Source organism: Equus caballus, chromosome 3 (genome assembly GCF_041296265.1).
Source record: "Equus caballus isolate H_3958 breed thoroughbred chromosome 3, TB-T2T, whole genome shotgun sequence".
Taxonomy (NCBI): domain Eukaryota; kingdom Metazoa; phylum Chordata; class Mammalia; order Perissodactyla; family Equidae; genus Equus; species Equus caballus.
In genome coordinates, this window is record NC_091686.1 from 53,987,448 (window position 1) to 54,089,586 (window position 102,139).

At 36.0% G+C, this 102,139-nt stretch overlaps 1 protein-coding gene and 1 long non-coding RNA gene across 2 annotated transcripts; one reads left to right on the plus strand and one right to left on the minus strand.

Moving 5' to 3' along the window:
• Positions 1-13,094: 13,094 nt before the first annotated feature.
• On the minus strand, positions 13,095-80,248 carry MMRN1 (multimerin 1). Its single transcript, XM_014738822.3, has 9 exons — positions 80,126-80,248; positions 74,075-74,912; positions 56,389-56,508; positions 53,751-53,857; positions 39,406-39,519; positions 37,905-38,078; positions 31,383-33,374; positions 15,177-15,329; positions 13,095-13,960 (listed from the first exon to the last, which is right to left on the minus strand). Exons 2-9 carry the CDS (start codon positions 74,662-74,664, stop codon positions 13,539-13,541), a joined length of 3,672 nt encoding a protein of 1,223 aa, XP_014594308.2. The 5' UTR covers positions 74,665-74,912; positions 80,126-80,248; the 3' UTR covers positions 13,095-13,538.
• Positions 38,043-44,723, plus strand: LOC111772852 (uncharacterized). The gene is made up of 5 exons (XR_011437045.1): positions 38,043-38,172; positions 38,356-38,495; positions 39,206-39,288; positions 42,646-42,775; positions 43,260-44,723. It is a non-coding gene; the product is annotated as an uncharacterized lncRNA (long non-coding RNA).
• Positions 80,249-102,139: the final 21,891 nt, after the last annotated feature.

Genomic DNA, 102,139 nt, shown 5'->3' on the forward strand with positions numbered 1-102,139 from the left:
CCCCCGATTACCCAGACTTCGGTAGTCCGACTTGGCTACAAACTGAGGGTTTCCACAACCCCCTCCTCAGTTTTGACAACTTGTGATAATGGCTCACAGAATTCAGGAAAAAATGCTACTTACTATTCCCAGTTTATTATAAAGGACATGGTAAAGGACACACAAGAATAGCCAGATGAAGAGGCGCATAGGGTGAGATCTGGAAGATTCCCAAGCACAGGAGCTTCTGTTTCCATGAAGTTTGGGGTGGACCACCCTCCTGGCATGCAGATGCATTCATCAACCCAGAAGCTCTGCCAAGCCCTTCCTTTAAGGTTTTATGGAGGTTTCATCATCTAGGCCTGATTGATTAAATCATGGGCCATTGGTGATTAACTCAATTCCCAGCCCTGTTCCCTTCCCTGGAGGTCCATGGATACAAGTTTCAGCCCTGTAATCACATGGTTGGTTTCTCTGGCAACCAGCCCCATCCCAAAGCTAAGTAGGGGTTCTGGCCACCAGTCATCTAATTAACTCATACTCGGGTATAGTTGAAAGGGACTTATGAATAACAAAGGATTCTTCTCATCCCTATCACTAAAGAAATTACAAGGGTTTTAGAAGCTCTATGCCAGGAACTGAGGAGAAATATATATTTCTTAAATCACAACATCACAAATGGTTTAAGCACTCTGTAAAATAGCTAATCAGACCATTTTTGACCTTGTATTTGAGTGACACATAACTAAATCAAGCAGGCAGGAATCCATGTGGATTAAGTTTGAAATCTGTGATTTACCTGTACCATAGACTAGGTACTTGATCATGTATGAAAAAGCCCCAGGAGAGTGGCAGAGAGATGGAAATCCTAACTGGGAAATTCATTTTAGTATCTGAATGTTTCTGTTCTGCATTAGTTTACTCAAGAGATTCTTAATAAAATATTTCCTGTAACTTTGTCCTTATATTTGTTTCCAGTGAGACTTTTTGAGAATCTCAAAATCTTTGTTTCAAGTGAAATCTCTTTGAGATTAGGAACAAGCATATTGTTAGATAATAAATGGCAGTGTACAGATATGGGCAACACTGTCCTGATACCCAAAACATTTGTATCATTTTTTTTTTTTTTGAGGAAGATTAGCCATGAGCTAACATCTGCCACCAATCCTCCTCTTTTTGCTAAGGAAGACTGAAACTGAGCTAACATTCATGCCCATCTTCCTCTACTTTTTATATGTGGGATGCTGCCACAGCATGGCTTGAGAAGCGGTGTGTAGGTCTGCACCCGAGCTCTGAACTGGTGAACCCCAGGCTGCTGAAGCAGAACATGCAAACTTAACCACTGTGCCATCAGGCCAGCCCTTGTATCATATTTTTAACTTTAAGATTGTTTCAAATGTTTTTTTGCCATCATCTTTAAGTGAAGAATTCCAGAAACACCAATGGCAAATACTTCAAGTGTACTGATTACGTGCCAACTAGTATTCTAAATGCTGTATGTCCAATTAATTTAATCCTTTCACCAACTCTATTGATACCGGCTCCACACAAGGTTGACATAAGGGAAGCCATATTGTAGAAAAGAAACCTTATTGCAACCTTGAATGACCTCTGACTAACTAACCCAGAAGAGCTCGGTAGATTTTACGGCACCTCCCAGTGGCCATAAGTTGATAACTTTGTTCTTTCGAGTTCTTTAGGAATGTGATGACCCCCAGGTAGAGAGTCCACACTGATGGCCATCATCAATGACAACTGAAAGATCAGGGTATAGGACGTTGCTCTCATCTCTGATGCATATCCAGTAAAACAAAGGACTATCCGGAAGTGGGACCAGATGTCTGCCCCCACTGGGAGATCAGATGGATGCCCCAACCCGGAGACCAGATGCTTCCTCCACCTGGAGACCAGCCGGCTATATAAATGGCCTGTAGTTTTTGTTCTGTCAAATGGTTCTTTCTGACATTGGTCGCCCATCTTCCCCCTTGCTAGCAAGCTGCAATAAAAAGCCCTTTCTCTCCTACCACTTTGCCTTGTGACTATTGGCATGTCTTGTGGTGGGCAGACAACCCCGCCTTGGGAAGTAACACTATGAGATGGATATAATTATTACTACTCATTTTACAGAAGATGGAATTGAAACTCAGAGAGATTAATAACTAACCTAAAGTCACACAGCAAGTAAGTGGCAGAGCCACGTTTTGAGCTAAGCAATCTTGCTTGAAACAACTAAGCATTGCACCTCTTAAATAAAACTTTTTAGTTAATTGTTCCTGCTCTGCTTTTTCTGTAGTGTCTTTTCCGGTGTGCTAGAGTGAGGGAAGAATGTTTTTAACCCAGCATTTGAAAATTCTTACTTCAAATATTGATCAAGAAATTTTAGTGAAGCATCTTACTGCTACTGAACCAAACAATTTTTAGCAATATAAAATGATTTCCTTAATTTTCATGCAATTTTGATGCAGTAGAACAGCTTGAGAAGTTCAAAAGCTGTAGCTTCTATATGTCCTATGTGATCTTTTATGTTGACATTTATAGTTAATATAATACCTAAAGAATTTATGAATATTATGGTAAAAATGATTTCAAAAAGCCAGTAAATTAAAAAATTTATTTATACACCTGAAACTAATATAATGTTATATGTCAATTATATTTCAATTAAAAACATTTAATTATGTGAGATCTCTTGTTTCATCTTGGCAATGATTGTTTTTATGTCATTTTGTAGTTAGCCCTTTTTTATACCCCTACCAAGTTTGTGTCACTACGATATAAAGAAAGGTGAAGAATTAATATAGCATTTGAAGTTCGACAAATAACTCCCTGTTGCCTTTTCCTCTTCATACACCCTCATTCGCTATGTCTTTCCCCCAAACACTGATATATTACCTCAGGCTAGGAAACATTTCAGTTCAGAAGTATGCAAGGCTATCTTTTTATCTACTATTTTTCTTTCAGTTTTTCAGTCTGTCAGATGACTGTGCAAGTTTATTCTGGAGACATGATATCTTTTGTCCTACTTGTTTTCATAAGCTTTCTTACTCTGCTAATTCTGTTCATTTTGTCGCTTCTCTTTTTCTTTGTTAAACCTGAATCTGACAATGAGCAGTTCTTGAGAGCCTGCTCATCATCTCCTCCCCTTTTCTACGCCCCTCCTTTACCATTCACAGTCTTGCCAGCACAACATGCTAGCTGATCATGCAGTGAGTATTGCTAAGGGCTAATCACTGGGTTTAATGCTTTACATGCATTGTTGCATTTAATCTATATAGGAAGCCTACTACTAAGTAGGAACTATTTTCATGTCCACTTACAGAAAACGAGGTACAGAAAAGTCAATTTGCTCATGGCTGGAGTTTGAACTCTGTAATCCATGCCCGTAAGATCCCCTACCCTAACAGACTGCCTGCCTGTCACGTAAAATAGGTGTGACCTTTGTGTGAGACCAACTGGTGACTGATTTCAGGCCTTGTTAACAAACAAACACTTGATGATGGTGGCACCTTGATCTGTGATTAATTCTGGTCAGGAAATTTGACTTAAGATAAATAAATAATGGAATCAGAACTTCTAGCAACATGTAAATAGGCAAACTGTATTTTACAAATGATTTCTTACAGCCTTATGTTTGGAGCTAATCAAGTGCCATAGATTTAATTGTTACACGGAAGAGACAGAAGATTACAGGGAACTCCAGTTACATGACAGAGATTGTTTTTATAAACATTAAATGTTACTCTTACAATTTCACATGCCTGCATGTATAAATGATGCAGTTATTTATGGCATCTTTCTATTTGAAGTAATTTTAGTTACTTTCTTAGGCAACATGATATATCTGTGCACACCTAAAACATATGTGCTTATGAACACTTCACTCATACGTTTATTTTTCTAGTCAAGCATTCAGTAAACAAACACTAAATAAATGTCTACTACATGTTGGCTGTGGGGCTAGACCTTGTGGATACTGCAAATAACAAGAAAAACCAATTTGAAGTCTCTACGAAATAGCTCTAACAAATACGACCAATGAGTGGGTATTGAAGGCTTCTGATTCTAGAATTCTTGTTTTTTGGTTTGTAGTGGCTATGCCTGAATGTAGATACTAGACACAAAATACCAGTGTTTCTTTGTAATGAAAAGCAATATATACAGGATTTCAGAAATCTTTTCTTTTTTAACATTTCAGTCATTTGCAAAATAGGTTTGATTACTCAGAGGTCTATAAATTACCCTTTATTCAAACTGTCTATAATTTTAATCATGTTATTTTAATTGCAATAGGTTGTAAATTCGCAATAAAATAACAAGAAGAGAGGCTGTGCCAGATGTTCTGTCAGCACATGTGATTTCATCTGAGACAATCGGGCATTCATCATGCTTAATCTTCATCAATTGAAATGTACTGATTTTCAGTAATATGGGCTCTGTACTTACAAAGAAATTTTTTCGACTGGAACATTTTTTATAGTGGCTAATTTACTGCAAGGATTTCTGCATCCTATATTATAAATAATTTTATTTAGTTGTGTATTATTTTCATATTACTTGATTATAAAGGTGGCTATTGTTTTTCATAGATACAGTGTTTTTTGGTTTTTTTTTTTGGGGTCATGCCATGTTTCTTTGCACAAATATTTCACCTAAATAAGTAAAATGTCATCTATGCTTAAACTGGATGCAATTTGTAAATAATGGTGTTAAATTATTTCTTTGAAATATACTATTCTGAGGGCAGTTTAATTTATTTAGATAGCTCTGGAATCCTATTGAACAGCACATTAGCAGTAATACTTTCCTAAAGAAAACACAACTTAGGCCTCCTGCAGGACTATATACAATGAAAATAAATTTCATTGAAAATATAGTACTTCCTAGGGAGTGTTTTGAATTATTATTGGACTTCAGAAAATATGGAGAAAACACAAAAGAGGAAAAAGGAACGTCAGGATTTTATAATCTGCACATTTTTAAAGTGGTTTATGGAAATGTGTGTTAAGAAATGGAGAGTGGGAAGGAGAAAAGGATAAAGGAGGGAGCAAAAGAGAGACAAAGTAAAAGTGGAAAAAGAGGAATTCAGAGACAGAGAAAACACTGGCAGTTAGAAAACAAAAAGAAGAGGGAAACAGAGGAGGAGGAGGAGAAGGAAGAAGGGGAGGAGGGGGCGGGGAGACACAAAAGGAGAAGCAGGACCCTGAAAGTTAAAAGACCGAAGCTTTCCTCCCGCTTGCGACGCCAGACCTTCTCGCGCTGACACTCAGAGGCTCCTGCAGAGAATCAAGCTGTTGGTAATGAGAAAGTGGTGTCCTGCCCTGAGGCTGGCTTTCAGAGAAAGGGAGTGGCTGGAGGGAAGGCTGAATAAGAGTTCCGGCCAATGGGACCTGGGGAGAGGCAATTAGGTCTTGGCCAGTCCTCAGGTTCTGCGAACGCCATTTGTCTGCACCTGGCACGTCTTGGTTGCTGGGTAAATGACAGCAGTTTGAGAGGCTGCGGAGGAAACGCGGGGAGTTGCCGACAAACACAGGAAGGGTGAATCTAGAGGTCAAAGTAAGATTTAAAGTGGGCAAAAACAAAAAAGATAGAATTGCCCTTATTTCTTTGTCTTTTCTAACGAAAGAATTGGAAAACAAAATAGTGTACCTTCCAGAATTTCTTTGCATTGATTCAGAAAAATTGTCATTTTAATCTCGGATGATGGAAAATCAGAAGAATGGGCCTCTGATATCTGCTCTGAGATTTTGTATAGAACCTCCTCTCCCAAACTCCACCTCCACAGTCACTTAATTCTATTATATGTTTGTTAATCAGTATTCTCTCCTTTTCCCAAAGAGATGAGGCTGGAATCAATGAAATTTGACTTTAGGTGGAAATTTATTTTCTCTTATCTTTTCAAAGCTGTTTGCAGGAGAGAAAAATACATATTACTATAAATTATTTTCTGGTCAATATTTATACAGAACGTGCTTTACATTAAGGGCAATCTGAATGCAATGCAGATTCAGTTTAAAGCCACTGCTCTAAGAAATTTTAAAAAGTTTTATTGCATTTTCCTTACTTTTAGAGCTCATAAAACATATAAAAAGTTTAAATACATTTAAATACTTCCTACATTTATTCAGCAGCAATGCCAGTGTGGGAACTTAGCAATTCGACTACTGGAGCTTAAGCTCCATTTACTAAAAATGTGGCCACTTTACCCATTCATGCCTTTTGTTTTAAAGTGCAGAGGTGCCTCAAAGGACCTCAAGGAGTATGCTGAGCAAACACACTGACAATCACGTTACACCAGGAAATAATCTTGGGATCCCACTTAAAGAAAATTTGTGAGATGGTAAGTTTTTCTTGTTAGACAAATTACCAAATTTCAAGAAACATGAGAGAAAAAAAGGAGAACTCATAACCACAAATCATTTTGGGGGGACACAAAATTGTTTGTGGGACAAGTAATCCTTGTCTCTCTCCTTCCTAGTGTGTGAAGCTGGCGTTACATAACTCAGAGAAGAGCATTCCACAAAGTCCAAAGGACAATGGGTGTCTTCAAATTTTTTCAAGACAAATTGACAGATTTTCAAAATGCAGGTGGAGTGAGTAGAGACAGTAATGATTGTCCTATCTGAGGTTTTCTCTTTGAGTTGTTTATGTCATCTAGGCTGGAGGGAAATTGATGAAAGGATACCGGTATCTTCAATCTCAGATAGTTTTCACTCTTCCATCCTGTGTCAGGCCATACTCTGTCTCTCAAACTGACCAGTTTGGCTCCAGTTTTGTTTTCTCCTGCTCCTTCTTACTGCCCTCCTCCTCTCTTTGGCGTCCTCCTCTTCCCACTCTGCTTCCTCTTCCTTTTTTGTGCTTTGCACTTTCTTCTTGTTCTTCTTCCTCTTTCTCTGCTGTACATTTTCTGCCACAGGAAGATTTCTAAATTTCTAAAATTTAATTAATGAATTTAAAGCATTTAATTCTTTCCACATTCCCAGCATGTTCTGTGCATTTACTGATCTCAATGATCTTCCGCGAGCTGCAGTGCCAAGAACTTTGTTGGTGGGCAATTGACACCTGGCCTCATGGAATTCTGAGATGCTCTGTAGGCATCTTGGTCTGCCCATTTTTAGAATAGACTACAGAATCAGTTTTCAGATACCAATATTGTTCTGGTAATATCTACAATGTATTTCTTAAATTTAAAAGGATAGGTTCTTTTGTGATACCTGAGAATGCCTTTAGGGTATATAGGTGTGTGTCACTGATAATGATGTCGTTGTTGTTTTCTCAGACATATTTTACTTTGAGTATACTACATGGGAAGAGGGAAGCCAAAATGATACAGAAATACAGCGATGGTTTTTGTTTATTGCTTCCATCCATTGCAGAGGGAGTTCATAGTTTGCTGTTAAGATAGAGCTCTGTGATAGACTAAAACCCATTGATGACCTGTCAGTGTGCCAACCATTTAAAGAAAATAGGATTAGAGCTTATGAAATAGAATCATGACTCAAAAGATTTAATGACAAGATTTAGAAAGGGCAATGAAAGTCACATTAAAAAGAACTGCAATCTCTGGAGGGTCTTTTAAATTTTATCTACAGAATAATTTCCACATGATTTAGCGGCCTTCTCAGCAGGATTAAAGAGATCTAAACATGTTCATTAAATAGCAATTCTACAATGGTGTGATATGGAACAGGTTACAGTGGGGAATTTAAAGAGGGTTTAAGATTGTGGGAGGCATCTCTGTAGGATATTCTCTATTAACAGAATATTTACTCTATGACACATCATGAAAATTAGTGCATGTGAATGTATCTAAGAAATTAAGACAGAAAAGCACATGTTCTTGACATACATTTGCTGTATAAGTAGCAACTGTCTTTGTCAAAGTTTAATATTTTTCATATCATATATTATCCATCTAGCCACCTCAAATCATTTTTGGAAATGGACATGTTGCACAAATAAATGAATTGTTCCTACATAATGTTTTCTGGCAAATTACTGTCATCTTTAATCCACAGATTTCATGTAGATGAAGAAATAGTCATGTGGTTCTCTTTATCCAGATTATGCACAATTAAATTCTTTGGTGGGTGATGATGGGGACAGCAAAGATAAATGAGGGGAAGTAAATTACAAAAAAAAAAAAAAATTTAGAAACTATCCGTAATTGTGTGTTTCCTGGTAAGAAGAATCTGCTGAGTCAATTTCTTCATTAGTGGCTAAAGTAAGCAAAGTAGAGTGGTATTTACAAGAACACCCACCCCTTGGGTTGTGTCATGTAGTATTTTCACTCTTAACTTGAGTGGACTTGATATAGTATTTATTTGGATCTAAAAAATAAGAAATTCAAATATGTATTTGAATCCAAATTTTTGGATTTGGATTCAAATACACTGAGAAAAACACTGACTTCTAGGTTGTGTGACGTGGCATTTTCACTGTAATCTTCAGTGGGCTTGATGTAAGTTTTTATTTGAATCTTAATAATAGTAAATCACATTACAACCAAGGTCTGCTATAGACTGATATTTTTTAAAACTATGGAAATAACATTTTAAAATGTTCTGAATATCACTACATTCAACACGGTATCTGGAAAATGTTTTGACTAAAGCCTAGGCTTTGACAATTCATGAAGCAATCCATGAATAAAAGTAGCAAAAAACTTCAGAATTTGGACTTGTTCCAGAGTTTGGGATTGTTTAATAAGGACGTCAGGCTGGAGAAAGGAACACTACTTTGTTGTTTTCTCTAAACACAAACACAGTACAGCTCATTGAAGGGTCTCACTGCACTGTGGAGAAAGCTCTCAAGGGAAAGTGCTTTATAACCCTCCTCCGCTTGTTGATGACACCCAGGTTTGAAACCACGGGGAAAGCAACCATCTCTGCCTTCGGCAGGATAGATTGACCCAACTAAATGCACAATCCAGGTAGGGCATGATACCGACCCTGGTATCAGTTTCCCTACATTAAACCCAGCATATATGGGGTTAAAACCAAAACATTCATTCCCTGCTTACTCTCTGGCTTCCTGACTCCAGAATCCACTATCCTCCATGGAGGCAGACACCGCCAAGGACAAGCACCTGGATTCATTATCTCCTCTCCGCAAAGAGATACAGGCTGGTGGGAAAGCTGCTGACCAGCAAGGTCACAGTCTTCCTCCTCTCTGCAAGTGTCTCAAGGCCAAAGACAGGCTGGTGGGAAAGCTCTGACCAGCAAGGCCATATGCTCCCCCTCCCCTACCTAAAACCCCAAATAAAGCCCTTCCTTTCAGCTTTTTGGGGAGTTTGGGATTTCAGCGTTAGCTGCCCTCTCTCCTTGCTCAGCGCTGTGCAAAAATAAAGTTCCTACTTTCTTCCACCACACTCAGTGTCAGAGATTGGCTTGCTGTGCAATGGGTGAGCGAACTCACTTCAGGTTCGGTATCAGGCAGGCCTATCATTTCTGCTTGAACGTGTCCCACACCTGCCTCATAAGGACAGAGGACAGGCCGACAGTTTTGAATAAAAGGAAAATTTTGCTACATTAAAAATTGCTGTTGAATATTACTCAACTAGTTCCTAACATGAAAATGTTGACACTGATAAACCCTAGCAATTTTTAAATAAAAGTACCAAGTTGTGAACGATTTTCTTCAGACTTGCTTGAAAAGTGTGTGATCAAAACCTTGTTTTATGTATATAAAAAATACGTAATTAATATATATTAGATAAATATGTATTTATAGTAGATATATTAGAAAAATAAAACTTTGTGTTATATATGTATATAACTGAATGTATATATAACTATATCATTTATGCATTATGTAATTATATTTTAATATAAATATGATATAATGTAAATATATAATATATAAATAATATATTTCTATGTAATTTAACTGAACTTCTACAAATTAGAAATTCATTTGATTCAGTAAATTTATATTTTGAAACAGATGAACAACAACAAAATCCACTCTAACAGGATTAAATAGGCTAGTCAACCGAAAAGCAGTATGGCTTATTTTAATCATTTCTTAATGCCCGAATGATATTAGCTGATTCTTCCAAAATGAGGATTTTGACTGGTGAAAGAGAGTAAGAAAGAGCAATTTAGGGGCCGGCTCTGTGGCCGAGTGGTTAAGTTCGCGCACTCTGCTGTGGCGGCCCAGGGTTTGGATCCTGGGCGCAGACATGGCACCGCTCTTCAGGCCACGTTGAGGTGGCGTCCCACATCCCACAACTAGAAGGACGGGCAACTAAGATATACAACTGTGTACGGGGGGGTTTGGGGAGATAAAAGCAGAAAAAAAAAAAAGAAAGATCAATTTAGACACACTTGGCTCTGAAATGTGAATTTCCTCGATTCCTGGAGTCTTTTAAAAGGAGGTAATGGAAGTTTGGTCAGAGCTGCAGAAAAAAGACGGGGTGGTTAATAAAGATGCATTTCCCATTCTGACAGCTACTCGTGATTTTGGTCGTATTCAATGCCAGCACAACTATAGATAATGTGTTTCAAATGCAGCATCTTTCTGTACTGACTTACTTGATAGTTATCTTTATATTATTTTTATATATGATTTATCCTGCCCATCACAAAGTAGGTATTTATTAAATAATTGATGAATGAATGGACATGAGATTCTCCTCAGTCATTAGGGCCTTGGTGTACTTCAGGAGCTTGCGGCAGGAAGCTCTGGTGAGAGAGAGGGCCTCTAGAATTCGATCTACAAGATAATATCCATAAAAGTTTGCTGTCTCCGTAGGAGAGATCAAGACAATCTCAGTGCTGTACTTTTTACCCATGAGTAAGTTTGATCATGACAATTAGAAATACATTGCTAATTAATTGTCTTACATTATATTGGGTGGATTTTTAAAAAATAGCCAAACAGGATCACAGCAACTTAAAAGTTCCTCTAATGTCTTTTGGCTATTGGTGGTAATTTGTCACGTGTGTATTTCTACAAATATGTATTAAAAAAAAGAATAACATTAATAATTAAAATTTCAAACACCAAAGCGTCATTTAATGCTAAATGTTCTCAATTATCTAATTACAAAATCAATTAACTAAATTGTGCATGGCAATGACAAATACTGTCAAAGGATTTACTTCCTTCTGTTCTACTAACATTAGAGAAAAAGCAGTGTGTTGGAATCGTGGAATCTATGTTGAACAGTAAATCTGTAAGAGAAAAATTCCACTTAATCTATGAGTGCTTGAAGAAATAAAATGAAAAACATTTTAGATTGTGATGCAATTTTAGGCAAGGACTAAAGAAACTATCAAAACTTTCCAAATGTTTCTGAAAATGACACATTTACACATAATACAAACTAGCAATTGTCTGTCATCCAGTCTCTACGTGTCAGCATCTAATGGACACTCTTCCTGGAAAGCCTGAAGCTATTACTGAGGCTGGGCTATGAACGCTCAGCTATTTTAGCTCAATATGAGACATTCTGTTGGGCAATACTAAAGTTAACAACACTGTATCGTGTATCTGAAAGTTGATCAAGAGAGTAGATCTTAAAAGTTCTCATCACAAGGAAAAAAATTGTAACTATGTGAGGTGATGGGTGTTAAATAACTTGTGTAATCATTTCACAATACGTACGTATATCAAATCATCATGTAGTACACCTAAAACTAAGATGTTACATGTCAATTACATCTCAATAAAAAAAATACTCACTTCACACTTCCCTGCAGGGTTGGCCAAGCTTCATCAGGCTGCCATTGACATCTTCTCGTATGCAATTATTACAAGCTCCATATGTGTTGCAGTGTGTTTATTCCTTTTTATGGCTTGGCAGTCTCTACTATACAGAAATACCGGAGTTTGCATAACCATTCATCTGTTGCTGGACCTGTGGGTGGTACCTAGGCTTTGGCTATTACAAATAAATCTGTGAATATTCGTCACCAGTCTTTGTGCAGACACATGCTTTCAAGTTTTGGCAAATCTGAAAAATTTTCAAGTTTCTGCTATAAGGAAATACTATTTTCATCTTCAAGATTGGCAATATTTAAAAAATTGTGAGTTTTGATGAGGGTGTGTGGGAGATAAAGAGCACTCTTTGACATGAGCAAAATGGGACTATGGATTGGTACAAATCTTTTCCAGGGCAATTTGATAGTACTTATTGAAATAGAAAAATGTGCTTTTTTTGGTTCCAGAAATTCTCCATAATTTGCTGTAATATTGGGAAAATTAGTTACCCTCTTTGTGCTGCTGTTTCTCATCAGGGAAAAGAGGATGATATGTAATATGAATCTCATAGTTTTAATACATAATTCATAGGTTTTAGTGAGCATTAAATAAATTAATTCATGAAAGTGCTTGCCATACCATAAAAATTTTCATGATTATTTTTACTATTACTTATAGGAATATATTCTTAGAAATACCTTGTCAAATATGTAAGGAAAGTATGTTTAGGGGTGTTCACTACAACAGTATTGTTATAATAAAACACTGGAGACAATCTAGATGAGCTTCGATAAGCAGTTATTAAATAATTGTGGTACCTCTGTGGGAGGCAGTATAGACAAACGACGGATATGGGTACTGGAGAAGACAGTCTGATTCTAAACCCTGCCTCAGTGCTTACTAGTTGTGGAGATTGGTCCATCCCTTCATCTTTCTGTGTCTCAGTTTCTTCAATTACAAAATTGATGATAAGACGACCCACCTTATAAGAGTTTTTGTGAGGAATCAATGAGACATTACATGTAAGTTTCTTAGGAGAGAACCAGGGTATTGTGAGCATCCCATAAGTCATAGTATTACTCCAGAATATCGTGTAGCCTCCATAAGAATGCGGCAGGTCTGCATGTGCTGCTGTGGAAGAGTCACTAGAGAAAGGTTTTGTATTTTCCCCTGGAGATATTGTCTGACGGAGACATGCAGAAGATCCACTTATATATCCTTCTAATTGGGCGTAAACACTCAAATATGTGCCGATTATTACTTTATCCTCTAATTACAGGAAGAGAACAACAGTCAAGCATATTTCACGTTTCAAATTCAACTTTCTTAATTTTGATTACAAATGAAAATTTAAATATATAAAATTGATCAACTCGACAGTAAAGAGTAAAAATCAAAGTTTAAAAAAACACTTCTCGGTTTTTGAGTAATTTATTTGAATTTGTGAATTTAGGAAATAGATGTTATATATTTGTATATGCAGGAAATAACAAAAGTTGTGTTTTATTGGGAAGCCTACTGTGACTGACAATACTGAGAGATTGCCATGTTACAATGTTACTCTACATTGAAATGACTTAACATGAGAAAACAAAAATAGTCATGCTAACAAATGCACTTTGTTTTCTGTGCCGCTAAATCTCTTTAGGAGCAAGAACTCCTTCATATATAGGTTACACAAGAGATATTCAAAGAATTTTATGAAATAAGCAAACTTACAGCCTTACTGAGATTCAAAAAGAAGTTGATTTTCACTTTGTGTAGAAAAGCCAAAGACAGGGCAGATATGCATGCAAAGATAAATAGAAACACTGGCCGCTTCTCAGTGAAGGTGACAGTCTGCCCTTCGTGCTAATTTATGTTCGGTATAACAAGTAACCACTAAATGTGGTAGCAGGCGGATATTTGGCTGGAATTGTTCCTTTCACAAGGCGCAACCACACTTCCTGCCCATAATTTAACTCTAATAAGGCATCCCCAGTCAAAACCCTATCACAGTGTATTTCACTGTTAATATTTTCAGATTCAAATGCAAGCTTGTCTTTTCCATCAACCACTAAAAACCCAGAAGTATGGGCACTAAATGACTCAATGGTGTACTTAAAAACATACACCCCGAGATAGGGAACCCTGAACTTTCCAGTTCTTGGAGTATATGAAGCTCCATAATTGAGATCCAAATTATTAAATAGGATAGGACCAGGTGTAGTCATTCCATATGTATGAGAAGCAAAAAATGCCACCATCGGTGCATATCTGTAAGATCCTTTGGAAAAATCTGTTTGAAGAAAAAAATGGAAAGAGTTAATCTTCATGTTTTTATCTTGTTTTGTTTTTCTTCATATTTTTATCATTTTATCTCAGTTACAAAAATGGTTAGCAGAAGGAAAAAAATCATTCCTCAGATTTAACAAGGGCACTGTGTCTGGATGCCTGCCTCTTCTCTTGGCTGAATCACCCGAAGTCACTTAGCCTCTCTGAGCTTCAGTTTCTCCATTTTAGATCAGGATAGAATGGTAACTCTTGATACCTCCCTCATAGAAATGCCTCACAGATTAATTTGCGTGTTGCTTTGATCTCTCCAGATATAAAGGAATTCAAAGCACTCTATGATTATTATGGTATGTTAGAATGTTTTAAAGCCCCTTGCAGGAATCGAAACTGACGTGGTGTAGAAACAATTTTTCCAGCAGCTTGTCAAACAGTTTCTAGAGGCTAAAACAGAAACCAAATGAAGTCAAATGCACTCTAGAGAAGGAGACAAAAGCAATTTTCTACGTAATTAATGCCAAATATAACTTACAAAGGCTGACATTTAAAAAAAGACTAAAAAATGTATTGTTCACTATGGAGCATATTATTACGAAAATCCTGATATATTTTTTGCTGTCGTTAAAGAGAAGAGATTTTAAATGCTGCACATATTTTCTTGTATAGAAATCAGAAATGCTACACTCTTGAAGTAAATTTGTAGCAACCAATACTTATGAAGGTGCATGGACAAAAAGGCATCTTGTTCTACTCAGTACATCTGCGCATGTTCTAACGGTCCTCACACAGTCAAAATGGCACTATGAGTTTAAAGCTTATGGAAGACACGCTGCTGAGCGCTTTGTAAAGCTTCATTTAAATGGCCGTATCTGATGTGACTCAAAGGCGTATTTCCTTAACTTCTTTGAGGGGAAAGAGTTTATACCAGTTGGATATATTCATCTGTATTTTCTTTTAAGATGCACACACACGAAAATAACTGCTTCTATTATACCAATAGTGAACATTTCAACAAGTGTACATCAATATGAATTTACATGACAAAAAGATATTTCCATTTGTACATGGAACATGTATATTACTCAGTAAGTTTCAGAAGTACAGGGAACTAACCCTCCAGTGAGTCCAGATTAAGCAGGCTTAAATATTCATTCATAAAAATTTTCAAAAACTGTTTTGGTTTATGACATTGAGCAAATCCAAGGATGCATGCACTTTCTTACCTGGAGCTAAAGCATTTTCTTCCACTGTCTTGACAGTACAGTTGTCACCAGTAAAAGGATGTCGGCAAGCACAGACAAAGCTGGTTCTTCCATTTATACACGTGCCCCCGTTCTGGCATGGGAACCTACTACAGTCTGAATACTCCTCTGTTACTGAAAAAGAATCAAGGTAAAAGAGGGTAAAAGTGACCTATTCTCCTGTTGCTCTCAACTCATAGTTGGCAGCAGAATGGGAAAAATGTTGAATTAGAAGTAAAAGAAATGGGTCCCCAAACCAGGTGGGCCACCAGTGTCGTCACAGGACTTCATGCAGATCTTACCTCTCTGAGCTCCCTTTCCTGCTTCTTTGAAGCGGAGATAATTCTGTGATCCACTGCGTTTATTTATGTAGAAATGTTAAGATTTTGTCAGTTGTAGAACAGAATAGAATATCTGGACACAGAATCATGTATATTTGGAACTGGTACGTGATAAAGGTAATATTTCAAATCATCGGAGAAGAAAAACATCTATTTAATACATGGTGCTAAGATAATTAGATATCCACAAAAATATAAATTCCATGTGTACAAAAATATTAAACCTAAAAATGCCCCCAATATGATTGCATTACAATAAAATAAAAGGAATATCTATGTAGAGCTTTAAAATTTTGGAAAACTCTTTCAAAGCAAAGCAAACAAAACAAAAACCAGAAGAGAAAGAGAAACACCTTGATGTTTGACCACCTAAGAATTAAAACTCATTTGCAGTGAAAGCCACCATTATCAAAGAGAAGTGACAGATGAAGAGAAAAGATTTTTTAACAGACACAACTATCTATAACGCATGAAAAATTCTAATCCAAAAGAAAAAGAATGTAACCTCCAAAAAAAACTGAAAACGTGAGATCTATAAATATTTTATATGCATTCTATTTTATATTTAAATAACTCAAATTCACATAAAACCTAACTAAACTACATGACTGTATTATTGGAATTTTTTGCAAATAAAATATATATTATGCAATTAGAAATTGATTTAATTGTCTTGATATAGTCTCTGCAATACTCCATAAGCGATTTTCCTCACTAAGATACATATGGGAATATTATATATATGTAATATCTTTTAACAAATGTTTCAAACTGGCCCACACTTCTTGTAACATCATTTCTCAACCACGTGAGTAGGTTATTAAACCCTTCCATTTGCTGTTAGCTAACATTCTAAAACCTAACCCACTACCTGCTGGCTTTAAAAACTGCAATGATTCTCCACTACCTGTACAAATGTGAATTCTTTATGTCAAAGCACTGGCTTCATCTGTTTTCACATTCTCGGAATCTAGCTCAGTGATCAGCTCGCAGGGTACTGTTCAATCAATGTGTTTCACTAGAAATGAATCAGTTGTGCAGGGGAGTTGGCAAAACATTGAATTATTTACGTAATCTGATCAGCTCTGTAATTCTTATTTTCCCAGATGGGAAAATGCCACTGTTATCTGTAGACTAGGCCCTGGGCATGAATTAGGGATCAAACCTGTTCTAGGCAAGAGAATTTCAGAAACTCTAGAAATGTGTTTCTCTGCCTTGCTATTGGCTCTACTCTGATTCCACAGGACCATGGCCTTTGCCTTCTCTTTATGTCAGGATGTGCATTCTATTTTTCTCCTCCTTCTGTTCCATTACTTCTGGGAACAGGGTCTTGCCTTGCTCTCTTTATTTGAGTCATTTCAGAGGGTGCCATTTTGCCCGTTATTCTAATTCCTTTGTAGGATCATTCATCTGGAGGAGGGGTCCACTTGAGTCTAACTAGAGGCCTGCACGTTCTCCTAATGCTGTAGTAGCTCCAACTTGCAGAGACTTCTCCTGGCTCACCTTCTAGGACATCTCTCATGGTGCCTATTGATTGTCCAGGGGCCAGGCCCACTGGTCTGTGTCTGCTTCTGCTGCTTGGGTTTTAAGTTCCTTTCTTTGCCTTCCCTGATAATTTAGATTATCTCTGATCTTCAAGTCCCTGCCAAAATAATCCACATTATGGTATGTAGAATTACACCCATGGCTCCCAGAATTGGATATGCTGTGAACTGAGTCTAATCCGAGCTGTGGTAACAGCTGTGGTAACAATAGCCAGTTACCCCTCCTGAAAGGACCTTGCACTTGGGTTTACGCTACATAAGCATTGTGTCCATTGTCGATTTTAGGGTATGTATTATCACATTACATCATAACAGGTCTGTACTCTGATGTCACTGAAGGTCTCTAAAATTCCATATTTAATTCACTTTAACATGAATTCACAATTATTACTGATAACTAAATTTATCTTATTAGACTTGACATTATCTCCGTCCATAGAAATCATTTCTTTGTTTTAATTCTGTATGCAATGTTTTAACCACCCCTCCCAGCTTTGTTGTCATTTCTAAATTTATGTTTTATGTGTTCATCCAAGTCACTGAGAAAATTACTTTGAGAAAAATTACATTGAGAAAAATACTTAATGGATTAGTGTCAAGTCCAGAGTCTTATAACAGACAACTAATGATTGGTTGGCACTGATTTGTCAATTGAAACTATTTGTATTTTGTTATACAATCAGCTACAAATCTACTATTGTACTTCATCTGACTTATGTTTTTCCACTTTATTCCTAAAATACTTAAAAACTGGTTAGCTGCCTCTGCAAGTTCCTGTACATGTTTGCGCTCAGTAGGCAATTTGTTCTTGAATTAACAACAAAAATCAGACTCCAATAAAGCACCATTTTCTTTTTTATGTCTTCCTTCCTTCTTGTCAATAGAACCCATCACATTAATTCTCTAAATTATTGTCTGAAGTTCTCTTGTTGAACTTCCACTCTACTGTAATTGCTCACATGTCCTTCTTACTTCCAACCAGAGAGGGAGCTTTTGTGAGGTCAGGCTCAGGTCCTCTGTTTCTTCAACTTCGTGTCACACTGACTAGCACAGTATCTGATATATAGATGTGCTAAAATTTCTCCTTAAAGATGAATAAACAAATCAAGGAAAAATTGAGTAGATGAGAACATTCTTAATCTAATACTCTTTCCCTTCTTCACAGTTTCCCACAGATTAGGCAGAGTTTGACACTATGATGTCATTGGCATGTTTTTCTAGAGGCATGGAATCATTTCAAGCAAACTTTCCACAACTTCTCTCCTACCTTGGCCTTCAATAACCTCTTACACTCTTTCCAGTGCATTTATTTTCTGTGATGGAGATCAGGACAATTAGTTGAACTAATTCTGCCAACTCAACATTCTACTAACTTGTGCAAATAGCATAACTAATCTTTCAGTATCCATTTCCATGCTCTGAACATGACTAAAGGTCCTTTGCCACTGTCCTGGAATGTTTCATAAGTCTCAATTTGTTCTGGTCCTTGCTTTCTGTACCCTAATAAGTGCTCAAGTTGCACTTTCCTCTTAAACCTACTTCTATATTGTACAAATGCTTATGTTCAATTTGAACTGACTGGAGAGCTCCTTACATTTTCAAACTACTTTGCCTTTGCTAACATTTGCCATTCCTCATTAAAATTACCTGCCTAACAAATGAGCTCCATGATAAGAGGGCACTGTGTTCAATTTATGGCTATGTCCACTCAGTCTTTCTCAGTGCTTGGTCAGCACTTACTCAGTAAGTATTTGATGAATAAAATGAAGGGGTATATTGTATTGATGTCTTCTACTTCATCCTTATTTTTATTTATAGCATACATAATATATATATATATATATAATATGTCTTATATAATATTTTTACTTTTATTTAAATTTATTTTTAATTCCAATTTTTATTGCTTAGTTCTACCTTAGTATATTATTTTTTATTTCTTCATTTAAACAATAACGTTGCAGAAGGCAGATACTCCAATCCCTGCTTGGGCCAGAATACAGTTTCCAACAGGTTAGTGAGTGAACGTATCTTACCTCTGGGCCAGTTTTGGCATACACAGGAGAAAACATTATTTAAATCCACTACATAACTCCGCTCCGGGTACTACGCCCACACAACATTAGAACTTTTCTTTATCTTTCATCCTGATTGCAGTGCTCGCTACAATGCTTCTCCCCTCATACTTATGCATTCATTAGCTTTCAGTGCTATTCTCTCTCCCTGTTTATTGAAACTGTTTCTATCAAATGAGCCTTATCCTTCCATTGCTCTGAAAATACTTCATATGCCCCTTTCCAACAACTTCAAGAAATGCAAATATTTACTTGCTTATATTAAATTTTCAAATTTATTGTTCTAATTACTCATGTTTTGCCCATTGGTATATTGATGGATGGAAAGAATGTTTCCAATCATCTTAACTACATTTACTTCAAATTATCACTTTTTATTTTTTAAAACCATATCTGTTGCTCTTGATATTGTTTCAGGGATCTTTTTGCTTGACACTTCAAATATAATTTTAAAGCTCAATCATATGAGCAATCTTTGCCAAATGTATTAAGGCTGTCCCAGAAGATTTACTGTAACCCTTGTCATTGAACTATTATTCTTTTATTTTAAGCCATGACCTGGGAAATTAAATGCTTTTATTTGATATTATCAACTGTTCTCGTCTTTTTCTTCAGTCATAAGCTTCAATTAAAAGAAGTATAAGAAAAAGAGCAAATACATTAAAACACCTTCAACATCATTAGTCATTGGGAAAAAGCAAAATAAAACACAATTAGATATAATTATACACCTATTAATATGGTAAAATAAACAATATTGACAATGCCAAGTGCTGACAAGGTTGTGGAACAATTAGAATTCTCATATATTACTAGAGGAAATGGCAAGTGGTTGGCCCATCCTTATAAAGTTAAAACTATACTTATCTTACAACCAAGCTATGCTACTGCTATATATTTATTCAAGAGACATGAAAGCTTATATGCACACAAAACCTGTATGTGAATGTTTATAGCAGCTTTATTCATAATTACCCCAAATTGGAAACAACCAAACTATCCTTCAACTGGTAAATGTAGTCCATCCATATGGTAGACTCAGTAACAAAAAGGAGTGCGTGCAACAACATGGATGACTCTCAAACATATTGTACTAAGTGAAAGGAGCCAGACTCAAAGTCTACACACACTGTATGCTTTCATTTATAAGATACTCTGGGAAAGCTAAAACTGTAAGGGAAGAAAACAGCTCACTGGTTGCCAGTGCCTGGGGGTGAAGGTAGGGTTTGACTACAACGGTACAGAAGGAAATTTTGAGGGTGAGGGAACTGTTCTCTATCTTGACTGTTGTGGTGATTACATGACTATGCATTTGTCAGAACTCATAGACTGCACCTCCAAAGCAGTAAATTTACCTGTACCTAAATTATACCAAAAACAAACAAACTTGTCTGCTTCAAGCCCCTCAACTTCCTATGCAGAGTTTCAAAATCACTCAAGATATTCCAGGCCTCTTTCACTTTTCTTATTTCTTATATTTTGGTTGTAGTATTTACTGTTTTACTGAATGTCATGTCCCTAAAGTAATTGTCTTACTCCTTGGTTTCCATTGTATCCTCATTAACTTTCCTAGTCGATATTCTTATGATGTGGTGTCTAGTTGATTACAGTAGTTTGAAAATCACTCTGGCAGCCTCAAACAACCTCTGTCAGTATAGCTGCGAAAAACTTTTCCCTGACATTCCACCACATAAACATCATTGCCTGTTAAAATCTTACTAAACTTTTAGATTTTTCAGGAAAAGCTAAAGTGTGCATGTGTGTATGTGTATACACACATTTAACACTCAGACACTTTCATAAACTGTCCTAGGGAGTGAAAATTGATAGTCTCTGAAGAGGAATTTGGCAATATTTATCAAACTCTTTAAAAATATACTTGAGCTTTGAACCAGCAATTTTACTTCTCGGATCTTAAGGACGTAAAATTAGAGATCTGCACAAAAATTTTCATATTGGTGCAGCATTACTCAAAATAGAGAAAAATTTGAAATGCTCTAAAAGTCAGAAGTAGAATGCAGGTTGAAGAAATGTCAGTACCTTCTTCGCGGTAGAGAGAGACACAGGGTCATTTAGAGCACGAGAGGAGATGGATGGCTTGGGTTTGAGTCTCAGCTCTGAAGCTGATTAGCTCTGCAACTTTGTACACGTCACTTACCCTGTCTGGACAGCATCCTCATCTGTAAAATGCAAATCATAATAGCACTGCCTACAGAGATCGTTTTGAAACCCAAATATATTAACATATATAAACATATGTAAAGCACTACACATAATATTATGCCTGGGATATAGTATGAAAAAAATGAATATATGAAAAAAACACACTCTGGATAAGAATACTAATTACATAGTAAATGCTTATGATAAACTGTAATTATTATTATTATTGTCTATGTATAATAACATATGGAACTAACATTATTTGAGGACCTACCATATGCCAGCCTATTTTCATCTTTATAATTTATAGACATCCCATATTTTCCATAATGAATATACATTGCTCATAGAGTCAGAAGAAAAAAGCTTAAAAATTAGAAACGAGCTTCTATAGCCTTCTCACAGCTAAAGTCTAAGTCCACCTTGTAGATGGGCATTCAAATAGTCATCCCGATTTTCTAATCATATTTGTCCGCAGTCCCTGAGATGGACCCCATGTTTCATTCCGATTTAGTTATTATTTCTCAGGCATCTCCTCAACATTTCTACTTCTGATATTTTCTTTGCACAAGTCCTCTGTCTACATTCCTATTTTTTTTCTTTTTTTCTTCATTCTTAAAGACTTTGAGTTCCATGACGCAAGCATTTTCTGGGTCTGATCACTCCTCTTTTTTCCATCAATGATCTCTCTCTCTCTTTCTCTCTCTCCTGCTCTCTTCAAATATAGGAAATCTCCACGTTTCTATCTTCCATTCTCTTCTTTTTCTCTATCTAATTAACTTCTGTGTCCTCAAATATCACCTTTGTGCAAATAATTTCCAGCTTTTATCTAAAAACCCTCTTCTGGTTCCAGACCTACAACACGAATTGACTTTTGCACATTTCTGTAGAGATAACAGGGCTCTAAACTAATGTATCACAGACTAAACTTCTCTTCCTGTGTACATCTGTACTTCCTCCTTAATGTTCCTATTTCCATTAGTGGAATGATCAACTTCCTGTCACCAATACTTTATTTAAACTTTGGTGTTTTCTTCCCTCTAAGAGTTTATATTTTCAGTCAGCTCTTTTCTACTAAATATATGTTCTCATTTAACTACAATTTCCAGCTTCCATTTTATTCCAGTCTCTATCACCAATTGAGGTCTTCATCTATTCATGCCAGGGCTATTGTAACAATTTTCTAACAGATCTATCTGAAAAACTAGGGATAAATTTTAATAACACACATGCATGATTATGTCACATTCCTGCTCAAAAATCTTTGTTACCAACAGAATGAATTCAAGCATATTACACTCAACATAGGGTGTACATGATTGACTGAATGAATGCCCAGCCCTAACCTACCTCTCCCATGAGACTTGCCCAAACCCCCAGCTCCTAATAAGACACTAAACTCTTACAACAATGAATTCCTTTCACACTCATCTAGTGCTTAGTATACGCCATAGAATGTTTCTTTTCTCTCACATTCAAAATAGTTTTATAACAACGTAGTCTTCATGGAAAAAGTTTAAAAAAACATAAAGTCTAACAACCAAATATCACATTGCTCTATGGGTCCATCTTCCGCTATCAACTTTTTTTTTTAAGATTTTTTTATTTTTTCCTTTTTCTCCCCAAAGCCCCCCAGTACATAGTTGTATATTTCTCGTTGTGGGTTCTTCTAGTTGTGGCATGTGGGACGCTGCCTCAGCGTGGTCTGATGAGCAGTGCCATGTCCGCGCCCAGGATTCGAACCAACGAAACACTGGGACGCCTGCAGCAGAGCGCGCGAACTTAACCACTCGGCCACGGGGCCAGCCCCCCGCTATCAACTTTTGTTAAAACAATATAGCAAAGTTTCTGAGCCAGGGCCTTGCTTTCTATTCCTCTACATTCCCTGTTTCTCATGGAGTTCGCTGTTTTCCTGACAACTGAAGCCTATCCTATCATCTCATTTAATAATGGTGCAGTCTGCTCCCAACATCCCCCAGCCCGTCCCACAGTGTTCTGATTCCCTTACCTTTCTCTGCTTTTTCTTTTATGTACAGCATTTATCATCTTTTAATATATTATGTAATTTATATTTTTATTTATTATGTTTCTTTTTTCCTTTCTCTCTATCCCTGCTAGAGTATAAACTCCAGGAAGACAGGGATTCTCTTTTAAACATTGTGATGTTTCCAAAGCAGCTAGAACAGTACCTGATTCCACTTGGCACTTAATTAATATTTATTGAACTGAATTGAACAGTCATGAATTATTACTGTTTTCACATGATAGTAATAACTCTAGAGATAGTTATTTGTTCCCTAGAGAAAAGAGGCTTAAATGAGTTTGAACACAACACTTTGAGCTAATATAACACTGAATAATAAAAATGATCTTGTACTTTTATTGTACCTTTAATCTGGGGAGGTATTTTTCAAAGACCTTCTTGAGGTGGAACTCCAGTTTGACATTTTCAAGCCAGTTTCTTAGTCTACAATAGTCACTGCATTTAGGTTATATTTGAAAGGTAGTGTTGATGTCTCCTCATTATTACTCAGCTAATTTGAGTATTTTCATAGCATCTAATTTAATCTGGCAATCCTGGAAAATCCCAGTCAGCTGTGAAGTCCACAGAGGGGTGCTCAGCGCGCTGCTGCATTTCTTCTCAAGATCCTCCCCGACCTCTCTCTCCCACTGCCCTAGAGAGGATGCTGTTCCCCGACTCTGCTCTTCTTCTGGCCTCTCCAACGCATGCATGTATTCCCCTGGCTTGTCTCACTCAGACCCAGAGTTTCAAGATACCCTCTTTACACTGATGCCTCTCAAATCTAAATATCCAGGCAAATTTTAAAATTTGACACTTTCTTACGGTAATAAAGCCTAGAAAAGAGTTCTTAAAGGAATGTTGATTAACCATGAAAAATGGTTTCCTTTTTGGTAAAAGGTAGATGTGTATTTTGGCTCCTATATCATTCTGACACAATGAAATGCAATAACTGCTTTTACTGATTTCTTTAGTTCTCCAAACACTGTGCAATAATTTTACTGGTAATCTCTTTTTAGAGGTGAAGAGATTTGAATTTACATCAATCAATAACGATATCAATAAAATGCCATGTGATATTTTCCTCTAATAATGATATTCAACATAAACAGATTTGAATAGATCAAATTAAATTTATAATAAAATATTATTTCTTTTCAGAGCCACTTTTAAGCTGTGTATGGTAAAATTGACTATTGAAAACTTTTAAAATATGTTTTTCAAATTTCATGTGCAGTCAATATATGGCACAGCTGTTATTTTTATGCTGCAATATTTTGCCAAGATGCACGGATCATGTCCATTCAGACCACTGTGCAACAACTTCACAACCTGTGATGTAATAATCCCTGCACTTTCCTTTTCATGTTTGATAATCAATATGACAGGAAATAATACCATCATGTGCAATTTTGAATTTATAGGGTTGTCAATGACCTGTAGAAAGACATCTATTCATTGTGTTTAATTGCAGGTGATTAGTAATCACATTTTGTCAAAGAAACAGTCTATTGTCAAGGCTGTCTCCTGTGGTTCTGGTTAGGGAAAGAACCCAAGCGCATGCAGTGTCTATGTATTCTGTCCCATTTCCTTTCTATTGTCAGATCATGTGTTCTAAGCATTGGTTCTGATGTGAGCTTTGAACGCATGCGTTCTGACCGTTCACCTTAGATTTCATGGCCACTTTATTGCAAGAAAAGGTGCAGAGAAGGGTTGTCATTTTTGCTAGTGTTCTCTCTTCAACTGTCATCCCTCCCTCCATATGAAGGGGAATCCTATAGTCCTTTCTTCTCCCAGAGAACCATGAACAAAAAGCACTTCATTTAATATTCTCTTCAACACTATGTTTTATTGACACAAACTGGGGAGGCTATCCCTGGCAGACAGGCTTCCTAAGTAATTCTGATACAAAGAATATCTTTAAGATCATGAGTAGAAAAGAGATAACAGAACCGGCCTGAGACAGCTGTCTTTAGAGAGGTCTGTTTGCAGGGAGTTGCCTTTGGCCCACCTCTGGGAACTTGGCTTCTGGCCAATCCCTAACTGATAAGTGTCATTCACTGTGCCCAGTCTCTGTACAAACAAGATGGTTTATGTTGAACATCTGCTTTCCTTCTGGGCTAGGCAGAGGGTGCCTACATGACCAGCCCTGTTATGGACTAAATGTTTTTGTCTCCCTCAAATTCTTATGTTGAAATCCTAACTCCCAGAGTGATGGTATTAGGATGTGGCGCCTTTGGGAGGTGACTAGGTCGTGAGGGTAGAGCCTTCATGAATGGGATTAGTGCCCTTATTAAAGGGACCCCAGAGAGCTCTCTTATTCTTCCCTTTCTGCCAGGGGAGAAGACAAGTTGACAGTCTGCAACCCAGAAGAGGGTTCTCACCAGAACCCAACTATGCTGGCCTAATCTCAGACTTCCAGCCTCCAGAACTATAAGAAATAAATCTCTGCTGCTTATAAGCTACCCAATCTATGGTACTTTGTTATAGCAGCCAGAACTGACTGAGACAAGCCCCAATTAAACCCTCAGGTGCTGAATATCTGATGGAATTCTCTGGGCAGAAATATTGCACACATTACTGCATTTTTTTTTTTTTTTTTTTTTTTTTGTGGCTGGAAAAAAGAGCACACACAAGTGTCCTCCTTCATGGGAGAGAGAGCATAAAGAACCTGTATGTGGGTTTCTCCAGACTCCGCCTGTGTCTTTTCCTCTTGCTGATGCCATCTGGTATCATTTACTATAACAACCTGAGCTGTGTGTACAACTATATGCTGAGTCCCAGGGGGGCTTCTACCATGTCACCAAACTTGTGTAATGTTTTGGAGACCTTATAAAACACATCATAAACTCTAAATTCAAGTAGATAGCCTTCAAAATTTAATTAGTTTATATTTAACCATTTTGGCCAGAAGTCAACTTATTAGTTAACTTGAGATATATTTGAAAATGTTAATTTTTTATACTATGGAAAAACATACGAAGAGTAGAAAACACTTTGGAAAAAAATTATTAAAACTTTTTGCAGATATTTTTTAGTGCTTGTCAATACATGTGCATTTTTATACAGTCAAGCCTTTGTATTTTGTATCCTATTCTTTCTGATCATCATTATGTGATAAGTATAAGCTCAGATATAAACAAATATTGAGTTTAAAACAGTTTGACTTATAAAAGTAAAGATGGAAGAGTGAAATGTCATGAGTCTTTATGTTGACGCATGGAAATAATTACATATCAAATATTAAGTAAAAATATTAGAGAAAATAAAATACAAATATTGAATACAGCTAAGAAAATTGCATCATATATTCGTAATGAACTTAATAATATACTGAATACAGGTTATTTCCTTGATCCTCACAATAAACTTGTAAGATGGGTACATTATTCTTATTTTATAAATGAGGAAAGTAAGGTTTAGAAAAAGAAGTTAAATGACTTATTAGAAATAAATACGATGTAGGTAAGACTTGAACCTTGATTTCCTGATTTCAAATTTTGTGCTCAATTCAAAAACTGCCTCCATGCAGAGTCACAAAACTTAGAAATGGTTTTAAAGTGATATAAAGCAGTAAAATATTCACTAGGCTCTTATTTTTCTCTTTCAAATTGCTTATATTCACAGCAATGATAAATTTAAAAAGGTGTATTTTGTACACTACCAAATCTTTTATAGAATGTAATCTTTCTTAAGAGGAGTAAAGGGGTAATTATGAATAGAAGAGGTTTATTAGGGAGAGCCAAAGACATTTGGTAAATATTGGGGAAATAGTGAAAATAAGAAGTCCCTCTCACAGGCAGGAAGCGGGCCTCCTCAGCAATACTGCTGCCGACGTTGCGTTATGGGCAGGATTCCACGCCTCTTGGAAGGCAAGCAGCCAAGCTCTCTCTGCCGGTACAAGTCTGCCAATTGCTGTACAAACAAACCCTCAAAGATGAAATAAAACCCTCTCGCTGTCTATCGGAATATTGTTTAGACACAAGTCAAATATTTAGTGATTCAACTGGAACAGCTTATCAGCATCGGCCTAGGCGGAATCATAATCAGGATAACTGAATGGCTCCAAAGGAAGTGACAGAGTGAGTATTCTGAATTTTGCCCTTCTACTGCATCAGTCAAAAGATCTAGTGAATAATTGATGGTGACTTTCAATGACTTTCAATGACAACTGCCCAGTGACCATCTCCCAGAAAAGCCAAACTGAGGAGAAGCACCCTTGCTTCCTTCTGGCCTATGCAGAAACAAGCGGCAGTATTTGGATTCTCGAGGAAAGAGACTCCCTGGGACTAGGAACTCTGGCTGTACGGAATATACAGATATGGCCAGATTCTGGAAAAGACATGATGCTTCAGACAGAAACAGAAGGAAGAGAAAGGCGGGTGAACATACTCCACAATCTCTCTGTGTTCAGTGGTTGAGGACTGAGCCCTGAGTCCAACAGACCCGGAGTCAGGCTCTATCCCTTACTCACTGCATGACCTGAGACAGGATACTTTAGTTCATCTCTCTGAGAGTTAGTTTATCATCTTCAAACTGAGAACAATGATAGCCACCTCATAGGTATTGTCAAGTGAAGTAACTCATACAGTAAAATTTGTGCAGTGCCTGGGATAAAGTAACTGTTAATAGTATCCAATATTATATTATTATAGCATTACTAGTATTAGGCTTTAAAGGAAGTGATCACTTATTAAAATTGATTAAATTTTAAAAACTATGTTGATATATTTTTTCTTTCTACAAGGTGCACTTATTCTTCTGCAAATAATTATTATGCAAATGATAGTAGCTATAATCTGAATAATATTATTGTGAGATTCATAAGATGACAAGAAGTTCTCTTCTGGCGTTAGTTATATAGGGGAGAAATGTAGCTAGATGATATTTATAATATAGTAGCAAAGGTCAAAGGAAACAGCCAAATTTAGCCAGTGTGTCAGTGCGTCCTACCCCCGGTATAAAACAGGGTATCAAAGGAAGGAGTTCATTTTGCAATTGGTTTGTTCTTATGGAGAACTTAGCCTGAGTTCTCTGGTTTCATCACCTCACATAGACTTTACTTGCTCAGCTGTCCAGTGAATGCCATGAGTTTTAGGGGCCATAGAAGCAGGGCTGGTTTAAAGAGCACGTGTATCTATGCACCCACTTAAAAGGACCCCGCGCACTATGTTGCTGGTCCTGCATAAAGTGACTGTCTACCCCGCCCGTGAAATGAGGCCAACATATCTTTATTGCCCTGACATCATCATTATTGTTTATCTTTATGAGATAAAGAAATTTTAATTATTAATTTTGGTGGGTAGACCTATAAAAAATTCTACTTATAGTAAATAAAGGAATGGGAAGCAATTTTATCAAGGCATCATTGAAAAAAGAAAATCAGGGGGCCGGCCCAGTGGCCCAGTGTTTAAGTTTGCGCGCTCCACTGCAGCAGCCCAGGGTTTCACTGGTTCAGATCCTGGGTGCGGATATGGCACCACTCATCAGGCCATGTTGAGGTGACGTCCCACATGCCACAACTGGAAGGACCCACAGCTAAAATATACAACTATGTACTGGGGGGATTTGGGGAGAAAAAGCAGAAAGAAAAAAAAAAGGAAAAAGAAAGATTGGCAATAGTTGTTAGCTCAGGTGCCAATCTTTAAAGAAAATTAAATTTAAAAAATAGGAGGTTTGTTAAAAAAAAAGAAAAAAGAAAATCAGAACTGAATTAATTATTAGCCCATTAGGCCCAATTTTGAGTCAACTGCTATATAAATGTCTAAATACAATTTTTATAAGTTCCTAACATGCTTTCTTTATAGTTTAAAAGTTTATGGGTTCTATATTCTATTAAACCTTTCTACAAACTTCACTTATTATTCTGCTGAATAATTCTGAAGTACAATTTCAATTAATTTTTAAGCTTTTGAAATTTTATGCTTACTGTATAGATGACCTAGTTATTTTTTGGTTGAAGAAAAAAAATGACATATTTTGCCTGGTGTATGGTCACACATCCTGTAGAGCTTAAATGAAACTCATTTTCAGTGTCCACAGGAAGACCAAGGATTGAAATCATATGGATAAAGAACTCACTATTTTTCCTAAAATTATTATTATAAGAACATCTTGTACTGAAATACTACCTTTCTCTTGGAAACATTAAGTCTAAATAGTTTGTTCTATGATCTCACAGGGCAAGATTACTCCTCCTGAGTCAGATCAATTTGGAGGGAGTCATAAATAAATACAATAATTTAAATAGTCAAGAGACAATTCAATTTTGTATTATTCTGTTATTTTTAATAGTATCAAAATCTTCATAAATTAAATATAAGGAGTCATATTATGTTAGAATAATGATCACCCTTTTGTAATTAAAAGGTAATAAAATACAAAATTTATCCAAATGGCCATATAATTTCACAGCAGACTCATGAGAGGAACACTGCCGTTTCTTTTAGTAAGAATCAGTAGCTGTTCTTTTCATTGTGAAAAGATTAGTTAATATCACTCATATGCCAAACACATTCATAGAACAGTTCTTTCATACAGAAAGACTATTAAGTAGTTTATATGCACCACATTGAATTTCTCTTTCCTTCTCTGGTGTTTACCACGTCTGTTAACGGTACTGTGACCCTCTCATTTCCCAGATTCAAAACCTCAAGACCTAGAATATTCTAGGTCTCTCCATTCCTCAAGGGCCATGCATTCAGGCTGTGAACAGCTCATGTTTTTTACAACAATGCAGTCTGCAACATATTTCTACTAACGAGCTCAGCACAGCACCTATTGCAATGCCATCACTTAGAAGGAAGACACTGACGTCCAGGGAGGTGAACTTACCTCAGGCTACACACTTAGTGAAACGACTAGGACCGCAGTCAAGATTCGTTGTTCCTCAGATCATTACTTGTTCCACTCTCCTGTTGACTTGACCTTTACAACATTTCTCACATCTGTCTCCTCTGTTTCAGATCTGTTCTTCCTCAGATTTGCTCTTACTGCTCTTCCCAATATTCATTCAATAATGTCCTAACTGGTATTCCTAAATTCATTCTCAGCACATGCGACACACTACTGCTAGCTTCACGCTCCTGAGACACAGTTCGTACTACATCCAACCCTCTGCTCCAAATTTTTAAAAGCCACTCATAACAAAACTGTGTCTAACTGCCTTAGTGCTATGGTCTGAACGTGTCCTGCCAAAATTCACATGTTGAAATCCTAACCCCCAAAGTTGATGATATTGGGAGGTGGGGCTTTGGAAGTGCTTAGATCATGAGGGTACAGCCCTCCTGAACGGGATTAGTGTCCTTATAAAAGAGACCCTAGAGGGAGCCCGCTCCCCTTCCACCCTACGAGAACACAGCAAGGAGGCTCTGGCTCTGAGTCAGGAAGAGGGCTCTCACCAGAACCCGACCATGCTGGTGCCTTCCTCTTGGACTTCTAGTCTCCAGCAGTGTGAGAAGTAAATTTTGTTGTTGATAAGCCACTCAGTCTGTGGTATTTTGTTACAGCAGCCTGAACAGACTAAAACACTTAGGTTGGCATTCATGGCCTTCTGTGATCTACCCAAATCTAAATCCTGCTGTCTTATGCATTCATTCAGTCAGATAGTCATTCAACAGATGCTTATTGAGTTTCTTATTGCATAGACTGAACATTTTGCCAGGTAATGCCAAAACCAGTAAGATACAGTCTTGTCTTATTCATCAAGGAGCTCTTTATCTTATAGTTTCCTTTAATTATGTATGCAAGGAAGAATGTTTTACAGGGGCAAATTAGATGGTTCTATAGGGGTCTTGTCAGAAAAAAGGTTAAAAACCTGTAGACAAATATTTATACTTTAAATAGTTGCTTCATATTGATTCTTAATTTACGTAGGATAGAATCAGATTCAAATAATACGTCAGTAATCTTCAAATTACTTGACTATCTACCCAAGTTCAAGTATGTACCTTTTATATCTTATGGTCTTGCTAAACCATACAGACCTACTAAATATCATTTAAATTAACGGAGAGATTCAAAGTTATTTTTTTGCAGTAGCTTACCAGGAAATACAACAACGTTGTCTGTGTTTCTCTGGGCCCGGCCTGTCAGGACAGTGGTAAGATTCACTGTTGGTTTTTTAAGTGTATTGGCTTTCTTCAGCAATGGTTTTACTTGCTTCTGAGACTTAACAACATTTGCAAGACTACCAGACAACGATCGGTTTATATATCTAGTTAAATTAGAGAGGGCAATTTGAGTTTTTATTTCAATTACTGATTCCACGAATTCTGTCAGGTCTTTCTGAAGAAGCTCAATGTCTGGTACGGAACCTTTGATCCACTTAGGTATGGTGGCCTTCAGTTCTGATATACTTGCAGAAGCGTTATGAGACATCGTTAGAGCTTCGTAGAGAGTTTTGTTAAGTAAAGAGAAATTAATGGAAAGATGGATAGATTTTGCTTCCAGTGCCTTAAATCTAGAATTTAATACCTGCAGTTGAAGAGCCTGGTCTCTCTCATTTGTAGCTACACTGCCTTTTTTAAGTGAAATATAATATGGTGTGAGCATCTTGGTCACTTTAGTCTCAATGTCTTGCAACCGAATTTCAAAATTTTTGGAAATCTTTGTGGCTGAGAGTATTTTTTCCTCCAAATGACTCATATTTTGCTGGTATTTTATCACTTGAGATGTGCTTTCATTGAACATTTGAGAGATCTTTTGAAAGTTGGACTGATTCAATTTTTCATCTTTGGAAATATCTGCAAGGACCTTGGCAACTTGCAAAACAAAGTTATATCTCTGATCGTCATTGACCAAAATCTGAATAGAATCATTCAAACGTTGGAATTGAGGAATAAACGTCAAAATAGTTTCCATATTTTGGGTACATTTATGATGGACCTCAGGATTATACTTTATTGTACTTAAAGTCTCTTTTAACATGTAGTTATCCTGAATGAAATCAATGGCATTATTTATGATAGTCATGGTCTTATTTAGGCCATCTTCCATTTCTAAGGCATATTCATTGATCCGTCTGTCTAAGGCATCACCACGACTCTGTACTTCATTTCTAAGTAAGTTGTGTCTTTTTGAAAGTTCTTTGATAAGAATATTTAGCCCATTGACAACACTAATCATATTTTCTACCTTTTTGCTTGTAGCTGCTGCTTCCTTTTGTTGTTCATAGGTCATTGTCTCTCTAAATGACCCTCCCCGCTCAAGCAAAGGTTGAAGGATCTCCATATCGTAAGTCAAATCACTTAGTTGCTCATTCATTTTATTCATCTTATTGTCCATTGGAAAGAGAACTTCAGCCAATGTTTGGTTTAAAACTTGTAAACTCTCTTCTGTGTCCTTAATTTGAAATTTAAAATCTTTTCTGCACTTGGATAACATGTCTTCGCATTCACCTCTGACAGATCTTTTCTCCATCTCCAAAGCAATGGTGAGATTGGTAATCTTGCTTTCTTGGATGTGCAAATCATCAAACATTTGCAGCATCATCACACCCTGCTTCTTTATATTTTCATGTAGGGTAGACATGTACTCGGTGACATTATCGCTAACTGAGTCAGCAGCTGAAACACTCTTCTGGTCTGATATTTGCTCCGTTGATAAAAGCTGCTCCTGGACTTCCTTCATTTTAGACAGTGTCTTGTTGAACGATTCATAATGCAGAATGCTCCTTGAGTGTTCCTGTTCTAGAGCACCTTCTAAATGAGTCTGCTTTGCTTCTAGTTCTTTAATAGGCTTCTCACATGTAAAAATCATTTCTTGCCTGATATTCGTAATGCGATTTTTTAGATCGAGTATATCAGTCGAAGTAGGCCTATTTTCTTGCATTAAAACAGACTTTTGCTGGACCGCTATTGAAACCACAGATTCATTAACTTGGCGAATTATTTGTCTGGTGTTTTCAAGGTCCTCTGACAGACTTGATACAGTCTTGAAGACCTGCGCTACGGTCTCATGCATGTCCTTTTTAAAAGCTTTAAATTGTTCTCTTACTATATCCTTTATCAGATCATTAATGCTTTTGGATTTTAGACCTAAAGAAAGAAATAATAAACAACAACAAATGACACATTATTTTAATTACGTAAAATTTAGATATCTCTAAAAAGATAAAAACAGTTTGAGGCTAAACACTAAAAACATGCAATAATAAAAAACATTTTGACTACATTTACTCATAAAATTTTTAAAATTACTATAGTTTATAGAAGGTGATTACCTTCTTAATTGGTACGTCTGAGGGGAGAAATCAATTGTGGCATAGAACACACTAGAACCACAAAGCAAAGTCTCTCTGGACAAAAGACATGAAGGAAATACTACTGACTTCAGTTAACAGGCCCTTGAATGCACTGAGTCTAGGTCGAGTCTCTGTCTGGTATGATGATACACGGCTTTGGGGTTGCCGCCATAGTAAATAATACTTGGTGTTAGCTTCTGGTTGTGTTATTAGGTTTCTATTTATTATTAGTAATGAGGTTTCAGACCTTGTGTTTTGAGGTTACAAAAACTAATAAATTTACTACAGAGAAGAAATTTAATGATATTCCCAAATGAAGAGCAATATGAAGTAATAGTCTTGTTGAACAAGATTCAACAATACTTTATAATAACAATAATAATAATAATGAGAGATTTGGGGATCATAAACCTAAGTCAAATGAAAACAGGAATTTAAGATATACATTAATTATCATAATGTGACATTAGTTCTTAACAAAAAGAGACAGAGAAACGTGCCACTGTTGAAGAACATGCTAGTACCTCCAGGATTGGGAGCGCGGACTGATCATAAGCTAGAATGATTGTCAGTTCTAAAAGTAGCATTAAAAAAAAAAAGAAAAGAAAAGGAAAAGTAAAAAGGTTCTGAACTATTCAGAGCTCTTTAGAAAAGGAACTAAATATTTTAGAATTAAAAAAAAGCAAAACAAACAAAAAAACCTGTTACATATAAAAACAGAAAATGGGAAAAAAATAAAACATATGCTTGAGGCATATTTAGAGTACATAGCTATGAAGCACATGCAAATGAAAGGTCTGTCTATTCAAATCCAAAGCGTAGCCCGTGACTATCATGTAAAATACAGACAACATAATACAAAGCATTCAAACAGCAAGGTTTGCACAATGGGCTATTGTGAAATGAGTTTTGGCTACCATGAAGCCTATTCAAGAAAGATGACTGTAGGATAGAAATATCTACAATAGAAATATATACTCTCTACAGGTCTTTATTTTATAAGCAAGCTTTTAGAAGTATTTAAGATGCATGAGAGACTTACACAAAAAGCATTTTGAAATAACAATTACACCAGATAGAATGAGGCATTGCTTGAGCATCTTGATATTAACTAAGCTGGTACAAAGACAAAGCTGTAAATGTTGTTTACATAGATAAATATCTCTTTGGAAATCCTAGATCCTAAAGATCAATGTTGTTAAATGAAGAAAGAGGAAAAAAAATTATTTTATATTTCTAAATCTGGCAGAAACAAATACATTTAAAAGTCAAAAAAATATAAGTAAGTGAAAATCAATTTGTTCGTAATAGAAAAAAAAATGTAAAGTCTGGGCTAGTAATCAATGACACAGCGCCAAAGCACTGAGCACACCAGAAAATTTTAAAAGTATTTTTATTTTCTAAATTTTACTTAGCATTTAACTAGTCACCCGTTTATACAGCAAATCTTCATTGAGCACATTTTATATGCTGCCCTGAAAATGAAATTTGGAAATCTTAAGATTTCTGAACTTAAAAATAGAATATGTTAGCTTTACTGAGTAAAGGTGCTGCTCAATAGCAACGTTATTTTTATTGTACTTTCTACAGGATCACTTAGCCAGCTCCTGTTGGTTAAAATTGTCTTTAACTCTCATGACAACAACAACTGGATGAAATACAATAAAATATTTAAGGTTAAGAATCAGACCTTGGAATTTACACCCTTATCATTTTGGATTTAAAACATTTTCAAGATTGAAAAGGTAGAATAAAACCTAAGCGTGATTGAATTAATTAATTAGTTGTGGACAATAACAATAGGTGTTTAACTTCAGGCAGTGAAAAACTACGTGATCTGAAAGTCAGAACAAGAATGATAGTAGGTAACAACAATGTAAACAGGTAAAGAGCAGTATAGAATCTTGACCAAAGGAGTCAGGAAAAAAGTAAACAAGGAAAATGAAAACCAGGAGATATGTTAGTTGTTATGCTTTAGAACTTGGATGGAAAAACATACTGGGGAAAGGGTAAAATCACAGCAGTGTCTGAAAAGAAGTCAGATTATTAGGTTAAATACTCATTTCAGGATAAGGAGCTTTTCAAATAGCATTTGTATTATTTGTTACTAAAACATCTGTGCAAGAATTTGATTTTGCAAAAATACATAAAAGAGCTTTATGCCAATATCTGAGTGGGCACATCGTTTTAACTCTATTTGATTCTGTTTCATGTGACTCACGTGCTTCCACTTCCTAAAGAAGAGGATATTGGACATATTTGGTGACTTAACACATGTATTTGATATCAGATACCCAGGCATGTCCCTTGTGACCGTGAATGTAGGGCCAATTTATAACGTTCAAGTAACTCTTAAGGAGTTGGGGCATTTGACTTTGAACAGTGTCTATGGCTGTTTGCAGATGAAGCAGTGTTTCCGCCCATGGATGCAGAGGAAGCCAGAGCAGAGGATGTGGTGTTGCTAGGTAAGTGCAGCACCTCATGGGTGAGTTTAGTTTTTGTTGCGTGCATGAACATTCATTAACTGCAAGCCCTCTGGTTCCCATAACTGCTTGTGCTCAGTACCCAATTAATGCCTCCATTTGAGGAGGGAATTTGTTGTTGTTGTTATGAGTGTATGTTTTTTCCTGTGTCAGTGCCAGAATTTTTGCTAGGAGGTTCACGAAAAACAGCTGACAGGCCTAATTCTCTCAAGTCATGATAACCAAATTTTGCCAAACAAATTTCATTATAGTGGTTATGGTCAGTTACACACTGTTTCTATTTGGCTCCTTTCTCATGCTACTGCTCCAGGGAAAATACATTTCTCTCTCATGCTCGCCGTCACTAAGTTTTGGCCATAGGGGGCATGCCAGATAGGTCGGACAAGGTCTTTCTTTCACTGGCTTAATAGCACCAGTTATTTCCATGGTTTTAAAAAATCATGGTTTCTACGGTACTGGTAGATGATTTGGAAACTTCCACCTTGTTATCTCTTTTACCTGTGAACCACTATAGAGGAAAAATAACTTGTGATGACAGAAATGGAGTTGTAGAGTGAGTATTTTTTTTTTTTAATGTATAAAACAAAGTGAGAGGGCCCAGTAATCCTGAAACTCAGAAACATACAGTAAACCCAATGAATTGAGACACTCCTATTAACCAAACTATTTGCCTGGAATCTCCAGTCCCTACCTGAAATCCCTTTGCCTGGTTAACTCCTCCTGGTCCGTCACTTAACAGTTGAGATGTGAGGAAGCCTTCCTCGGCTTTAGACTAGATTTGTTGAAACTATCAAACAGTCCCATTGAACCCTGTGCATAACACTACATAGCAATTACTCACTATGCATAAATCTCTGTGGTAGGCAGAATATTGCTGTCCCTCCCAGGCTGTCCACACGCTAATTCCCTGAACCTGTGAATGTGAATATGTCACCTTATGTGGCAAAAGGGCCTTGACAGATGTCATTAAGGTTAAGGACCTTGAGATGAGGAGATTATCCTGGATTATCCAGGTGCGGCCAATGTAATCACAAGAGTCCTTGAAAGAGGAAGAGGAAGGCAGACAAGTCTGAGAGATGCCATGGGGGCTCGACAGCGATTGCTGGCTTTTGAAGATGCGGATGAAGGCCAGAACCAAGAAATTCAGTGGCTTCTAGAAGCTGGGAACAAGCTTCAGTTTATAGCCATCGAGAAAATAGAACCTCAGTCCTACAACTGCAAGAAAATGAGCTCTGAGAGCAACTTGAATTAGTGGGAAATGGGTCATCCTGTAGAGCCTCCAGAAAGAACACAGCCCACCGTTCGGAGAGCATGAAATTCAGGGAAATTGATTCACATTTATAAAGAAACTATTTCTCTGACCTGAGATGTTTTAGGACATATCTTATTGATTATACTTCATGATCTACAAAATTTCTGGGATAATAATGCACTTAAATTTATCCTCACTGTCTCCATCAATATTATTGAGACGAGCATATAGCTGCCTTAGCAATCATCCCTTAACCTCATCTTTACTTTGAACCGAAAACCACAATGGAAGTAAATTCAGTATGGCTCATTTTAACTATACAGAAATCTAAGTTAGGCTGTAGCTAGGTATGTAATTTCAATAAATCAGATGAATAGTCAAATATTTGACTATAGAATAGAAAATATTTAGATGTTTCAAATTATTTCAGAAATAGAGTGATTTACAAATATCTTACTAAAAAAACCTGTCTTAGCCTTCCATATCACCCAGCCTAAAGCAGAGATCCCAAAGTGATGTGAGAAAAGATAAATGAGTCATTTGCCTTTTGTCCTAACTGAAGGAATAGTTTATTTTACTTTACTTTTACCTTTTAGGAAAGATTGAAATTCCCTGCCTTTATCTTCATTGATTTTCCCTTCTAGGGAAGAGCACGCGTTCTTTACATCACTCACAGCCAAAGAAACATTGTCAATCTTCGTCTGCAGAACGGTCAATTTCATTGCCTGGTGGTTCAGCTGCTCTGCCATTTTTTGTGTCACTGCTGCATGTAGAAGAAGAGAAAATTGGAAACATTTAAATGTGTATATATATATATATATATTTAAAACCACTGAAAGTTCAAGATAGGTTTAAAGGTAATTCAAATAAACCATATTTCACTATATATATGAAAATATAGACTATATGCACTTAGTAAATGGCAACCTGAATTTTAGACTACTTGGGGGTAGAAATTAGTAAAAAGTATTGTAATAGCTTAGATTTCTAAACTGTTTTAACTCCTCCCAGAATTTTGTCTTTTTTTTTTAACCTTAAAGAGTTCTTGATACACTCTCAGCAGTTGAAGAAACTAAGGGGCAGAAAACCAAAATAACTTGCTTGAGGTACCAGAGCTAACGCCTCACCTTCTGCTTTCAAATCCAGTGCTCCAGCATTGAATATGTGTAGCCATCTACATGTAAGTAGTTGATCTATATTCTGAGAATTTTATTCTTTATTGAGGTATTCTTTAATGAGAGATAAAGAGATTCAGAATTTACTTTGAATTGCTTTATACAGCAATGATCCTTTCCATGCCTTTACACATGCACTTCAATCATGTGTATTATGTGATGTCAGGCAAGGAGGATTTTATGGTATTTTATGAAAATACTGAATTCCAATCCCTTAAAAAATTAGAGTACAATTTCTAAGATATATTCATCAGTGTTCTTAAAGAGATCCCCCTAAGTCACATTTCTCAATTTGAGTGCCGTATTTTATATGACTAGATCTATGCCAAACAGAGTGGAGAGGTGTTTTTAGCAGTAACCAATTTTATGTTTCTGAGAGAAAAAGTTAAGCCTAAAGAAAATGGTAAAGTATTAACGATTAGAAAGATGAGAAAATATGTGACACGACAACTTTGGATCAACACGAGGTTCTCGTTGGTTCTTAGTGATAATTTTTTTCCTTAGTCAGTGATCAACACCCCTAGTGATCGCTTATCAACCACTGGAAGGGAGCCTTCTTAGCTCCTTAAAATGTTCAAGTTGTTCCTTCCATGTCAAGATTCTTCCATGATTGCACTCTTTGGTGGACAAGAGTTTGAATTTATTTCAGAAATTTGTGATTTCCTTACAACCTAGTATGACAGCATTTTCATTTTCCTTCTGTGTTTGCACACAGAGCTTCAATAATCACGCAGGCTGGGAACCTGCAGCTCGGTCAGTTTCCGCCAACATGCAGCGTCAATAGAAAAGGATTGAGAGGTATGTTCATGTGTCACCACCAAAGCTTTGATAGCCAAGTGATTTGTTCTTTGGAAGTTGTCATCAATAGTGTTGACAATAATTGGGTTAGGGATGATAGTAATTACAATCCGTGACCTGGGTCACCACAGTCTTGCTGCTGCTGTTGCTGCTGCTGCTCGGCTGTCCTTCTGCCAACAGCTGTGTGACTCTCAGCCTGGTTGCTGTGTATCAAGTCCTGCTGTTCTTGGGCTGGGGGGAAGCGAAAAGAGAAGAGAGAGAGGTTAAGCACTGGGACTGCCTCATTTTTTCCAGTCCTGAGTAATAATGTGGATGACATTCATTTTCCTGTGTGCTGAAGTGTGATGGTCTGCGATGATTGCAGAGTAAGCTGCTCCGCCTCCATCCACGGGGCAACGTGCAACCGCGTTGGTGTTGGAAGTGCAGGACTCTAATTCTGTCTGAAAAAATAAAATTATTCAGGTCTCCTTTTAGGCAAAAATGGATGGTAGTTTGGGGAAGCTGTGTAAACTGGCGGACACAACCTGCCTGCATAATTGAGGGCACTTTAAAATCAGCTGTGTTAAAGCTATAGCAGCTTTATAAGTAGACGGCCACAAAAGCAGTTTGTTTAACAATGCAATATCCCACTGGCGTCTGCTTGGAAATCAGGGAGAGCTACAGGTTCCTTACTGAAAGAATATCTGTGTATGTAATAGTGCCACTTAAATGCGTTGTTCCCAGATTTTTAGGCTCAAAGCATAAGGATTACAAGAAGAAAAGGATCACGGGGCACATCTCAAAGGAATCAACCTGTAAAATCAGTGAAATTTCAGAAAAAATAGAAATTCTTATACAGTAAATCTACTCTTAAAGAATCACTTCACATTTCCCATGAATCAAGTTAATATTTTAAATGGCAGTATAATTTTTCATTGGGGAAAACAATTTAGACGAAAGATTTATTAAAAATATTGAACGAATCAAGTAATGTATGTCTGTAATTTGCACACTTCTAATGAACACATTTATTCATGGAAATCTGCATGTGAGACATGAGAAAACAAGTGTTTGGTGTCTGACTGGGCTTCCTCCCATGTGAAATTATGTACTGATGAAACCGCACCTCTGGCACATGTTAATTATGCTCCCAAAGGCATATGTGGCTGTGACAATAATATTAACACAGCTCTCCTCCACAGATAGTATAATATATTTGGCACTAATTTGAGTTAGTCTCTATTGTTAGACTAGATTTTGCATTGCTTTTCTTCTGGGCATTGAGCTAAATTAATGAATTTCCATTCATGTCCAAGGTTTTTGTTTTGATTTGGTTTCTTATTTTTCTCCACTATGTTATATAAAGTCCTATGTAACTGTTGATTTATTTGGTGGAAGAAAACAATCTGCAGCTTGGGGAAAAGTGTACTTATTTGGAGGCTGCAGTAAGTGGTGAAAAGCGTTAATTTTCTGCTAAGTAATAGCAATAAATTAATTCACGTAAATATATCTATTAAATAATTGCATCAGTTTTTTTGATCAAGGTTCCTCCTTAGGTGATACAATAAAGCATTTTTCTGGCAGCTTGCTAAAATCTGAGTCTGCCCAAGAGGGTAACTAGAGACTGAAGCCATGGTTCCCAAACCAGGGTCCCTGGGTCAGCAGAATCAGCATCGCCTGGGAACTTTTTAAAAATGCAACTTCTAAATTCCACCCTAGATGTGCTAATTTAAGAAATACTGGAGCAGGGTGGGAATCTGTGTTTTAACAAGCTCTCCAGGTGATTCCAATGCACACTAAAGTTTGAGAACCCCTGGAGTGAAGTGTCGAGATAAATCTTCCTTAGCAACTTCCCACCACACCACCTTCCCTGTTTTCCTTAGCAGGGAAAGAGTGTTCGGAATACAGACCTGTCAGTATTTACAGCAAAAGGAATAGGTGGGTTTAACAGGATAACAAATAGTCTTTTCATTTTCTTACTGCTTACCTTTTTGAGCTAGATCATAGGAAAACGAAAAGAGCTGGTGCATCTAAAGGCATACCATCCTTAGTAGGCAGAGGACGCTTTGTTAGGAAGCAATGCGTGATTATAGTAAAAACAGAGACTACATTGTTTTGTGGCATACAAACAAGGTTATTATTCACATTTTCTCATCTGTTATTAACATTTTACACATATGGGTTTTAAATATTTCTTTAGAATAGTGGTTTTTCATCATGGATGGAAATCAGAAACACCTATAAATTTTGAAACACTAAAAGTGTCCATGTTCTTTCCATTCCCCACCTGAACATTCTGATTTAGCCAATCTGTCCTGGGGAATTGAGCATGTGTATATATATTTTTAAAACTCGACAGGTGATTTCATTGTATGACCCTGGTCAAGAGGCACTAATTTGGTACAAATTGTAAAATTTCCTAATTCTAATAAATAAATTAATTGCTATAAGGCAGAAAATATCAGATATTTTCATATTAAAATTGCAATCTAGGAATTGTTTTTTATAATTTTTTAATCAAGACAGAGGAGGTGGGGGGTATTTTAGGTCTTCTGGGATCATATCTGAATGGAGTGCTTCATCAAGTCGTACTTCTGTCTGTCTCACCAGTCCAGGAAAGATCCCGAACGTGCAAGAGGTGAAAACAACCAGCAGATGAAGAGCATTCAAGTCGAACTTTCTGTTGATCTTAGGGTCAAAAGAATTTCAGATAAATATCATTCATGTGATTTGGAAAAACGCTACTGCACTGTAAACAAGGAAATAGAAAGTGACATACTAGAGAAAATCAGCAGGTTAGAAATAAAAACTAAAAAGAAGAAAACTTTGAAATCAGTGACAAAAGGGGGAAGAGAAAGTACATAAAGAAAGTCATCAAAAGGAAAAAAAGAAAGAAATTGAAAGGGATAAAGAATGATACATAGAAGTATCGAGTGAAAGTCTTTAGTTTTCTTGCATACTAATCTTTGGTGAATCACTCATTATGTGGAAACATAATATAAATGAAATAAGAAAAATTAAATTTTCTCCATATTTTTGTTAAATTTTAAAAAAACTAATTTGAAAGAAAATGTAGTTGGAAAAATACTTTCAATACTAAATGACAAAAACTAATGTGATTGCACGTGTGTGTGTGTCCTTAAAACTTCCCGTTTTCTCTCAGCTATGGTTATTTTAAAATTAATTGTTTTCAGGAGAAAATAGGTGGGGAAATTAGACTCCTAAGTAAAAGGAACAACTGTTAAGCATCACACAAGAGATCCGATTGTCATATGAACCTCTTTTCTCAGGAATTCATTGGATGGGGTCCCTGCCAAGGCTGTTAAAAACTTGCCATGCCTGTTTAACAAATTCAATAGTTCACGTTATCTTTTCCAGCTCTGTTTGTTGACCGGAGTTGAAAACTTGCATTCATCCCAGTTTACTGCACGGATCTAGCCCGCAGAGAAGCGCTGATAGGATCTCTGATAACAGTGGAGTCAGTTACTCTCCTGTGAGAAAGTTCCTGGTTAGTCGACGCTCTTATTTTTTCATTTAGTGACCTTTCTGTCTTCCCAAATATACTCCCTACTGCGAGGGCTGCCAGGCATTCTAGGTTTTCCAGGCAATCTATCTGATCTTGCACTTAAGCACAGATCTTTGCTTTATTCCATGGGGTGCAGATTTCTGAGTCTCTTTTTCTTGGTTCTTTCTAAGAGGTGCCAGGACAGAAGGGCATTTATTTAAGTCAATCATCTTTTAAAGATCTTTATGCACTTGAGATTTTTAAAAAATGCAATATATTTTAAAAACTGTATTCCTTTTTTCTTTTCTCCCAATACAATTATGCTTTTTTTTCCTGCACTAGAAACTCTGACCTTGGTGGATCAGGGAATTAGAGAAGCAAGGTCGGCAAGGGTCAAGAGCAACAGCTTCCTTTTAGGGGTTTTTTCTTTCCTTCTCTTTTTTTTTAATTAGACAAGCGTTATTTGTGAGTATTTTTTTTCTTCCAGGTCTTGGAGGCATATGGAGGAAGTCATTGATGGCAGCTCAGTAATGAGGAAGCTTGCTCTTTCCCCCTTAGAACCAGAAACTTTCCTGTGTCACTTGACAAGACTGGTTTCCAGCTGATCCTGGAATGTGAGTGCGAATACTTGCATGGTGACATTAGGTACATGCATAAAGATTTACTGCGATTTAGTAGGTAAATCGAAGAAGGCAATTGGGTACAACAAAGATTTAAGGTACATGGTATCTTTTGACTAAATGTATCATAATTTCATCGAGCAAGATGCTTGCAGGAGGTAATGTTCTTTCTCAAAGAGGAAAGCATTAATCACCACTGGGAAGAATTAGATACGCAAAAACATAAGAAACATAGTTTTTTCTGTTTTAAATATTGTAACTTTTATTTCATATTAATTGAAGTAATATTTTAAAATAATCTTCCTGAAGAAACCCCATATTTAAAATGTTAGTTACAATAGCTCTTAAATAATTTATTGAACTATTTCACAGCGTTTATGAAGTAAAATATTTTCATACATTCATAACATACGGTAGGGGTCAGTTCATTCCAATAACTGCATAATTGCAGTTTTTCAGCCTTCATAATATCTGTGATAGATTTTATAAAGCATAATTTTATAAAAGACTTTTTTCCTGTATAGAGGGTCTGACTAAAGCTGACTGGATTTATTTTTAACAGATTTGCAAAGAAGTTTTCTTTCCTCCTCTCTTATCTAACATTATTTGAACTTAAATTTCTGTCCTTTGTGTCATGAGAGCAAGCTGCAATTTCCTTGTTCTCCTTCAGAACATTTCAGAGACATCTACTGGAAAAGCATATTATTGCAAATTTTATAAAATTGGTTTAAAAAGTATGTTGTTACTGACATTTCAAAAATATGTCTTAGATACCAGATCACAAAATTAGATTCCTTTCTGAAGACAAAGACTGCGGCCCTCAAGAAGCTATAACAAATATAAAAAATATCAAAGCTATTACTTTGCTGTTGGACTTAATGCTCCTTTCTTTTAAAAGCTTCTATTCAAAGTTCTACTCAGAGTTTTAAAAATTTGGTTCCCTCTTGATAGTATGATGAATATTTTTTTTCTTTCCCATATATCATTTAATTCTTAGCATCGCTATGACAGAGATGCAAGGAATGACAGACTGGATATAAGGCATAAAGTTCTGTTCCAGTTGGTTGATCTAAAGCAGTCAGCTTATTTTTTTGAAAGATCTTTGGAATTTGCACAACTTTGTTTTTTTAAACTTTATTGAGGTCATAATAGTTTATAACATTGTGAAATTTCAGTTGTACATTATTATTTGTCAGTAACCGTACAAATGTGCCCCTTTACTCCTTATACCCACCCCCTAACCCCCTCCCGCTATGTAACCACTAATCTGTTCTCTTTGTCTTTGTGTTAGTTTGTCTTCCACACATGAATAAAATCATACGATGTTTGTCTTTCTCTCTGGCTTATTTTGATCAACATAACACCCTCAAGGTCCAGCCATGTTGTTGCAAATGGGAAAATTTTGTCTTTTTTATGGCTGAGTAGTATTCCATTGTGTATATATACACTGCATCTTCTTTATCCATTCACCAGTTGATGAGCACTCAGGTTGCTTACATGTCTTGGCTGTTGTGAATAATGCTGCAGTGAACATAGGGGTGTATAAGTCTCTTTGAATTGTTGATTTCAAGCTCTTTGGATAAATACCCAGGAGTGGGATAGCTGGGTCGTATGATATTTCTATTTTTAATTTTTTGAGAAATCTCCATACTGTTTTCCATAGTGACTGCACAAGTTTGCATCCCCACCAGCAGTGTATGAGGGTTACTTTTTCTCCACAACCTCTCCAACATTTGTTATTTTTTGTCTTGGTGATTATAGCCATTCTAGGGGGTTTAAGGTGGTATCTTAATTTACTTTTGATTTGCATTTCCCTGATGATTAGTGATGTCGAAGATCTTTTCATCTCTTGGTCATCTGTATATCTTCTTCGGGAATGTCTGTTCATGTCTTCTGCCCATTTTTTGACCTTATTGTTTGTTTTTTTTGCTTGTTGAGTTGTGTGAGTTCTTTATATATTTTGGAGATTAACCTCTTGTGGGTTACATGATTTGCAAATATTTTCTCCCGGTTGGTGGGTTGTCTTTTCCTTTTGTTCATGTTTTCCTTTGCCTTGCAGAAGCTCTTTAGTCTGATGAAATCCCTCTTGTTTATTTTTGATTTTGTTTTCCTTGCCCAGGAAGACATGGTATTCAAAAAGATCCTTCTAAGACTGATATCAAAAAGAGTGTACTGCCTATATTTTCTTCTAGGAGTTTTATGGTTTTGCATCTCACCTTCAAGTCTTTGATCCATTTTGAGTTAATTTTTGTGCATGTGTAAGATAATGGTCTACTTTCATTCTTTTGCATGTGGCTGTCCATTTTTCCCAGCACCGTTTATTGAAGAGACTTTCCTTTCTCCATTGTATGTTCTTAGTTCCTTTGTCGAAGATTAGCTGTCTGTAGATGTGTGGTTTTATTTCTGGGCTTTCAATTTGATTCCATTGATCTGTGCGCCTGTTTTTGTACCAGTACCACGCTGTTTTGATCACGATGGCTTTGTAGTACATTTTGAAGTCAGGGATTCTGATGCCTCCACCTTTGTTCTTTTGCTTTAGCTATTTGTGGTCTTTTGTTGCCCCATATGAATTTTAGGATTCTTTGTTCTGTTTCTGTGAAGAATGTCATTGAGTTTCTGATTGGGATTGCATTGAATCTGTAGATTGCTTTAAGTAGGATGGACATTTTAACTGTGCTAATTCTTCCAATCCATGTGCATGGAATATCTTTCCATTTCTTTTTGTCGTTATTGATTTCTTTCAACAATGTCTTATAGTTTTCATTGTATAGGTCTTTCACTTCCTTGGTTAAATTTATTCCTAGATACTTTAATTCTTTTTGTTGCAATGGTAAGTGGGATTGTATTCTTGAATTCTCTTTCTGTTAGTTCATTATTAGAGGATAGAAATGCAACTAAATTTTTAAGTTGATTTTGTACCATGCAACTTTGCTACAGTTGTTGATTATTTCTAATAGTTTTCTGATGGATTCCTTACGGTTTTCTATATGTAAAATCATATCATCTGCAAAACAGAGAGAGTTTCACTTCTTCAGTAACTATTTGGATTCCTTTTATTTCTTTTTCTTTCCTAATTGCTTTGGCCAAAACCTCCAGTACTATGTTGAATAAGAATAGTGAGAGTGGGCAACCTTCTCTTGTTCCTGTTCTCAGAGGATGGCTTTCAGTTTTCCCCTGTTGAGTATCACATTGGCTGTGGGTTTGTCATGTATGGCCTGTATTATGTTAAGGTACTATCCTTCTGTACCCATTTTTATTGAGAATTTTTATCATAAATGGATGTTGGATCTTGTCAATTGCTTTCTCTGCATCTACGAAGAAGATCATGAAGTTTTTATTCCTCATTTTGTTAATGTGTGTATCACATTGATTGATTTGCAGATGTTGAACCATCCCTGCATCCCTGGTATAAATCCCGCTTGATCATGGTGTATGATCCTTTTAATATATTGCTGTATTAAACTTGCCAATATTTTGTGGAAGGATTTTTGCATCTATATTCATCAGTGATATTGGCCTGTGTAATTTTCCTTCTTTGTGTTGTTCTTGTCTGGCTTTGAGATCAGGGTATTGTTGGCCTTGAAAAACGTGTTAGGAAGTATTCCGTCTTCTTCAACTTTTTGCAATAGTTTGAAAAAGATAGATATTAAATCTTCTTTGAGGACCTGCCTGGTGGTGCAGTGGTTAAGTTTGCACATTCTGCTTTGGTGGCCCAGGGTTCACTTGTTCATATCCTGGGTGTGGAGCTATGCACCACTTGTTAAGCCATGCCATGGTAGGCATCCCACATATAAAGTAGAGGAAGATGGGCACAGATGTTAGCTCAGGGCCAATCTTCCTCAGCTAAAAAAAAAATCTTCTTTGAATATTTGGTGATTCTCCAGAGAAGTCATCTGGTCCTGGATTTTTATTTTTTGGGAGATTTTTGATTACAGTTTCAATCTCTTTACTTGTAATGGGTCCATTCAGATTCTCTATTTCTTCTTGATTCAGTCTTGGGAAGTTGTATGAGTCTAAGAATTTATCCATTTCTTCTAGATTGTCCAATTTGTTGGCATACAGTTTTTCGTAGTATTCTCTTATAGTCCTTTGTATTTCTGTGGTATCCAGGGTAATTTCTCCTCCTTCATTTCTAATTTTATTTATTTGAACCTCCTCTCTTTTTTCTTAGTGAGTCTGGCTAAGGGTTTGTCAATTTTGTGTATCTTCTCAAAGAACCAGCTCTTACTTTCATTCATCCTTTCTACTGTTTTTTTTTGGTTTCAATTTCATTTATTTTTGCTCTAATTTTTATTATTTCCCTCCTTCTGGTGACTTTGGGCTTTGTTTGTTCTTCTTTTTCTAATTCTGTTAGGTGTACTTTAAGCTTACTTATTGGAGATTTTTCTTGTTTATTAAGGTGAACCTGCATTGCTATGAATTGTGCTCTTAGGATCACTTTTGCTGCGTCCCATGTGAGTTGGTATGGTGTATTTTCATTTTGTATTTGTCTCCAGATATTTTTTGATTTCTCCTTTAATTTCTTCAATGGTCCATTAGTTGTTCAGTAGCATGTTGTTTAGTCTCCATGTATTTGTCACTTTTCCAACTTTTTTCTTATAGTTAATTTCTAGTTTTATAGCATTATGGTCAGAAAAGATGCTTGATATGATTTCAGTCTTCCTAAACTTATTGAGGCATGCCTTGTTTCACAGCATATGGTCTATCCTTGAGAATGTTCTATGTGTACTTAAGAAGAATGTGTGTTCTGCTGTTTTTGGATGGAGAGTTCTATATATCTCTATTAAATCCATCTGGTCTAGTTTTTCATTTAATTCCACTATTTCCTTGTTGACTTTCTGTCTGAATGATCTATCCATTGATGTAAATGTGGTTTTAAGGTCCCCTACTATTACTGTGCTGTTGTTAATATCTCCTTTTAGGTTTGTTAATATTGGTTTATGCACTTTGGTGCTCCTGTGTTGGGTGCATAGATATTTATAAGCATTATTTCTTCTTGATGAAGTGTCCCTTTGATCATTATATATTGGCCTTCTTTGTCTCTGATTACATGTTTTATCTTGCAGTCTACTCTGTCTGATGTAAGTATGGCAATACCTGCTTTCATTTGTTTGCCATTAGCTTAGAGTATCATCTTCCATCGCTTCACTCTGAGCCTGTGTTTGTCTTTAGAGTGGAGATGTGTTTCCTGGAGGCGTATTGTTGGGCCTTGTTTTTTAATCCATCCCACCACTCTGTGGTTTTTGATTAGAGAATTATGATTTGATTAGAGAATAAATGGATTCATTTACATGTAGAATGATTATTGATATACAAGGGCTTAATGCTACCATTTTATCACTCATTTTCCGGTTCTTCTGTTTTTCCCTTGTTTCTCATCCTGTGTGTTTCAGACTGCCAATTCAGTGTGATGGTTCTCTGTGATGGTTTTCTCATGATTTATCTTTTGTGCCTCTATTCTGATTATTTGTTTAGTGGTTACCATGAGGTTTGTGTAAAAAATCATGTAAAAAATCTTGTATATGAAATAATCCATTTTCTGATAGCTTCTTATTTCCTCAGTCTAAGCCAATTCCATCCCCTTTCACTTCCCCTTCTAAGTTATTGTTGTCACAAGTTATTCCATCTTGTCTTGTGAATTTGTATTAAAATGATGAGATTATAGTTATTTTTGATGTTTTCCTTCTCTTTATCTTTAATGTTATAATTAAGTGTTTGCTGACCTGTTCTGATAGAGAGCTGCAATTTTCTGATTTTATCTGCCTATGTATGTCTTTGTTCAGGGCTTTGTAAACCGGCTCTTTTGTTTTCAGGTATGAGGGCCTTCTTGAGGATTTCTTTTAGGGAGGTCTTGTGGCAATGAACTCTCTCAGCTTTTGTTTATCTGGGAAAGTTTTTATTTCTCCATCATATCTGAAGGATATTTTCACTGGATAGAGTATTCTTGGCTGAAAGATTTTGTCTTTCAGAATTTTGAATATATCATTCCACTCTCTCCTAGCCTCTAAGGTTTCTGCTGAGAAATCAGGCTGAAAGCTTGATAGGGGTTCCTTTGTAAATTATTTTCTTCTGTCTTGCTGCCCTTAATATTTTATCTTTGTCATTGACTTTTGCCAGTTTTACTACTATATGTCTTAGAGAAGTTTTTTTTTTTTTTCTCACTGATATAGTTAGGAGTCCTATTAGCTTCTTTTACTTGCACTTCCAGCTCCTTCCCCAGGTTTGGGAAGTTCTCAGCTATTATTTCTTTGAACAAGTTTGCTGCTCCATTCTCCCTTTCTTCTCCCTCTGGAATACCTATAATCTTTATGTTGCATTTCCTAATTGAGTCAGATAGTTCTCAGAGAATTTCCTCATTTCTTTTCAGAATTTGTTCTCTCTCATCCTCCATCTGAAGTGTTTCTATATTTCTGTCTTCTAGACAGCTAATTCTGTCCTCCATATCAACTCTGTTATTCAAGGACTATAGATTTTTTTGTATCTCATTCATTGTGTTTTTTTATCTCTAACATTTCTGATTCGTGTTACTTTATAGTTTCAAGTGCTTTTGTGAAGAATTCCCTCTGTTCATTAATTTTGCTGCTGATTTCATTGAACTGTCTATCTGAATTTTCTTGAAACTCTGAGTTTTTTATGATAGCTGTCATGAATACTTTGTCATCTAGATTGTAAATTTCTGTGCCTTCAGGACTGAATTCTGCATGCTTGTCATTTTCCTTCTGGTCTGGAGTATTAATATATTTCTTCATACTATTTGATGGGGTAGATTTGTGCTTTCACATTGGTAGTATTTGGTCACAGATTCCACTTGCTTTCACTGGTGGAGGGGGCATGGAGGAGGGGTCCGGAGCTGTGTATTCTGAGCCTGCCATGAACCCTGGTGTCTGTACCCGTCCTTTGGCATCTATGCTGACAGGGCCCATCTGTTATTTCCCACTCACAGCTACTGCTTTTCTAATGTATGCATGGGCACTCTGGCTGATCAGCTGAGATGGGGTGCCAGGCAGAGGTAGGGTGCTTTCTTTTGCCTGTGCAATCCCTGGGGCATTCTAACTCTGCTCTTGCTATCTGCCCTCCTAGGTCACTGGCTTGGTGAAGACACCCCAGCAATAGCTTAGCCTCCTCTGTGTGGAGCTTTCCCATGGGCTATGAGGGAACTTGGAGAGAGAAGGCATTCCCACAGAGAGCCACCCCTCCCCCCTCTTTTCTCAGAGCTGTGCATGTTCCTGCACCCTAGATCACTGCTGGGGAGGGAGAGGAGATCGACTTACCTCCTTCCACTTCCTTCTGGGGTGTCCAACACCTCCACCTTCAGACGTATGGCTGCATGGGTCTCTCAGACATCTTTTGTATTGTGTGAATGTCTTCTGTTGGTTTATGAATGTCCCTTTCATTGCGTCTTAGGAGGGAGAGTCTAGGGGAAGAGCTCACTCCACCATGATGGTGATGTCACTCGTGATGACCAATATTTTTAATAAGCTAATCTAGAACACATCAGAATTTTAATTATGTGAGTTGCTGCAAAAGAGCCTGTGTGGAGGTTCAGAAATATTACAAACACCAGACCATAGAATAAGAGAACAGGAAGAATTGCTCCATTGATTTTGAACCACAACATCCCTTTCTAACAGTTTGGGGATGGATTTATATAGAGAGAGGAGGAGAAGGAAAAAGAGAGGGGTAAAAAAGTTGAGTAAAAGAGAGGATAGTTGCCTGCAGCTCCATTTTATTCCTGATCTATTGATCTTTCTTGTATATTTAAAAAGCTCTTCCTGCCACAGTCTAAATTAAAATAAAATCATTACTTTTGTATTATGGAATTTATTTTGTTTGTGCAGAGGAAGCTTATTGGGAAGCAGAGATTTGTGAAATTTATGTAGTATTTTATGAATTTTCTAAGAATAAAATAACCTCATGATATTGTGAAGGACTAGCACTGAAGTAATTATCATGGTAGCTACATACCCAGGTTATTCCACACCTTTGAGGGCTCTGAAGAGGTTTAAAGAATGCATCAGCCACACTGATTTTCTTGCCATATTTGGGGCTGCTTGTCATATGAGGCAGCGTGGAGAGTGATGTCAAAGGAAACCTGACAATGTTCTCTCCTACTTAAGAGTAAAAGACTGTTGGCACATATATAAAGTGTGATAAAAAGGAGGGGGAACTTGGCATGTAATTGGGTAGGAATCAGAAGAGAAAAATATGCAACCCTCTCCCCCCTGGGGATAGATAAGATAGTGAAGAATGGGTTCAAGGGACAAGAGACACAGTAGTTCTTGATACTACAGTGCATCAATTGCATTAATAAAAAATTCAACAGCTTTTGTGTACTGGAATAAAAGTGATGAGTAGGATAGTCAGAATATCATAGGGAGCAACAGAAGGTTCTTTTGGAATCACACTTATAGGAGAATTTATTGTATGACAACATGAGACAATGGGTATATCTGCCATCAGAAAATTATTCCTACCATAGATTTCAATAGAAAGAAGACCTTTTGGCGGCAGTTTAATCAGCAGATATTTGCATTATGAGTAATTCTAATTATAGTATTGTGACAGAAGGTCATAGTGAGAACCGTTCTGGGACATTTTTGTTAATGGGGATCCAAAATAATGATTTGTAAATCTGGTATTAAAGATATCCACAAATTTCTTCCAATTAGAACACAAGGTTTCATTAAACAGTCAAAGTTAAACTATTTGAATTCAGTTTAAATATTTCATATACTTTGAAAAAAGGGAATAACAGTACATAGCAGATATTCAAAACTGTCAACTAGTTTTTGTTTCTTGTGTGTATATTTATAATGATGGAATTCTGTTTCTTCCCTCCTAGGTGTATATAGTCCACCATAGTGATTAATAATTGAGTAGTAGGCGTAAAAGGAGGAAAGATGAAGCAACAGCAGTCATCTTCAGCTGGAGCCCATGACATTCTTTGATATATAGACTTTGCTTCCTACCACATGTCTACATTCAGCCCCTTATTTGCAATAGGGGTGTAATGACATTCTAAATTTCTAGCAAGTTATGCTGTGAACAAACACTTGAATCTTTAAGAAATAATCATAGAAGTAATATTTCTAGGGTATCCTTCTTTATGAGAGGGGATGTATAAAACCTAATCTTAGACTTTAGAATATAATTCTAAATACTGTCCAGAATTTTTAACCATCTGCCATATACAGACTAGAAACAAATATGTTTTACCACTGTGAGTATATCTGTGCCCCTTATGGAACTCAGAAGTCCTTTGAAAGCAGGATCATATTTGAATTTCTAAAAAATGTACTAAGTTAACTTGTTTCCAAATATTTTTGGTATAGATGATGTTTTATTTAAAAGTTTATTTCATCTGATTATAAACATAGTACATATTTCCTGCTATATTCTGAAAATGAAGTGAATTTTTATAACATCTCTGAAATTCAGGCCGGATCCAGAACAAATAGCATTACAGCGAAATTTGCCTACAGATTCTCACTGACTGGTCTAGAAGGACCATATATAATATCCCTAACCAGCTGCAAGGTTCCTAGAGCTTTTGTATTACAATTTTCTTTTTTTTTAATGTGAACATAATAGTTTCTCCACACTTACATTAATTTTTAATCACAATCTCTTAACACTGCTGATTGAATTCCCCATCACTGCTAATGGCCTTTCTTGTAATATTCATTCATTTAAAATATGTATGCTGATGCCATGTCTTATTTTTCAAAGGAAACCTGTTTAAAGCCAAAAGCAAAATAATAGTCACATGAATGTTAGGCCACAGCAGGTTACCATGTGTTTGATCAGCCTTGCCACCAGAAAATCCTTAAAATCTTACTTGAAAAAAATGGCTCCATTAGCATTAAAAAAGCAGAATTATTCATGCCATATTTTTATAGTCTTTAAAACTGAATTTAATTCATAAGCACAATATTATTTCAGATAATTGAACTGGAACAAAACTAGAGAGTAGTCTTATTTTTACATAGGGTCACTTCTCAGGATAATTTATTTAAAATATGAAATTAGGATTTCTGTTATTTTAATAAGGCATGTCTCTATAGCATATAGTTAAGAACCAGTAAGATATTTAGGCAGCTCTCTGCTTACTCATCATATAAAACTAACATAAAAGCTTGGGGAGAAACTAAAGGACAGTTTATGAGATTTTAGGCTGCTATAATAGCTACCAAGTTAGGAAGCTCTAAAAAGGTAACAGTCCTAATAGTTTGAATACATGTTAATTAATCTTGGTTCAAAATGGAAACTGTAGTTTTTCTCTTCACTGGAATCAGTTGCTTATTCTTCAGAAGTTTTATGATTCTAATTGTTATTATGAAATTAACATTAGAATATACCTTTTGGCTGACATTTTTCTCCACTGAATCCAGGACAGCACTTCCATTCCAATGATGTAACAATTTTATGTTGCATCCTGTAGACTGGATTTGATATCTGCTGTGATCTAGAGAGGAGAGAAATTGGGGGAAAATAGATTATTTATTTCACATTAAATTATCAGCTGGAATAATAAATGTAAAGTGTTTGGGACAAAACCTGAAATATAATGAGCATTCTGTCATTATTATTTTAATCTTCATCATCAAATTATTGTCAAACTTAGATTTCTTTAAATACATTAAAAAAGCACTAGGGGTTATGCTACTTGGTATTTTAAATTTGCATGCATCATTCCATTTTCTAAAGATACTATAGCTTTTCCTTTGGTACTGCTCTTCACTAAATCAGTGTTGAAACATTTTAATTCCATTTTTAAAATAGTTTATGGGGATAATTTATTTCAATTCTTATTATTTCATATATTGCTATAGTCAAAAGGACCTGCTTTCCTTCAGATCAATATCAAACAACTTAAAACAAATTGGATATTAGTGATCTAAGTGAAATTATTGTATCCACTATCATTTTCAACCAGGACTTTCTCATCTCCCAAGTTTTTAAATCACACTATCTATTATTTCTCTCATATAGTATTTCTCTCTGAGAGAGAGAAAAAGAGAGAGAGAGGAGAGAAAGGGATCTAACATGAGAAAATATTATTTCTGAGAAGAAACCATGGAAGGGAAATGAAAAAGCTACAACATTTCAACATAACAATCAATATGAATAGTGGATGATACTAAATTGCATGCTCTATGTATGTCATAAATAAATAAATAATCATAAATAAAATATGATTGTATTATTCTTATCCCTATGACTTCAGTATTTAGCTAATGTTTATCAAATGGGCCTATGAAATGGGTCTATTTTATCTTGCTTAATCCTCAAGTTACTTCTATAAAGAAAGCATTCTTATCCTGATTTGCTGATAAGGAGCCCGAGGAACAGAGAGATGGAATAACTTGCGTGAAGTCCCGTATTTCAAAAGCATGGAGCTGGGATTTTAACCCATGCTGTGTGGGTTAACCTCCCCTGTTAGTACCTAGAGTTTGTCATACACAACTATATGGTGACAAGAGTAGTCACTTTCATGGGTGAACCCTCATTATGTGGAGGAAATGCATTATAACAGACTGGGCTTTAGGAGACTAGGGTTTTAGATTCTGCTATAACTTGACAGATAATTCAACATGTGTGAGGTTAATCCTCAATTTTAAAATGAGCTATAAGATTACTTCCATTTCTAAAAGTAGGCTAATCATTTATCTGTCTTTATTTCTGTCAATTATATTCAGCAAGTAACTCTGACCAAGGAAATATCATCTTCAGTCCAGTAGCTAAAGCTAAATAGGGAGTGAGGCAGTTTGGAAAAGGACTCTTTAAAGTTTATTAGGGTAAACTCAAGCAGTTAGTTGTATTTTGTTGGGGTCAAAGTTCTTGCTTTGGCAAACTGGATCTCTGGTGTATGTGGCTCAGAGATAACAAAAGAAAAAGTGACAAACATTGCATACATAACTGAAATACTGAATGAATGGAGAGACCCATTCAAATGTAGAGAAAGATAAGAGATGAGACTAAAGGTACACACTTCTGGTTTGTGTAAAGAGAAAAAAAAATGCTCTCCTTGAACTCAAAAGGGCAGTATGATAGGGGTTACTGTGGTAATATTTTCATTACTAAAGAATTAACAATGCATTCTTTGTATCACATGTCGACAAGGAAATTGTCACAAAGGGAGTAAATGCTGAAAGCAGAACTGGAGTTCAGCTCTCCCAAATCCCTAAGATGTGCTTAGCTCTCTGGACCATGAACCTTAGCTATTCCTCAAGGGACTAAGAAACACCTTGATTTTATGTGCCCTTACTGTGCATTGTTCCAGATTGCCAATGTGTCAGATTCACTGACTGAGTTATTTCTATGACAATTTGCATAACATTAGCCATCACGGCCTAAATAACAATTTTCGTTTTTATTACAGGCTCTTCGGAAACACTCCCAGTTGAGTTACTGTGACTGTATGAATTCAAAGAATTTGTCAATTACACAGCCCCACATTTTAGGACAATTATATAGATTTTTAAAAAAACAAAACCAACTACATGAATCATTAAAATAGACATGGGAAGCTGCTTTACTATGATAATTGAAATTAGTGGCTTCCCAAATTATGGACTTCTCTCTGACCTAGTATGAAAGGGAAATTATCAATAAACCTTTAAAACTGTGTATGAATTTCATAAGGAATTAAAGGACAGGATTATTGATCAGGTCATAGAATAAAAGTAATAATAATAGTTAAAGTAGAAACAACCATGACAGTTAACATTTACTGAAGACTCGCAAAGTACCAGGCACTAGGCTAAGTATGTTACCACGTTATCTCACATATTCTAAAAACAACCAGATGAGCTAAGCATTATTGGTCTCTGCATTTTAACTTACTCAAGAGCATACATCTTGTTTTATGTGATGACTCTTTCTGACCCTGTTATACACATGTACCTGGGATGATTAACTTTCTCTATATCTTCCAGGCCATACATGACATGATTATGATGCAAGCAGTGCCTATTTTTAAGAAACATTACATACCTCTGAGGACAAGATCCACTGTTCCAGCCACAGGGCCCTCTCCCACTTGGAACGTAAGTGACTTGGTTGTCCAGTATCACTGTGGGAGATAATCTGGTATGCACATAAGCACACCAATTCCTAAGGAAAGGATAATTTTTGTTAGAAAAAAATTGTTATCAAGAAGAATTCTTTTCATGAAAGTTATTTTCGTAGACCTGTATCTACTCTGGCCAGTATTGTAGATCAGACATCTTGCAAAATTGATATCCAGCTTTAAAATGTCTAGAGATGAGGAAAAGTACACTTGTTACTGCATTTCTGTACTCATGGAAAATAAAGAAACACTACAAGATCAAAGTAAATTAAGAATAGATCAGAGCTAAAACACAGAACCTATATTGTTTTGCTGTAAGCTAAGTCAAAATCCAAGATTGCCCTTAGGGCAAATATCAATATTAGCACTGAGACAGGAGGACTCAGATGCAGGCCCACTGCTTCTATGGAACAAGGTGCAGTATGACAAAGCAAATAAATAAAGAAATAAATGGTGTAAGGATCAGAAAAGAGGAGAGAAATAACTGTTTTTAGCAGCAGATGTTATGATTGTGAATAAAGAAAACATGTAAATGATTATAATTAATTAGAGAGTTCAGCAATATCATTAAGATCAATATAATTTTTTTAATTAATAAAAAAAAGTTTAGCAACATGGATAAGATCAGTTACAGTTTGATGTACCGAAAACCAATTTTTAAAAAATACTATTTACAGTAGCAAAAATAATATGATAGTCTTGTTAAATCCAACAAAAGAAGAGTAAGATTTAATATACAAAATTTTAGAGCTTTATTGAAAGGCTTGAGAGAAAATCCAATAAATCACATTAATTTATGGGAAGAGCCAATGTGATTCTTGAAAGAAAGGAAACACGTCATGTGAACTACACATTCAATATAGTTTTCTTCCTGGAAATAATTGTCAAACTACGTCACAGAGGAGTGGACCCCGGAGAGAGAGAACACTGGGTGAAGGAAACAGAGACCGGAGTTTGGGGCTGCTGAGGTGGTTAGAATATGTGGGAGAGGTTAATGAGGTGAGGGGGCTGGACAGAGATATCATTTTAAAAGTCAACATAGGAGTCCCCTTGAATCTTGGGCTGAATAATATGCTGTGCTTACAAAGAATGAGTCTTTGCATGGCTGGAAGAGGACAATATTGGGAAGATGCATGAGCTGAATAGAGATCCCAGAAATCACCCAGCAGTGGAGGATTCTGACCAGCAAGAGAGGAGAGTTCTTATTAAACACTTGGCATTTATCTGAAACCCGAGAATGAGGTTTCATCCAATAGGGGAAGGCTAACATAGACACATTCTAACAAAACCTTAAAAAAAGATCCTTCACATAATTAACTCCACACCAGAACAGAAGTCAATGTCTTTTAATGAAAGACAACATAATCCAGGCTCTCTAATAACAGCATCCGCAATGCCCAGCATAAAAGACAAACAAAAAAACTAGATATGTGAAGTAGTAGGAAAATAGTACAAATACATAGGTAAATCAAGTAAATAGAAAAACAAAACAAAACAGAAATGACATAGATCTTGAATTAGCGACCAGTGACTTTAAAATAGTTATTGTAAATCTGTCCAAGATTATAAAGGAAAAAATGAGCATAGTGAATAAACTGATGGGAAATCTAAAAAAAACAATCATTAAAAAGAACAAAAATATATGATATATGATTTAAAAATTGGATAGGCTTAACAGAAGTTTGGACACTGTAGAAATGAAGATCAATGAACTCAAAGGTAGGGCAAAAGAAACCATCCAAACTGAAATACAGAGGGAAAAGTATTAAAACATAAATGAATAGAAACTCAAGTGGTCTAAAATATATCTAGTTAGAGTTCTAGAGGACAGGAGAGAGAGCTCAAGATAGAATAAATATTCAAAGAAATAAGGGCTGAAATTTTTAAAAATTTGATGAAAGAAGCTCAACGAATTCCAAGAGGATAAACACAAAGTAAAACCTCACTTAAGCACATCATAGACATATTCCAGAAAACAGAAAAAAAGAAAAGCAGACAGACATTAAGCAAATTAGGAAGTGAAGGGAACTACGTCAACTTGATAAAGGACATCTATGAAAACCCACAGCTAACATTGTACTAAATAGTGAAAGAATGAAAACTTTCCCTTGAGATCAAGAGCAAAACAAGAATGCCTACTCTTGTAACTGCTATTTAACATTTTACTGGAGATTCTAGTCAGGGCCATTGAGGAAGAGAAAGAAATAAAAGGCATTCATAATGGAAAGGAAGACGTAAAACTATATTCATATATACGTATTCACAGATACAGATTTCTTGTATGTAGAAAATTCTTAGAAATCCACAAAACACCACAAAAGCAAATAAGCAAGTACAGCAATATTGCAATATACAAGAAGCAATTGTATTTCTACACACTAGCAATGAACTATTGAAAAATGAAATTAAGAAAATAATTCGTTGTACAATAGCATCAAAAATAATCATATGCTCAGAAACAAATTTAACAAAAAAAAGGGCAAAAATTACAAAACATCATTGAAAGAAATTAAAAGCTGTGTAAATAAGTGGAAAATGTTCATAGATTGGAGGATTTAATATTATTAAAATGGCAATACTCCCCAAATTCATCTACAGCTTCAATTGATATCCCAATCAAAATCTCAGTTGCCTTTTTTGCAGAAATTTAAAGCTATTCTTGAAATTCATATGGAAATGCATGGAACTCAGAATAGCCAAAGAAACATTGGGGGAAAAAAATGGAGGACTCGGCACTTAAACTGCCAATTTTAAAGCTTACTACAACGCTACTTAACTGGCATAATGATAGAGATATAGATCATTGAAATAGAATTTACAGTCCAGAAATAAGCCTTTATATTTATGATCAATTGCTTTTTGACAAGGGTACCAAGCAATTCAATGGGGAAAAAATACTTTTCTCTACAAATGATGGAACTGGATAGTGACATGCAAACGAATGAAGTTGGACTCCTATCTCATACTAGATACAAAATTAACTGAAAAATGGATCAAAGACTTAAAAATAAGAGCTAAAACTATGAAGTTCGTAGAAGAAACTAAAGGCATATATCTGCGTGACCTTGGATTATCATGCCAGTGTAATAATGCAAGAAAGAAAAATAGTCACAGAGACTGGACATTAATAAGTAAAATTATATTTATTGTCAGAAAGCATGAGTTTTATGTGAAAGATAATAATGAATCTACGAAAAAGAAAACCCCCCTATAGGAGGTAGTAAGTGAACTTAGCAAGATAAATTGTACTTTTATGTACTAACTAAAATACTTGAATATATACAGTTTAAGGATTTTGGTTCATGTAAAGACACCACAAGGAATTTGAAAAGAGAAGCTACAAATTAAGAGAAAATATTCGGCACGTATGAAAGGTTTAGTATCCAGGATTTATAACAAATTCTTACCAATAAGTGAGATAAAGACAAGAAAACAACAGAAAAATGGACAAACAACTTGAACAAGCATTTTATACAAGAGGAACTACTATGGCCATTGAACATATAAAAAGAAGGTCAATTTTGTTAGTATCAAGAAAATCCAAACAAAGATTACAATGGAATAATATTTTATACCCCAAATAAGTAAGCATCGAGAATTTGACAATCTCAAATGTTTAGAGGATAGGGAGAATTGGAATCTCTTATATACTGTTAGGGAAACTCTAAATTGGTACAAACACTTTGTAAAACAATTTGTTAGTAGCATGTGCAATTGAACATGCATATGCTCTCTGACCCAGTGGTTACACTTGTAGATACATACTTTAGAGAAATTATTGTACATGTGTACCAGGAATCATGTACTTGAATATTTATAGCAGCAAGCGTTATTCATAATTACCAAAATCTAAAAGTAACTCAAACGTCCATTTATTATAGAATGGAGAAATACATTCTGAAATATTTACATAGTGGACATTATTCATCAATAAAAAAGAATGAACTGTAATATCTTCCAATAACCCAAATTTAACCTGTAACAAACTTATATGATGAAAGCAAGTTACAGAAGAAATTTAATATGATGCTTTTTTCCTATATAAAGCTAAAAACTAAAAGTCAATGATATATTGTTTAGGGACACATGTATACATGGTAAAAATATACTTAACAATGCATCTTTTTTGTATAATTTAATACAGTATATTTTAAATATAGTATAATTTAATATATTATGATTAAGAAAAAGTAAATAAATCCTGTCTTATGAATTCAGCTGACTTGCTGTTCTGATCTCCATGTCTTATCAGTTAGACCATATTGTATCCATAACTTTTCTCAACCCAGTTTTTAAAAATCTTCGTTTAGATCTATCCATGTATGCTTATTTTCTTCGACATAAGATAGTATAGGAATATGAATTACCATGCTTTCATGAAGCTGAGAAACTTTAACAGCATCAAAATCATTTGCCACGGAAATATCGTGATCAGACAAAAACAGCCTTTATTTAAGTGTCTATTTTTAGATGACGTTCTGGTAGAAGCCATTCAAAATGATCAAGATACTTAAAGATATTCTTTACCTCAAGGAATTTTAAGTTGAAAATACACATTAATGCTACGAATGGAATTGTTGGGAATAGAGATTTAAATATTAACTATTAGATAAGTGTGAACACAGGAAAGGGTAACTATTTGAAATTGCATAAAAAATAAATAATTAAACACAAATCGCATGAGAAGGTAAATTATCTAACACAGATGAGTGAAACCTAGTTGCTATAGGTAGAAGTCTAACAAATGTTTTTATTGGGTTTGTAATATGTGACCTGACTTACTTCTCTGATTTTTAAATGCAGACAGTAGAATACATAAACACTGTCAAGGAAAAGAAGGATCAGCCTCATTTCTGGTTGCAATACCAGTTATTCTATCATAAAAGATCCTATACCAAACTATAGAAAGCCCTTAATAACTATAGGTTAATTGACTGATTAGATTATATTATGATTTTGTTGTTGTTGTTTTCCTTGCTTTTCTATTTCTATCATTTTTTTCTGATTGTGAATATGTGTCTCGTTAAGTTTAATATATAATCTTCCCTCTTATTTGTGATTGAGGTTTTTTGGGGGGTAGTGGAGGGTGGGAATGATTTGGAAAATATAGTATTGAAGGAAATGTTGTATGACTGTAAAATCAAATCACTACAAGTTCAAATCAGTATGAGATGTATGCCTCTAAATCAGTAGAATGTAAGAAATCTATTAGGCTTAAAAATAAAAAAAGTAATAACGCAAAAATCAACTTAAATGTTAAAGGACCAAAGAGGGAACACATTTTTTCTCAGAGTAGAGCCACTGAAGTCAGTAAACATCTGCTTTGGAATATTAGGCTTCTCAGGACCAAATGTCCTTTTACAAATAAAGCTGACTCAGTCATTCATCCATCTAAGACAGATAAATTGAACCCCATGCAGCTTATTGTACAAAGTTCTTTTGAATGAGATGTTTAAAAATTCAGTTACGTAAAGACATAAAAAGACACTCTGGCACATTTTGTTAAAGAATGGTGATACTTGAGGCAAAAATAAAGTGAAATAAAGAACCAGCAAAAGCAGGAAATAAAGATTTAAAATTAAGAGGACCACACTAAAGTGATATTTAAAAAAATTAATTAGATTCCTCATGCAAATTCACTGGTTATCCTAATTACAGAGAATGCCTAACTTCAACAGAAGCACAGTTGAATTGTCACAGAAACCTTGGCTAAGTGACTGTGGAGGGTGGAGTATGAAGCAGGAAAAAGAAAAGTGCCACCATCCCTACATACTCTGCGTTTTGAAAAAACAGATCGATCTATTGATCTATTGATCACTAGACAGATATTGTTTGTGAGACTAAATGACAGTGTCACCTGCAGAGGATTTTCAAAATCCTAAATAGTACAACAATCTCCTGACTAAAAGAGTTGAGTAGATAAAAAGCAGAGGAGCAGATTGCTCCTGGCCCAGCAATCTTTGATCTCGTGCAAATTGGAAGAACTATCCACAGCCAAAGAACCCCTGGTGAGACTCGTAATTAAGTTTATGCTACTGATGAAATAAGCTCATTAAGGGATTTAAAAAATGTAAATATAATCTTAAAACCAAATTATCTGAAAATATATGTTTAAACATAGAAAATGAAGCATGGTAAAATGGTGACAGGCAGTATAAAGGCAAATGTAATGATCCCAGACAAGCATTTTGCTGAAATCTAGAAATCCTTTGTATCTTTCCAGATTCATTATGGTGTATGGAGAGCAGTTACTTTGAAGCGTTTAGCTTTCCATGGGTCGTAACCCTCCAAACAGCAGACCGCATTTGGGATTCTCTTTAAGGGTAATAACTCTGTTGCTTTTGTGCAGCAACATGTACTGAAAAAAGCTTGCATTGATTCTTTGGATTTTCCACATTAATAGTAAAAGGGTTGTTATAGGGAAAAGCAGACACCTTTGGTTACTTATGAACAACAGCCTAGCTTGCGGAACACATAAAAATAGAAGATTTGAGTTACACGACTTGAAGTCTTGTGGCTAATGAACTAAGAAAAGCATTACAGATAAACTACCTACTGCGATTTGACTGAAAGGCTTTAGAAACCCAGTGTTCCAGAGAGCTAGTGAAAAGACTAAAGTAAAAAAAAATTCCATTCATTTGCCATTTGAAATGTATTCTGACCAAACCATGGTCCAATCATATCCATTCTTGTCCTGAACTGAAAGTGGACTAAAGCAAAAGAGGATGAATGTAAATAAAGACCATGATGAATATTTTCCTTGAGAAATAAAAGACAACAATCTAAGAAATAACATTCTTCAGTTATACTCGTCCTTAGAACTCAGATTAATAAATTGCCCGTCATCACTTCATAAAAGAGTGAATGTTTAAACTTTCATATTGATAACCTGTGGCTTGGACTGACACAATAGCATGAAAATACTGGGTCCTGAGGACACCCACTAGAAATCAAGGTAGACCAGTAAAATCCCCACCGATTTGCTCTTGGAAGTTGGAGAATATTTTATGTTTGAGGGAGACTTGATGGATTGAGGGCCTTTATGAATTTGTTTCCTGTAGTCGCCTCACTGAGATGAATTTCGGGGTTCAAAAAGGAACAAAAGGAAATCTGAAACCAAACAGGCAGACATGACTACTTCTGAAAATTAACTCACTCCTGAAGAAAGAGGATTATCTGGTGACTCTCCTCCCAGCCTCCCACACCTCACCTAACTCCCACCCACGCCTCCCTGCTTTGGGAAAGTGTAAGATCTCAAATGACCATTTCTTTACCTTGTACCCCAAGATGACTACAAATTACAAACGATAACAATATATGCATGTGCTAATGAATTCACAAATGCCGCAGGAAAAGAACTAAGTCTCCCATGGGATTTAATTTAGAGAGAGAAACATTAATTAATCCTTCATAAGCAAAGACTTCATTCATTTTGTCACTAATTTATCTCATAAGGAACCCTATTGTCTTAATTATAAGACCACTATTGCACGAAAACACATCCCAACAGAAACTCACCTGAGCTAAGTTTGACCACTACTAACAGCAAAATTATGAAATTACAGCGTTGTACATCATTGTACGCTAAACCCCTCAAGTGTATAGTAATTAAATTCCCTCCAAATTCAGTGATGATAAGTGAGACAAATATTTCCTAAATATATCAAAAGTAGTCATGTGTTTTTAATGACAAGTGTTTACTACATTTGTAAAGCAACCTGCTCATTTCTTTCTCAGCTCCGTAAGTCTGACATACGTGGTCAATTCCTTCTCTTTTGCGTGTGTGTAAATTAGTAAAAAGTAATTTGTTTTAAGAGGACAATAGATTCTTAAAGGCAAGATCATATCCTAACAAAACTAGTTTTGTTGATGTCAATAATTAGGGGGAAAAACATTCAAATAAAGCCTCATTTGGTTCAATAGTTCAATTACTAAGTCCCTGAGGATAAATATGTGCTCTAAGGTTGTAAAAAGAGAATGGATTTCAGATAGCACCACCAGTCAGGGTAAACATTCTCTCTGGCACACTAGCCTAATGTGAGAGCATCACTAAACTATCATGGATAACAGTGGCCAAAAGGCAGAAGCAACCCAACTGTCCATCGACAGATGAATGGATAAACAAAATGTGATTAGCTATCTATTTATCTAATCTATCTATCTATCTATCCATCCATCTATCTACATCTAACCTATCATCAATCATCTATCTATCTAGAGTGAAATATTATTCAGCTTTAAAAAGGAAGGAAATTCTGTTACATGCTACAGTATGAATGGGGGAACTTAGAAGACATTATATGAGGTACCTAGAGCTGTCAAATTCATAGAGACAGCCAGTAGAATGGTGGCTGCCAGGGGCTGGGGAAAGGAGGGAGGTATGGGAGTTACTATTTAATGGGTACAGAGTTTCAGTTTGGGTAGATGAAAAACTTCTGAAGATGAATGGTTGTGACGGCTGCAGAACAGTGTAAATGTACTTAATGCCACAGAACTGCACACTTAAAAATGGTTAAAATGGTAAATTTTATGGTATGAAAATTCTACCACAATACAAATAAATACAAACATACTAAAAACATTGCCGTGGAAAGCTGTAAATAATTTTGCACCCCTCTTGCCAAAATGAGAGGGAGTTGAAGAAAAAGAGGAAGAAATAAATACAGGAAAGAATGAAAAGATGGAAGGGACAAAAGGGAGCAGAAAAGAGAAAGAGAAGGAAAGGGAAGAGAAGGGAAATGAGGGGTTTCTCTCATCTTCATAGCTGTCATAAACACGTGCCCTTTCCACTGCTTTAGGTCAGATTTAGAAGGTCATTTCTGGTGCTGAAGGACTGCCTGCTGAACAAGATTTCCATTCCCTTTCTTTCTCCACACATGGGGACAAATGAAGAAGAGAGTGCATTTCTGTCGGGAGATTTTTTTTTCTATTGTTGAATTAAGTGGGAGGGGAGGAGCAGGCGCAGGGATACCTGCATAAGTGAAGTAAAATAATAAAGACAATTTTCCCTGAAGAGAGAAGCATGTAACACAGGTGTTCACTTGTGGATGCTGGAGCCAGACTGCCTGCTGTTGGATCTTGACTATAGCTTATTAGCTATTAACTTGTCTATTAAATGTGGCTTCCTCCTCTATAAAGTAAGCATAATAATATTACCTACCTCACAGGATTGTTGTGAGATTAAATGAGTTAATATAATATGTGTAAAACACCTGCTGTGCTGAAAATGATTAAACGATTCAGAGAGGTCAGTGGGATTTTTTATGCAGCGAATAGGTATCTAAATATCTACTATATCTATATATTTATATATCTCCCAATTTTTTTGCCTCACATGCAAGGAGAGACATGGCTCCTTTTTCACATCTTTAATAACCTGATAAATTCATCTTAACCATAATTGCTTGCTTATATCCAGTCAATAATAATTTCCAGAAAACCATTAGACTATCATGATTTATGCTCAATTCATATGATGAAACTTAGCCCTCAGAAGAAACATATTCAAAATGACTCTATAGTCTTAAAAAGTTATAAATACTTCCTAAATTTTATGAAACCTTTATTTTTTCAAACTAAAAAGTGAAGACCTTTTCCAAATTATTGGTTTGAGAGACTAGAATTTATATGTAGTTCACCAGTCTTAAATGAGAAAGGGGTCCAAAGGAAAGATACAAAATATGAAAGAATAAATAATAGAAATCAGAAGAATTTAAATTTAGTAAAAAGATTCTTGATATGTAAATCACACATAAATAAAGCATTAGACTTTTTATATTTAGTTTTGGCTAATATAACTAGTTAGTTTATTAATATAACTAACTAATATAATTATTAGTTATATGATTAATATTAAATTAATTTGGCTAATATAACTATTAGTTTGGCTAATAGTCCAAACGAGAAGTTCGTCTTGATGCTAATCTCTTTAAGAAAATGACTATTTAAAAAGAAAATTTATGTTTGTAGTTCATTTCACTTCAGTGTTAAGTACTTTTATATAGTCCCTCCTTTTTCAAAATTCCACGTAATATTCAAAAAGGGATATAAGTATTAGTTTTATAAAAGAATCATGTAAATAAATTTTAGAACAAATTTTGAAAGGCAATCATGCAAAGATCAGATCATGGGGAATTTCTAATACTTTAATTGTCTGGTTAAGTTAGTTTTTAAAAAGAAACTCTTTTTTACATATCAACTTTTACAATTAAAATGTCTTTTGTCAGGCGTCATTAATTTGCCTTCCATAGTGGGCACAGTACGGTGACTGTAATTGAGTTTTCATGATAGATGACAGTACAGTGCCTCAGAGTCACAAATTCTTGTGTGTAAACAATATTCTCAGTGTAGAATTTTAGGAGAATGAGCTGAATGTGTCCCCATCCCAGGGTATGCATGGAGTTCGCTTTTTGGATCCAACCTATTTTCTAATGTTTAAAGACAATGATAGTGCAATTTTGAGATACGTTGAATTAGATATATATATATATATATTTATCAGTAACGATTCTTAAACTTACTTTAATATAAACTTTTTCATAAGTTTGCTTTATTTAACCTAATTTTATTCTTTTATTTCTTTTCCCCCACGTTGTGACTTCAGCATATGCAGGAATGTTGTAAATTGTTTTTGTTCCAGTAGGTGTCAGGCTTTCCCAGGGCGCGGACCACAGAGCCGGGAAAGGCAGGCGGCAGATGCTATGATGCTGAATTCTACACTTAATCCAGTTTTTCCTGTGAACTGACTCTTTTAGCACTCCCCCCCCAAATAATAAATTTTTAATATAATATTTTCATATTAAAAAAACAGAGGGTGTTGAGATACAAAAATTTCTCATTTAATCACTTGGACTATATAAGCACTTGTTAAATTCTAGCATGTGTGATAAAATATGTATTTGTGTATTCAGCAGTAATTTAGTGAGTAGAAATATCCAAGGAATGAAATAAAAGGAAATAATTAATGAGAAAAAATTGAGATACAGAACATACTTTATTTAGTATTAGTTTTCACTGGCAGTAATGTAGTAGATACATTTATTTCCCAAGAAAATAAAAATAATCTTTAATATAATGGTGTGTTTCTCTTTAGAATTTTACAGGATGTGAGAATAATCCCCTTTGGATGCTATTAGGTCTAATAATAACTTTGCAAACTACATATGATACAGATTGAATGCTTGTGTTGCCCCCCAAATTCACACGCTGAAATCCAAATGCCCAATATGAATGGTATTGAGTGGCGGGGCCTTTGAGAGGTGATTAGGTCATGAGGGCAGTCTCTCGTGATGGGGTTACTGCCCTTTAAAAGGGGCCTTGCAGAGATCCCTCACCCCTTCTGCCACGTGAGGATACAAGGAGAAGTCTGTAAGCTGGAAAAGGGCCCTCACCTGACCATGCTGGCACTGAATCTCGAACTTCTAGAATCCAGAACCATGAGAAATAAATTTCTTTTGTTTATAAGCCACCCAGTCTGTGGTATTTTGTTAGAGCAGCCTGAAGGGACTAAGACAGCACGTGAATTTAACTGATGGGATTTTTCACATCTAAAACCTACTCATAAAATTCACAGAAATAAGCAGCAAATCCATATTATGATACACAGAAGAACTAATTAATCATTCATTTTTGTAATTTTAACACAATAATTTTTAAAATGTGGTATTTAAATTTTCTAAGTGGTTTAATAAAATACTTGTAGAACTTATCATTTTAGACATTATATTAGAAGTCTTAATTCATTTAACTCAAGCCGAGTTGTATATAAAAATATATAAAGCAAGTTATGTGGCTTATAGAAGAAGAATAAACACATGAAATTCGAAAAGAAATCAAAATATTTGTCTTGTTTCATATTCAACTTTTATTTCCCTTCTGGCCCTTTTCATTAATATTTTACCATATTTATGACCATTCTGTATTCAAAATAAAATAAAACAACAAATGAAATTGTGGAAAACTCTCTGGACTAGCTCTGGTTTCTGCCCTCTCTCCTCCCTTTCATTAAAAATCTCTCCTCAGTCAGGTGTCCATTTTCTAATAGTTTCCCTATTTCCCAAATTTGTGTCTCTAGTCTTGATCTCTACTCTGAACTCCAAACCCATCCAATAACCAGTCATTATTCCACAAGAGTTTTATTGAGTTCTATGTGCCTGGCACTGTTGCAGGCAGTGGATAGAACAGTAAATAAGAAAAGAAAGGTTCCTCTTTTCATGGGATGTAGGTTCTAGTGTGGAAAGACATAAAATACACAACTATCTACAAAAATAGATCTAACGATTTCAAATCAGTGCTATGAAGAAAAAAAATAAGGGTGATAAGATAAGGATGGCAACTTCACACTGGGTCGTCAGAGGAGGTCTCTGAGGAGGGACATTAAAACTGAAGTCGCATGAGGAGAAGGAGTCCCTCATTCTAAACACTGAAGGAAGAGCATTGTAGCAAGAGCAAACAGAAGTTCCTTCAGATGCATATTAACTTGACGTGCTCAGTAACCAGAAAGAAGGCCAGCATGGCTGGAGGAAATGAAGTGGGAGGAAATGAGCTGGGAGTGCGATGGAAGATGAGATCATAAAGATAGGCAGGAGTCATACCAAGGAAGACCTCGTGGGCCACGGTGAGGATTTAGGATTTTATTCTAAACATAATGGAAAGCTACTGAGTAATTTTGAGCATGTGAACAAAATATCAAATTCCACAGATTTTAAGAAACACGTCTCTGAAATCAAGAATATATTTTGAAATCAATGGTATCTTTCAGTCACTATTGGTCAGACAGTAGTTGTTGCCATTGCCTTGGAAATACCTTAACTAGTTTCATTTGTATTTTCAGTATTCAAGAGTATTCAAAAGAGTGATATATAATTTAAAAAATTTCCATCTAAGTCTAAGAGATAAAGAGATTTAAAAGTTCCGAGAAATAGTGATGTCATACTTATTACTATGTAAAATAATGTCTCACTTAACAATAGATGAAGTCTTACATCCAATGAAACACATGAATCTGAATTAAAAGTTTAAACACCTCACATTTACACAATGTTCTATGTCAAATTTATTCAATCAAAAAAAGTTAAAAGATCTCTCATTTGTGTGGAGTATGGGTTACAGGAGGCAAGAGTGGAAACATATGGACAAGTGAGGAGACTAGTGGTAGATAATGATGACTAGGACCAGGATGGTTTAGTGAAGGTGGAGAGAGGCTGAGGGATTTGGGAGATACTGGAAGGGCACCAAGGGGACTTCCCGATAGATTAGGGAAAGGCTAGGAGGGAAAGAAAAATGTCAAAGATATATCCAAGATTACTGGTTATGGAACTAGCCACTCACTGGGACAGCGAAGATTCAAGGACATGTGTGCAGGGGTTGGGATTGGGGGAGAAGTTAAGTAGGCAGTTGATGTCCATCAACACCTCATTTCACCTATTATCCTCTTGGGGAAGGCTGACTAACCTCCAGGGTAGGCCGCTCACGCTGTTGTACACTCTCATAAGCTTCATTCAGAATGCTTAGAACAATTTTTATTTAACATCAGCATTTGTGTTTCACTGTTTTTCCTCATGTCCTTCCCACTGGACTGTAGACTCCATGAGAGCAGGACAGGTGAGAGTTTTTTTCACTGTTTTACCCTCAGCACCAGCACAGAGCTGGGGACAAATTAGATCCTCAGCAGATACTTGTTCAACCCATAAATAGGTTAATCCTAATTTCTTCTTTTTATCCTGCCAATGTCAAGGTGCTTGGTCACCGACCAACACCCACTCTGCCAGACAGGAAACCATAGCTATGGGGTAGCCAGGAGTTCCTGTGGTACTAAGATGAGAGAAAGTACAAGATGACACAAAAATATGCCAGAAAAATTCTATAGATGTAAGTATTCCTTTTACTTAGAATCACTACAAGATTCCAAGAGCAGTAGGAAATAAACAACCCTAAATTAAAATAAAACCTTGGAGCTAGCCCAGTGGCCAGGCAGCTAAGTTTGTGCTCCGCTTTGGTGGCCCGGGGTTCACAGATTTGTATCCCAGGCAAGGACCTACACACCGCTCATCAAACCGTGCTGTGGTGACGTCCCACATACAAAATAGAGGAAGATTGACACAGGTGTTAGCTCAGGGTGAATCTTCCTCAAGCAAAAAGAGGAAGATTGGCAACAGATGTTTGGTGAGGAAGACTGGCCCTGAGCTAACATCTGTTGCCAATCTTCCTCACCAAAAAAAAAAAAAAGAGAGAGATAGAGAAAACTTCAACCAGGTTTTATCATAAAGAAAAAGAATAATTTCTTTGAGAATGGTTATTCTTTATATTGACATATTGATCCATAAATTTTACATTCAGTTTGTTAAATATTTTGTGTACCTACTACAAGCCAGAGGCTTTGCTAGAACCGAAAATATGTCCCTATACACTAGGTGATCACAAGTTCACTATAATTATAATTCACGATTATAAGTGCAGTGATGGAAGAATTCAAAGAGAGCTGAATGAACAGTTTCCCTCCTGGAGGTGTCGTTCTTGGGTATAAAGGAAGCAGATGATGGGAAAAGAAGACCATGCCATCAAGAGCAACAAACAGGAAACACACAGCTTCAACAAATAGCATATTCTGGACCAGAGAACTACAAATTTTAATGGCCAAGAATTCACAGAAGATGAGGCTGGGGAGGTAGGCAGGAGCCAGATCAAATACGGCCTCGTATGACCAACTGGGTAAGGAATCTGGACTTTACTTTGGACGCAAAGAATAGCCTCTGAAGCTTCATAAGCAGGGAGGTAAACTGGTCACTCTGTTTTTAAAGATCGGCACCTGAGCTAACAACTGTTGCCAATCTTTTTTTTTTTTTTTCTGCTTTATCTCCCCAAATCCCACCCCCGGTACATAGTTGTATATCTTAGTTGCACGTCCTTCTAGTTGTAACATGTGGGATGCCACCTCAACATGCCCAGACGAGCAGTGCCATGTCGGCACCCAGGATCCGAACCAGCAAAACCCTGGGCCGCTACAGCGGAGTGCGTGGATTCAACCACTCAGCCACGGGGCAGGCACCTAAACTGGTCACTCTTATTTTCCCTCCTGGGACAACGGACTGCACCTGCTGAAGGAGTGGAATGTAGGGGCTGGGAGCTAGGTCTCTGCAGCCAGCCACCCTGGGTTCGAATCTTTGCCCTGAACTTTACTAGCTAAGTGAACTTGGTTAAGTTATTTAACCTCTCTGTAAAGAAATAATAAAATCTTCTTCGTGGGGTTATGGTAATAATTAAATGATTGAAAAAAATATATGTAATATTATCTTCACTCAGAACAGTACAATGCTAGGCACAAATGCCAAAGTGTTGGCTATTAATATTATTATTTGCTAATCAAATGAAAATATGAAAGACCTCTTTTGACCTTATCAAGGCTTCTTTGCATCAGCACCATGTCCATAATAGACAGACCTAAGTTCTCTCTAATACCGTTATCAGTTGCATGGCCTAATGAGTAAGGAGTCTTGGACTTAACAGAAGAGAACCTCAGGCTCTCCAGGACCTCAGGCTGTAGAATTTCTAAGTACAGGTGGTACTTTTCTCTAGAAATAATTTAAGAGTATTTTCATTGGAAAATTTATGAGATGAAGTTCTGTTCAGCAGGCTACACCTTTAGTATCTTGTTTCCTCCTAACAATATATTGAATTTTAGAAAATCTGATAGATATGTTGGTGCTTACTTTTTATGTGCCTGTCCTTGGAGGCAGGAATTATTCTTATTTTTAAAATTCTATGTGTCCCTAGAGACTAGCACTGTCTTAGGTGCTTAATAAGCAATCTAGAAACAATCCTCAAATAAGTAAGGGTTCACAAACTTTGAAAGTGAGGTCCTTGGATAAAACAAGCAGCATTTATTTAAAAACTAGTATTCATAAAATTAACAATTACTAGTTTTAGTTTTGAAACAATTATATACCACTTTCTATATGCCATATAAAATTTGTCATATTTTAATTTGAATTAACCCCTTCTTCTTTTGATTATATTTCCTATTCTCTTGAAAAATCTCTTGATGACAGCATCTCTAAAAACATTCACAGTCATTTCTGAGTGCCTAAGAGTTCTACATAATTGATTTGAAAATTAAATAATAGAGTCTAACAAAATAGAATAGAAACGATCATGTAAGTGACTTATAAAAGGCTCTCAATAAATGGCATTTGTTATTATTATTTCATAGACTACATTCTGTTGTCCCTAAACATGAGAAAGGTTAATTTATATCTGTTGAAATAGCTGTTATAGACAAAATCGACCCATCTCAAGTTGAATATTTTGTAATCTGTAGCATTTGTTTTATAGGAAATTGCGATTGTTCCAACTTCCACCAAGCTAATAAATTTTTAATTAAAATCACATTTACTTATATATTTAAAAAATTCCATAACCCTTGAAATACAGTGAAAAAATGGATTTGAATAATAAAGAATACATAAATACAAATGTATTGGCTTGTATTCTTCCCAGTGTCTCCTCATCTTTATATCAACAACAGCTTTAACTCAAGGTCTTTCACACGGCAGGTGTACACTACCGCCATTAACCTGAGTTATGTTATATAGTTAGGAAGATGTTTAACTCAATTAGGCTCCCAAGGCATTATTTGGTGTCTTGAAATCATTTTATTATAGTTAAAAGGTATTTGAAAGTTTAGTTTCTTAACACTAAACTTGCAGTATTTCAAACATACAGATAACTCTGAACATTGAATGCATAAAACAGTGACCTGCATTTTTCACAGGTGTTTTGTTTGTTGGTTGGTTTGGTTTGCATTTTGGGTTTTTTTTGGTCCTTTTGAAAGTCCTTTTTAATGATGTTCATTTAAGCTTTGTTTTATTATTTTACTTCAACAATTCAGAATGAATTTGCTCTAACTTTAAATCAAAATCAATTTGAAAAATTGGCTTTTCTGTTGATCATATTCACGATGATGAATATAACGCAATGTAACAGTACTGGTAAAAATGATTTGTCAAGCACCTATTGTGTGAGAAGCTTGCATTATTAATTTGAATCTTGCATGAAAACCTTGCAAAGGTGGTGTTTTTACCTGTACTCCCTGTCCTGTATCTAGGAAGGTCAATGGACTTGCTCAAAGGCACGGATGCAGACAACACTGGAGCCAGGATTCCCAGCCAGCTCTGCTTGGTTTAATCTTGATCACTGTATACTTTCCACAGCACCAACCTGTTTCAATTTTTAAATCTGCTCACATCTCAACTGTATTGACATCTTTTTCTTTCATGTTGTGGGTGTAGTTCTGAGCACAACCCACATCCCCTTGAGTTGAATTAACTAAAGTCCCAATAGCTGTGTTGTTACATTGCTGGTGACCATCCTGAGCAAAAACATCTCTGTAAGTGACTTTACCCACTTCAGTTAAAACAAAATTGCTGCATTTTGTGTGCCCATCTTTTCCCCAGTAGATAAGGTAACACTTAAATACCTTCTCTAACTAGAATAGGATCCAAGCTCATCCTGAACATGATGTCATTTTCTGGGAGTGAGACAGTTTAACCATTAGCTTGCAATCTTATAGACCCTATAATCAGAGAGAGAACAAAAGAGAAGAATGTTTCTTACTTTCCTCTAGTTGTTTCAAAACTTGACTTTTGAGAGTTGGTTCTTTGGCCTCCACTGTTGTCCCCTCTGCTGAGGTATGTTTCCCGCGGGGATCGATTTCCCACGCCTCCAGCTGAATTTAGAGGACTCGCTTGTTGATTCAAGTTTTTGGCAAAGCTCTGAAGAAATTTCAGCGTGGAGTCGGGAAGGACCGCTGACGCTGCTCTAGGACTGAACTGGATGCTGGATTTGGGCAGGAGGGCAGGAGTTTGCGACTTCAGCGCCCCTTCTGCCGTCTCCTCTGTGGGTGTGAGAGTTTGGTTTCTCACACCCTCAGGAGATGCACTTGTCTCCATCGGAAGCAGTGCTGATTTCAGAAGACTCTCTTCAGAGCTTCTTGCCTCAGGAGTTGCGGCTCTCTCAGCTGACCCGGTCTGAGCAGTTGGCAGCATCTGGAGACTTTGTATTTCATTTAGAGGAACTGAAGCAGTAGTCATATTCTTCTGGGGGTTTCCATCTTCAGGTATAGTCCAAGTATGCGTAGTGTTGGTAAGCCCCAAACCCCCGCTCCATAAACTAGAGAGCAGGACGAATAGCCTTGCTCCCTTCATCTCAGTAGTTTGAAGTGAGAAAGCTCTTGTGAAATTGGGGCATAAAGTCCTTCCAGCCTTTTCAACAGCTGCTTCCACACTGATTCTGCTAAGAGAGAGCTTTGCCAATTTGAGATGGGTAGAGGAAACAGTTTTCTGTGCTTTGTAGTGGACTCAGGAAGCTTGATTTCCTGTTTCTGTAGATTTTGTGTGATCTGTGACCTCTGGTAGGATGGATCTGTGGAAGCGGTGAAGGGTCTCTGACGGAGCTAAGGGTAAATGGGAAAACACAGGCAATTATTATCAGGAAAAGCCATGAGAAAAACATGAAGTAACTTTCCTTTTCTAGTACACTCATGTTTCATGTGTTGCTAATTGAAGAGAAATGTTACGTTGGTGATGGGGAGTATGACATTTTGTTTGGATGGGCTGAACTAAGGAGCTTAACATTTTGTTCTACCACACAAGGAAGTTGAGAAAAAGTTTTGTGACCTTCTTTTCCGCTGTGCCCCATCCAAGGAGCCACATTCTGTTAAAGTGCTTGTACACATGCACACACATAGACTAAAACATTTATAGTGTCTCTATAAATGTGTATATATATATACACAACTCTATTTTTATAAATACACTTCAGCTGCAGCATTAATTGAAGTTAATCTCAGTGATCATAAGTAATAAAAAAAGAAAAGCATAAATAATTGAGTTATACAGGTATACAAGGAACTCACTTTAAATTTTGCCCTTAGAACTTTTACCAGAACTAATTAATGGAATGAATATCAGAATTTTACTTCCTCTGTTTTCTAATCCTGATCTTCTAGTGGTTGGGTGTAATCAGTATTTTACCACTAAGGAATGTATGAAGAAAAAGTAGAATCACATGAAAATAAATTGAAATGGGATTATATATAATGCTTTTGTACTTTTATTGTGGTAGAAAAGTACACTAGCTGTAGATAACAGAGAACTAAATTGACTCCTTTTCTATGGTTGTTTTCCCAGTAGAGATGCTTCAAGGGATTTATGACTTCACTACTCTGGCAAACCTCTGATTCTCAGACTTCAATTAAGCTCTCTCATCTGTAAAATATTCCATAGCAGACACTTTGGACATATAAATAACAGTGATAACAGTTCATTCATTCATTCATTCACTCACTAACTACCCAAAGCCTCAGTTGGCTTCAGCAAGGTACTCTTTTAGGTCCTGAGATTATAAAGGAAAGCAAGAATATTCTTGGATCTCAATTTGCTTATGGTCTCTTATATGCTATTTGAAGGCTAGATCCATGTATAATTAATCTTTCTGTCAACCTCTGTGCCAGGCATTAGGCTCTTGTTAAATATTCAGTCATGGAATGTTTTCTCTCAGAATCAGAAAATTGGAAACTTCATGCCTGTTTGGTTACACATTATTGTAGATATGCACTCTTGTGCCCCACCCTGGATGCAAGACACCAGGGTTTGAGAAAAGGCCTAATTTTTCTCTGAACTACTAACTACTTGGTCTTAATAGGTTTTCTCCCCTTAATGTTTGCTACTCATTTCTGTATTGATGACGTATTAGAGAACATATAAGTTATTTAAACTAGGACACATATTAATCAGCAGCAACCCCGACTGACTTTGATATGGAGAACAAAGCAGCTGTCTCTCAGATATACCACAGAACAATCCCATAAACCTTGCATTAGTAAAGGAGCAAAAAGGTCAGCACACACAATTCAGACAGCAATTAGTTACTAAAAAGAGCAATGAAACTGCATAATTTTCACAACACAAACATGGTTTTCAGTACTAAGAAAAAGACATTACAGCTTCTTGATCTGGAAAAGATATAAGCAACCAGCTTTGGCTTAGAGTAGAACAGTAATTCAGAAAAACTCAAGTAAAATTTTTCTATTTAGTGTACAATTTTAAATCCATTTCCTTATATTTAGCAAAAGTAAACGAATGGAATGTCCTGAAAGTTTAAGGAACAATCAGAATAATGGCACACATAGATTTTTTTGCTTCTATGGTTCAAAAAATCATATTGATCCTGAACTTTAGTGATAAAGGGTCACTCATTGGGTCTACAACTGATAAAAAATAGCTCTCAAATGGTAATGAAAACTGACCGGAGCTAAGCAATTCATTTTGCTTCCTATAAGGTATTGACCAATAATGACTTTTGGTTACCCCCATCCTAGCTTACAAGTGACCTTGTGATCAAAAGGTTAAAGGTTCTATATCTCATTATCAATCCACTAAGCCATCTTGGGCTGTAGCTCCCCAGAGAATCCCAGCTCATTTGATGGTTTTAGGTGTATGGATCATCCCTTAATTGGAGGCATAAAATATCTGTACTCCAGAAACTGTCAGAGGCCTAAGCTCAAATATTGCTTTCTGAGACTCATTAATACTCATCAAATGACAATTAAGAAAAATAATATTCCTGGAATTACTGCCTGAAGAATACTCAATCCATTCTTCTAGCTACTATAAATACTTTCCCTGGATTAAACTGTACCATCAGAGTTTTGTATACCTACACCACAACATTCTGCTGTATCCCCAATGCTCATTGTTTGTATTAAGTTACATTTTATCCTATTGCCATTCATTCACCTTGAGTAATTTTATAATAAAGAAACTATGAAATCCATTATATTATGGGCTATCAGGAGGTTTTTATGTCATTTTTTATTGTATCATAAACTTGGGATTGAATATCTCTTGCAAAATGGGTTCTCTTTAGCTGATGAAATAATAGGTTTATTTTATTTTTCCTTTTTCCTTTATAATACATATGAATTAACTTTCTAGTCATAGGAAAAAAACAAAAACGTTTATTAAGTTGAAACAAAATATAAACGTGTGTTAAAAGAGAACCTTAGATTGAAGAGTTCGTTGTTTGAAGATTGTGCTAATGTATTTTTTAAAGCCATTTTATGACTGCAAGAGTTATTATTCTTTGTATAATGTTAGAGGTATGCACTAACTTCCACTAGATTAAAAGGATTTTTTAGCAGCTTCTTTCTTTCTTTTTCACATGAAAAATTCTTGTTTTCTTAAAATAGTTTAAATATTTAAAGTAAGATTTCATTATAGCCCTCTATAAATTGGCACTGTCAAAAAAATAATTGCAGAAAACAAAGTTCTAAGCCTTTTGCAATTTTATATTGCTTGAAAAGTATTAAAAACCTGTTAAATTTATACATGGATAAAGGGAGTTATGAACATACAGAAAATGACTTGGGGAAGGAGAGAAACAATTTATTGTCATTCGGATGAGCCAAACAGTGTGGTAGATAAGTTAAATTTGGCATATTATTTAATTCTCTCAGTCATGGTAGGTAAGTATTCTACTCTTATCTTACAGATAGAAAAGTAAGACTAAAGAAGTTAAATGACTTCCTAGAGTAACACACTGGCAATTAACAGAACAGATATTTATGTCCAATTCTGAATCTGTCTACCATATAATAATACCCCCCCCAAAGAAACAGTAAACATCTAAGTTTACAGAAATTCAGAGAAAATAATTTTCAAATTGTCTTAAATTCATTTTCTCAATGAATTTCTTGCTTTTATAAGTTTGCTTTTTACTGTTTTTGTCTTTTTTGGGGTGCCTTTTTCAATTCCTGTGCAATATTGTAAGGGATGACTTCGCCTTATTGTTGACAGCACAGATAACACACTCCTCTCACTTTCTAAAATGAGAACTCCAGGAGAACGGAAGACTGTTCCATCCTCAGGATCTAGACCAGCGTTTGGTAGGCATTCCATAAATATTTGTTGAATAAATGAGTGAATGGATGAGACTATGAATGTATTTCTATATACAATAATAACACCTGTCAGCAGGTTAAGGAGGGGGAATCTATTTCCCCAACTCATTGCCACACAAAAGAAAAAGAAGCAATCTAAGTAAATACAATGCGCTCACTCTATGAATACAGCTTCAAAAGGCTCCGAGAATACGCTTTCAATCACATTGCCCCTCGTGAGTCCTTTCTAAATAAAATTGAGAGCCTATTGTTCTTCCTCCTCTGTTTTTAAGACAAATTTGAGATAGTTTATTTTGAAACCACCAAAGGCATATGAGAATCACAAAGCAAAGACTAAGAGCTATATAATAAGGAATAATTAAGGAGTAGAAACTCCAGAAAAATTTAAGATATGCAAATTAATTGAAATTAAAAACGAAATTCAGGTCTGAGTTGGCCCGTATGAAAGAGAATATAGACTATGATGAGTTACATAATTCCTAATACTAAGTGAGAGAAGCATATTAGTTTGTCAGGAAAAAAACCCCCATATTTTGCCCTAACATTAAATTTTCAACTTTATAATTAAGAACATAATGAACACATTGATAAAAGATGATCAAATATCTTTCATAAGGAAATGTCTGTATCGACAGCTTGCGAAACTATCCTATTGCTTATTCTGCATTTCCCATTTAGATAGAAGAGTACACTTGAAATGAAAGAGTTAATTCAAAAAGTCTTTAAGACTAACTTCTTTCGAACATTTTAGAAGTTTTAATATCCTTAATGGAAATATACCTCTGGCCATCAAGTGATTATCATTAGTGATTTCTGCTTCTGGATATAGGAAATAGACATATTTTTCCCTATTCATCTTGTTAATTACATCTAAAAGTCCTAGACACTATATGTGAAACAAACATATGAAGACTCTGAAAGGAGGAGACGACAAGGCAGACAGACTAAGGGACCCAAGGAACAACACAGCATTGAGTTCTCTGGATTTTTTTGGCCTCATATCTCCCTCACGGGGTACTGGAGAATTTGGCAAACTAGAAACATCAATGGCACAAGTGATAAACGCCCCAAGAAAAGCCAAAGGACCAGAAAATGGTGAGTGTAGAAAGACAGAAAACTTTTTAGACAATAACTGCTCTACTCCCACCAAACACCACAGAACAAACTGTGGTCCCACCCCGACCCCTGCCACCAAAGACTGAATAGAGAGCTTAGACTTGCCCCCTCACAGGTTGTAACAAGATGTCTCAGCCCCCATCACTCCCTGGGGAAGTGTCAGAGAAGGCCAAGAGAGGAGCTAGAAATTACATCTTCAAGAAAGCTCACTGAATCACTGCCACAGCCCTTCAAAGGCTGGGTAAAGGGCAAGAGACCTGAAAAAAAATAGCTTTGAGGCATGCCAAGCCTTCACTGAGTACACTTCAACGGTCCTCTAAAGGTTGGAGATAAGGCAAAAGGTTGGCGAGATATCTTCCACAGTGTACAAATCCAAGGGTGGCTCTGGGAAAACAAGAGAACTCACCAGAGATTTTTAAAAAAATTATTTCTTACTGGAAAGTAGGAGATGTCCCACAATGTTTAAATCACCTCCTCTTCACCCCACTGGTAAGGGAGGAATTCCTACCCTAGGCTTATAGGGATGGCTGAACATGACACCTGACACTGGATGGATGAGATTGGCAGCAGTTGTATATATATATACTCACAGCCCTGAAGACGAGAACACCACACAGCACACAGGGACACACAGGGGCTGTACTCAGGATCAGAACGAACAACCAGGGACTGGAGGAGGCAGGCTTTGTAATATCAAGAGTGTGGGTTGACCCCAGCTCCCACAGGAGAATGTGATTGGCTTGTTTGAATGGTTCTACAGGCTGGCAGGGAACTGAAACCCACTACTCATGGATAAGCAGGAACTGTGCCTGGTCCCCTTGATAAGGAAGATTGTTTGGCTAGGAGACCTTATCCACTGGAGCAGAGTGAGGAAGAGAACTTGTGGTTAGGCCATCTCAGGCTCTCTGGGTTTCACATGTCAAGGCAGCACATAACGTTGCATCTTAATTTTAGGCCTCATACCCGCAAAGATCAGAGACCTGTTTTTCCGCATTGTAAAGGATAATGAACTCTGGAGCTTTGCCGGTGGTCAGATCTCAAGTTTAGTTGAAACGAAAATCCTGATGATGATCTCAAAGTATTTAAACTCACTGTGGTGAGTTAAAACTAGTTAAAGCTGCAACAACTGTAGTTTAGATTAGACTTAGTTCAACTACAAATTGGTGTGACTCAGCCCGCATACTAGAGGCCTGGCAGGAGAAGGGTATGCCCTTCTCTGAGGTAAATATTATTTACTACAATTCTTTCACACATAATTATGAGACAAAAGGAAATAAAACAATGCGACCCATGGTCATGAAAGAAAACATCAATAGAAAAAGATCCAGAAAAGGCCCCATTATTAGAAGTAGCAGACAGACAATTTAAAATAACTGTGATAGAATATGGTAGAGAATGTGGGTAGCATGTCTGAACACAAAGGGAATTTCGGCAGAGATGAAAATTATTAAAAAGAATTAAATGGAAATGCTAGAAACAAAAAATATAACAGAAATAATTTATTTGATAAGCTTAATAAAACACTGGAAATATCAAAGAAAACTATAAGTTAATTTGAAGACAGGTCAAAAAGAAATTATCCAAACTGAAACACAAAAAGGATGAATGTGTAGACAGAAGGAACAGTGCCTGAGATTTGTGAGACACTTTTATATGGTTTAACATACATATAGTTGGAGTAAATAAAGCAGAAAAATAAAGGATAAAAGAAAGAGATTAGGACAAAAGACAAATTTTAAAAGATAATAGAAAATAATTTACCAAAAGTGATGAAACGCAACAACCTAGACACTTAAGTTCAAAAAATCCCAAGAAGGAAATTGTGTCTGGGCATATTGTAGATAAAATCTGGAAACACCAAGAATAAAAAGAAAATACTGAAAGCGCTCAATTAAAAAAAAATTTTTTTATATTTTTTAAAATATTACATAAGGGGCACAATTATGGCTGACTTTTCATTAAACACAATGAATGAGAGAAGATAATGGAATGATATCTTTGAAGTAGTAAAAGGAAAAAATATTTTGTTAATTTAGAATTCTGTCCCTAGTACAGATATCCTTCAAAGTAAAGGGGAAATAAAGACATCTTCAATAGGCAAAACCTGAAAGAATTTGTCTCCAGAAGACCCACATGCCAATATATTTAAGTGAAATGGACATATTTTTTATAAAAAAAACTTAATAACCTTGATAGAAAGAGATATAAAAAAGTCCAAAAAACCTCATTCATAATAAAAACTTTCCAACAAAGAAACCTCCAGGCCCAGATGGCTTCATCAGTAAATTCTATCAAACATTTAAGGGAAAAAATATCACAAGTCTTCATGAACTTTTTAAAAATAGAAGAGAAGATAATACATCCCAACTCAATTTATGAGGGCATACAAACACTAATACCACATATTACAAAATTAAATAAATCAAGAAAAACAAAACCACAGACTAAGGTCCTTCACAGACATGAAAACAAAGACACTATAACTAAACAATAGCACTATGTAAAAGGCTAATATATCATGACCGCATGAGAATTGTTCCAGGAATTCAAGGTTGGTTTACATTCAGAAATCAAGCAAGGTAATTTACCATGTTAGCCAAAGAAAAAAATGTATGTGTCTATGTCTAAATAGATACAGTAAAAGCATTTGACAATTAAACATTAGTTCATATTAAAATCTCTCTGCATACTAGGAATAGAAAATCATTAAAAAATACACACAGATGACATCTTTATTAATAATAAAACATTGAATGCTTTTCCCCTAATAGAATAAGCAAAAATGTTTGCTCTTACAACTTCCGTTCAGTGTTGTATTAGAAGTCCCAGTCACTGCAACAAGGCATACAAAAGAAATGAGAAGCAGAGTGACTGGAAAGGAAAAAAGTAAAATATTGTTACATAGAGATGACATACTCACATACACAGAATCTCTATGTAATCCTCAAAAATTAAAACAATAAAACCCTACTAATTAGTGAATTTAGGCAAGTTCATGATTGAATCCATCTAAAATAGTCAAGCAATTTTCAAAAAGAACTAAAAGGAATGGCCCACTCTACCTGATTTCAATACTTTATCTATAGTAATCAGTACAGTGTGATATTGGTGTTCCTAATACTGTAAGGCTAAGAGCGAGTTTTCTCTAAAAAAAACACTGGAAGACAATAGTGAGTCCAGATATCAATCCACACTGATTTTAGACAAAAGCACCAAGCCAGTTTAATGATAAAAAAATCTTATTAACAAAAGATACTAGAGCAAATAAATATGTAAATTTTAAAAAGACTCTTCACCTCTGATGTACTCCAAACCCAAAATTAATTTAAGATGGATCATAGACTAAATATAAAAACTAAACCATAGCCTTCAAGAAGCAAATGTAAGAGAATATCTTCATGATCTTGGTGTAGAGACAGATTTCTTTGATAAGACACAGAAAGCATGCACCATAAAAAAACAGATACAATGAACCTCTTCAAAATTAAAAACCTCACCTCATCAAAGGACACAAGTAAGAAAATGAATAGCAAGCCCCACATTGGAGAAAATGAGAAGAATTTAGATATTTGAATAAATTATCCATGCAGAATATAAAATGAATTCCTATAAATCAATAATAAAAAGATAATCCAATTACTAAATTAGCAAAAGCCTTGAACAGTCACATAACAAAAGAAGATATACAAATGACCAACATACACATGAAAAGGTGCTCAGCATTTTTAGTTATCAAAGCAAAGTGATTAAAACAATAATTAGATACCATTGCCTGGCCATTCGAAGAACTAAAATTGAAAAGACTCACATCATCAAATGTTGGAAGGGAGTAAAGCAATCAGAAAGCTGGTATTTCCAGTGGAAGCTTAATGGTACCACCACTTTGGAGAACTGTGTGGCAATTAGAAAGTGGGACATACATCCCACCCTTGATAAAGGAATTTTACACTGAGGTGTTTACCCAAGAGAAATAAAAACATGTCCACAAAAAGACTCGTACAAGAATATTCATGACACCCTTATTCATAATTGTAGCCCCAAACAGGAAACAACTCAAATGGCCATCAAGAGAAGAAGACATAAATGAAAAGTGGAATGTTCATACAACGGGTTGCTATTCTGCAATAAAAAAGAATGAAATACTAATATATGCAGTAACATGGATGAATCTCAAAATCAATAGGTTCAGTGAGATATCTGAGAGAAAAAAGAATACCTATGTCACACCCTATTTATATGAAGTTCAAGAACAGGAAAATCTAATTTATGGTGGTGGAAATCAGAAAGTAGTTTCCTCTGGGGGTGGGAAGGTTTTTTGGAAAAGGACACAAAAGCTCTTTCTAGGATGATGAAAATAGTTTACATTTTGCTTTGGGTTATGTGTACGGGGTATATACAATTGTCAATATCATTGAACAATATCCTTAAGAGCTGTGCATTTTACTGTATGCAATTTACATATTAATTTTTTAAAGTGAAAGAAAAAGAATTTAATAAAGTTGAAATCAAGAATTTTTGCCCCTTTCTAGATGTGTATTCATCTTTCTTAAATCAAGAGCATAATCTTTCCTTTATCAAATACAACAAACCTAATACATATACTCATCTGTAGAGCAGAGATGATCGACAGGGCAGGGCATCAACTTAAATTGAATTGATATTTACTGAAAATTTAATACGCCTAGAACATGAAATGGAGGGAAAAAATACAGTAGGACACTAAGAAGACTTCACTGTTAGAATCAGGGCTGAAGTCCAGGTTTTCTAAAACCGAGTTAGTAGTTTTTCTATACCTAACTCTGTCTCCATACACATTCTCTTAAAACCAGGTAAACTTAGTTAAATTTAAAATTAGACTTAGAAAATTTACTCTAATTTTATCAAAAGAGAAAAGTGTTAAGTACTGTTTCTAATAACATATATATTTGTATATTTACCGTGAAGCCAAAATAATATTGATAAAAATGGTTCAATATCAGGAATATGGATTTACAAAAAGACAACAACGAAAACCTAATAATAAATCATTGAATAGCATTCCAACAATTGCTTTTTTCCAATTACAAAATCCACTTAAGATGGAAAAATGAAGAGCCAATAAGATCCCCCCCCCATTTTATATGAGTTAAATTAAGAAGAATGGTCATTCTATTGAAACGTGATTGTTACACATAAATGTCACCGAAATACAAAAGTAATCTTTCTGAGAGGGTTGCTTTTTTTCAAGCAGCAGGAAAATGGTTAATATAATACCCTAATTTAAATAAACAGCTTAAATTTAGAGATACCCTGGCTGCTGACAAACTGTTATTAGTAATAAATTTAGAAAATGACCAGATGTTGTAGACAAGTATTATAATCAGAACAAAAATAGCTCACAAAATGCTTTACATTCATCTGAAGTATTCCCACTAATTGTGATGCATAACTTATTATACTCAACTCCTTCATTAGTTGTATCATTACTGTTCAGTTCTCAAAAGCTAAATCATACAGTGAAATTCAGAAATGGATTCAGTATACAACTTGCCACAATATATCAATGGCTTAAAGAAGGTGTACAGTATTTAGCTGGGTAAAAATATGAATCAGCGCTAGGTAAGCCATTACTAGAATAGAGTTGTAGTAACAGTGCTCATTAGCATAAGACATCTTACCTTCACCATGGGCACTTTGACAAACACAAAACACCTTTAATTAACATTCCTGTCTCAGTCCTTCAGTTAAAAAAAAAGAAAAGGCATATAACTCATTCATAAACACGTTAGCTTTCATGCAAAAGAGGAACACTTACTTTTACAGTTAGAAGAAATAATTTTGAGCCAGCCCTGATGGCCTAGTGGTTAAAGTTTGGTGTTCTTTTAAAAAAAAAAGTAAAGGAAATCATCCACTGAAAATATGTCTATGAATATAGGCAAAGGAATTCTCCAGATCTGCATTGAAGCAGCCAACAGATGTCTTCCCCTTACCTTTATCAGTGCTCCTGCTCCCAAATTCCGCTAGACAGTACTCTCTCTCTTGACTACAGCACATCTACCCTATCCTAACAAAGCACATACTTTTTCTCATATTTTCACGGACCCTTTCCCTCTGAATCCTTTCATTATTTCCTTTAAAACCATATTCAGCACAGTGTAGAAAGAAGGCAGCGTGGCAAATAGTATCAGATTGGAAGCTGAGATCTTTTTTCTCATCTCTGCTCTGTCACATAACTGCTGAATGACCTTAGATGCGTCCCCTGACCTCGCCAACCTTCAGTTATCCCCTCTCTATTCTTCCTGAGATGATTACGTGGGTCATCGCATATGAGACGGTTTTATACAACGTAAAGGAATATATTGGTAAAAGTTGGGATATTATTACATCAAGAAACCAGAGTTACACCTGATCGATTCTATGCTTCATTTCCATTATATTTTCTCTCCTTTTGCCATAGCCAAACCCTAAAGCCACCTATCCTTCAATTTCTTTGATCCTTAAGGCAGCGTTATTCTCACTCTAAGCCTTCTGTGTGGCTCCACTGTACTATAAATTCTCATTGGACATATAAATTTCCTAAGTTTTTCCTTCTTATTGACAATAGGAGGACAGATTAAAACTGATTTACCTTCTCCTGATAATTATAATTGTTAGTTGTTCATTCCTGGGCTAAGTCTTATATTAAGCAACATATAAACTGTATTCGTTTATTGAATTTCTCTAACAACCTGTGATGCTGTGAGTCATAATCCCCATTTCACCAAGAAGTCAAGTAACTACCTAAGGTACGCCAGCTGAAAAGTGACGGAACCGCCATTGGAGCCCAGGTCTATCATCTCCAGGTCTTAAACTAGACCTCCCCCAGATTAACCTGATCTCACGTATTAATTTAGATTCTTAGTTTTTGTTAACACATGGAAGACAATTTCTGTTATGTTAGAAAACGGACAGAAACAGCAAACACAGAGGATGGTTTCAAATGAAAAGAAAGCAGTTGTATTTGCAAGTGCACCAACTGTGCTCCCCGTGGTTTCTATACCCAGAGCAATCAGAATTTCTGTAAAATTAAAGCAGCGATATCCTACATCCACAGGATTAACAGTTTCACAGTACAGAATCTGTTGATTTAGTGGTTGATTTATCTATCGACTAAAGGATAGCTAAGTAATTGAGTGTGCCACAAGCAATGGTAACACGGGAAGTTTTCAACATGAATGCTTTTCTTCAGGCTACATATATTGTTCAATTCTGCCAGTTGATTTTCTCTACACACAGTGCTACTGGATTATAATGCGTCACAGATTTTAAAGGAAAATTAATGCTTTAAAAAAAATTATTTGGACGTTCCACAAAGTGCTAACACTGTTAATACTCAAAATAGACCTGTAATCTCATTAGAAGCAACAATAGCAAACTTCTACTTTTTTTAAAAAACTTCTGTCGAGCAGAATGTTAATTTTTAAAAAATCTTGAGTAGCTCTTACCTTAATATTCTTTGCCCAGGGATATAAAGTAGACGCTAACCTGCGGAAAGCTCTGTTGGCCTCCCTTTAGGCTGCCTCCTAATATTCACTGATTTTCAGAACCGGGGAAACAGGAGTTTAAGAGGGGCAGAGGGAGAAAAGGACCCTTAAATTGGCCCTGCCATTATTCTCTCTGTGAATGCCTAGCAACAGAAGCCCAGAGACCGAGAAACTGAGATGCCTGTCACCCCTTTCAGGGCTGCACATGATCCTGGAGCTCCAACTAAAACGTCTTATCAAACCTGAGGGTTTAGTCTCCACTGTGATTAAAATGTTCTGAATAATGTGAGGCCAAGAGAGTTTTCTCAAAAATCTTGATGGCACTATATTTTGCTAATTAGTAATATTTAAGCCAGTACTGAAATCAAGCATAATATATAAATCTTGCATATTGAGATTTAGACTTAATTCTATTTGATTTAGAAACAAGAAAAAAAAAAATGATGGAAGGCCGGGTAATCTGCTCTAGCTTTTTGCTTCATACCATTACGGCAGCCCCGGGTTGCATTCCTAAGAGTATTTTGTAGTCAGTCACACCTCACTGAAAAAAATCTACCCCAATTCTTTGCTAAAGCCTTTTATAGTTCCTCATACAGCTCCTGTACTTGGAGGGAAAATGAGTCCTTGGGAGTCTGCACCTCAGAGAGAATTTTTCTGCAGGGGAGAGAAACTTCAGGCAGCTGAATCCCTTTACAGGTAGCTTCTGCCTCTGTTTTAGCATTTGTCACTTTCCCTCTGTTGAGTAAAGAGATCTTCCTCTGCGAGTTGGCGGAAGGGCCCAGTGCTTTGTCGTCTTCTTAACACCTCAGGCCCAACCTTGCACATGAACGATGCGCAATAAATATGTGGTGTTTGCTTCCGTAGCTCAAAGGAGTGGCAGCTTTGACCTAAGTTTGAGTGCTTCCCCACATCTATTTTGCTCCCTTAGAGATTTTTCTCTCTCTGATCAGCTGAGACTCCTCGAGGAAGCACATTGTTCATTGTTGAAAAGCAGTCTCCAGATTTTAGCACGTTCAGATCTCTGTCTGAAACACTTTTGAAAGTTTAGAAGCTTATGGGTGGAAGTGTCGTTGTACCTAAATTTCAGTGAGTTTCCAGTGTTCTGCTTTTGAGAGACAAAAAAAAGGTCTATTTGGGAAAAATCAACAAATAGAGAAGGGTGTTTTTTTTTTGAATGAAGTGAGCATTCCCTTAGCTACCCTACTTTTGTGAAATGGGTAGAACCATAACATACTATCATAAATCTCTCATGTGAAATAACTCAAAATTCTATGAAAATACAATTTTTAAACGTCATGAAGAGCATTGCATTCAGCTCTCCTCTATGCTCCACTAGCCTATCCTATTTAAAGTCAAGGTAGAAAACTTATGAATTGCTTTATAAATATATTATTCCTTCACAAATAGAATGAATTAAATAATGTCATAGATAAATAAAAATATTTGTGCCTTGACACTAATGTTTGACTTGAACATTACATTTTAAAATGAGAACTTATGCTTGGATAGATATAATTTCACATAAAATAGAAAAAGAGGCAAAGATATTTAAAACAATAATTGTTCACTACAATAAAAATATAAAATCTTCATAGAAACATATAAACAGAAATATGTGAATTCAACAGAAAATATTGTGTGGACGCGATGCACGGTATTAGACATGACAAAGTTAAGATTATACTGTACCAATTATTCTAGTAAAGTTAGCATCTCTACTCAAATATTTTCAAAAACATGAAAACTCTTAATATTAATGCATAATTTAGTATACAGCGTATTATGTACAATATATCTATGTAGTATTACATATATACTATGTGTAGTATATATACACGATGTATGCATAATATATACACATATATACATGTATATAATATAGAATGTATACATAATTTAGTATACATATGTATACATATATATGTATGCATATGTGTGTGTATATACATATATATATATATCCCAAATAACTCTAATACATGGTAAGGAAATAAGCACTTTAAAGAACCAAAAGAAAAGAAATAAAGAGCTATAGGAGTTATTCAGAGGTTACTTTTCATCCATTCATTTTCATTAATTCGTGGGGGGTGTGTGTGTACGTGAATAGAGGGAGAGAGAGAATGTCTTTGTGGAAAATAAGGTTCATGAAGGAAAAGCTTTGTTTTCTTATCTCATCACTGTATCTCTAGAATGCGGCACATTCACATTTATGTGTTCATTAAATAACTGTTCAAAGCAATTCCCAAAACTTATGTCAAGTTTTCTGGAGCCTTTTCAATCCCCAAATATCCCTATCTCTACTGCAGCCAGAGGTAATTTATGTAAAATGTTAATCAGATTATGTACGCTCTTGTGTGTGTTAAACTCCCGTTTTTCCCATTGTGCCTAAAACACAACCCAGATTCTCAGGCACTGAATGATCTTCTTAACACTTGAACCCTTGTCTCACACCACTCTCTTCTTTGCTCCCTATGTTCCAGTCATGCTGACATTCTTTCACTTCTCTAACTTGTCACTTTGTTATTGAACATTTTGGACCCCCTGCCTAGAAATCTATCTGCTCTTTCTTCCCAAGGCTGCTTCCTTCTCATCATCAATTCTTAGCTTATGTGATTACGTACTCCCTGTGAATATCTCCTTCAAATATGTATTTCACAGTTACTCATTCATTTACTGTTTATTTCCTTCCTGCAACATATCACAATTAGCTGTTAGTTTACTTGTTTACTTGTTTTTAGTCATTCTCCCAAATGAGTCACTAAATTCCTTGATGGCAAAGGAGCATGTCCATTATATTCGTTTGTTTTTATCATACAGCCTAGCATAGTGCTTAACACTCAGCAGATACTTCATAAGAATTGCAAAGGAGTGGACAAAAAGTAACTTCTGAATGCCTATAGCTCTTTATTTGTATTTTTTTTTTCTTAAACACTTAATCCTTTCTACCTTATGTTAGAGCTGTTTGGACTGTGACTGGAATATAAGGTCCTCACATGTCCGGGGTAAGATGCGCTTTTTACTGTCTTACCCAGTGCCACGCCTCCTTCCACCATCAGTCTGCAACAAGTAATCAAAGATGAGATGAAGACTCAGCTTCCTCACTCCAACTGGGAACAATTCTGATGGGTTAGCTTAGGTCTTTGTTGGGACGGCAGAGCAGCTCACCTTCTCCCTGTACTCACAACTACTGCCTTCCTCGACCTTCCATAAGTGTTGATCCCAAGAATACTCCCTAATAACCTTCCTTGAACATAATCTCCATTTCAGAATCTGCTCCCCAGGGACCCTGAACTGCAACACCTGCCAAGATTTATTTCCCCCTTTTCCACAGTAATAGAACCCCTTCTTTTTAGCTGTATTATCCACAATGAAGATCACATTTCCTACTTTTCCCTGCAGTCAGTTGTGGCCCTGTGACTATGTTCAGTGGGTTGTAAGCAGAAATTGTGTGTCTAACTGCCAGAAAGTGTCCTTAAAGGAAAAAAACATATCTGCATGTTTCTTTGCCCCTTCCTCCTTTTTACTGGATCGAATAACTGGAATTCTGACAATCACCTGGAATCATGAAAATAACTTGGAATCAAAATCCACACAGGGCAAAGCACTAGGATGGAAAAGCCTGGGTCCTGGACATTGCGATGTGTCACTGCAATGCGGGGCTGACCGTGTCCGACTTCCTGAATAAGAGAGAGCAGTAAACTTCTATCCAGTGTAAGCCACAGTGAATGGGGATTTCCAGTGATTGGCATCCAACCCAAATGCTAACTAATGTAGCAACTGACGCAGAGCTTCAAGCACTGTAGATTGTCTTTGAAAATAATTTTGAAAGTTGAATCATAAAATGAATAAATAATTATAGTAAAGTTATCATTTTTAGGCAAATTTTCACTGTGAGTATGATTAAGAGATAATGGAAGAACAGAAGATGACAAAGATACCTTAACAATGGGACTACTTCTTGAATGGCCCTTCAACAACTTACATTAGAAGGCAGAAGAGAAAAGCAGTATAAAATGTTATGTTTTGTTCTAAATAACCTTGAACAGGACTCTAAAAAAGTATCCTCAGTGCCTCAATTTCCCTCTTTGCTTGAATGTCTACTATAAATATAATTTTATACCTTCTTAGATATGTTTGGTAAGGTCTAAGAAAAATGGGGTGTTCTATACAATTCTCTAGAGTAAATACTTTTAAAATGATTCAACTTCAAAGGGAATAAATCATCTTAAAAGAAGTTGACATTTCCCTTTGCACTTGGTGAATATCAATTGGTTCCTAAGAAACTAGTGTACCAGTAAAATATAACTCAAATTTAACTTTTCATCTGACAATGGAAGAAAAATAAAATTTGGTACTACTGTATAAAAGCGATTTTATTTATTTTGGAAATTTCTTTGTGATAAAATATGTCATTCAAGGTGAGAAAGAATAGTCCTGGGTGTTGACTCTGGAGTCAGGCAGATCTGAGTTCAAATTGTGACTCTGTCATTTATTTGCTATATAATCTCAGGCAAGCTTCTTCAGGTACGTAGATCTTGGTTTTCTTATCTCTTAAATGGGGATGTACATAATAATGCTTTCTTTACGTATTGCAGCCTGTAATGAATTGACTTGGATCTCTCAGTCTTCCCTAATCCTTGACATCATATTACTTATTTTAAAAATAATAAAATTGTCACTTCCCATGTTTTCACCTTTATTTATGCCCTCAGGAGCCTAAATACTCCTCTCCAGTCAGCCTAGTCTACCCACTATCTCCCCATCTTTTGCATCTGCTTCTACTCCTCCGTGACTCCAAAACACAAAGACATGAAGAAGGTCTTCATCTTTTTGTTGTTGTTGTTTATGAATTTGGAATATCTCCCAATTTAAAAAAATGAGATAGTTCACATGCTATAAAATTCATCCTTTTGAAGTCTACAGTTTCAGTGGGTTTTAGTATATCCACAAGGTTGTATAACCATCACCACTATCTAATTCCAAAATATTTTCATCATCCCATAAAGAAACCACTACCCGTTAGCAGTCAGTCCCCATTTTCCCCTCCCCTGAGCCCGTAGAAACCACTAATCTACCTTCTGTCACTATGAATTTCCCTATTCTGTAAATTTCCTATAAATGGAATCATACAGTATGTGGCCTTTGGTGTTTGGCTTCTTTCAGTTAGCATAATGTTTCCTAGGTTCATTCCTATTGCAGTATGTACCAGCACTTTATTCTTTTTTTATGGCTGAATAATGTTCTATTGTATGTATATACAGCCACCCCTAAGTATTCAAAGGAGATTGGTCCCAAGAACCCCACGAATACCAAAACCCTTAGATGCTCAAGTCCCTTATATAAAATGGCACAGTATTTGCATATAACCTATGCACATCCTCCTGCATACTTTAAATCATCTCTAGATTACTTATTATACCTAATGCAATGTAAATGCTATGTAAATAGCTGTTATACTGTATTGTTTAGGGAATGATGACAAGAAAAAAAAGTCTGTATATGTTTCGGACAGACGTAACCACCATAGGGCCTTTTGATTGATGAGCAAACACTTGGTCTTGTCCAAAACATCCATAAGACATTGCGTCCATAAGACATTTGATTCACGCCAAAAGGTCCTTGACATTTAGTCCTGTTGAAAACGTCCATGAGCTTTTGTCCATGCCAAATGGTTTTGGACAGGACCAAATATCGAAGACCTTTTGGCATGGATGGAATGTTTCCTGGATATTTTGGACAGGACCAAAATTTCTGCAAGGCTTTCGATGCACGGTTGGTTGAATCCACAGATGTGGGACCCACCAATGTGGAGAGCTGACTGTACCATATTTTGTTTATCCATGCATCAGTTGGTGGACATTTAGTTTGTTTCTTCTTTTTAACTATAATGAACAGTGCTGCTAAGAGCATTTGTGTATAAGTTTTTGTGTAGATGTATGTTTCAATTCACCTAGGAGTAGAATTGCTAGGTCATAGAGTAACTCTAAATTTAGCTTTTTGAAAAACTGTCGGACTTTTTCAAAGTGATTGCAGGATTTTACATACCCACCAGCAACATACGAGGCTTCCATTTTCTCCCTCTTCATCGACACCTGTTACAGTATGTCTTTACGACTATAGTCACTCTAGCGGGTGAGGAACTTCACTGTGTTTGTATTCCTGCTCTTAAACATATAACACAACGGGAGTCAAGAAAAGTATTTTTAATTGAATTGTTACTAAATTACTCTAAAATTTCCTTCTCTCTCCTGAGAATTTTCTTTCCCCTCTTACTTGCCTTTCCAGATTCTGTGCATGCTCCTCATTTCGGGCTCTCATAGAGGATAACTAATGATTCCAGATCACCGTTCTTTTTCCTGCACTGAACTTTACGGCGCGTATTGTCTATACTGCCCATTTACTTACTATTTTGCTTTATTATGTTCTTAATGCGTACTAATTTTCCCAATTCTGTCTGTATGTCGTTTGGTGTATAGAACCATGTCTCATAATTATGAGTGTCCCCTATAGCACTTAGCGTATTGCCCAGTATATATATAGTAGGGCCAAAGTAAAAGCCTTTGGACCTTGCTTCATTATTAATTTGGGAATATCAGACTTCCCTGATCTTCTCTTGGCTGTTGTCTTCTCTCTACTTTATTTTCTAAATACTTTAAGCATTGTTTTAGCATCAAAATTTGGATACCCTTAACCTAAAATATTTATGATCACGTGTTTTCATTCTATAGCCTGTTAGCATGTAAAAACAAAACATTTTTGATAAGATGAAGTGAAGTCTTTCTTTCAAGTAAACTGTTGAGCACTTTAAAATTGTCTGTCTACTCTAAAACCATTTTTTAATAACCTGAGTAGTTTTGATGAAATTTGGTGCATTGCTATCAAGATAGCAGGAGCCATTTGATTTGTGTTTCAGTGAGCCATTGGTAATGGCAGCTAAAATAAATAAAATAAAACTTTTAAAAGTTGGCAAAATCACATATTGCAATTTTTAATGGATTTCTGCGTCGATGTGAATATGGTAAAAAAAAGAGAGAAAAATCCTTGCTAACCTCTGTGCTTTCAGACTTAACTCCATTTCTCTGTTCTTTACAGAAAACCAGTGGACTATACACTCTTCGCGCCCACTTCCTCATTCTCTAGTCTCTCCATACCTGCAAGTGAGATTTTCATTGCTTCTTATTCCACTTGCATTAGTTATTCTCAAAATCTCCTTGATCTGACTCCAATAGTGACCTCTTTCTTCCCAAATACTAATGGTCAATTCTCAGGGCTCATCTTATCCCAGTTATCAGCAGCATTTAACGTGGCTGTTGACCTCATCTTTCTAGAAACACTTTCTTCAAGACTGTCCCGCATTTTCATCTCATCTCATTGGCCACTCTTTCTCAGTGTCTTTTTCTTACTCCTCCTGCTCTCCCCAGCCCTAAAGTTAGAATGTCCCACAGCTTAGTACACAGCCCTTTTGCATTGCCTATCTCCTCTTAGTACCAAAAGGGTCATCTTGTATGTGGAGATTTTAAATACCATCTATGTGCAGATGACTCCAAAATTTATGGCTCTAACCCAATATTCTCTCTTGAACGCCCCATAGGCATAGAAAATTGCCTACCTGAAATATCTGTTTAGGTATCTCATGAGTAAGTTCAAAACTGAGTTTTTTATTCCCCTATCCACATATTAAAACAAGCAAACAAATAAAAACTCCTCAAGCGGCCTCACTCATAGTAAATGACCACAATTTGTCCAATTGTTTTCTTTCACAATGCATATCCACTACACAAACAAAAGTGGCACCTCTACTTTCAAATTATATCTGAAGTCTAACTTATTCCTATGATCTCCACTATTTCCAATTTAGCTTAATCTATTATTGTCTCTCTCCTAGACTATGTGGTTCTCACTGCTACTCTGGTTTCCCTGTAATCAGTACTGTACATCAGTCAGAGTAAATTTTTGAAATGTAAGTCATATTATAAAAGTGCTTCTCAAAACAACCCAGTGACTTCTTACTACACTCACCATGAAATCCAAATTCTTTGTCATAATCTTCAAAGCTTCTCATGACTCTCTGCCTGATCCCATTGCCTATGACTATCCACCTGGCTTACTCCTCTTAGCCATACCAATGTTCTTCCTGCTCCAAAAATACATCAAGCTGACACCCATTTCAGGACTTTTTATTTACTATTTTCTCTGTTTTCATCTCTGTCTGCTTTGCTGCTTTACATTTCTGTCTTTTCTGATGTATCACCTTTTCCAAGTGTCCTTTTATGACCAATCTATTACATCCATCCCCATGTATCACCATAGTTCTTAGTTGGAAACCATAAAACTCACAACGTACAGTTTATGAAGTGAGAAATGTATTAAAAGATATTAAGTAACACACATCACACCAATGCCACAACTTATACCAATGATGCTAGGACTCCATTCACACCAGTGTTTGGGGGACTAAATACCTGAATCCAGAATCGGCCAGTACTGTTCCTGAGGACCTGGACTCTTCCACCACCACATCTATCAAGAAACTCAATGTCCTGAATGAAACAAATGTTTTCATGATATTCAGTTCCATATTGAAATCTTATGCTAGTGTATCTGTTTGACAGAACCCAAGATATTGCCTGCATCCTAGATGAAAGGTGGCTGGAAAAGTAAGTTTTCTATTTTCCATTTTGGGAAAGGTCAAAACTCATAATGTAGACTACATTATCGAAATGTCATATGAGTGCTCAAAAATATTGGTCATCCTTAAATGAAATGTTCATTGTACACTGCTTTTATTTTTTTATTGCACTAGCGTTCTCTGGTATTATAGGATGTACTGTTTATTGCCTGGCTGTCTTCCCATTAAAATAGAAGCTCCCTGAGAGCAAAAACTTTGCTTGTACCCCTGTACGTTTAACTCCCAATATGACACTCTATGACATTCTATGATTCTGTTAGCACGTAGACAGCCATACTAATACATTTCAGCTTGGGGCTGAACATCAAGAAGACTATTTTCCATTTAAGACCCTAAGTTTCCTGAAAGATGGAAGAGTCTATGTCTTCAGGAGCAGTGTGAGCAAGGTATCTGACATCCAAGTTAATCTAACTTTCCAGCCCTCGGTTGTCTCCTCTGGAAACTGGGGATCACAACAGTACCTGCTTCGTAAGATTGTTGTGTTGTGAAGTATAAATGAAGTAATCTAGGGTTTAGCAAAATGATTTCCATCTAGAAAATGTTCAATACATATTAAAGTTATTGTCAATGATAACATTTGTTTTATCTCTGTCTTTGTATACGACTAAGTAATGTCTCCTGCCTAGCAGGGACAATTGAACCATCCACTTGAGAGAGACATCCTTGAGTGAACACAATGACTCATTTTTGCATTTAAGATACAACTTAGTTGAAAACAAATATTTTATCTATTAAATATCCATAAAATACTTTTACAGAAAAGAATCCAGGGACCACACTGGACCACCGGGAAGAAAAAAATATAAAACTACCAAAAGTTTATTAAGTGACAAAACATGCTTATAATCAAAGCTTATCTGTGAAAGTAGAAAAACACAATATTTTACATTTAAAGCATATCTGTGAAGGTGGAAAGGCAGCTTTAGCTGTGGGACGTTGGTGTCATAATACCCAATGTCAGTCAGAGATCAATGTATATTATGAAATCTTTACACGGTGACTTGAATGTCTTAGAATTTTCGATTTTCCCCTCTCCCTCAAACTTGAAGGCCATGAATAAATTTACCATCAGTCAGCAAATGGTTGTTGGAAAAGGAGGAGAAGATGATTAATTAAGATTGAGTCTCTTTTGTTCAGTTCAGGTTCAGTGACATGCACTGGGAAAGGACACAAGATGACATTTTTCTGTTGTTTAATAAATGGGGTCATCAGCACCAAATCATTTTCCACATTCTCTACACCAAATGGTTTGCTATTCAAGAGTATTTAATAAAGGAAGGCCAAAACTAAAACATACATGAAGAGAAAGAGAGATGCTATCATTGATTTTAGGCTATAAAGGGAGAGAAACTTTTAATTTTTGTAAAAACACATGTGTAAACTTTAGGGAAATACATGAAGGAAAAACTGAAGGCTTTGTAAAAGTTCTGGTGGATTTTATTGCCAAGTCTTTGTACAGCCTAAATCAAATGCTGCTTTGTAAATGAATTACAATAATGTTGGAATTAAGACCTATCATTTGTAGTTGCATTATGTAGAATAAATGCTTATTTGAAAGACGCTGGGCCTCCACTTCTCCCTGCTGGGACCATTGTCATTTTCTACGTTGTTAGCACCTGGCTTCTTTTTCTATTTTCTTTTCTTTAGCTATTTCGTGTAAAGTTTACTGTATCTCAGCTATGTGTATGTAAGCTAATCCCTCTTGTGATTTAAAAAAATAGCAGAACAGCAGATCTATGTTGGTGATGGTATAATGAGTTAATTGCATTAGTTTGTTGTTAATGCCATCGAGTTGATTTTGACTCCTAGTGGCCCTTTGTACAGCAGAGCAGAGCCCTACCTGGTCTTTTTGCACCATCCTCTCACCTCCCAGTGCTGTATCAGGCAATGCTCTGCTGCTATTCACAGGGTTTTCATGGCCAAGTTTTTCAGAAGTGGGTGGCCAGGTCCTTCTTCCTTTTCTGTCTCAGTCTGGAAGCTCCACTTAAATCTCTCCACCATGGGTGACCCTGCTGGTATTTGAAATTCCGGTGGCGTAGTTTTCAGCACCACAGCAACACGCAGCTACCCCAGTATGACAACCGACAGACGAGTGGTGTGGTTTCATGATGGGGAAACAGACCCATGACAATGAGAGTGTTGAATCTTAACCACTGAACCACCAGGGCTGGTTGGTTGTATTAGTAATAAGAGTAACAAAAGTAATACCAATGCATTACTTTTGAGCATATTCATTTAAACTCACATATAATGTAGAATTTAGGATGCTTATTAACTGCTCAATTCCTTCTCTAATTTAGTACCCAAGATTAAAATATTTTAAAAATACAATGTAAGACTATGTCGATAGTAAAATTGTCGTTACCCTTTAAGAAGTGTCATTGAGTTTGGATATTGGTGCAAAGAAACCAATTGCAAAAAGGCAATTTGAAAAATCAAGGAAATTTGGTTATGAAGAGGGTGTTAGGTAAACATGAATAATCTGATGTAGTTGCATGTGATCACGGTCTTATGGTTACATAAGAATATGGCTCTGTTTTTAGAGATGCAGACTAAGGTATAGGAGTGCAATGACAAGACCTGCAATTGCTTTAAAATATTTCAGCAAAGGAAAGAAAGAATAAAGAACACAATTTTGTCAAAATCTTGATACTTTCATTTGGTTATAGGGCATATGGGAATTCATTTTATTATTTTATGTTTTCTTTTATGTTAAAATTTTATTTTAATTTAATTAATTAATCTATTTTAAAGGAAGACTGAGTTCAAAAGCAATGAAAAGTTGATTGCTTAGGAATGCATAAAAAAAGAAATATTCTGGTAGTTTTTCAAATGACATCAATTTTGTTTATTTACGTTACAGCTCTTGCAGAAGGTGATTTAGAGGGAAGGATCCCTCCATAGTGATTTTGATGTGTGTCATTGTCTCTGGACCACTCGATTGCCTGTCTAGAATGGCATATAAAGCCTTACAGCTCTGCCCAACCACATCAGACTCTGCTCTTTGCTCACTGTGAGCTTCACACGGGCTTCCTCGGATGCTCTGGCCTTTGCACAGGCTGTTTCTTCTGCCAGGAGCACTCTTGTTCCTTTAGGTCTTTCCTTAATTCTCACTTCATTGAGGCTTTCCCAGATTATTTAATTTTATTTATTTATTTATTATTATTTTTAAATTGAGGTATAATCAACAGAATTGTATGATATTTAAAGTGTAAACGTGTTGACTTGATATATGTATACACTGTGAAAGGATTCTCCCCACTGAGTTAATTAATAAATCCATCACTTTACATATTTACCTTTTGATGTGTGTGAACATTTAAGTTCTACTCTCTTAACAAATTTCAACTCTACAATACAGTGTTATCAATTATTGTCATCATGTTATACATTCCATTTAATTATTTTATTTAAAACAGCAGCATCCACATGCCCTGCCCCAATATTCTGCATCCGTTTTCTACTTTATTTTTCTTGTAGCACTTATTATCTCATATACTACACAATGTATTTATAATTTTTTATGTTGTCCCCCCTCCCCACAAGAATGTAAACTCTATGAAGGTAGAATTTTGTTCCTGCTTTAGTCACTGTAATAATTCCGGTACTTGCTGAATAAATTAATAGGGCAGATTTTGAAAGATAGAAGAGTAGAAATATAGTAATTGTTATATTCCTACCTGTGATTACTAGGCAAGAGTTTGGAGAATGGGAGAGAGTATTGAAGGAAAAAGGGCAGTCTTGCAAACACGGCTTATTTCAAATAGGTTAGGACTCACAGAAACATTCTCCTTGTTCAAAAATATCACAGACAACTTTTCACACCATAAGATTCCATTCAGGTCAAGAGGTATGTTTTAAAATAACCCATTCGGAAAATTAAGCTTTTTATTTTTTTGTACTTTATGATGAATTTCTTAGATAAGTTCTAAACATGGTGACAATCAAGACTTGATGAATGTTTTCATGTGAAAATGATCAACGATGAAGACATTTTGAAGAATATACTAGAGAAGGGGGAGCACTTTAGACTCATAGTCTATGGCTGACAGAGGGGTAAAAGTGGGAGTGGGGGGCCGGCCCCGTGGCCAAGTGGGTAAGTTCACGTGCTCCACGGCAGCCCAGGGTTTTGCCAGTTTGGATCCTGGGCACAGACCTAGCACGGTTTATCCAGCCATGCTGTGACGGCATCCCACATAGCACAACTAAGAGGACCCACTACTAGAATATTCAACTATGTACTGGGGGCCTTTGGAGAGAAGAAGAAGGAGAAAGAAAAGTGAGAGTGGGTTCCCAAGTATGTATAATGCTGATATTTTAATCAATTTTATCTATACATATAAAAATTGTATATATAAAAATATATGTATAAATATGATTATATATTATATATAATAATGTTATACATAATATAATATGTTAAATATATTAAATATAATTATGAGGTCTATAAATATAAATTTTTATAACAAAATGCTACAGTTAAGAAGTTGATAGTTGTAAAGATGTCTAAAATCTGAAATCAGAATCTTTATCTTACTTTTAAGTGTTATTGAGTCTTTAATAAATGTATAATCTTGTACTTCACAGAAATATTCTCTGAATGAAATATCCTTATTTCTTTGTGATTCTTCCTGTTTTCTGAGATTGTTTCCTCTGAGTGTGGCCTTGGATTGGCTTGTACCTAAATGCAGAGACAAGATTTTCATCATATATAATTTTACATCAACTAGTTAGATACCATTTCAACAAATATCAGAGTCAGAAACAGTTTCTAAGTAAGAGAATCTCAACAGAAAAAGAATATAGAGGAGAAGAGAAAGCAGCAAGATAAAAAAATTAATTAAATGACAACAATTACAGTCATTTAAAGAACTCTTTTGTTTTGGTTTAGAAAACCAAAACTAGTGCTTTTGCACTAGCTCGCAATGTGCTTTGGATAAGTAACTGGGCCTCAGTTTCCCTAGGTGTAAACTAACAGGGCTTAGCTAACGATCCTTAAAGTCAGTGGTGGCCACACGTTTAACAACTGGTTCTCTAGGAGGAGCAGGGGAGAATTTTGATTTGTGTCATTTGCCAGTTTCCGTTAGATAAATACTCCTGCCATGACTACCTTGGTGGGAGTACTAAGCTGCCAACATGATGTTACTGAGTGCAAATTTGCTTTCATAAGCTGGTGTGAGCTGGCTCCGGCACACCACTGGGGTTCTCTCCACGTCCAAATTGTGTAACTCCCTCTAGATGAACATAGATATACGGCCAAACTCCAGCAGGACCTCTGCTTTCTGACTAATTGATTCCCTTAAAGGTACCTTTCTCTTTGAACTCTTTAGATAGATATTGAATACAATTAAAGTGTTTCAGACTCGTTTGAACAAAAGTTTTCCTGCATGTATGAATCTGCACTTTATATCTTAGTTTGGTTTACCTACATTGGGAGTGAATTTGCATGTGTGTCTGTGTGAAGATTGTTGCTGAGCTAACATCTGTGCCAATCTTCCTCTATTTTATGTGGGATGCAGCCACAGCACTGGCTTGACCAGCAGTGCTAGGTCCAGGATGGAACCTGTGAACCCTGGGGAGTGAAATCAGAGTGTGAACTTGACCACTATGCCACCTAGCCAGCCTGGGAGTGATTTTTTTTTTTTAGGAAGATTAGCCCTGAGCTAACATCTGCTGCCAATCCTCCTCTTTTTGCTGAGGAAAACTGGCCCTGAGCTAACATCCATGCCCATCTTCCTCTACTTTATATGTGGGATGCCTACCACAGCACAGCTTGCCAAGCGGTACCATGTCGGCACTGGGGATCCAAACCGGTGAACCCCGGGCCACCGAAGTGGAACGTAAGAACTTAACTGCCGAGCTACTGGGCCAGCCCCTAAGTTTTTTTTTTAAGGTAGGAATTAGAGTATGCTTATGTATCTATGAATTTAGAAATATTTTTGACAACTCCAGGACATGGAGTCCAAGTCAATTTAATGCCAATCAAATAGAAAAAATGGCAAATTCAATTTGCATGCCTTCGCTTTTTAATAAATTGAGGCATAATCACGATAAAATAACTGCACATGGTTGAGCTATATGATTTGGTGAGTTCGACATACGTATGTATCCGTGAAAACATCGCTTCAATCAAGATGATGAACGTATCCATCACCCCTAAAACTTTCTGCAGGCCTTTTGTAATTACTCCCTCCCAGCTGGATACCCCATCCTCCTGCGAACACTGATGATATTTCTGTCACTATAGAGGAGTTTTCTTTTTTGAGAATTTCATGAGTGAGTGTATACTACAAGCACTCTCTTATGTCTGGCTTCTTTAGCTCAGCATAACTATTTTTATAACCATCCGTGTTGTTGCATGCATCAGTACTTCATTTTTACTGCTGAGTAGAATTCCATTGTATGGAGAT

Coding starts and splice junctions, on each gene's coding strand:
- MMRN1 (XM_014738822.3), bottom strand. CDS start 74,664: ATGAAGGGAGCAAGGCTATTCGTCCTGCTCTCTAGTTTATGGAGCGGG. Junction 53,858..56,388: donor AGTGGATCTTGTCCTCAGAG/GTATGTAATGTT, acceptor TCTCCTCTCTAG/ATCACAGCAGATATCAAATC. Junction 39,520..53,750: donor AGAAAAATGTCAGCCAAAAG/GTATATTCTAAT, acceptor GCTTCCCCCCAG/CCCAAGAACAGCAGGACTTG.